Here is a 144,179-nt window from a genome sequence, read left to right on the forward strand (position 1 = left end):
TTTTTTTGTATCTCCTGAAAAAGTACAAAAATGTAAGTTCGGCATTTTTAAATGGTGCCATCGATAAGCCACTTCCAATTCATATTAACAATAACAGAACACTTTCCCACTTGGCAATACTGCTTTTCTCTATATCCTGTGACGTTGAGTTGAACCCAGGTCCAGACTACCCATGTGCATCCTGTGGAAACGAGGTCTTGGACTCAGATCATGCTGTTGAATGTGACAAGTGCAACACTTCGTTCCACATTACATGTCAAAATCTAGGCACAAACTGGTACACCCAACTAGCTGAGAATGACCGGTCCTTTGTATGGACATGTACCCTCTGTGAATGCCTAAACCTTTCAAATTGCTCTAGTATGTCTGTATCGACAAATAATAGCTTCAACTCTCTTGTTGACGACAACATTCCCACACAAAATTCCTTACCCACATATCCACAACAAAATAATAAATCCATACCAAAACAACCCAGATTTGTATCAAAACTTAAAATACTCTGCATAAATTGTCAGTAGGTTGTTAACAAAAAAAAACACGAACTTCAGAATCTTATATATAATGAAAATCCAGACATAGTTGCAGGCACTGAGTCCTGGCTAATAAAGGACCATTATACAAGTGAGTTTTTTCCTCCGTTCTTAGGTTATACTGCTTTTAGAAACGATAGATTGAAAGGCAAAGGCGGGGTGTGTTTCTTCTTGTTAAGAACAACTTGGTAGTCCCTGAGCAACCAAAATTACAAACAGATTGCGAAATTGTGTGGGTTAAACTTAAAATAAAGGGTTGTAAACCCATGTATATATCATCCTACTATAGGCCACATGAGTCTGACCTTCAGAGCCTTCTTGAACTTGAAAAATCACTGGACCTTGTCAGCAAATTAAAGCGTACAAAACATATTCTTGGATATTTTAACTTTCCAAAGCTTACCTGGGATGCAGAACATACACCACACTTAAAACCAGGTTTCAGTCCCTCAACTGTCTATGACAAATTCCTTGACATCATAAATGATCAAAACATGACACAGATGGTCAGTGAAAAAACTTGAAATGATAACATCCTGGATATTTTTCTAACAACCAACCTTACATTTGTAGACAAATAAATATCATACCTGGAATTAGTGACCATGACATCATTTCAACCATTGTTAATGCCCGTCCAAACATACTCAAACAAAAGCCTAGAATTGTACCCCTATATCGAAAAGCAAACTGGGATGATTTCAAACAATTCATGAACACTACCCAGTCTGATATCCTACAAGGTTCAGACAGTCTATCAGTTGAGGAAATCTGGCTTAATTTCACAGATGCTATCGAAGGAGGTATTACTCAATTTATACCTAAAAAAATGGTTGCAAAAGAGCACTGCCTTGGATTACAAAAGAAATTAAGAGACTTGTTCATAAAAGAGATAAACTTTATACAAAATTGAAAAAGCTTCGCACTGATTCAAACATTAATAACATATTCAAATCACTAAAGGCAACCATCAAAAGTAAAATAAAAACGTCTCATTTAACCTACATTGAAAACATCCTTGATATTGCTAATAATGAGCAATCGGTTGACAATCCAGGCAAGTTCTGCACCAAAAAGTCATACTCATTACTAAAAAATTCTAAACAAGACTCTCAGAGTGTGTCATCGCTCAAAGATCCTGTTACGGATAGCTTGAAATCTTGATAACACTGAAAAAGCAAACATTCTGAATAACCAATTTCAATCGGTCTTTTCAAAAACATCGGGCCCTTTATCTCTAAAACAAGCTTGTTTGCAGAAATTTAGAACCCTTGTACCACAAAATTATTGCAGTTACCCCCAGATGAGTGATATAACCATTCACAGAAATGGCAAACTGAAACTTCTTGCCAATTTGAAACCCAACAAAGCTGCCGGACCAGATCGGATAAGCCCTCTTGTCCTTAAAGAGTTGAGAAACGAGATTGCTGATATTATAACAGTCCTCTTACAAAAGTCACTAACCACAAACTCTTTCCCTGTTGCCTGGACGAAGGCTTTTGTATGCCCACTATTTAAAAAGGGTGATTCCAGCAACCCAGCAAACTATCGACCTATCTCACTTACATGTATTTTATGTAAATCATTAGAACACATTATTGCCTCAAATCTCTCTGCACATCTGACCGAACACAATATTGTCTATGACCTACAACATGGTTTTCGAGAAAAGCGCTCATGCAAAACCAAACTTATTGAGCTTGCCGACGATCTTGTAAGAATCACTTCCTCAGGCAATCAATCAGACTTAATTCTTTTGGACTTCAGCAAAGCTTTTGACAAGGTAAATCATCTTAAACTTCTCTTCAAACTACAGGATTATGGTGTTTGTCCACAGGTTCTCAAGTGCTCTGAGGCATTTCTCCTTCATAGAAGTCAGACAGTAGTCTTGGATGGTGATCATTCTGAAGAAGTACCCGTAACATCTGGTGTACCTCAGGACTCTGTACTGGGTCCCTTGTTTTTCCTGATTTATATAAATAACCTCCCTTCTAGTATCAAATCACAAGTTCGACTTTTTGCAGATGATACTGCTGTTTATCTTACCATCAATTCTCCCTCTGACTGTGCTGACCTCAAACAACTGGAATTATGGGAAAATGATTGGGATATGGAGTTTAATCCCTCCAAGTGTCAAGTTTTACACATAACAAGGAATAAGCATATCATCAGAAATCCATATATACTTCATGGCCAGATTTTAGAGCCAGTCTCAAGCGCTAAATATCTTGGTGTTTATATATCAGCAGATCTCACCTGGAACACTCATTTTTCAAGAATTGCCACCAATGGAAAAAAACTCTTAACTTCATTAAAAAAAATATAAAAACAAAAACAGAAAGTGTCAGGACCTTAGCTTACAAAACCCTTGTCCATCCACAGTTAAAATATGCAAGCACAATTTGGCACCCACACGCAAAATCAAACACCAATAAAATCGAAATGGTTCAATGTCGGGCTATTCGTTGGGTTAAACATGACTTCTCTCCTCTCTCCAGTGTTACAAACATGCAGGAAAGTCTTGATTGGTGCTCACTTGAACAACGTAGACTAGATTCCCGACTTGTAATGTTTTACAACATATACCATCATCATGTTGCTATTACGCTGCCATCTTATATTCAAACACCAATAATATTTACCAGACTAATGCACCCACTATGTTTCAGACAAATTCAAGTAAAAACTGACTATCACAAATTTTCATTCTATCTTCACTCGGTTGTACTTTGGAACAGTTTGTCAAATCATATTGTCATTATCCCCACCCCTGACACATTCAAGATGGATGTGGCAACCATTAAGCATTAGATCAGCGAGCAATGTTTTTATCTTTTTACCAGTTCACCAATCACTTTTTATCATGTTACCTAAATTGTGTTTCTTTTATACCCCAGTTCTCACTTTTCTGATGTGATTTGCTTCATCAGTGTTTTATTTTCGTTCACTAACAAACCGGCGCGCACCGTTCATGTCAGTAACACTTGGAAGAGGAGTTGACATTGAACAGAGATAGATAGACATATATTTTTGAAACCTCAAACTATTCGAAAAATGTGAGGGCACATATGTTAAAAATAATGAAAATGTCAAGAATAGTCACATATAATAAAAGAAAAAAGTATAATAGATCTAAAAACTGCTATGTGCCATGCAATGAATAGTTAAAAAACCCAACACGTTTTATCAAAATAATGTGTCAAGGTGACATGCAAATTTTGTCCCCCAAAAGACAGTACCGATTTCTTAAGTATACTTATTCACCTAAATTTATCGTTTTGGTAAATAGGAAATAGAGCCAATAACACCAAAATACCAACATTTTACACAAAGGAAAACAAAAACGTTTTTTTCATCACCTCTCCTGTTTGTTTACAACTCACACCGCCATTTTGATTTGGTTTCCGTATTGAAACCATCAGTGCGTTCAGTAAGGCGAACGTTTACAAAACGCTCGCAAACGTTTTTGTTTTGTATCTCTTTTGCAACGCAGCGCATACACGTTAAGCGGGAAACCAAACAGCAAACGTTCGCCACAAACATCTTTACTGAACGCGTTGCTGGTCAAATAGCCCCCAAGTCAAATAGCCCCCATTTTGGTCAAATAGCCCCCACACTTTTGGTCAAATAGCCCCCACTTGGAAAAAATGATCAAAACGCCCCCATTTTGGTCAAAACGCCCCCATTTTGGTCAAATAGCCCCCCACTCCTTTTTTATGAAAGTATATTTGAAGGTAAATTGTAATATTTTTAAGATATTTGAATGTTAGTTGTAATATTTTTAAGATATTTGAATCATAATGAATCTATATTTTAAGGTTAGTTATAATATTTTTAAGATATTTATATTTGAAGGTAAGTTGTAATACTTTTTAGATATATTGCATTTACATAATTGCTAATCAAACACAAGCATTTGTTGATAATTAAAATGTATTAAAATATAAAAAATAATTTGCACATATTAAAGACTTATGAATTAGAGAAGATAGGGCATCTAAATTACCATATTGTGCAATAATCCTTTGAAGAAATATTAAAGTGGGTTCACACTTAGTTTTATGACTGACTTCAAATAATTTAGTTTGCACAATATAAAAGTTCTCTTTGTTATTTTTAATTACAATTTAGATTTAGTTTAAAGTGAATGATTGTTAGCAAAGCTTTTATTGTAGAAATGAGTTCATGAAAGCGGTGCTGGATGACAATTTATAAGTGTATATTGGATTATTCATGTTTGTTAAGTCGTATTGACAATTTTTTAAGTGTATATTGGATTTTCATTTTTATTAAGTCATATTTATTCATTGTGAGAGTTTGTTTGCAAAATGGACTATCCTTGTGTAGATTGTGAGAAGGAGGTGCGGCCTAGGCAGCATTGAATGGAATGCGAGTAGTGCGGGAGATGGCACCAAAGTTACAATATATATTTTGTTTTATGGCGATCAGTATGTAATTGTCAGTTGTTGTACACCTCTCTTAGCCTGTAGCATACTACAATGTAAATAGTCACATGTTGATACAATTCAAATGTTAAAATTAGAATATTTTTGCTTGAAACCAGAGGAAGCAAAAAGTTTATAATGAATTGATAAAAAAATAAGGACACTCCAACCTGTTAGGCCAAATGGAACATTGTTTTCCAGGATGTAAATTAGAAAAAGATCTATGGATTGGCATTGAGTATTACAAGAGATACATACTGGGTGAGTACCTAAATCGGAACAGTAACTTATTATGGCACACCCATTATAAAAGTGTTTTTTTCCGATCAAGATCAGTTTATTTACGAGTTTAATCAATACAGACGCTTGCCTTAGATACAAGTTCCAAAGAACACAATTCTCCGGTAAGTATTTCAAATACTGCTATCATTTTTCATGTTCAAATGTCAAAACATGGCACGTGCTTGAAAGACTTTATGCTTGCCACAAATCACAGCATACTGGTACAGCCTGTATGTTACTTCAATCATCAAACTTTACTCACAAAAATGAAAAAAAAGCAAAAACAAACAACCTGGAAATAACAATTATTAATTTACTTTAAAAATAACATGGTGCAATAATTTTAAAAGAATACACGAACGAAAGAAAAGAACGAATTAATACTGCTCCATATTTATGTAATCCAAGAACGAAAATGACAGTCCTTGATTGTGCGGATAATAAAGTACTTTTCATGCAGATTGGTAGTATCTTGAACAATGCCATTTATATCAACCAATTGGTCTTGAATCCTAATATGCTGATGGAAATTTTTGAGTTGTGGTGCAAGTCTAACTAAAAATATTTCATAAATAGTGCCGAAAGTGTTCCGATTTAGGTACTCACTAAGTATATTCAATGGTTTCAAACAAGAATTATACATAGGATTTTAGCTAAACTCACTTTTGTTTAAAATGAATATTGTTAATGATAGATTAAATCATGGACCTATAAACCATGGACTGGCAACTGCCCCATATCGGTGAAAGGATAAGAAATAATAATTTATCCACAATCCTTAGTGCGCGCTCGGCAAATATCGGAAAATTCCGCCGAATCTCCAAGCGGTGATTAACGGCGATCTTCGGTTATTTCCGCCAACTCTGCTAATAATGCCTTGTTCGTTATATGTTTAATTATAATTAATAACTGTGATTTTTATCAGATTCAATTGGACTATTATCAACTCAAATGAAAGTACCGCTCATTTGAGTCAATTTTAATTAATGTTTTCCTATATGTATATATTCGGCCGATGTCGGACGTCTCGATAATGACCACACGGTAAGATCTCGGAATGAAATCCCGCTGCTCGCGTGAGTTTGAGATTATCGCATTAATAAAGATGAGAGTTGCCAATCCATGGTTTATAGGTCCGTGATTATATACATTCTGTTTGTCTGAAAAAGGAAACTTTGATTTATAAATGTGAATATAATGTGAATTATTTAAAAATAAAAAAAGTTAAATTATATAATTTCTTGTTGTTACTTAAACTGACGCGTAATCAATATTAAAATAAAGAAAAAAACACAAAAAAAATAATGGCAGTTAAAATGTAGATTTGATATATTTATATATTATTTATAAGTAATATTTTAAAACGTTTGATATTCTTACTTGGTAAAATTGTCAGATTTATTAATATACAAATAATGTTGATTGCACTTCATTTTGTAAAATAAAGGTTTAAAAATGTTTTGGAATAAAATATGTATGCATACATACATATAAAAAAAAAGTGGGGGGCGTTTTTCGGGGGCTATTTGACCAATTTTAAAATGTGAGTGGGGGCTATTTGACCAAAATGGGGGCTATTTGACTTGGGGGCTATTTGACTAGCGCCTGGTTTAGCTGATACCGGTCTCTTTTTGAAGAAAAGAGAATGAGGGTACTAGTCTAAGTTCATAGACAATTCGCCCATCCGTTATGACTAGATCTGTACATAAGGGCAGTGGTTTTTCATGAGTGACATACGCATGCGCACCATGAACGGGCGGAAATTCAAAGTTGAACCAATTTAATATAAAGGATGTGTATTAAAACCTATGTTTAAGACACTAGGTAGGAAACATTTTGCTTATATTTTCATATACAGCGAAAGGCATTGGTTCTTGACATTTTATTCAGATGGTATATCGCAATTTAAAATCAAAACCATAACAAATAAACAACTCGACACGCTTGTTTATTTTCACAGGCGCAAGTCACATAATCAAAAATCGGCCTATATATATGTTTATTAATCAACTATTACGTACTTGACGAGATACAGAGACAATTGCGGTAGCAATACAAGACAATTGAAGACAATAAATGCCAGAATTCGTCCAATATCGACCAAACTCGGCTAATATTAGCTAAAGAACTTCAGCAAACATGTTATATATTACTTTTGGATGTGTTCGCTGAAGAGAATGCCATATCAAAACCCTACCAGAATTCGTGACATTTTTATGTCACGCTGTTATTTCACTTGTATGCATTGTACAGACAAAATAACTGTATTCTCAGGTAAATGAAGTAAAATGTAGTTCACAAACACATTTTCAACACCAAAAAACGTTTTAAAGATAGTTAAATTGGCTACCAGACAAATTGGCCCCTTACCAAATCGGCCCCTAGCTCAAACGGTTACCTTTTCGACCCCCTTACCAAATCGTCCCCATCCCGTAGACGTTTCGGCCCCTGATTACCGAGACGTTTCGGCCCTCATTTTTATTTTATTCTTTTATTTCTAAATATAAGTAAAAGACATGTAATTTCATTTTTTTTATTTTAATAGACAAAGCTATATACATGCATACAAAGGTCAGTGCTCCAGCTAGCCCGTTTTTCAATGGCGCAGCGCCCGTGCCCCTTTTCTTACCGCCCTGCCCCCTTTTTGAGTAGTGCCCCTTTCACACATGCTCTATTAGCCCCAAATATCCCGTTAGTGCCCTTTTTACTATTGAAATCATTATAAAACATTGACAGCCCTTAATCCGCTGTCATAATTGAGACAAATTACGCAATACTTGTGATAATAGTGTTCCTGCTAGGTGTCACCATGCCCCCATTGATTAAAATATGCCGTACTGCCCTTTCATCTTTCCATGTGCCTTGACCAAGTCATATGACAGCTAATTGTGTATTTGTGTAGTGAGCAGACGACCTGTGTATTCATAATCGGTCATCTACTAATCCGATAATTAGGATGAGCCAAATAGGGAAACATCGGCAGGAGGCGTGCCTATTGAATGTCAGCCAATCAGAATATACATTGAGAACTCGTTCAACCAATGATGAAAGTTCGTAAAATGCGATAGAAAATGCGAAGGGATGGTGAAAAATGTTGTGAAGCGCAATTAAATCTTTTAAAATAATTGTTTATTGTATTGTACAGACGAGACTAGCCATTTTCAACATTGTTGATTTGAAGCAGACGGCACTGCCGATATGTAAACATAAGAAAGGTGGCGCTAATGTACAATCAAATACATCACATTTTCAGTTAATGTTTTGAAAGTTTGTTTATAAAATATTCATGATGAAAATTTCTTCGTAATCCACAAAATTATGTTGATACTTTATTTAGTATTTACTTATCATGTCCACGATCTTGTCAAAATTCGCCGAAACCGCCATTTTATCAGAACGATTTTCGGAGTTATTTTATCAATGTTCTATGTTTAATAAGTGATTTTTTAAACCAGGGTAGTGATTTTTATTGTCATTTTATTCTAAAACATCAGCATATTAAACATTATTTTACCAAAGACAATTAAATAACAAACAGGCTGAATGTAACATTCGTACCCAAACCCGATCGTACCAAACTAAGATTCGTCCCCTACATTTTTTTTTGTGTGTATCTATTTATTTGATGTTTAACTGTGTTTGTTTTTGTCTTCATCTTACAAACTTTTAAAAGAAACATGTGACATTGCACTAAAGAAGATGCCAAACAAGTACAATCATACTACCACAGACAAAAAGACAAATTTTAATTTTGATATTAAAACACACCCTTCTAAATTTTGAGAAAAAACAAAAACACCATTTTGTATAAGTCTGAAAATCATGGAAAATGATTTAAATTGAGTATAAAAACAAAACAAATTCTAGGGGGAGACCCCCCCCCCCCCCCTTGTGACAGGGGTGGACCCCCCCCCCCCCCCACAACCTCTACACGACTCATGTAGCTTGCCCTTTTCAAAACTCCACCCTGCCCTTTTCAAATCCTGGCTGGAGCACTGAAGGTATAGATAAAAATAGATTTAAAGAAAATATCTGTACACTTGAAAACATATTTTTATTTTATTTGTTTTATTTGTAAATATAAGTAAAAAACATGTAATTTCATTTTTTTTATTTTAATAGACAAAGCTATATACATGCATACAAAGGTATAGATAAAAATAGATTTAAAGAAAATATCTGTACACTTGAAAACATATTTTTATTTTATTTGTTTTATTTGTAAATATAAGTAAAAAACATGTAATTTCATTTATTTTTATTTTAATAGACAAAGCTATATACATGCATACAAAGGTATAGATAAAAATAGATTTAAAGAAAATATCTGTACACTTGAAAACATGATTAAAACTATTAATCTTATATTGAATACGTATGCAAAACCATACTGGGTTAAAAGGTGTTTTTAGACAGACGGTCTTATGGCGAATTGTCACATTCCACAGAGGTATTAGGCGTTGGAATTGTGACACTTTGTGTTTACAAGCTTATAAATACGTCTACAAGGTTTGTTCCGACTTTCCCAACTGCTAATACTCACACTTACAGAATAATACCAATTATCTCTTCACACCTCAAACAGAATATTATTTCACTCTTTTATTACGGATATATTGTTTTACTCTTTTTAAAATGCATATTTGTTGTAGAATATCTGTAGAACTATCAAGTTGTCACTTGTTTGCAATTCATATCTAAAACAAACATTACTCAGGTATAATATGAAAAGGTAATGATTTCGGCGTTATATATACTGCAAGGTTCATGCTGCGTGGTACATACAACACAAAAAAAAAGAATATGTACATCGCGCATGTCTGTAGGATCTACAGAATTATGTTTAAACACCCGTTTATGATACAATAAACATAACAAAGAAACATAGCAAAAATTGTATACTAGGGAATCACAAGTCAGACACATGTGTAATCGGGAATGATAGCAAAATAAAAACCACGAAAGCCAGTCTAGTGTCAATGACAACAGCTTTGATATACCTTTGGCAGTACTTGCATTTTAGTCTAAATAACATGAGTTATGGGAGTACTCGGCGGTAAACATAGCCATACCTGGAAAGTGTTATACATTTCTTTACGTGTTTTGTGTCTATAAAACATATTTCTTGCACCTACATGTATCGCAGACTCGAGGCTGCCAACGGTCACATACACCGCATATAAACTTTCTTAGATTTTCTAACATTTTATATTAAAAATCAGGGTTAATAGTTACGTATTTAGATTTTAATTATATTTTTTATATCAGTCATATCAATGTTTGCATGCATATTTGTCTATTTGTCAATTTAAAGATGTTATTTACAACGTATTTACAGATCTCATTTACATTTATAAGACAAATTACAATGTTTTCCTTTAAACTCAAGACAAAAAATAAAATAAAATTACGGGGCCGAAATGTCTCTGTTGAAAATCACTAAGGGGCCGAAACGTCTCGAGTCATTTTAATTAAGGGGACGAAATGGCAGGGCCGAAACGTCTTAGGGGGCGATTTGGTAGTAGGCCGATTTGGTATGGGGCCGATTTGTCTTGCTCCCGTTAAATTAGCATTTTAATAAATCCTATTACAAGCATTCCTTTCCTAGGTCATAGTTGTGTTCAAATTTAATCACGGGACACCAAGATTTTCAGAAAATCCCCATGTGACCTACATTTGACCTCACAAATGAAGTGTTATTTTGCTGTATTATTTCTATTTCGAATAATTAGTAAATAACTAAAAACAAATTTGGAATAAATCAATTGTGTTTACTTATCAAAAGGTATTTTCAGCCTTACTGCAATTGGATTCAACTATATGAACAATGTGAATCCGATGCTATAAATAGAATCCATCGACGTCATCATGGTCATATGACTGCATTGCATCATCAAACTCAGTTGATTCTGGTTGACTTTACTATGGGGGTTACGCCTTAACTTTAATGTGTAGTAAACATCAAAAAAATAAATATCAACATTAAAGTTATGGAAGCCAGAACTAGGCTACTATGAGTTTCCTCCGTTTTTATTGGCTACAAAACTCGCCTAATATAGGATTTGAGAAATGGGCCATTTTCATTGGCTGTCAAAACTCGCCTACTATGAAAAATATGCTGGAAACTACTTTTTAAAGATAGCCATTTTGTTTTCTGTTTTCTGACTGTTTGTTGTTGTTGTTTGTCGATTTATGGCGTCGTCGTCGCCTATGGTCTCTATGTACTTTATCGAATATTTTTGCCGATATCATCTTTGTGCTTTATTCTATGTACTTGTACTCTTGTTACTGTTTTTTTTACTCATTTTTTGACTCGGACAAATAACTAGGCCAATATGAAATCACCTAATTAATAACATTATATTATTAAGATATATCTTATTATAGTATATAGCCCATACTGGTTGAGAAGCAGTTTCTGACGGAAAGCAGTTTCCGACAAATCGCTTTTTCGCGTACTTTCTTTCGATCTTCATAAAGAAGGTATTGCAATTCAATTATATGGTTACTAGGCAATCAAAAGTTGGACGTTTTTACTGAGACACGTAAATAGCTTTTATTTATTATTTAATGTTTATTTTTCAATTTGTACACAGACTTGCATGTGGGGGATCGTCACGCGCAGCGCATGCGTGTGAACCTAATTTGCATATCTATGAATAGCTACAAGGTTGTCCTTAATTGACTTATACAAACGATGATCATTGTGTACATATTTGCAAACACTGTTGCCATGCTAGTTTCACACCCACATTCACTAAAATGATTACAAACACAAGTTCTTATTAGAAATGAAACAAAATATCATTGATATTTAGTGTCTGTCTGATTTCCAGAATGATGATTGACTGGCGTAAGTTTTTAGGTCTAAGTTTTTGTAAAAGCTGAAAAATTAAATGATAGTTTTCGTATTATAGTCTTCCATTTAGTATATTGAATAAATGGATAAAAAACAATAGGCACCTAAAATCTGCCGCATATTTGATTTGTCGGAAACTGCTTCTCGTCAACAGCTAATCAGAACAGTGCAAGTACCCTCTTGGCGCCCCACTTAGATACACTATATGTGACGTTACACATGTGAAAAATATATCGACAATAGCAGCTTGAGCTGTAGTCATCTAAAATGTAAACAATTTTAGTAGGAATTTTAACACGTATGAATACATCAATAAACACTTGTAAAAACTGTTGGAAACTGCTTCTCAACCAGTATAGAACATTAAAAAAAGTTTGTGTCAACAGGGATGATAAAATTCCGGAATAATCTGGAATTCCGGATTTAAGGCCTCACGGATCAATTTCGAGATTAATGTAAATCCGTTGAGTTTTTTCTAGGGGGAAGGGTACAGGGAGCGATTCGAGCTCAGTTCAAACAATTTGGGTACGAAAGGTGAGTTTTCCGGAAGTGTTAATCCGGAAATTAACGAACCTATTTACGTCTTGGCAATCGAGCTATATGATTGGTTAAGATAGCATTCGGTGATTACGGAAATTACCGATGGGACTAGAAGACAGTATCCGGATGGCCTCTGTGTATATGACAGACGACGAAGACGACCACCAACTTCTAAAAACATTGAATCGTCGATTTTAAGGGTATATGTCCATTTATTTTTAAGAGAAATTCCCGAAACGTTTCTTTTTAAGTTAATAGAAAGTGATCAAACTGAGAATTAATTTTGCGCATGTAGCATTATTTCGAACATCCCAATTCGGATTGTGTCATAATAATCAATTTTTATATTACAAATATTATTTGGCCGATTGAAGTTTACGCTGTAAACCGTTTCTTTATTATTCCCATAATGTTTGAAGCATTGTTGACCATAATGGGAGGTTCAAATGAATTTTGGTTTGGTTCAAATTAAAAAAAAATGAATAAATATTTTGTAGTAGTAATATACAGTATATTACGTAGAGGCAGTCATTTTATTTTCAATTTGAGACAGTTCAACAAAACTTCCTGAGGACCCAGTTTAAGTGAGATTTCAATTCTATTGTTGTAATTTGTATTTCCAGGTATGTTTACCTGTATGGTAACAAGTCAGAGATAAACAGACAAAGCACTTCCAGTTGTTCCTGTCAATGACTGACAGTTCAATCCAGAGGCCATGATACTTGGATTTATGGCTGAACATGCTCCCTGGCACCACAGCAGTGTGTCTTACTTAATTAAGACACTTGCCAAAGATACAAAAGCTCTCTGCGAATTAAAACTTCAAAGGTGTACAGCATCATACAAGATGACTTAGGCCTAAAAAAAATTACATTTGGTTTGGGTTACCCGACCCGCCGTTTTTATAGTCAGTTTGAAAAAAAAATGAAAAAAAAAAAAAAAAAAATCTCGTTTTTTTTTTAAATTGCTTTTTAATATTAAGTTTAAACCTTAAATGCTTATACAGAAGATAGATTTAACACCATTCTCCAATGATGAAAATTATTTTCTTATATAAAACCTAATAAAAAATAATAATAATAAAAAAAAAAAAGCCTACCTACCCTACCTATTTTTTTTAAGGATGTAACCCTAACCAAACAATTTATTTTTTTAGGCCTTACGGAGTGGCTAGCCATTTCAATGATGAACATGTGGAGGAGTTAATGGATCTCGATTTTGTTTCAACTAAGACAAGTTAACAAACACAAACAATGAGAAAACTGTTGCAGCTATTTTTCTGGCATAGAGAAAGAAACAGTGTTGAGACATTTGGCCTCCTTAAAAATCACAAGGGCTGATTCTGAATCAATTTTCATAGAATTTGAAGGGCTGTTTGAGAGACTTGAACTGCCGTGGGACAATCTAGTTTGTGTGCTACTGGACTCATGTAACACCATGAGGGGAAAAAATCTGGCGTGGGGACTAGAATACGTCAAAGTCCAGCATGTCCACAACGGCTACACTGCCAAAGCATTTAAGTCCCGTTTGGATATTACTTGTAATAATATATATAATAATTAGTAACATTATATTCTCATCAAATGTGCAGAAAATTGAATAAATACTCTTATGATACATAAAAATTGAATAAATAACACTTTTACAATAAACATTTGCAAGCATGATAATTGATATGTTGTTCATTATTATAAATCAAACATCCCACAGTGTAGACTGTTCATACACAGGCATTTGATCATAGACAGTTGAGTTTTATGGAAAGTGGACAACTGAACCAAAATTGTCAGGTACATGTCTAATGCCTGTGACTTATTGTTCTGATTGTGGATGTCTCATGTTGAACATAATTATATCTACCAAACCGAAAGGTGTACTCCTTGAACACTTTTCTAAGGCAAAAAAGGGTATTAGAATCCCTGAAATACAGAAAGCTTTGGGGGGCTTTGCCCCCCTGGTCTCCCACCAGGGCTTTGCCCTGGACCCATCGGGGGCCTTCAGCGGCCCCCTGAACCCCACGCAGAGATTTTCAGGATTGGCAACTTGGCTCTGTTATCATCTCTGGTCAAGTACCTGTGTTTATTTTCATATTTTAAAAATTAATATCTTCAAGTCTTCATCCTGTCCCTGATATTAAGATTAAGTATTGTAATTGTTTGACTTTTTGTTACTTCTAAGCTGTTTTTATGCGCTCTGATACTTGAGATGCCTCAATATAAGACAAACTACAATAGGAGGGAGCAAAATGATTTGACACCAGTACCTTTTTGTAGTAGGCCTCCTACCTCCTTATGCATTGGCCCCTCTTTAACCATAAACATCCTGTGAAATTCCCAATCAATTTTAAATAAACCTGTTAAATGGCATCATTTTAAACTAAGTATAAAAACAAAATCAAAATTTCAATTCCTGTGTTCTTATTTGTGAGCAAAGCAAAGATAGATCCGTCGAAGGTAAATTCCTGTTTGAATGAGGTTATAACCCAATGGAGGGTTGTTTTGCAGAACAAAATGTGTCATAAAAGCATATGATTTTCAGACACTTTAATTGGCTTACCAGCAAAGTCAGTTAATAAATTCTGATTACTATCGATCAGCAATTTGTTTGCCTTTATTACAAATAAGTTGATAATCATGTTTTCTTTTGACATTTATCAAAAAGAAATAAAGTAATTCATCAAATCAGTTTTTGCATGTTAACAAACAACTCTACCATTGGGAGTTGTCTGTTTACATACAGTTTCATTCACAGACAGTGGTTTTACTCTGTCATTATTGCCTGTTGTAAAACTTCCCTCAAAATATAAATTATACAATATATATATTTTTTTAATTGCGGGATTTTTATACCCAGCTGGGAGACAGTCTGGCAAGGATAAAAATTCAGAGGAATTTTACCCGCCATAGATATGCCATATATGTTTTTAGATTCCTTAAATGTTGTTTTAGAGTGATATATCTACTGCTTTATTGATACTTCAATCCATTAAACAGACTGGGGCGCTTATAGGAGAGAGTCTTTTGCAGGAGGTTTTCATCTTCGGATATTTACCATCTGTGAAAGTTCTCTCTTTGTCAAAAGTGTTTCATTAATGAGAAAGAGACTCTTTGGAGGGAATATTTTTGGCAGATAGTTTGTCTCTTTGGAGTGTATCTTCAGCAGATAGTGTATCTTTTAAAAGAAGTGTACTTATAAACATTGTGTTTTCTTTCAGTTGAAGTGTACCTTTTAAAAGTAGTGTATACAATTGGGTATTCTTTCAGATGAATTGGTTATTTTAGGAGATAATGCTCTATTTTTGATAGTTCCTTTTTCCACATGGTTTCTCTTTGAGCAAAGTGTTTGATTAATACCCAAAATCTTGAATTTAAGGGCTTTTTTCAAAATCACCAGGATATTTTGGGTAGAGGAAAACAAAATATCTTTTTCATAATTTTACTTTCATAGCAATCCCAGACAGATGATGGTATGAGAAACCTATTAACCTAACCCTTGAGTTTTAGATTTCAATCTTAGTCCTATACCGGTATGAATGACAATTGGTGTACTGGTCTGACAGACAGCTCCGTTGTTGATCTCAATCTGGGTTACCCCAACTTGAGCTTTTAAGCAAATATCTTCATCTAAGAGTCATCAATTTGAACATTTGAAATTTGTGTACATTTTTTGTATATTTATAACATCTTTGTTACATCAAAGAAATACAATTATTACTGTAATAATAGGATTATATAAGATTGTTACTGTTAAGGATTCTCCATTGTTTTAAGATTTATTTCAGGGTGACCAGCTTATTTAAGCGAGTCGATAAAATATTAAAAAAAGGTTCATGTGAATATCATATGAACATTTTCACACATTTGGAGGAATTAAAAGATTTAGATTTGATTAAAAATTGACCCCGTCTTATAAACGAGTCGAAACAAAAAGTACCAAATTTCATGGGCAAAGTTAGGGGTCGTCTTATAAGCGGATCGCCTTGAAGTCGAGAAAATATGGTAATTGCTTTCTTTACCAGGTCCCAGCAATAAAGAGACAAGATGAGCTGGGCCGCTGATGAATGGAAGGTGGACCTGTCCCACCAGGCACGGCAGAAGGTGGAGCAGCTAGAGGGACAGCTCAATCGCCTCAAGAAGGAAGCAGAGATGAAACAGTTCAAGATGGACAGCATGGAACAGGTACTGACTACTGATTTGTAACAATAGGGCCACTTTTTTCAATTATGCATTGAAAGTAGATTTTTTTTTCCTTTCATTAGGCCACACCAAATTAATGTTTAGTTCCTCGGATTTTTGCCTAAAAAAATTGGAGCGAGCGAGCGAAAAAAAATAAAAATATAATTTTGTCAGTTTTCATAAAAACCGAAGTGAGCGAAGAGCGAAAAATATATTTTTCCTTATATTCAATATAAATAAGAAAGATTGTTCAAAATAATTGCCCTTAAACCCATTTTAATGCCATCTTGAACTGAACCTCTAATGGACATTGGGAAAATGTCGGAATACATACTATTTATTCATCCGTGTTCAGTACAAACATTATATGGATAAATCTAATTTCTTATATAATTAAAACGTACTTTAATATGACATTCATTTATAATAATAAATAACCTTGCTTTTAGTAAAAAGTTTGAAACGACTTATATAAATCTACCTGAATCAGTTTAACATAATATGCAACTGTATTTAGACATAACTTAGGATTGATTTTGGATTTGTAAAAAATGATCACTTACACAATGGCATCATCAAACATCAGATTCCATATAACATAGACTAAATTTTGTTTTTATTATCACAGGAAATGCAATGACATGTGCTTATTAAAACAAAAAGAATCAGGGTATTTTTCAGAGTACTTTTTTGGTTATTTAGATGTTTTTATGCACCAGCCAATTGTATATGCCCCCCCCCCCCCCCCCCCCCCCAAGTACGGAATAGCGGGGACTTTGACTTCCGGTCTCTCAACACCCGGGTAAAATACCCAACCTGCTGGGACACACTGCTGGTAAAATCCCTGCCAAATGACCCCGCAACCCTGAATACCTATGTGAGGCCCATTCCCGACAATTTTCAATATGAAGACAAAACCACATTCACTAGGCACTGCAGGGCCACCTGAAAGGTAAAAACACAGCCCATTGCCTCTGCTGTCCCCGGTTTACCCCTGGAACAAGGGCAAGGGGTGGGCGGGGCAGTGGTTACAATTGACAAGCGCATTACAATCCCGGATTATGTTGCAAATAAAAACAAAATATAAGGTGATAAACTTAGGCTTACTTATGTTGAGGTATATCCAGACCAGTGTTTATATCGCTATTTGTGAAAAGATATTTGTTCAAAACTGTTGCTTTGTCAGAATTTGATCAAAAATGAGCTTGATACAATCATCAATTTGGACCAAACAATGACTCATGTTCCAGTTAAGTTGACCTGTGACATCTTCAGCATCGTCGTAACGAGGTAAAATGTTGGTCCCTTGTATTATGACTTGAATAAAATAGTACTAAGTTGATCATTCCGATTTCCATTCAAAACGAGTCACTAATTACGCAATATAATCGCTACCAGTCTCAGATACACATGCTTTATTGCATAATGGTTGCTTTAAATAATGATCCTTTAGTGTATGAGACGATCAACAATGACTTCAAGCATGCTCAAAACATATTTATTGTCAAAAATAAGATTTTAACTTCCAGCCACATTGTTTATTATAGCGGCCATTTTGATTGAATTTATTGAACCCATGCTAAACCGATCGATATACAGTATAAAAACACTACGCATCGGTAACTTCTCTTTACAAAAACATGAAAACTAGCGTAGAAAAATAATACGTGATTATTTTTAGCCTTTTAATAAATTATTACCTGAAAAAAATCTGCTTGGCGATCAAAATGGAGGTGCGGGCGCACAAAAAAAATAAAAATATTTTTTTTACATTTTCAAAAAATAGGAGCGGTAAATCCGCGGAACGAAATATCAATTTGGTGTGGCCTTATTTTTAAGAGATTTTAGGTCTATTGTCAAAAACATGAACAGCAGTTTAGCTATAATATAAAGAAAGCAATTCCCTATTCCTTTAAGTTACATTCTCATTCTGCCCATAGGTTATACAAAAGGAGAAGCGACGTGCAGAAGATGAACGTTCTGAACAGTCCGCACTTAAGCGTGAGGTCCAGTCATTGTCAGAGGCCTGTCAGGATGTGGAACAGAAAAGACAAAAACTTGCCACTGACTTACACAGCAAGGACAGCCACATTAACGCTCTCAATGGGCAAATAGCCCACCTCAAGAAACAGCTGGAAGCTGATAATGCCAAGGTTCATATTTAATGTTATTTTTGAATACTTGAACGGATCACTAGGCACTGAAAAGAGACTATATCCTTAAAGGTTCGAATCATTTAAACTGTAATTTAGTTTTACTTAATGCTCATTGCTTTTATATAAGTGAATTAAAACATCTTATTGTAATATAATAAAATAAAAAATAATGGCGATAATCGCTCAGGTCTGGTAGTGTTTCAACATTGCCAGAGTAGATTTGCCTTATATGATAAAAAATGACTAAAAGTGCTTTTCTATATACCCTTTAATTATATTTAGTATGCAGATTTAGCCTGTTTAATAGTCAAAGACTAAGGAGGGCTATTTTGTTTTGCTCAGGCCAATGACTGATAGTTCTTGTTTCATTCTTTGAAAATGTCATTTGATTCACTTTTGCAGGTATCCCAAATGCAGGCAAGCATAGAACGTTTTGAAATGGAGCAGATGGGGCAAGGAGACAAGTATGAAAAACTTGTTGCAGACCATGAGAAACTGAAGCAGCTGAACCAGCACCAGACAAAAGACGCATCAGCACTGAGATCTGAATGTAACACACTGAAGCATAAGGTCTCAGAGCTTGAAGGTCAAATCCATACAATGCAGGCAGACAATGAGGATATGAAGATAAATTTGAAAGAAAAAGGGTCCGTGAAAGAGGCTGATTACAAGCACGTGTCTGAGCAACTAAAACTTGAGAAGGAAAATATGAAGATTATGGAGAAAAAGATGAGTGATGAGGTTAAAACACTGAAGGATTTGCTTGAAAAGAAGGAAAGAGAGTATTATAAGTTTGAAGCAGATATGAAGGCTAAGGATGAGAAGACAGCAACTATGATGAAAGCCATAAGTATTGAGGTGCAGAATCTTAAAGATTCAAACAGTAAAAAGGCAGCTCAGGAAACTCAAAGCAAAGCCAAGCTTGAAATGGAGATTGGTGAGTTAAAAAGTCTGGTTGGCGAAAAAGATCAAGAAAATGCCAAACAGGCCAAAGATATAAAATTCTTGAGGGATTCTTTGACTAATGCACAAACATTATCAGAATCAATGAAAACTGATTTAAAGAACAAGGACTCTGTAATTGCACAGTCTAAAGAATCAATTAATAAAATTCAGAAAGATTTGGACAAACAAACAGAAGACGGAAATGATAAAGTAAAGAATCTTGACAAAAGAATCAAAGCATTAACAACTGAACTCGAGAATGTTAAGGATGGTAAGAAGAACTCTGAAGCTGTTCTTGCAAAACGAGAGAGAGAATTGAAAGATTGCGAAGCTGAAAAGAAAAATGTGGAGTTAGAGAGAGACACCCTGGAAAAGAAGCTTACCGGTCTTGAAAAAACAAAAGATCAGCTTGTAACAGCGCTTGGTGCTTTGAAACAAGAAACCGAAAGACTATTGAACTTAAATGGATCTTTTAAGCAAGAAATAGAGCAGTTGAAAAATACATGTGCTGAAAAGGAACGTGAAATTTCAAACTTGAAGAATGAAATGGATCATAGAAATAATAATATTGAAAAGATGCAAATAGATTTGGAAAAGGCAAAGTCAGGCCAACACGCAACTGAGGAAGACAACAGAAATCTGAAAAGTGAGTTGGATCATGTAAAAACCAAGCATGAGAATGAGAGCAAAGATCTGAAAAACGAATTAAACAAACTTGAGAAAAAGCATGAGATGCTCATGGGTGACTTTGAAAAGGTTACAGAAGAAAAAAAGGCACTAGCTGAGCAAGTAATGGATACAAATGCAAAGATCAATGAAATGCAGTGTCAAATTGAAAAGGCCGATCAGGAGAAAAATGAGCTGTCAGAAGCAGTGGAAAAAACATCAAAGGACAAAAATGATCTAGTTAATCAGATCACTCAACTGACCGAAACACTAAGTGAAGTATCCAATGAGAGACTGGGTTTGAATAAAAAGGTAGAAGAAACCTCCTTTGCATTAGAAACTGCACAGTCCTGTTTGAAGGAAAATGAGGAAAAGCTAAAAACCTTTGAAGATGAATGTCTCAGTACCAAAGATGACTTAAACAGCATCAGAAAAGAAAAAGAAAATCTCGAAATCCAAAATAAAAGTAAACAAGAAGAAATTGATGATTTACAGGAGCAACAAAAGAAATTGAATGACCAGCTTGTAGGTGAAAGCAACAGAATGATGCAACTTACAGAGGACATAAAGAAACTGAAAGATGAACTTTCTATTAAACAAACAGTCGAATCAGAACTGCAAGCAGAGCTTAACACGGTGAAAGAATCATTGAATGGTGAACTAAGCGAATGCCAAAAACAAGTTAGTGAATTAAAAGAAGAGCTATCGCACAAAGCAGAAAATGTGCAGAAAATTGAAGGGACATTGTCAAGTTTAATGCAAGAAAAGTCTGATGTTGAAGTCAGCAATAAAACACTAGAAACTAAGGTTGAAGAGCTAACATTTTCCATGGATGATTTAAAATCCAAAGAACAACACCAGAAAGAATTGATCAGTGGATTTGAAGAAGAAATTAGGCAATTTAAAGATATGATCAATAAAACTGAGATGGAAATGTCTGCAAATATTGCCAAGAAAACTCAAGAAGTTGAGGAGCTGAAAAATGTGTGCGAGTCAAAGGACAATGATATTGAGAAGTTGCAAGCTGATGTTTCAGCAAAACAGGTTACTGTTGAACAATTAGAGGTAAAGCTTGATAATGTCTCTAAATATTCATCAGAGTTAGACATGAAAATTGCGGAATCAGAGAAAGAACTTGAGGCAGTCAAGTTTGCTTATGAAGAAATTGTTAAAGAAAGAAGTCAATTGCAAGCAAAAATTGTTGAGCTTGAAGCATTAAATACAGAGCAAAAGGATAAACTTGATGATTTGGCGCATGAAAAGGAATTTGCTTGCGTTGCACTAAAACAAAACATAGAAGAGATGCAGAACATTGCAGAAGGAAAGGATCATGAAATAAAGACACTCAAGGATGAAGTTAATCACAAGGTTAAAGAAACAGAGCGACTAGATCAAGATCTTCAGAGTGTTACCTCAGAAAGGGAAGAAAACCAGCTCAAAATTTCTGCAATACAGGCTGAATGTGAAGAGACCAAATTTGCCTTCTCAGAAATGCAAACAAAGTTTGAAAGTATAACTACAGAACATGAAAAGTTGGCTTCTGAATGCCAACAATTGAAAGACAACATAAGTGATAGTAACATGGAGTACTCTGTGAATCTTGCAACTCTGAAGCAAGAAGTCTCTCAAGCTGTTAATGTAAATGAGGAAAAAAACAAAAGAATTACAGAACTTACTAATGAGTTGAGTCATAAAGATGAAGAACTGTCTTTAAGGTTAAAACAGCTGGAAGAAATCACCACTGAAAAAGAAATTCTTTCAACAGAAGTAATTGAACTTAAAAAAGAAGCAGAATCAGTGAATTTGTCTCTAAAAGAAACACAGATGGCTGAAGAGAAGCTGAGTGCAAGTGAAGTGGAATTAAATCAGATTATCAGGGAATTGAAAGACCAACAGGCCGAACATACATTGGCTGAATCATCATACACTGCAGAACTATCTCAAAAGATTTGTGAACTTGAAAATATGGTGTCTGGTAAGGATTCGGAGATAAATGGTCTTAGAGATGAAGTTTCGCATCTGGCGATAAACCTTGAAAAGGTAAATAAAGTTTGCGAAGAAACAGTCTCACAGAAAAACGATTCTGATGAAATGATGAATGGGTTGAATAAGAAAATTGAGGAAATCAGTTTTACACTTGAAAATACAAAGGCTACCGAAGAAAAGGCATTGGAGCAAGTGTCTGTTTTGTCGAAAGAAATTGAAGCATTGAAAGATGAAATCAGTGACCTATCTGTTGAGACGTCAGTGACTATAGCTAAGCTTAAGCAAGATCTCACTGGGGCTTCTAATTGTTTGGAAGGCAGAGATGAAACCATTAAAGAATTGCAGTTGGAAGTTGATCACCAAAAGGCAGATTTAGAAAAGAGAGAGTGTGCATTGAATAGCATAAAACAAGAAAAGGAAGACCTAGAATTGAAATTAAATGAAGTACAGACTTGTCTTGAAGAGACAAAATTCACTTTATCAGACATAACCTTGTCAAAGTCAGAATTTGAAAAACAGGTGTGTAGTTTGACAGAAGAAATTTCTCAGTTGAAAGATGACTTGAGTGACCAAGCCATGGAAGAATCCGTTAGACAAGCAACATTGAAACAAACAAATGAAGAATTGAAAAACATTATTCAAGGGCGAGAAGAAGAGATTAAAGCATGCCATGAAGAAACACAGCACAAACAAGAAAAGCTTGATTCAGTTCTGCTTCAACTTAATGATTATTCTGCAAAGAATACTAATGCTGAGTTGCATGTTTCAAAGCTTGAGGGAGAGCTACTGAATTTCAAAACATTAATTGATGAATTGCAAGAAACTGACAAAAATCGCCAACTTAAACTAGCAAAATTAAATGAGTCATTAACCACTCTTCAAGACAGTTATCATCAAGTGAAATCTGAAAGGGACAATCTTGAAGGAATGTATGAAACAACTCAGAATGAATTACAGAATATTACAAGTGGTAAAGAGGAAGAAGTTTCCAATCTTAGGACAGAATTGTCACATGTGAGTAAGAAGTATGACGAAAGTGTCAGCCAATTAGAAAAGTTTCAGAATGATTATCAAACAGCAGCACTGAAAATTAATGAGCAGAAGGACAATATTGAGTCAATGGAGTTCAAACTCCATGAATGTGAAAAAGATATTGCAGAAAAATCTGCTTGTGTGATAAGTTTACAAACAGAAATTAAATCACTAAAAGATGAACTTCACACTATGTCTGTAAGTGAGACGGCAAACAAAACAAAATTGACACAGGAAAATGAAGAGCTGAACAATTTAGTTGAAGGTCACAAGGAAGAAATTGAAAAACTGCATCAAGAACTAACACATGTGAATCTTGAACTGGAAGATGAAAGAGAGAAACTGAAAGTCATGGAAAATAACATTGAAAAGTATGAGACAGAATTGATTGAAAACAAACAAAGGTGTGAAGAACTGGAAAACATTAAAATGTGCATGGAAAAAGAAATGTGTGATGTGAGAGAAGAGCTTAGTCATGCCAATGAAAGAATACTGGTTATAACAAGTGCTTTGGAAGTTTGTGAACAGCAGAGAAATGAATTACAGTCTGAAATCACCAGTAAAACATCAGAACTAGAACTTGGAGAAAGGAAAATTGAGGAACTTCAAGACATGTATAATGATCAACAACGGAAGATGGTGGACATTGTAAGTGAATCAAACAGTCTTAAGGATAAAATAAATGTTATTTCTGGTGATGGAGCTACAATGTCTGCCAAATTAAGTCAGGAAATTGAAGGATTAAAAAATACAATGGAAGGAATGAAAGAAATAGAAAATACATTGTTGTTGGAAAATGAAAAATTAAAAGAAAACATTGAACGATATGAAAATGAACTTCGGGAAATGGCAAATTCAAAAACAGAGCTGTTAGGTAAGCTGTCAAGTGAGAAGAATGAAATGGAAGAATTAAAACATTGTTTTGAAGTGGTACAACAATCAGAAAAAGAGTGTGCAAGAAAAACCGAGAAATTGGAAAAAGAACTGGTTGCATTAAAAGATGAACTCAGCGATAATCAAGTTGAAGAGTCGATGCGAACAGCAGAGATGAAACAAGACATTAGTGAAAAGGAAAATATTATAGACAGTCTTGAGAAACAAGTACAGTCATTGAGAGAAGAAATTGGCAATGTTACTTTATCACTTGAAAAAAGGAGTGCTGATCTAGAAGAAGTCGTAAAGGAAAGAGATTCCATTAATGTCAAATTAACTGAAGTAACAAATAGTAAAGATGAGGTTGTCTTTGAATTGAGTGAAGAAAAAAAGAAGAATGAAGAGCATTCTGCATCAAAAGAAAAACTAGAAAAAAACCTTATTATTCTAAAGGAGACTTTAAATGAACAGTCAGTGGATATTTCATCAAGCCAAGCCAAATACTTAACAGAATTGGAAGAAAACAAAAATGTTATTGAACATTATGAAAAGAAAATTGAAGAGCTCCGTACTGAAATTGAGCATGCGAATGATAAAATTAGTGCTCTTGATGTATCTAAAGGTCAATGTTGTAAGCAACTCTGTGATACCCTTGAGGTCCTCAGAATAGAAAAAGAAGAGAAAGATCAGATTAACTTTGCTAAAGCTGAAATAGATTTAAATATGTTAGCAGCCCAGAATAAAATTGATGTACTTGAGAAAGAAACATTGGAGCTGAAAGACAGTTTAACTAAAAGCATGTCCGAAAATGAGCTTCTGCAAAGTGAGATAACTAATCTCAAAGAGGAATCAAATAATGTCATTGAAGGAAAGGATGAAAACTTGATGAAATTGAAATCTACATTGGAGCGAATGGAAGAAGAGAAAGAAACTATCCAGAAAAACCTTGATGAGGTTCTTGCTAAGCAGAAAGATGAGACTGCTTCCAAGATTGATCTTCAGAAATCATTAGAAGAAACAATATTTAAGCTTCAGGAAACAGCTAAGGAATTAGAAAATAGCAAGAATGAAGTCAACATTCTGCAGAAACACATTCAGGAGTTAAAAGACAATGTCAGTGAACAATCACAGAGTAATGACCAAGAGAAAGCAAGCCTCAACTTGCAGCTTGAAGAAGCAAACAATGTCTCTAGTGGGACTTTGAAAAAAATCAGTGAATTGGAATCTGAACTTCAGCACAAAACGGAGGAAAATGAAAAGTTGCATGCATGTTTGACTGAAAAAGATGCAAAATTCAAAGAACTTGAAAGCGACCTAATGCAAGCATCAAGTCACTATGACGCTTGTAAATTGGAGAGAGATCATTCAGCAGAAAATGCTGATAAAGAAGTAAAACAACTTGAAAAGAAGATAAGTGAGCTGTCAGATAAACTAGACATTGAGAGGAAGGAAAAACAGAATGTGGAGGATCAGCTGCTTAAGAAGCAAGGCCAGTTGAAAGTAAGCCAGTGTGACTTTGAAGACATTCAGGAACAAAATTCAGAAATGGATAAGGCAATTGAACGTTTACAGAAGGAAAATGGTTTGCTTGAAGAACGTGTTAGTAGCTTGACAGGCAGGCTTACTTCATTGGATATGGAGAAAATAAGCTTGCAACAATCGCTTACAGAAATGAAGAATATAAATAGTGGTCATGAGAGCAAAATTGCTGAATTTGAAGAAAGCCTGAAAACACTACCATCTAGATTAGCAGACAGTCAGGATGAAAGGGATAATCTGGAAAAACGCCTGCTTGATCGTGAAAATGAACTGTTTTCATTGAGAGATAAATATACTTCTGTGAAAGTAAATTTAGAAGAAAAAGTAAGTTGTCTAGATGTGGATATTGAATCATTAAATGAATCATTATCTACCACTAAGAGTGAGTTACAGACAGTGTTAGATCAGAAACAAAATATTGAGAATGAGTTGGAAGCCCTCCAGATGCAAGCAAAAGAATCGTCTGAGACTGTTGAACGTCTTGAAGAACAGATTGCACAGGTTACAAGTAATTGCAATTCTCTTGACGAAGAAAAAACAAATTTGATTGAGACTGTTGATACTTTGAAAAAAGAAATAAGTGAATTAAAAAATGAGCATCATCACACAACAAGGGTTTTAGGTGATAAAGAAAGTGAACTGCAGTCAACACAAGTTTTTACACAGTCTCTTCAAGAACAGCTTGATCAAGTGGACAATGAATATAAAAATCTTCAAGAGCGAGTGTATGTTTTGACCTCAGAGAAAACAGACCTTGAATCTTCATTACAACAGTCCAAAGTTGAAATTGAAAGACTTCAAATTGAATTGCAAGAGAAGACTGTAAAACAAACTGAAGAAGTAAGTGAAGCTATGGGAAAGTATCAAGAGGTTCAAGAAAAAGTTTTCAGCCAGAGTGACACCTTGAGAAATAAAGATCAAGAAATTGCTCAGTTGGAAGAGGAGCTAAAGGCAAGTTCCAAAGAGCTCCAGCAGGCAAAAAAAGAAATAGAGACACTTATTGAAAAGCTTGATGTCCTTGAAAATGAGAAAATTGATCTTGAAGCATCAGTTTGTAATATGACCATTAAACTGACTGAAGTTCAAGAAAAACTTGATGAAACTGCTTCAGATCAAAAGTTTGAAGAAAAAAATAAGACTGTGTTAGAAAATGACAGAGCAAGGTTAAAGGATGAATTAGAAGCTTTGACATCCGAGTTGAATGATGTGCGCGAGACACTGAAGTCCAGCGAACAAGATTTTACTGAAAATACCATGGCTGTTGATGATCTTACTAGAACAAACACCTCATTAGAGAAAGACATTGAATCTAAGTCAAAATACATCACAGAATTGGAAGACTCTATACAAGAGAAAGAAGAAGCAATAAGAACATTGGAAGAAAATGTTAGTGATAACAAGAAGGAAATCAGCAGTTTAAACGCAGAAATTGAGACTCTACAAAATGAACTATCAAAGTTTGAAGGGGAATGCTCACAAAGAAGTAATGAGACTGATTTACTTGCTGCAGATTTAAGTGAGGCTAAAGAACAGATTAAGACTCTGACAATGGAAAATGAAACCGCCCTGGAAAGGCTAGGAGTGATCAAAATGGAGTGTGAAAAGTACAAGAAAGTGGAAGAAAATTTGCAATCTGAAATAGAAAGTTTGAAGATGACTTTGACTGTTACCCAGGATGAATTGAATATTAGTGAAGACAAGAATAAAGACACACATGCTAAGGTTGAAAAATTGCAGGCAGATGTTGAAACACTTGAAACTAAATTAAAGAAGATGGAATCAGAAAAAGAAGAACTGGAAGGAATGGTTGAATACACTAGCATGGAGAGTTCAGGAAAAGATGATGAGATAAATGAGTTGAAAGAGAAGCTGAATAATGTGGAAGTTAATAAAGGCAATGTGACAAAAGAATTAAAAGAAAAGGAAGATGAGTGTACAAAACTGAGACAACAACTGGCAGAAACTGAAGACTGTTTGACTGCTGTTCAGACTGAGAAGACACTTCTAGAAAAGGAAATTTGCAGTGGGCAAACTGATGCTTTGAAGAAATCAAGTGAATGTGAGGAATTGCAAGACAAAGTTAGGTCATTGGAAAACGATTGTGATAACTTAAAGGACATGCTGGAATCAATGGAATTTGAGCATAAAACATTGGTAGACCAGAATGAAATATTGGAAAAAGAGGTAAAGTCATTAAAAGACATTATTGAAAAGGAATCAAACAATAATTTAAATGCTGAAAATATATATGAACAGAACTTGCGCTCAAATGAGCTGAAAATTAAAAATCTTGAAGGGGAATTGGAAGAAATGAGAGTGAGGAATATTGAAATCGTAGACAGCTTGAATATGGAGCTCAGTGACTTGCAACAGCAGTTGAATAGACTTACTGAGTCAGAAAGGGAACTCAATATAGAAAAGAAGTCTTTGGAAGACCAGATCCGATCAATGAAAGCTACATACAGTGAAGCTGATGCTATCCAGCAAGATTTTAGGGATGCCAGGACAGAGCTTGCCAGTCTGACTTCCGTGAGGCTGGATCTTGAACAGCGTGTAGCCACACAGGAGCGGGAGAAATCTGACCTATTGGGGCAGTTCCTGGCCCTCGAGGACAAGCATTGTGCCCTGCAGAAAGACACAGACACATGCCGGGCTCAGGTGAGTTAAATAGGAATTTTTCACAGTGCATGAACATTTCATTCTTGAATTAAAGTCTTTAACTAAATCATTTTAATATGAATGTGGTTTTTATTCAACCAGTGACCATCATTAAATGCCTGCAAACATAAGATTCAGATGATGATAATAATGACAATGATTTTGTTATACATGTAAATAAAAGTACTTTTTAATAATCACTGTTAAGCTAAAAAAATAAATAAGTTCAATATTTGTATATGAACATAAAAATGTTATAATTAGCAAATGCGTGAATAAAACTAGATAACTAAATCTAAAATTCCTAATACAAAACTTTAAATTCAGTAATTTATCATAAAATATGAAACAATAAATTCCACAGTATAATGGGCAGATTGTTCAGAACTTCGTTATATTTAACAACTTTGTTAATGTCATTGTACATGTAGTTTACCATCAAAATGTTTCTGCTCTGGAAGATCATATTTACTCAATTCTGTTCCATTTTATTTCTAACAAGATTTCAAACAACTGGTTCAGCTGTACTTGTTTATATTTAAATGTGTGAGCACATCAGCAAATATTTCCTGTTTGAAAGTTAACAACAATGCCTTTAATCTTGTGTTAACTTAAACAAATTTCTGATCAATCAGCCCAATATAACTTAATACTTGTATCAGGTGAATGAGCTGGAGGGTGAAGTGCAGGCTCACCTGTCAACTGTAAAACAACTAGAGGTTGAACTAAGAGAGGCACAGCATTCAGCAAGTCAGGCCAGGAAAGATGCTGGCAACCTTAAGACTGAGATGAGCGACCTTAAACAGGTCAGTATAGGGCAGGGATATTATTGGGGTTGAAGGGTATTAAGAGGACCAGGTTCTGGAGGTACAGGATACAGGAAGCTAGGCTAGGAAAGATGCCGACAATCTGGAGACTTGAGATGAACTACCATTAACCGCCCAGTGAGAATTGCTTGAGGGGTTGGATATGCTTAAATAAATGATAACAATACTTTCTTGCAAATGATCCGCATCCAAGTATTCATAATTATCATGGACATATCAGTGAATACTAATATGACATAATTTTATGTTTCTAATGTAATTGTACGGTACATTGATCATCATTATTCATATTATACAGGTGAATGTAGAGCTAGTGGAAAACTTGACTGCAATGACCAGTGAGACTGACAGGCTGAGACAGGAGGTGACCGCTCTACAGGCTGTGAACGACCGACTACAAGCAGATAGAGACAACTTGATCGCGGTCCAGGGGGAGCTTGACCACTTGAAGGAAAAACTGACCACTTTACAGGACAGGGTGTTGTTGGTGGAGACAGAAAAGGTACATGATACAGATTTTAGCGTGTTAAACACATTTAACCCCTATTTATTGACTGTGGTTTAAGATCAATAAATTCTATTCAGTACTAGATATGTTCAATAGATTCAATTTAATGTAAATAAACTTAATTTGACCAGTCAAACAAATTATCTCACAATATAATTATAAATACTTATTATAATGAAGTTGTATGTTTTTCTTGTTGACTAGAGAAGGACATGTTACTTAAATATTGGTTTGTCAATTACACTCGATCATATTTATTCATGGTCTTAGTAGCATTTGCAAAAAGGTATGGCCCACAGTCATTTCAAACAAATCTTTGTTTCTCTTTACAGTCTGAGCAGAATGCAGTGCTGCAAGAATTAAAAATGGAGTTAAATGATATGAAAACAGACAATCAACGTTTAAAACATTTGGAGACTGAGGAAGCGGAATTAGGTCCCTTGAGGACTCAACTTGAGGCACAAGGAGTGGAGCTGGAGCGTAGGCAACAGGAAGTTGAGAGACTGAAGGGGGAGTTGGAGAAGGCGGGGCAAGTCACGCAGGAGCAGGGTGGGGCACAGGCCGACCAGGATATGAAGGCTGTAAGTTGTGGTGGCCTGAATAATTGATATTCATAAACTATTGTATTTAGAAAGAAAGGCACAAAATATGAATCCCTTTGAAAATTCAAATTATCAGCTTTATATTTGCAATCATATGCCTTTTTTGTAAATAATAAGCATTTAATAACTCAAATCCATCATATTTATCGAAACTTTGATTTCAAGATTAAAGACAAACTTATTATACATTGACACTTTGTAAAACACTTAACATATCACAACAAAATGTAGAGAAATTTAAAATAGTCTCCCCTTTTGGTTGGTCCCTGAAGTTTATATGTGGTAAATTAATGTTTGAAATCTAAGACAAACCAATCAATACATGTGTTTGTGATTCTTTAGACCCTAGAGAAGTGGTCGAGCCGGTGCTCTCGTCTGAACAGTCAGCTACAGATGGAGAAGAAGACTAATAGTAAACTCCAGGAACAGTTGGCTAATGTCAGAGCTAGCATTGCAGAAAAGGTATGACATAATCGGGGTTGTTGCTAGCAAGAAATTTTAGCAATTGCCATGTCATTTAACCATTAGTTGGTTATAGTTTCTTCCTGGAAGTTTATTGTTGGAGATATTATAAAGGTATAGGTTATTTTCCTGAAATACCGACAAATATATCCTGATAAACAACACATTTTAAACAAATGCCAGTTTAATTGGGAATGGGTGCAAATTAAATACCATCGCCTTGTCATTTAGGAAAGAAACATAAGTTGTGTATGTTTTTGCATCTCATTTGATATTTCTCCTTTTTAACTACATTTTGTACCCTGATACAACTTAAGGCTCTTTTTTCTAAAAGCGGTCTTGGCTATCAAGTTACAATAAATTGGTGATTTTAAACATATATTTTGGACATGTTTTAAGCAGTTCAAAGAAATTTGAGCAAAAGGAAATGGTAGCATAATGTTTTAAGATGTGAACAATGGCAAGTGTTTTCCTGAAAGTGTTCAGCAACCAGCTTAAAAAAGGCTAAATGTTTATGTATTTCACCATTTACTTTAACCATAGGTATTTGAGGGGTGAAAACAATTGGCTGTATGGTCAGAGGTAGACAGCTATTTGGAAATTTCATGCCCTTACATCTAGTGTTTACAACTTAAAGGTGTTGCTATTTAATGACTTCTCATGCTAAATCTGTTTGTTTGTTTTCCAGATATCAGAGGCCACAGCGAACCTTCAAGGTGAACTGGCGACTGCACGGTCAGAGGCTGACAGCTACCTAGACAGATACCACACCCTAACACGGCAGTATACACAACTTGAAGCCGAGTGTGGGCGCCTAAAGCAGCAATTACTGTTATCAGGTAATTTTTAATTTGATATAGAAGTGTTTGTAATGTATGTCATGCAATGATATTCTATTGTTCTATTTCTTTTTTAACATATATGTATTTTCAACATTTTTATCTGGATCAGGTCAGATACACTTAATTAAGCCAATTGTCTGGAGCCATTACTATGTAACTATTAGAAAAAAAGTAATGAAACCTGAGATATTAAGCATCTATAGCTGTAGTGCGGTGATGCTCATGACAATTTTATCTGGATGAGATAGTAGCACCTGTTTTCTTTAATTGATAAAAAAAAATGAACAGAAATAATGCAACAATTGCGTCAAACTATATTTGCCATTTGTTATTTATTTTTTTTAAACTTATTTGTTTGAAGCCATAAGTATATATAAAAAAAATAATAAAAAAAATGTGACTTATAGAAACTTATTTTAAGTGTGGATAACAAGTGTTCAATAGTCATTTTTTTTTAAATAAAATACTCCTTGCAGATCTCTGCAATCTTGAACTGTTTGGTTCTTCAGTAAGAAGTTCTTTGACTGGGATACCAAATCTATAATTTGCTTGTCATCTTAATTTTTGCACTACATTATTTAACTTCAGATGTTAAACCAGTGATAACACCCAGTGGGCAGGATTCCACTCCAGTCCCAACTTTGCGACGTACCAGAAGCTCATCTCGTCAGCGGTCGCTCATGAATGCCACTCCATCACCCTCCCAGACTGACACAGAGACGCCCGAGTCAAGGGCTGTTAATATGTGTACCTTTGAGGGAGCAGGGATTATGGCTGACAAGGGATCAACAGAAACTGTTGCCAGTGTTGGTACAGCACCTGTGGCTAAGAGATTGCGAAGTTCTGACCAGGGTATGCTACTCAATGTCATTTAAATTTGTTGTCTTTACAAGTTCTTCCCCTTATTATGTTTCAGAATAACCAGGTCAGGAAATCACTGATGTGCTGTAGAAATTGATACACTGAAACTGAATTTCAGTTGATAAATACATTGTAGTTGACAAACATCAATTTTGGCCTTATGCATGAGCAAATAAGACATCCTGCAAGCTTTGCATAGAAATAAAAAATAATATAAGAACTTCATCAAAAACAATTTTAAATTTACCAAAATGTAATAATTACTGGATCTGTTGAAATTCTTATCCAAAATAGTTATGTTAAGATTCAGATTTGAGATTCTAATGTTGATTACTTTCCTTATGGAATATTTATAGACATAACAATTAGTCATTTATGTTTACAGGAGTTGACAGCCTTGTCACTAAATTGGTTGTAGAAGAAGAAAAAACTCCAAAGAGGAAAAGTCCCCATAGTCTGTCAAGGTCCAAAAACAAGGCAGAGAAAAGCCATGTAGTGACCCCTGACCAAAAAGACAGTACCAAAGTTGACAGTCTGGTCACACAAACATCGAGTTCAGCATTGATAACAATGTTTAGCAGGTCTGCTGAAGCAGACAATGAGAGCTTGGAGGTAGTTAAAAGTGCCATTAAAACTGAAAATGAAAACAGTGAGTCACAGTCAGATAGTGCCAATTCTACTAAAAGCAATGTCACAGATAGGAGTATGTCTCCAGTTCTCAGCAAACGTAAAATTCTCCATGCAAACCAGACAGTGAAAACTTCTTTGGGAATGCCAATGAAGCCAAAGGGACTCCGAGGCAAGAGGTTGCAGACATCTACGGTTCCTATTGCTCAGGATTCTACTACTGAGACGCGGCCAGCTGTGAAGAAACTGGACACATCAGCAATCCTGGCTCAGGGTCTAGACACTTTGTTGTCTACTTCTAGGTCAGGTCAGCAACCGAGCAAGAAAATGGATACCAGTGTCAATGTCACAAGGGTAATACTTTCTTTTCTATTGAGGAATTTTTCTAATAAATACAAAGGAGCTCTAAATGATAAACCATCTTTCAACTGACAGACACTTTGTTGTTGTTTTTATTAAAATCAAGTTTTGTTATTGTTGAGGAGAAGAATTTGCAAGAAGATTTTCATTAATGTAACCTTTCTGTTCTTACCTTCTTTCAGAAGAATCCCTTGGGGACAATTACCAACAGCCCTGTGAAGAAGGCTCCTGTATCAGGCGCAGGTCGTGTGGAGCGGGAGATAGGGGCCGCTCCCCTGGCAGGGCCTCAGCGTACGTTGAGTAGGGGTAAATCACCCAAGCCATTGAGGCCCAGGGGTAGGGCCGTGCAGGAGGAACAGAGTTCCATCACAGAGCAGAAAGAGGAGGTGCCCGAGTGTACAACACAGTGATGTTATTTTGACTAAGGTGTTTAGGTGTTACCCTGTCATTTTGCTATCCTGAGCGTAAAACACAGTGAACGTTGAATGAAACTGGGGTGCACAACTCTGGATTTGCTAGTTCAGATACAACTTCGTGACAAGGGGGCTTGTTACTTTGAGTGTCAAACTTTATATACATGCTAGCCTGCAAAGTGTATATTGAACAACATTTGGACCTTTGAAACTTGAGTGTGAAATTCATTATTGGAATGTAAAACACAGTGAATAGGCCTGATGATTAACCTGCCTAAGTGACTGTGTTAAACCCTATTAAAATCATCAATGTAATGTGCAGCACCATAAACTTGCTTGTCTGGGTATGTTGCACTGAACTAATATTTAAAGATGAATGGGCTAGGAAAAGGTGTAAACACTTTCTAGCCAGAGTGTAAGACACTGCATTTTTGTGAGCTGAAAGTAGATCAGGGTTAAGGAACATGGTCATTTCAGGACATTAATTTATGATTGATTAAGAATCTGGGATTTCACTGATGCAGGAAACATGAGTCCCTTAGGCAATTTTCTTGCTGGGAACCCCTTTCCAACTTACTATGCATCACTTAGACAACCAAAATAAACTTGAGTTTAAGCATTATTTTGGGACAGCAAAATTACCAATATACACCATGAGGATATCAGGACCCTCATTAGGAAATTATTTTGGAAAACCCCGTGTAAAATATAAAAAAAATGTAATTCAGCATTTATAAACCATATAGCAACACTAGCAATGTGCACTGCTAATTAAGCCATTCATATGATCTCATTTGTTTAAAACAAGTACTTATAATGCTTCTGTGTTTAACTTCCTATTTATATCATACTAGTATACATGTAAGTAGTAATACCTAGTGTTGCCATAAAGGCCTGCTGCTTCCCAGTGTTGTCATTCATTGTACATTCTTTGGTAACTTATTTCAAACCTATGTTATGGTAAAATGTCTTTAACTTTATATTATGTAAGTGTAGTAATTATTCTATTATTTTTACTCTATTTTTAGTTCACTAATCGTCTATTACACTTGTGTTATGCTTATTGTAATTGTAGTGAAAATTTGTGCTCTGTTGGATATTCAAATGCCTGTAAACATCTTTAAACAAATAAAACCCAGCAATTTTGTAATATAAGAAAATTAAAAATAGATGCTGTAGTTCTAAGAGTTTTTCTGTTTCCTACCCAAGTTATTGTTGTTTTTGTTCATCCAAACACTGACAGATTAGTCAACTTTGTTGTTATTGAGTTATTTATTTTCTCTACACGAACTTCACATATTTGATGTGCACAATTACTATCGAGTATTAATTTTCCTGCACTGGTTAGTTTTGTGTTTGTGCTTAAATTGTTTGACTTGTTTGTTTTGACTGTTAGGTATAATTGTGATGCCACGCTTGGAAGTATGTTATTATGTTATTTTATTCATCGGTGGTATTGTTTGTTAGTGGGGTGGTTATTTATCTATTCTGAAGGTTATCTGATGTACGCTTTGGAATGCCTGGTGACCACATATTACCTTGGTATCATTTCAAATAGTTTAATGTGTGGATAAAAAATGACCAAAAACAATATGAAAAAATCTAGGCTGTATTAGCCTCAATAGATTGAAAATAGGCCTTTCCATATCTGATTTTGGTTGAAATAAGGAACAGAAACTGCAATGTCTTTATCAATAATGGAGATGTATTTTACATATTAGTTGTTGGCAAGAAATACCCTTTCCTTTCTTTTTCTGTAGAGACTGAGGACCCCTTTTATTTGCCCCATAATAGGGAGCATGATGAAATACCCTTTCAAATGTTGTCAAAATTGTATTGGTTCATCAGGCATTCAAATTGAACATTATTGCCAATGCCTGAAATAATCGAAAAGCTCATTGTGTACATCAGATAACTTCATTGCACCAGTGCTTATTCATACACTTGCACCAGTACATGTTGAACATTTTTATGCCCCCTTTTGAAAAAAGTGGGGTATATTGTTTTGCACATGTCGGTCGGTCGGTCGGTCGGTCGGTCTGTCTGTCGGTCGGTCGGTCGGTCGGTCGGTAGGAATACCAAATGGTTTCCGATCAATAACTTGAGAACGCTTTGACCGAGGGACCTCATACTTGGTATGTGTATTGGTCATCACCAGCAGATGAACCCTATTGATTTTGAGGTCAGTGGGTCAAAGGTCAAGGTCAGTGTGACCTTTACATGAAAAACGGTTTCCGATCAATAACTTGAGAACGCTTTGACCCAGGAACCTCATACTTGGTAGGTGTATTGGTCATGACCAGCAGATGAACCCTATTGATTTTGAGGTCAGTGGGTCAAAGGTCAAGGTCAGTGTGACCTTAACATGAAAAACGGTTTCCGATCAATAACTTGAGAACGCTTTGACCCAGGGACCTCATACTAGGTAGGCTTATTGGTCATGACCAGCAGATGAACCCTATTGATTTTGAGGTCAGTGGGTCAAAGGTCAAGGTCAGTGTGACCTTTACATGAAAAACGGTTTCCGATCAATAACTTGAGAACGCTTTGACCCAGGGACCTCATACTTGGTAGGTGTATTGGTCATGACCAGCAGATGAACCCTATTGATTTTGAGGTCAGTGGGTCAAAGGTCAAGGTCAGTGTGACCTTAACATGAAAAACGGTTTCCGATCAATAACTTGAGAACGCTTTGACCCAGGGACCTCATACTAGGTAGGCTTATTGGTCATGACCAGCAGATGAACCCTATTGATTTTGAGGTCAGTGGGTCAAAGGTCAAGGTCAGTGTGACTGTAAGCTGAAAAAAGGTTTTCTGATTGTCCATATTTTTTTAATGCATGCACAGATGATTGGGATTGATGTATAAATGTTTGTATAGAAATGATTTTCTTTTATGTTACTATTTTTTTTTTACATTCTTAATCCTGCATATTCTTTAGTGTAGAGTTTATATCAGTAATAAGTAGTTCATTTAGCTTTGTTTTTTCTATCACATTACCTGTCTGATATTTGTTTCAATAAATACTAGTTTCACAATATATCTGTGTTGTTCTTTCCTGAGAGACAGATCTATGCCAACTTAAAATTTAGACAGAAGTAGATCAAAAAGAACTATGCCTAGGATGTTTTTATGCCCCCTAAAGGGTAGTCTTTAAATCAAATCGTCTGTCCATCCCCCCAGTTTCCGATCAATTTAAAACACTTATTAGGCCAAGAGATCAAGACCTCAAACTTGGTAGGCAGGTTAGTAATGACCAGCAGATGAATCCTATTGATTTCGAGGTCAATAAGTAAACATGATAGAGTAATTTAAAAGTTAGCCATCCAGTGCTAATAGTTTTGTTTTATCATTCTCTTCAATATAAAAGTTAAAAACATTCATACATTGATATTCTAGATATTCATTTAAAACTTGAATCCTGTAAACACAACCTGTAACATAATGAGGTATTAGTTGTTGCCTTGATAGGACATTTTATCAATATCCTTTGATGGACGAAGGAGTGAGGAGTGGACACAAACTGCTTGATATAATATCTTGACCTTGGGTCAGTGTGGTTCCACAGTTAGTTTTGCTTGTGTCTTCATGAAAGAAGTTTTGTATTCTTGAATGAATGAAGAAAATATGAAACTGCAGACAAAACCTAATTTATAGGACGGACAGAGAACAAAGCTTGTTTAAGGTAGTACAATTTTCGGTGGCAGAATATGCATAGTCACGCAGAATGGGGTTTATGGTGAAATCCAGAAATATAAAAAAAAACCATAAAGTAAGGGAGATAAACCCTTTGGAAAATTTGAAATTGGTAGACTTTAATAGTGGTGTGTAACCAACAATTATGTAGAATTACTCCCCTTTTCTACAAATATGACATTTATCACATGGGAAACGTATTGCAATCATTAGTTTATAAATTTCTGTTAGTAATGTCATAATTCTTATGATTTTAAGCACCAAATCATAAAATGGCGAGTTTTTCTCGTGTGCCTATGGTGGACGTGCATTCAGACAACATGTCAGAGGTTTGGCCGTCGATTATAATGGCCATGTCAAACGCAGATTTCGTTGCTGTTGATACTGTAAGTTGTAAGAGTTTCTTACCACTACTAGTCTTTTCTCAACATTTTTGTAAATTGGGCCAGGGCAAATGATGATTAATAATTATGCAATCTTACTACCACACACTGCTATGTATTATTTTGTTTACCCTTTTTGTTAAAACATGTGAATCACAAATGTAAACAGTACAGCATGATTTTTATATATGAATATCTTTAATGAAGGTTAACATAACTGAGCAACTTCAAATATTCACATATGCCCGGAGAAGTCATTTCCCCACATGCTATGTTTTATTTTATTGATCACTGTAAATAAACATGTGTTTTAACAGGTTGTCAGGATTAATTTACTTTTGGGGATTGAAGCGTCAATCAGTAGAAAAGATGAAAAAACAGTTATTAAGTTGTATTTTTAAGAAAACACCACCTTTTCAATACAAATGATAATCCAATGGGAATCCAATGTTTTACTAAATAGATGTTGTTTTTTCAAAATTTTAAATTTTGCCAAGATTAACAATATTCCATATGAATACTGTTTAAATAACTATATTAAATCTCAATTGCTCTAACTTTGATTAAATAATATATTTATTTTATAGCCATGGAAGAGTCTCTTTAGGAGAGTACTATGTAAAAAAAGAGCTTTTCAGCAGCAGCAATAAGTAATAGGGTTTTAGCTAAAGAATTATGAAAGTGTGCTGCTCCCTGCCTTCAATTGGTAGCCCCTTTCTTCCCCCATGGAGACCAACATGGGCACCCTTCTGCCCTCATGGAGATCAGCCTGGGCACCCTTCTTCCCTCATGGAGACCAGCATCGGCACCCTTCTGCCTACCTAGAATTAGACGCCTAATAAGACTATAAAATATTTCTACTTTTTTTTAAACTGATAACAATATTATAACTACATTCAAAACATGAAAATGGAAGTTAAAACCTAATGTTGCTTCAATTAAATGGACATTAATAAAGTATGTGTTTTAGGCATGTTTTAAAAAGGAGCTGCAAAAGAGTCGGGGTAGCTGTTCAAGAAATACAGTGTGAAGGGTGAGGGATAGCTGTACAAGAGGGATATGTGCTCTTTTTGCCTTTGCATCCTGCCCCTATTCTGCAGCACCTGTCCTTTTTAAAACTGTTAATAATAATCATGTGAAGCTGATTGCGTTTGTTTGTCAGTATTACCTAAATAAATTTTGACATTACCTTTACCTTAGACAATCTCATGTATTTCTTTTAGGAGCTGAGCGGCCTTGGGGACAGAAGAAGGCTAAACGCTAAGTAAAACCTTTGATATCTTTGAAATGCATGTATTGCTCATTTAAATTTGGCTCATTATTACATTGGTGACTTTTTAGCTCACCTGTCACATAGTGACAAGGTGAGCTTTTGTGATCACAATTTGTCTGGCGTCCGTCGTCTGTCAGTCCATAAACTGTTACTTTAAACGACATCTCCTCATAAACCGCTTAGCCAATTTCATCCAAACTTCACAGGAATGTTCCTTGGGTGGTCCCCTTTGAAAATTGTTCAAAGAATTGAATTCCATGCAGAACTCTGGTTGCCATGGCAACGGAAAGGAAAAACTTTAAAAATCTTCTTCTCCAAAACCACAAGGCCTAGAGCCTTAATATTTGGTATATAGCATCATCTAGTGGTCCTCTACCAAAATTGTTAAAACTATCCCCCTGGGGTCAAAAATGGCCCCGCTCGGGGGTCACTTCCCTTCCCTAAATTTGCCACGAATTGGATGTGGAAAATGGGTGGCAGTTGGTGGAGTATTGGAACGGGTGGCACTTGGTGTAAAACGATGAAAAACAGAATAAAATGGGACTTTGATCTAATTTTTCACCATTTTCCACCAAGTGCCACCCCAACGTGGCACTTGGTGGAGTATTGGAACATTTTCCACCAAATGCCACGTGGCAAATTTTTTCACCAAATGCCACCCCAACGTGGCAGTTGGTGGAGTATTGGAACGTTTTCCACCAAATGCCACGTGGCAATTTTTTTCACCAAATGCCACCCCAACGTGGCAGTTGGTGGAGTATTGGAACGTTTTCCACCAAATGCCACGTGGCAGTTGGTGGCAAATTTTTCACCAAATGCCACCCCAAGCTGGCAGTTGGTGGAGTATTGGAACAATTTTCCATCAAATGCCACGTTCAGTTTCTTTGATCTTTTTTCACCAAATGCCATGCCAATGTGGCAGTTGGTGGAAATTATGTGGCACTTGGTGGAAATAAAATCATGGGATTTATGAAGTATATATGCATACAACAACCTAAGAACAACAAAAAACATTTCTTTGCAGTCATTTAGTTTCATATGTACACAAAATTACAAAGGATCACAGTTGATGGTGAAGAGCTGTCTGCATTTCTACATTTGGAGAAATCCTGAAAACAGTTTTAGTATTATTTATTTTGGAGGTTTCATTTTAGCTATCATTATTCAAAATATATTTCAAAATTAGATGCATAAATAAAATGACAACATTAAAAACATACTCTTAAATAAGTTTCTTCAGCTTTGGGCCTAGCCAGATTAATACCAAGTATAACAACAAAATGATATACCATAACTAAATATGGAATTCAGCCTCATACATTGAATCATTGCAAATATGTTTTACAAGAGCACTTGTCTGTTGTATTAGCAATGACAATACAGGTAAAAAGTTAATTTAACTACCGGTTTTGGTATTTTGAATATTGAAATGTCAATAACCTGTTTCTTTTCTTTAGTGATGCAGTCATTCGGTTGTTGTTTTCTGCAAGTTTGGCTATACTTCTTCTGCTATAGAAGTCCCCTATTCATATTTCTTTCTGAAAAAAGCGATCATTTTAATAAATCTGTTCAATATAACAGGGTTTGCCTCACAGAAGAATGTTATTTGTTCTACAATTTGTTCTACAAATGTCTTTGCCAAAGACATTTGTAGAACTAATAAAGATATTAAAGTGAATCTTGGTGTACACATGTTTCCAAAGACTTTGGAAACATGTGTACACCAAGATTCACTTTAATATCTTTATTTTTTCAAAATCATGCAGCCAACAACATGAATTACACCAAGGCTTTGTCAATACCAATAACGATTTTTCTTAAAAACACACACACCCTTTAGATCATATACATCTTCTACATCTTTTCTTGACTGGCATTTAATATAGTTTATCTCACCCTTCATAGCACTTAGCACTTTTAAATAAGTATAAGCTAATAAAATATGATAAAACTATGAGGTCAGTCTTCATTTAAGTTATTGTAATATTCAAATATTTACCAAAAAGGTCTTAGAATCTTGTCCAAGTACATTGTCATCCTTATGGGGGGGGGGGGGTTGTCTGGAAAAAATGTGTATAACATTTCTTTATACATCTTCAACTTCATTGTACAAATTGAATGATAATTTTTAAACTTAGTACATTGCTTGACTGAGTATTTGTCAATTATTTTGGAATAAAGTGAAACATACTTGACAGTACATGCATAAAGCTTATCTCTTAGTCAAACTTTAAACAAAGACAAAGAGCCTAATATGTGTAAAAATAAAATAAAATGATAAGTCATGATCTTTTTTGGATGTTAGTATGATAAAAAAACAAAACAGTTACCTTATAATCAATCCATTTTATTAAACAAAACTGCACAATTTTTTTTCTCACTATTCAAAGTTCCACAAAATTAATGCTAGTAACTGTCAGAAGATTCAAATATTTTGAGGAGATTTTCCAGCAGAGAGGTCATTCCCAGTTTAAATCAAACATTAATGCATCCCTGTACCTTTGGGGAAATAGCAACAGAGCACATGTACACAGAAAACTTAGTTTAACTCATCATTATCATGATCATGATAATCACCATCACATTGTTGTTGTTGTCATCATCATCATCATCATCATCATCATCATCATCATCATCATCATCATCATCATCATCATCATCACCACCACCACCACCACCACCACCACCACCACCACCACCACCACCACCACCATCATCATCATCATCATCATCATCATCATCATCATCATCAATAACAACATGTTGTTGTTGTTGTCACCACCACCACAATCATCATGATCACTATCACCACCACCACAATCATCATAATCACCAATACCACCACAATCATATTCACCAACACCACAATGAACTACCAACAACAACACAATTGTCAAAATCAACCACCACCACCACCACCACAATCATCATAATCACCACCACCACAATCATCATAATTACCACCACCACCACCACCACCACCATCATAATCATTATCAATAGAACCACCAACATCATAATCATCATCAATAGAACCACCAACATCATAATCATCATCAATAGAACCACCAACATCGTAATCATCATCAGTATAACCTGAGCAACATTACCAGTTAGTTATAAATAGTAGCATATGTAATGATGCTAAAACAGCAGCATGAACAGCAACTGTCGTAAATTCTATTATTATTCCATCATGATAAGTAATGGTTCCATTTTACAGAACTCTTGAGATTTTCTAAGTCTTTTTTCACCAAATGCCACCCAAAAAATTAACTAAGTTCATTTTTTCACCAACTGCCATATGAAAAATTAACTAAGTCCAACTTTTTCACCAAGTGCCACATGAAAAAAAAAACTGAGTTCAATTTTACACCAACTGCCACCTCCAGTTGGGTGGAAATTTCATGGCAGTTGGTGGAAATCTTGATATTCCACCAAGTGCCACCCATTTTCCACCAAGTGCCACCCATTTGCCATGGATTTGGGTGGCATTTGGTGGAAGTTCGTGGCAAATTTAGGGAAGGGTTGTTTTACATAGACTTATATAGGAAAAACTTTAAAAATCTTCTTCTCAAAAACCACAAGGCCTAGAACCTTAAAAATTGGTATGTGTCATCATGTAGTGGTCCTCTACAAAATTTGTTCAAATTATTCTCCTGGGGTCAAAAGTCTAGCATCTTAGATATTTGGTATACAACATCATCTTGTGGACCTCTATCAAAGTTGTTCAAATTATTGCCACAGGGTCAAAATTGGCCCCGCCCTGAAGGTTATTTGTTTTTATATAGTCATATAATAAAACTTTAAAAATCCTCTTCTCCAAAATATAAGACCCAGAGCTTTCATATTTGGTATATAGTGTTACCTAGTGGACCTACACCAAAGGTATTCAAATTATTGTCCCGGGGTCAAATTGGCCTTGCTCAGGGGTCATTTGTTTTTACATTGTCTTGTCACTTAAACATCTTTTCCTCTGAAAGTAACGGTCAGAATGACTCCATACTTGATATGTAGCATCCTTACATGGTCCTCTCTCAACTTTGTTCAAATGGTTTTGTTTGGCCCCTTTTAGGGGTCACCAGAGCAAAAAATAGAAAAACCTTTAAACAACTTGATCTTATTAACTGCTTGATGGATGTTCAAGTCTGAAGCATCCTAGCATGGGCCTCTGTCAGGTCTTTTCAAATAATTTTGTTTGGCCCCTTTTAAGGGCCACCAGAGCTAAAATTAGTAAAAAAAACTTAACATTTTCTTCGCATGAACCCCTTGATAGATCTTCAGCAAATTTGGTTTGAAGTGTCCTTGCATGGACCTCTCTTAAATTTGTTCACATAATTTTGTTTGGCCCGGTTGCCATGGCAACCTAAAGGAAAATGTCAAGAATTGGTTATAATCATCTTCTTCTCCTAAACCGCTTTGACAATTTTGATGAAACTTCATAAGAATGATCCTTGGATAGTGCTTTTTCAAAATTGTTCAAAAAAATTAATTCCATGCAGAACTCTGGTTGCCATGGCAAGCTGAAGGAAAATATAGGCTGTCGTGTCCGCGCTGTGACTTTCTCTTATATGGACAGAGTTTAAAATGACTTGCCATATGTTTTCGACATACCAAGACAACGTGTCGTGTGCAAGACCCATGTCCTTACCTCTAAGGTGAAAGATACACTAAGTGTTTATTCACAATGGAATGCTGAATATGAGGACATAAAGAGTGTTGGCTGTCATTTAGTATGATTGTTTTTTTTTGTCATTTAGTATGATTGTTTTTTTTTCTATGCTCAGAGGCAATTTAATATAACTTGCAATATGTATTTGACACATAAAGGCAAGATCAACTTTTTATGCCCCCACAAAGTGGCGGCATATAGGGTTGCCCTTGTCCGTACGTACGTCTGTCTGTCTGTCTGTCTGTACGTACGTACGTACGTCCCGAAGATTGTTTCCGATCTAATTCTTGAAAACCGTTTGTCCAATCCTCACCAAACTTTAAACACATGTTTGTGACCATAATATCTTGATCAAGTTCGATAGTCATGGAAATCGCTTTAGTCATTTAGGAGTTACGGCCCTTTTTTGCCAAAAATACTTCAAAAATATATGTTTCCAATCTAATTCTTGAAAAGTATGTGTCCAATCCTCACCAAACTTTACATACATGATTGTGACCATAATATCTTGATCAAGTTCGATAGCCATGGAAATCGCTTTCGTCATTTAGGAGTTACGGCCCTTTATTTGCAAAAAAAGACTTGAAAAATACGTCCCGAAGATTGTTTCCGATCTAATTCTTGAAAACTGTTTGTCCAATCCTCACCAAACTTTTAACACATGTTTGTGACCATAATATCTTGATCAAGTTCGATAGCCATGGAAATCGCTTTAATCATTTAGGAGTTAGGGCCCTCAGATTATCCTGAATAATCATTATGGCTTATTTTCTGTGACAAAAAATCGAAGTGGGGGCATCCGTGTCCTATGGACACATTTCTAGTTACTTATGTACTTGTTCGTAGATCAATGTCACATTGGGGGGCATTTGTCACATACTTTGACAGCTCTTGTTCAATATTCTTTGAGAAACAAGCTATATTAATAACAAAGGTTAAACTCTTTTACTCAGGTGAGCGATTTAGGGCCATCATGCCCACTTGTTTTAAAGTATGATTGATTAAGAAAGAGCCAACATTTAGATTACATGTAGTGAATCTTCATGAAATGATATGTGATACCAGCATAATTTATTCCTTGTGAATACCACTGAAAATGTTAAGTTAAAAAATGTTTAAATGCATTTATTCCTCACAGGGCCATTGAGGAAAGGTACAGCAATATCTGCGAAGTTGCGAAGACACGATCAGTTCTCTCCCTTGGCTTATCCTGCTTCAGGGGCATGACTTCGAGTAACCTCAACAGCCAATCACAGGCCAGCAGCTACATTGTACAGACTTTTAACATCCTTTTTCTCTGTGAAGATGACTTTCTTGTGGAACCAAAGTCCTTGAAATTCCTTGTTCAACATGGCTTTGATTTTAATAAGCAGTTTGCAAAAGGATTGTCCTACTACAGGGGATTGGATAAGGTACATCAATTTATATGATCATAAATTATAACCTATTTTTAGACATCCAACATAAGGGTTAATAAGACTACCATTACACACCAAATGGTCCCAAAATTGGCAAATACACTATTTCCTTATACTAAGCTTATTTTTCTATCTGAGCTGGTACATGGTGATCCATAAAATATGATACCATTTTGATGTATTTTCTTTTAAGCAAATGTCACACTTTTTTAGAAAAACAACAACAACAACAACAAAATATATAGATCTCAAAGTTTAATTTAAAGTTAACATAATATGAATCCATTGATTTATATCAATGGAACTTAGTCATCAAAATTTACAACAAATGTTCTATATGATGACATTTTCTGCCATTACGATGTTAAATGTATGTGGTTGATATTTCATTATTTTACATGATTTAAGGAATAAATGCAACAATGATGTCACTCCACACATTGTCTCAGTTGAAGTTCCCTGTCTAAAAATAGTGTGGCATGGCTACCTCATTGTAAAATAGGCTTCAATAGTGTGGAATGGTTTTTTGAAAACCTTGCCAGTCAAATGATGGTTTCATACACTTACCTAGCAAGAGGTGTTTTATAGCAGATTCTCTGACATTTTCAGCAGTGTTAATCTCTTTCAAAAGTTTCCATCAATCAATTTCATCACCAATGTTAATATGTGTCTACGTTGTTTCGCAGCAGTTTTCTGCTTTCTTGCACTGTCTGACCTTTTGGGAAGTCATTAAGTGTGTATATTTAGCATAATTAGTGTCAATAAATATACTGACACTATTTTTAAACTTCCTGGGAGACTTACTGGATATAAAAATATGCAAAAACTGTGAAAGATGTGTCATAAGAGATGTGATACATCAGTTAGTAAGATTCAATGCCTCATACACATGCATATCAGTTTTATGTAAGTTTTTGACAATTATCTTTTTTTCTTGCAATTGTATCATCTGGCCCCAATTTCTCAAAACTTCTTAAGGTTAACAGGCTTAAGTATCTTAGTTCATAAAGCCAAAATACATATTTAAATTTGATTTTGGTAAATGAAAAATGGTTTATTGGAATTATCATAAGGCTAATTACTATTTGAATTATAAAAAATCTCAAAGAAATAATAAAAAATCTCAAAGAAATAAATATAAACACATTATACAAAAACAAAAATGGTGAGCTGTAGCTTAATCCTGTTATAAGAGATTTAAGAAGTTTTGAGAAACTGGGGTCGGGTGTCTAGTCCTAACATCAATTTAATGATAGAAATCGATAAATGTAAGGACTTCTTTCTTGGAAATGTCAGTGTGCATTAACTCACACTTGCCTCAATATTTAATGAAAATAAGATGAAAATTATGAATGAAAATCAAAATGTTTTGAAAACGACAATGGTATATTTTTAATTTCCAGGAGAAAGACTGCTCTTTCAAGACTCCAAGACACCTGTTTTCAGAGTTACTCTCCATGAAAGTACCTGTGGTTGTTCACAATGGACTGGTTGATCTTATCTTTCTGTACGAAAACCTCTACACCAGTCTGCCAGCCAGTTCTGCGACGTTTCTGGCAGATCTGGTGGACATGTTCCCGGGAGGTCTACTGGACACGAAGTACATTACGGAGTTTGAACATCTCATGCCTGCCTCCTATTTGGAATATGTCTTTAGAAAATGGTATGACAAAAATATATAGTTATCATATATATGAATTCATTTTGAGAATGACGATTATAGAGGCTTTTAAGCAGGCCCTAAAATCTTTTTCTACTTTTTTGTTAGGCTCCTTCTTTTCCCTTGTTTTTCTTAAAAAAGCTCTACTGTCCATACTTTTTTGAACGAATAGTTCGAAAAATAATAGAAAAGATTAAATGAATTAATTGAAATAATCTAAATTTTGATTTTAATTAGGAGCCATTTCTAGTATTTTTGAAGGATTACTTTGATGCAGTAGGTGCTGCAAGAGGGGTTCTATGATGAGAATGAGTGGTGCATGTTGGCAAGTCAGAGACACCCATTTTAGGTTCATCTCTTCATCCTGTGAATAAATCCTTCTTAAAGCATTGGTTTCTAAGCAAAGATAACTACGTGTACATCACAATTGATGAAAAGGTTTAGTTTTCATTTATTTGCATCCAAAAAACCTAGTTTTTGCTCTCGATATCCCTATTTTACCCTACTTTTTCTAAAAAATCCTCCTACGGTATTTTTATCCCTACTTTTTTGTTATTGGTCACTTAAAAGCCTGATGATATCTTGAAAGAAATTGCATACAAATGTTTTAGGTACTTCTTGGGCCCATGTTATAGATAAAGCCTTACGGTCGAGTTCAGACTCAAGACACAAAACTTCAAATCTTCATTTCATTGTTACTTTACATCTAGCAGAGCTTTGATGGAAACCTTTGCAGCATTGCTGAATTTTAAAACTACTTTAAGTTTAACTAAGGTACAAAATTGGATAATACAGTTATATATTCTAAAGGTAAAGGTGTCCACAAACAGTTTCAACAACCATTGTACAATACCTGGCAAACAGTTTCTCAGAGTGTGAATAACTTCATATCTGACCTTTAAATGTTTGTTGTAGTTTGAAGCTCGGTGCTAATAAACCTAGGGATAGTTGTTTTACTGAACGTCCATCTGTTTCATTGAGGATACTCAGAACATATTCTTTTTATATGGGTGTAGTTAGGCGAGAGAATGTTTGTTGTTCAGATTCTCATCCCCTTCCAAGCCTGTTGGATACTGCTGCTGTAATATTCATTAAAATGAAAAAGAGAGATACTGTTGAGGAAACGTAAAAAATGGTCTACAGCTTTCCTGATAGGTGTCACTTACCAGTCTTGTTTCCTGGGCAGAAGTCAGTGCCTGTGTCTATTCTGAGAGGCCAAGAGAGTGATTGTGGTTGTCATCTCACTGCTGGTTATGTCGGAGACCTTCCAAAGCCCAAGATTTCTTAAAGTACCACCTGTTTACAAAAAAACACACTAAAATTCCTAATTTCAAAAGAAAACTGGAAGTGAACACCTCATACTGCCTAAGTTGAGGTCACTTTGTGTTGGCGTTGGGACAGTGTTGACAAAGTCTTGTACATTTGGTTGCAGCCTGGTCTCTTAAAATGCAGTCAAAAGGCAGAGTATTGGAAGGGAGAAGATTATGGTGTGATTTACCTCTCCCAGTGTTTACTGCAGGAGAAGATTATGGTGTAATTTACCTCTCCCATTGTTTACTGCAAGCCACCCTTTAAGTTTGTGTGGTATGTCACCCATATTACTCACCTTTCACACAACTGTGAATTTCCACAAACACAACCATGAAAAAGTTGCGTCAAGAATTATTCCACAAACTATCCTTAAAATTGAGGATGGCAACAAGTACTTGTTTATCATCTGAGTATTTACAGATGAGTTTCAAGTACTTATGCCAACATGACATAATAAGGAGTTCCACCAGTCCCACTTGAGACATAATTTACCCTATCTAATATAAAGACAATAGATGTGAGATATATTACATATAATCTAATTAAGGATCTCAAAATTGCACTTGTCATTGATGTCTCTAAATGATGTTATCATAGCGGTGCATCTTTCACGCAATTATTATTTTTACCAATTAGACAATAACCCTAAATGTCCTATTAGGCGCAGTAGATGCATGTCTTTTTGAGAATCCTACATGCTAAACAAGAACCCTTTTTCCCAAGGGGATTTCTTTCAAAATAATACCATGACACTTTCTCTTAGTATGCAATTAACATAGAGAGCTTTCAAAAGAAACATCTCAAAAGCATTTACTGTTGGTGTCAAACATGAACAAGATTTTAAAATATCATTATTAAAAAATTGCCTTTAGTACTTATGAATTATCAAAGTGTGTTTATTTTTAACACAATTTTTTTTTTATTACTTGAAAATAGAAACTGACCATGTAACATTTTCTTCCTTGCAAAACAGTATTTCATTTTATGTTATTTGCCGCAGCTATGTCTTTTATATGTTATATAAATTAAGTTGGCATCCTCTTACACGGCAATACCCAGTTCTTTTAACAAAGCCATTCTTTCCTCATAGTAGCACCGTTGGCTGAGGCGGTCCTTGTGCATTTTTAGCTCTACTGGCCAAAGGCCAGAAGAGCTTATTGGATGGTAATGTTGCGTCCGTGCGTCTGTAAACAATTGGTTGTGAACACGATACAGTCTTCAGTTTTGATTGTATCTCGATGAAACTTGTACAGTATCTAGATATCCATTAGAGCTAATGGTTCCTTTCGAAAACCAGCCAGATGCTCATGCATGCCTAGATTATGGCCCTTGATAGTATAAAAAAAAAGCTATTGTGTAAACAATTGGTTGTGAACACGATTCAGTCTTCAGTTTTGATTGTATCTCGATGAAACTTGTACAGTATCTAGATATCCATTAGAGCTCGGTTCCTTTCGAAAACCAGCCAGATCCGACCATGCAAGCCTAGATTATGGCCCTTGATAGTATATAAAAATGCTATTGTGTAAACACTAGCTTGTGAACACGATACAGTCTTCAGTTTTGATTGTATCTCGATGAAACTTGTACAGTATCTAGATATCCATTAGAGCTCGGTTCCTTTCGAAAACCAGCCAGATCTGACCATGCATGCCTAGATTATGGCCCTTGATAGTATAAAAAATGCTATTGTGTAAACACTAGCTTGTGAACACGATACAGTCTTCAGTTTTGATTGTATCTCGATGAAACTTGTACAGTATTTAGATATCCATTAGAACTCGGTTCCTTTTGAAAACCAGCCAGATTTGCCCATGCATGCCTGGATTATGGGTCTTGAAAGTATAAAAAATGCTATTTTAAGCTAAGTCTTTTTTAGCAAAGACTGCATGAGCGAAGTCTATTTTTAGCCAAGTGTACATGTAAATTCGCAATTGCTTGTGAAGGTTTGTTCAAATTATGCCCCTGGGATCATGTCAAAACTGGCACTGCCTTGGGTGTCACAATTTTCCTAGAGACTTATTTAAGAAATATTTTCAAAATCTTCTTGTTTCAAACCACAAGGCCCATACCTTTGATATTTGTTGTGGAGCATCATATGATGCAATTGAAAACATTTGCAGTAATGCCCCTTCGGCAAAAGCTGGCCCCACCTCTTTTGACTTACTTATTATTTTTTTAAAAGCTACAGTAATGAAATTTTGACCATGTGAACAGTTTTGCAAACAAGCATGTTGTCCTCGGATATCCTTGACTTTGACCTTTGACCGACTTTTTATTTTTAAGGCTACAGAAATCAAATTTTGACGATGAGTACAGTTTTAAAAGCAAATATTTCTTACCCTCAGAATACTTTTACTTGGCAAATATTAAAATAGTTCATGCAACTAATCTGCTTACAACACTTCCTGTCCTCAGATGTTGAATGTGCAGCGTTTTCAGCCAATCCAAACACTAAAAGTGAACTATATATTTGTTGCCTATTACTCAAACGTACATGCTCTGGATTGAAAATGACTACAAGAGCCATGCCAGTAGAGCATAGGCCCTTTTGGGCCTCTTGTTTTACTAAAGTGTTAATAAATACAAGTATTATAAACAATTGTTTAAATTTCTCTTGAGCTTGGTTGCATTGTATAAACTTTTTTCAAAACCTAGCCAAGTTTTTAATATCCCAAGTAAAGACAATCAAATATTCAAATCTAAATCTCTGTATGGCACATTTTAATAATCAAAGAACAAGCTGAAGCACAATTTTGAATGCACTTACATATCCTTATTTACTAAATATTGTGCATATATATATGACAATCCACACGGCCATATCTTGCAAGTGAAGCCAGACAACTCAATGCTTATTGCACTGAACGTGGATTTGTAACAACCTTATGTTCTGAAATGTGTGTCTTTGTGATTAGTAGGATGATGGTGGGCAAGAAAGCTTTGAGAATTCTCATTCTGATGCTCTTTTTTTTAATTTCAATCACTCCAAAAGTTAAAAACCAGTCCTTTATATAGGTCCTAGACAAACAAAACCGACAATTCTAAGATGTCTGTACAAGAGTAATATATCCATGACATGTACTTCTTGCTTCCAAACATCATCAGATTTCTTCCGAGTACTTAATCAGAAGATTATCTGAGTACTTCAGTATTAATTTAAATTTTATTCACATTGCAATCCCTATTAAAGATAAGTAACTTCTTCATTTCATTTAGAAAAACCCAGTCCTAGTGTGAAGCTGAGGATGATGTGAATCAGACACCCACAAAACACAAATATGTGACAATAAAAAGTAAAGATGTATCGATCACAAAATCTCCTTAAAATGTGTGAATGAACTTGCCTTACCTGCAATATGACCGATGGTGCTTTTTATGAATGCCTTTTATTAAGAATTTAGATGATAACACAACCATTCAATATTAATCACTCACTGTTTTTTGTACCAGTATGTTAATTTGGAATAAGTACTGTTAAACCTAATCAGCTGAGGACCAATCAGATATTGTAGAAACATCCTTCAAAAAGAATAACATATTTTTTGACATTTATATATTTAAAAAATATATTTCAATTTGTTTAGAAAGACATGATTCCAACATTGAATCTACCATCATAACAAAAGGATTTAGTCAGTCAATACCTGTATGTACTTGTTGAAAGATATCATGTTATCCAGTCTTCATTCATACATACCATACCCAGCAAGTTATATTATCATGATCTACATTCCTACAAAAACCGTCCATGAAAAAACAACTAAATATTTTGCATATTAAATTATAGAATAATAATGATATTTCATTTCAGCCAGAAAGACCAATGTGGTGATGAAGTGGGAAGTTGTGTTATCCACCATCCACATTTCCCGCCATCATATAAACATGTGACGTATCGAGATTGCTCCCTCAAACCGGCCTACAATATCGCAGACAATCCAGCAGCTTATAGGAATGGACTTTGCCCATCTTTTGCTGTAAGAAAAAGAGAACTTTTAATAATTACGATTGGTTTTTGGTTTCATCGCAGTTGTTTTTGTGGTATATGTGTGATTTTCTCACATTTTTTGCTGGTTTGACGTCACTACCCAGCAAAGCCATCAAGTTCCCATATGTTAAACGCCATGTTAAATGGGAATGCTAATGAAACAATTTGATTTCTATATTCATGAAGACATTTTGATATTTAATATGCGGTACTACCTTTATAAGAACTGTTTCATGATTTTATATTCAGTGGCAGGCTTAGCATTGTTCCCCGTCATTTCCCCAACAACACTCTAGTGTCACCAGCAATGTAATTAGTTCAAACATATTCAATTTTGCTAACTTCTGTAAAAGGAATATGCTCATTAATCATAAGAACAGTTTAACAAAACCCAGTGAAAATAGAAATATCGAATTGTTCAAATTCTTTCCAGGAGAGATTGAAGTTCTTTGAATGATGAGTTTTTCTCAGTTTATGGCTGGGTATTGATGATACTTAACATATCAGATTTTTGCCGTAGTTTTACAAATTGCTTTGCTCTTTTCAAAAAATCTTCTTACAAATTTCCAGGGCCATGGTTGGTGTGCAAAGGAGAAGTTCTGTCCAAAATCGCACGACATTGACCTAGTTATCGACATGGACAAATATACAGAGGGAAAGAAGTCACGTAAACGGAAACGGAGACAAGAAAATAAGGGAAAACGTGCAGCCATAGACCAGTCCCAGGATGAATTAGCTGCAGACGACAATGCATTTAGGGAAAAGCATGCAGCTTTGAAGCAGTCTAAAGACACATCACTTTCAGATGACAGTGAAAATGAATCAAGCGAAACAAACAGGATTGAAGCAGAAGATACAGAAAACAATGCAAAGAAAGTATCAGAAGAGGAAATTATGAAAATGTTAAAGGAGAAATCTCTGAACCAGTCTAATGATGTGAATGGGGGACACAGGGCTGGCTATGATGCTTTCATGACTGGTTTTATATTCGCTGTTTACAAGAGACGGTATTGCAATGGTGAAAGTAGAGATCATGTTCAAGACTGGAAAAACAAGTTGTACCTGTGTGGCAAGAATTATCCACTGGTTGTTACCAAGAGTAGTTTCAGTAAACAGTCAAAACACCACTTGGAGAAGATGAGTAGAATACACCGTACTGTTGTATAGTGTATGCTGGTATTAAACATTGTTGAAAATGTGTCTAGGATTTAAAGAGTGTCTGTTTTTGGACGATCAGTGTCTAGGTATTGTCATAGCCTTGATGTTGTTAGCGACAGTGTTTCCTAAAATGCAAACACACCCGTTCAAGATATTGAAAACTTGGTTCACATGTTGCCAATATGCACATGAATTGGAAGGGAAATAATTAAAGTTTTAATAAATGTTTTGTTAAGCCCCATGTTCAACCGAGACTTCGCCCCCCCCCCAAAAACAAAAACAACATCAACAACAGGTAAAGCATTGGCGTTCTCTATGCAGTGCTCTTGTTCATTTGAAAGCTCAAAACATACTCATATTTAACATAATGTGTAAGGTATGTATGCTGATATGAATTATGTTTTAGTCCGTGCCATCAGTGGAAACTAGTAATAATAGTGTTTATAAAGAGGTCACGAGGAAGCGCTCCTGGTAGGGCACAAACTTTGCACCCATTGGGTGAGAGGTGGATACCTTATCAATGGACCATCTACCCTTGGTGTGTAATCACTAAAGCCTTGAGTCGGAGTTTGACACTCACACTTGAAAAAGCAAAATTGACATTTTGTTGTAAAAATGCTATTACAGAAAGAAAGATGTTAAAAAACAAGGTATTTGTTACAAATAATCTGTTATACAATCAGCCACACATTATTTGTCAATATTAGTTTTAATTTATATGTTTTGAAACATTTAAGAATTCATTGTTTTAAGCCCGAGTCCTAAACTCCTACTGAAGACGTTTAGTCAATATGGGCCCTGTTGTTAATCTCTTGTACAACACTATACTGTTCTACATGAGGTATTACACTGCACTTTATTGTAATTTGTTGACTAGTGATGTGCATCTTGCAGACTTATTTAATATCTTATTACTATTTTAGTCCACCAAAAGACATTTGAACAAGAGGAATTAATCAAATGTCATGTGCAGGCTGTTGTGTTTTGCAAATGCTGAACAATTTTAAATTTGATGACCATGCACATTCAATTAACCTCAATTCTGTAATTTACAATAATAAAATTCTGCCGTATTTAGAAATCCTGATTAATATTCATATCAACTAATTTTGTGGTTAATGTATGGTTTTTAAATGTCAATAAAGATTTTTTGTCACTGAAATACTGGATGGATATGTTGTATCAAGCATTTGAACAGTAAAAAAGAAAAGACAATGTGTCTTGTGCAATAATTTGAGCATTATGGGATGCTGCATTTATACACTTAGCTAGAGTATCTATGTCTGGGTTGTAACTTTGTCATGCACAGAGAGATTTAAAAATTAATTGACACATGTGCTTGGTACATAAAGGTGATTTGACGAGTGCAAGAGTATATTGTTGAAAATTTTCAGCATCATGGAAAATTAATTCGGTCAGGATTTGTTGTAATCCATACACAATGCTTTTGAGTCATGCTGCCATAGATAAGAAGTTAAAATCCTTTGTAGATTGTTTCCTAGACAATATAACATATTTGTCTCTGTGCTGAAAAAAACAACAACTCACTTACCAACAAATTTCCTGAACCCGTTGAATAAAATAGTGTTTTATATGTTAATTTCTGGCATATCCTATATGTTTGGTTATGACCTACATGAATATAAATGTTACATAAGTATACAGCCAATATGGGGATTACAAAGATATACTTGTATATCAACAAATTTTTGTTATGTCTGTAAATATTGTATACCGTTTTTTGTGTCGCTGGAAGTGGAGACATATAGCCTGATATAGGTTTTACTTTTGGCATCTATTGCAGGGTCAGCAAAACTTTGTGCAGACATTTGTTATCTTATAATGATGAAACTTGGAGACAGTAGTAGCTTAATGTCTCTGTCACGTTTGATCATGGGCCTGGTAGCCTCAGTAACCCCCGCAGATTTTCTTATTGTTAAAGGGTATCATAATCAGACATTCTCATTTTTACTTCAATGTTTTGCTCTCTATTACACCCCCTTTAAAGAAGATGGGGCATATTGGTTTTAAAATGGTGTTAGTTCTGTTGGATGGTTGGAAGATGTTCAAAAAATATATCTTAAACAGTTTTATCTAGGACCATTAACCTCCACCAGAAGGTTGCCCTAGACCAGTTGATGAACCCTATTGGTTTTGAGGTTTGCAGGTCAAATAAATACTTTTTTTGGAAAATGGTCTTCAGAACTATGACACAGTTTAGCCAAGGACCATTAATCTAAAACATTATGTTGCCCTTGACCAGTAATTGACCTGTATTGATTTTGCAGGTCAACATGTCAAAGGTCAAGGTCACAGGTTACTTTTTTTGGTAAAATTTTCTTTGCACAATAACTCTTAAAAGGTTTTACACTGAACTAAGATCAGTAGATGACCCATTCTAAAATTGAGGTCAGTTGGTTAAAGGTCCAAGTCATGTTGACCTTAATTCAATCTCTGGTGTTTGCTTAAGATATAGAAAACATGTTCCTATGATCCTAAACCTTGGAATATTGCTCATGAACAGTAGACGACCTCTATTAAATTTTAGGTCAGTAGGTCAGGTATGAAGATCAAGGTATCCCTCCGTATAAATACACTGGCATCAAAACAAGATGGATATGGATGGTAATTTCTGACAGGAAAGATGTCCAATTTAGCAGAATTCTAGTTGCTTTAAGAGTGGAAAGTCAAGGTCACAGCCATCATAAAAATTTTTTTACAGACACTTTAATACAATCCAGCACATGTTTCTTACAAAGAGGGGTTCAGGAGGCGTATTATTTTAAACAATATCTGTTGTTTGATCTTAACTTTTTTGTATATGTTGCATTTGTGATTTAGTGCAATCACTGCCTTTCATGCATAATTTGAAATGTTGTTCAAATGTTCTTTCTAATTTCTGAGAAAATAAAGCAATTCTAGATGACTCAAAATATTGTTGAGTTTTTCCCCATAGTCAACAGAGAACAGGCATGCATAATGTCATCAGCTTTTAGTGCGCCTGTTTCATGGTGTATTAAAGTCTGTTTTGATATCTTCAATAACCTTATTTCAATAGGAAGTCCAAAATTATTTATCTCTTTTAGCTGGACTTTGGAAGAATGAGAGCTATTTCAGACACACTCATCTTGGCATTGTCATTGCATCACCAATTTTGCAATCCACTTATAACCATGCACTCAGTGATACTGCATCAAATCTCCATCAATACTATCAGGGGTATCAGATAACCATGTTATATAGCTTGTCAGGCACATATCTCAGCAACCTTCCATGTCTTTGATTTAAAGGATTGAATAGCTCCACTTGAATATTGTTCAAAAAAGATTTGCCAGCACAGTGAAATTCTAAATGTAAGTATTTAAATATAATTCAAACCATATCCCCCTTAATAAACTAAGAACCCTTGGTTCAAGGTTTGCACGTTTGCTACTCATATTTCATTTGATATTTTATTTCATTATACATAGATGTCAATCTGTATGTTTGAAAACCATGTACATTATAAGCTTAAGCTATTAAAATGGATGTTCCCATGCATAAGGTAAAGAAGTGCTGTTTAATAAAGTACCAATAGAGTGTTATGCCAGAAACATGTATAAAAGGTTAAGGTGATGTGAAAGAAACACTTGATTTAAAAGACTTATTGTTCTATTTAATATGATAAGGTTTAGGAAACTTTATTCTCAGGAGTCTACACGTCTCCTGTAGGCGTCACTGACTCAACCAAACGGATTCGCGCAAGCATAAAAAGTATTCTATGATATTAAGATTGTAATTAAAAATGCACTTTTATAGATGTCTTTGTACTTTTGTAAAACGCATTAATTTTTTTTATACCTATAAATTTCATTATTTCGTGTGTGTTTTGGGAAAATTGTACTTGCATGAGCTGACATAGTGATTTTTACAAGATGGTTGGTGGAAAGCCATTGACAGAGGCAGAGCTAGCAAGTTGAACCAAAAAACTTGATCCAGTTATGAAAAAGATTATTTACCAAATATTCTATCATGAAATCTTGAATATTAAAAAGACGTTGAAACCTTTCTTAATGGGTACATCATTTACACACTCCAGGTAGGATTCCCTTTTGAAGTGACTATTTGTAACAATGAATTTGTGCATTGCAAATTGTACATTTTTGGTATCATACTGGTGTGGGTTCAAACCAACAACCACTGGAATACTGTCATCCTGCTCTACCAACTGAGCTAACTGATCGCCATCATGCTTTACTATCTGAGCTAACTAATTGCAATCATGCTCTACCAACTGAGCTAACTGATCGCCATCATGCTCTACCAACTGATCTTACTGATCCCCATCATGCTCTACCATCTGAGCAAACTGATTGCCATCATGCTTTACAAACTGGCCATCACCCTTTACCAACTGAGCTAACTGATCGTCATCATGCTCTACCAACTGAGCTAACTGATCGCCATCCTGCTCTACCAACCAAGCTAACTGAATGCCATCATGCTCTACCAACTGAGCAAACTGATCACCATCATGCTGTACCAACTGAGCTAACTGAATGCCATCATGCTCTACCAACTGATCTCACAGAACAGCATCATGCTCTACCAACTGAGCTTACCGGACTGCATCATTCTATACCAACTGAGCTAACTGATCGCCATCCTGCTCTACCAACTGAGCTAACTGATTGCCATCATGCTCTACCAAATGAGCAAACTGATCCCTATCATGCTCTACCAACTGAGCTAACTGAATACTATCATGCTCTACCAACTGATCTAAGAGAACAGCATCATGCTCTACCAACTGAGCTTACAGGACGGCATCATGCTCTACCAACTGAGCTAACAGGATGGCATCATTTTCTACCAGCTGAGCTTACAGGGCGGCATCATGCTCTACCAACTGAGCTAACAGAACAGCATCATGCACTACCAGTTGAGCTTACAGGACTGCATCATGCTCTACCAACTGAGCTAACAGAATGGCATCATGCTCTACCAGCTGAGCTTACAGGACGGCATCATGCTCTACCAACTGACCTAACAGAACAGCATCATGCTCTACCAACTGAGCTTAAAGGACTGCATCATGCTCTACCATCTGAGCTTACAGGACTATCATGCTCTACCAACTGAGCTAACAGGATGGCATCATGCTCTACCAGCTGAGCTTACAGGACGGTATCATGCTCTACCAACTGAGCTTACAGGACGGCATCATGCTCTACCTACTGAGCTAACAGGACAGCATCATGCTCTACCAACTGAGCCAACAGGACTGCATCATGCTCTACCAACTGAGCTAACAGGACAGCATCATGCTCTACCAACTGAGCTAACAGGATGGCATCATGCTCTACCAGCTGAGCTTACAGGACGGCATCATGCTCTACCAGCTGAGCTTACAGAACAGCATCATGCACTACCAGCTGAGCTTACAGGACTGCATCATGCTCTACCAACTGAGCTTACAGGACTGCATCATGCTCTACCAACTGAGCTTACAGGACTGCATCATGCTCTACCAACTGAGCTTACAGGACAGCATCATGCTCTACAAACTGAGCTTACAGGACTGCATCATGCTCTACCAACTGAGCTTACAGGACGGCATCATGCTCTACCAACTGAGCTAACAGAACAGCATCATGCTCTACCAACTGAGCATACAGGACTGCATCATGCTCTACCAACTGAGCTAACAGGACTGCATCATGATCTACCTACTGAGCTAACAGGACAGCATCATGCTCTACCAACTGAGCTAACAGGACAGCATCATGTTCTACCAACTGAGCTAACAGGACAGCATCATGCTCTACCAACTGAGCTTACAGGACTGCATCATGCTCTACCAACTGAGCTAACAGGACAGCATCATGCTCTACCAACTGAGCTAACAGGACAGCAACATGCACCTGCATGAACCAGACGGTTGGCTTTCTCACTACGGGCATCAGGGGGAAAAGAGACACATGTATTAAAGAGCTATATAATGTTAAGAAGTAGCCAGAAGTCATTCATCAGTCTTAAAAAAGATTATCCACTGAAATGTTTGTTTGGGCAATGGCCAATGCACAGCAATTTTCAGGCGGCCTTTGCTACAGTGTAAATGAGTTCACATTTGATTCACCTGAAAATGTGTGCTTATTTTTTTTATGGGAAATAAATGCCAAATGGGGTAAACAACATTTGTTATGCTTTAGGGGAAAATCAAGCATGGTTGCATTAAGTTCATTCAACTTCTTGGCCAATGATAAAAGTGTTTGCCTTGAAGCATTGAGTTTTGCAAGATCTTTTTATCATAAAGCTCCCTATTTTAGTACTGGTAGTTCTCATTTTGACATTTAATAAGGTACACTTTAAGTTTAATCCATTATTTTTATAGATCATATAGATCACATTAGCATATTTAATATGACATTAATTTTAAAACTGATAATAAAAGGTCGTCGTTTTTCTTTATATCTTTATCTTTGAAATGTCACAAGGGTTAGAATGATATTAGATTTAGCAAACCAATTCGATTGATCACAATACCATTTCGTAAGTGAACCGAAAATGTTTATAGCGAGGCATAAAAAGGCGTTGGCTACGTAGTGATCTATGGGTTTTTGACTTTGTTGCATTTTTATACGCCTGAAGGGTCGTATTATGTTATGGCCTCCATCGTCTGTCCGTCTGTCTGTCCGTCTGTCCGTCCGTTAGCAATTCCGTGTCCGGGCCATAACTTGGTAACTAATAAAGCGATTTTCAAATAACTATACAAATCACTAGCGGATTTAGAGGGGGGCGCTTCCGGCTCGCGCCCCCTCTAAAATCGTCAAAGTTTACTTTTTATGTCATTTTAGGAGATAAAAAATAATAAAATACGCCTATAATGCATCATTTCCAACTACAAATTGTTAATTTTTCTTGATTGCTTAACCCCCAATCCTTATGCAAACAGTTTATGCCATACACTTTCGGTTCAGAGGGAGCATGTCAAAAGGTTGCGCCCCCTTAGTTACGCCCCCTCTAACGTTGATTCCTGGACCCGCCCCTGCAAATCATCACTACATTAAAAGGATGTGTCACGCGCAATTTCCAGGTCCATACCTCAAAGACTAGAATCACCATGGGGGTGCGTTAGCAATTCCGTGTCCGGGCCACAACTTTGTCACTAATAAAGTCATTTTCAAATAACTTTATACAAAGCATCATTACATTAAAAGGGTGTGTCGCGCGCAATTTCCAGGTCCATACCTCAAAGACTAGAATCACCATGGGGGGGCGTTACAACTTTATCACTAATAAAGTCATTTTCAAATAACTTTATACAAAGCATCATTACATTAAAAGGATGTGTCGCGCGCAATTTCCAGGTCCATACCTCAAAGACTAGAATCACCATGGGGGGGCATTAGCAATTCTGTTTCCGGGCCATAACTTGGTAACTAATAAAGCGATTTTCAAATAACTTTATACAAATCATCACTACATCAAAAGGATGTGTCGCGCGCAATTTCCAGGTCCATACCTCAAAGACTAGAATCACCATGGGGGTGTGTTAGCAAATCTGTGTCCGGGCCACAACTTGGTCACTAATAAAGTCATTTTCAAATAACTTTATACAAAGCATCATTACATTAAAAGGATGTGTCGCGCGCAATTTCCAGGTCCATACCTCAAACACTAGAATCACCATGGGGGGGGGCGTTAGCAATTCTGTGTCCGGGCCACATCTTTGTTACTAATAAAGTGATTTTCAAATAACTTTATACAAATCATCACTACATTAAAAGGATGTGTCACATGCAATTTCCAGGTCCATACCTCAAAGTCTAGAATCACCATGGGGGGGGGACATTAGCAATTCCATGTCCAGGCCATAACTCAAAGACTAGAATCACCAATGGGGGGCATTAGCAATTCTGTGTCCGGGCCACATCTTTGTTACTCGTCCGTTAGCAATTCCGTGTCTGGGCCATAACTTGGTAACTAATAAAGTCATTTTCAAATAACTTTATACAAATCATAACTACATTAAAAGGATGTGTCACGCGCAATTTCCAGGTCCATACCTCAAAGACTAGAATCACCATGGGGGGGGGGGGCGTTAGCAATTCTGTGTCCGGGCCACATCTTTGTTACTAATAAAGTGATTTTCAAATAACTTTATACAAATCATCACTACATTAAAAGGATGTGTCACATGCAATTTCCAGGTCCATACCTCAAAGTCTAGAATCACCATGGGGGGGGGGACATTAGCAATTCCATGTCCAGGCCATAACTCAAAGACTAGAATCACCATGGGGGGGCGTTAGCAATTCTGTGTCCGGGCCACATCTTTGTAACTCGTCCGTTAGCAATTCCGTGTCTGGGCCATAACTTGGTAACTAATAAAGCGATTTTCAAATAACCTTATACAAATCATCACTACATTAAAAGGATGTGTCGCGCGCAATTTCCAGGTCCATACCTCAAAGACTAGAATCACCATGGGGGGGCATTAGCAATTCTGTGTCCGGGCCACATCTTTGTTACTCGTCCGTTAGCAATTCCGTGTCCGGGCCATAACTTGGTAACTAATAAAGCGATTTTCAAATAACTTTATACAAATCATCACTACATTTAAAGGACCTCAAGCCGAATCTTCTTCGGGCGTATAATGCTCCGTTTCGCGGTGCTCTTGTTTAATTACTGTCAAGGAAGACTGACAGTCAGTTAATTCTTCGAATTTATTTCATAATTTTTAAGTATAACTATTGTCTATTGGTACAAGTGCTATAACTTGTATCTTCATCTTCTCATTTCAAAACAGAGGAAACGAGTGCATGGTGTGTGTGTGTGGAGGGGGGCTTAAGTTATGACTCTGACTGCCGGAGCACTAGCACTGACACTAAGTACTATCTGAGCAAACCATTCAACTGGTTATTACCCATGTCACATCCCTCACTCATGACAACAGTGAAGTAAACCTGCAATGAAAAGTCTGTTTGTTGCAGGCCCTCCCAAAAAACGTGACCGCTGGAACACCCACACAAAGCTCTATCTACCAAACTAACCTGATGGCTGGTTCTGTTCCCATGCACACTACACTATACACTGCTAGTTGTTTTGCATGCTTAAGCAACTTAATAGGAATCTAAGAGTTTGTTTATGAACCAAGATCCTGTTTAAAGGTGCAAGGATCAAGGCCAAACAAACACCAAACAAGGAAAACCACCTCCCATGTTTTAAAAGATTTGGAGATAAGTTTTTTGAACTTGTATTGACTTATAAAGTCTATTAGACTTTACAAGTTAATACAAGTTCAAAAAACTTATTGACAACACAGGTTTGTTTGAACTGTTATAGGGTCATGGCCACATTGGGGAAGCACTAGGTGTTTCCTCCATCCACCAGTTATTCATGTCTAAGGACCTTTTCTCCGCAGGAATTTAAGTCATGAAAGGTCTGGTAATTCCAAGGACAATGATTTGCAATGTGGAGAGGAAAACATTTCCTGGAAGAGGAATCCTTCGGGAGCACAAACTTCATCTGAAGAATGAAACCAGCAGTCTCTGTTTAATTGAAATTGTCATGGACATCAATGATTAGTATAGCTCTGTCAATTCCCCCTTTAAGTACTAAGCACTGATTTATGCCGTATTCTGTTTCCAGGAAACATAAATACATATTTGGTGATCCTGATGGACGATAAGCTAAACAGCTAATCTGTGGACAAAATACGGAGGGAATGTTAACAGCCGCCACACAGGACTTACCACAAAATTAAAGTGGCACAACCATAGTTTTACACGTCATTGACGCACAAAATAAATGTATTTATTTAAGGAATAATTAGGTCAACTCTTTTGACTTTTATGATCAAAGCATAAAAAGGAATTTGATTTGTGAACAAATAAATCAGTTACATGTATATTTGTTTGCGCTTTTAAACTTGGGAATTCGTGGCCACATAGCTGTTAATTGAAAACCCCATCTAAGTTTTAAGGCTATTATTTTTATAATGAACACAAAACTTATGTGTTTTTTTATATTTTGATCAGTAAAGTCAAATGAGTTAAATATAATAATGCACTATAATTAATATGTTTCATGTGTACATCATCCTGTAAAACTGTATCATGCCCCTTTAAAGCTGCACTCTCACAGATTGACTGTATTGGCAACTTTTTATTTTTTGGTCTTGGCTTTAGCTATTTTTTTTGTGTAAATGTCTGGAAACCAGTGATATAAGACTGATAACAAAAGATCAGATTGCAGATTTTCATATTTACGTTAAAAAAAAAGGTTTGATGGCGTTGCTTACCCTCAATCAAGCAAATGCGATCTGATCAGCAGTCTTATATCACTGGTTTCAAGACATTTAAGCAAACATTGACTCATTGAGAAAAAAAAAAAAAAAGTTGTCAAAATGGGTAATCTGTAAGTGTGCCCCTTAAATATATTCTGGAAGAAAGAGATCATTCAGAAACTTTATGCGGAAGTGATTTGAATTTAGATGAAGGCTAGTGTAAAATACCAGGACTGCTAAACTGAACCATTCTTAAATGCATGAATTCACTCAGGTGGTATCTGATAATTGCTGAAGAAAACTGTAATCAGGTCATCATTGTAATTTAAATGTTTGAAAATGACATGTTTAGCATTTTAATGGTATGGTGGACTATTGCTTTGAAGTATTTTTACTTCCTTGAATCTTAAATTCAATACATATTTATCATACAGTTTTCATAATAGTTTGTGCGTTCACTGAATATTGTTAGTGTACTGTGAAGTCCTAGTCAGTAAATATCATAACAGCAACTGTATGCAGTTTCACCAAATAAACCACAACAGTTTTATATGTGCACTACTAGAAAGTATATGACAACACTAGTTATATGCACTACCCACCATATATATCAAACTGCAAGGTAGCACTACAAGACAGTATATCACAACACAAACCATGCACTAAGACAGAATATCACAACACTAACTATGCACTACAAGATGGAATATCACAACACTAACTATGCACAACAAGACAGTACATCACAACAATAACTATATGCTACAAGACAGAATACCACAACACTAACCATTGCAATAAAGAACAGACAGGATATCACAACACTAACTATGCACTAAAAGACAGTATATCACAATAGTAATAATGCACTACAAGACAGTATATCACAATAGTAATAATGCACTACAAGACAGAATATCACAATAGTAATAATGCACTACAAGACAGAATATCACAATAGTAATAATGCACTACAAGACAGATTATCACAACAGAAACTATGTACTACAAGACAGTATATCACAATAGTAATAATGCACTAGAAGACAGTATATCACAATAGTAATAATGCACTACAAGACAGAATATCACAATAGTAACAATGCACTACAAGACAGAATATCACAATAGTAATAATGCACTACAAGACAGTATATCACAATAGTTATATTGCACTACAAAACAGAATATCACAACAGTAACTATGCACTACAAGACAGTATATTACAACACTAACTATGCACTACAAGACAGTATATTACAACACAAACTACGCACTACAAGACAGTATATCACAACACTAACTATGCACAACAATACAGTATATTACAACATAAACTATGCACTACAAGACAGTATATCACAACACTAACTATGCACAACAATACAGTATATTACAACATAAACTATGCACTACAAGACAGTATATTACAACACTAACTATGCACAACAATACAGTATATTACAACATAAACTACGCACTACAAGACAGTATATCACAACACTAACTATGCACAACAATACAGTATATCACAACACTAACTATGTGCTACAAGACAGTATATTACAACATAAACTATGCACTACAAGACAGTATATTACAACACTAACTATGCACAACAATACAGTATATTACAACACTAACTATGTGCTACAAGACAGTATATTACAACATAAACTATGCACTACAAGACAGTATATTACAACATAAACTATGCACTACAAGACAGTATATTACAACACTAACTATGCACTACAAGGCAGTATATCACAACATAAACTATGCACTACAAGACAGTATATTACAATAGTGACTATGCACTACAAGACAGGACACAATAGTAACTATGCACTACAAGACAGAATATCACAACACTAACTATGCACTACAAGACAGTATATTACAATAGTGACTATGCACTACAAGACAGAATATCACAACACTAACAATGCACTACAAGACAGTATATTACATTAGTAACTATGCACTACAAGATAGTATATCACAATAGTAACTATGCACTACAAGATAGTATATCACAATAGTAACTATGCACTACAAGATAGTATATCACAATAGTAACTATGCACTACAAGACAGAATATCACAACACTAACTATGCACTACAAGACAGTATATTACAATAGTGACTATGCACTACAAGACAGTATATCACAATAGTAACTATGCACTACAAGACAGAATATCACAACACTAACAATGCACTACAAGACAGTATATTACAATAGTAACTATGCACTACAAGACAGTATATTACAATAGTAACTATGCACTACAAGAGAGGATATCACAATAGTAACTATGCACTACAAGACAGAATATCACAACACTAACTATGCACTACAAGACAGTATATTACAATAGTAACTATGCACTACAAGACAGTATATTACAATAGTAACTATGGACTACAAGACAGTATATCACAACACTAACTATGCACTACAAGACAGTATATTACAATAGTAACTATGCACTACAAGACAGTATATTACAACACAAACTACCCACTACAAGACAGTATATCACAACACTAACTATGCACAACAAGACAGTATATCACAACACTAACTATGCACAACAAGACAGTATATCACAACACTAACTATGCACAACAAGACAGTATATCACAACACTAACTATGCACAACAAGACAGTATATCACAACACTAACTATGCACAACAAGACAGTATATCACAACACTAACTATGCACAACAAGACAGTATATCACAACACTAACTATGCACAACAAGACAGTATATCACAACACTAACTATGCACAACAAGACAGTATATCACAACACTAACTATGCACAACAAGACAGTATATCACAACACTAACTATGCACTACAAGACAGTATATCACAACATAAACTTTCACTACAAGGCAGTATATCACAACATAAACTTTGCACTACAAGACAGTATATCACAATAGTAATTATGCACTACAAAACAGAGTATCACAACACTATCTATGCACTACAAGACAGTATATTACAATAGTGACTATGCACTACAAGACAGAATATCACAACACTAACAATGCACTACAAGACAGTATATTACAATAGTAACTATGCACTACAAGATAGTATATCACAATAGTAACTATGCACTACAAGATAGTATATCACAATAGTAACTATGCACTACAAGATAGTATATCACAATAGTAACTATGCACTACAAGATAGTATATCACAATAGTAACTATGCACTACAAGACAGGATATCACAATAGTAACTATGCACTACAAGACAGGATATCACAATAGTAACTATGCACTACAAGACAGGACACAATAGTAACTATATGCACTCCCCGTCTCAACTTTAGCTGAATGCCTTACCAGCTAACATTTATTTTATGAATGTGTTTATGATCGGAATTGATTAGGTTAAATATGGTAGTGCATTTATATTTGATATGTTACTATTGGTTTTATAAAATTTTACATTTTTCTCGTGGACAAACTAGTATTAATGATATGCTCAATTGGTTGTAATTCATTTGACTAGGAAGCAGGTTGTAATTCCCATCTTATAAAATAATAGCTTATTTATTATTATAATTATTATCGCAAAATAGGATGCAGTTGTTTGTTGATTATCAAACAAGAATATTTTTCAGTTTGTTTACTGTTACCAATGTACGAGTGCAGATTTTGTTCTTGTCGTGGGCGGTGAGGGGCATAGATTCTGGACATTACCAAATGCAGGAGCAATAATCCACTGTGTATCAGGACATTTAGCCATTCATTAGTTTGGCTATCCAGAGGAATCAGTGCCTGTGTGCATGTGTTTTAAATTGAAATAACATATGAAATAAAATACCCTGCTTAAAAAATGGAACTCCTACACTATGTTTATTTGTTTATTTAACTTGAGGTTAAGATCATAAATATTTTATGTTTGGCATAAAATGAAATGAAATAGAAAACATAACTGTACTTTTATATATCACATTTCTGACTATGAACTGTACTTTAAACTTACATAACTGTATGATATTTACACTCCTATGGCGCTTCCTTACATGGATGCATATCCTTTCCATTGCTTTCATATTCCATGAATGCAACATCTATGGAATAACTTTGATAGAACAAAAACAGTGCTTGTGATTGGTCAAATGACATTTTATTGCAGTTGTTGCTAATGAAACAAGTGACATCATTGACACTGCCACTGTTCAAACAACCAAATTTATACTATAGTACTATCTTTTGTCTTGGAAGCATTATTTTCAGCGTTTTAGTTTGATTATACCAGAGTTTTGTTTACAAATTTTCAGTGAAAATTCATCATCAGAAACCGTGGTACTACTTCTGTTATGCTTCTAACATTATGTGGGAAAATTGACCAACAAAATTTTGTTTGAAAATACATTTAAATACAATTAAAAGCTTTTCAATAACCCTGTATTGCCAGTTGTCTCCACAGGTGAGTGGTCTAAGTGTCTGTTTTAAAATTTGAAGTGATCTGGCGACTAAGTACAATTAGAGCTTTCAACAGAATACCTTTTCTATCAGAATATATTAGTATGAGTGTCTGTGCATATTTCCGCATCATAAAGTTCCTTGCGGAACCAATAAAACGGCCCCATTAGTTATTAATGATTGTGATATTTTCTTAGCCAAATTGTCTATGCATAGCACAGTAGAGTATCGGGGGTATCCGGTGATGGTGTAAATATAGATATTGACTATTTTATAATTTTATCGCTCATCTGTGTACAGAAACATTTGTTCAGTGCAAGGATAATTGTGAAGTCCTCAGCATTCACTGACAAAATGTTCATATACTCCTGAACCAAAATACTTTAACATTCAATCCTTAAATTACATTATATGTTTCAGCACACAAAACTTAAGAGTTTAAAGTCAGGGCACCAGGCTGGGGCTTACTTATGTATTAAAAGTACAAGGTTCAAAGCTCCAACACTATGTGGTTTGTTAGTCATAATTTTGCTATTAATTGTGACTTCTTGGCATTTGGACCTCCAATGAGAGGCGAGACATTTAGTAAAATGAATCTAATGCTCAATGTCACATTTTGTTTTCAAGCCCTATTTCTGTCCATGTCAGACTACTAATAAATGTTCCCCTCAACTACTGTTTCACTGCTTAGAAATAACTATAGATAACTATTTGGTACCTCTCTGCACTGTTTGCCATTTTCACAACACTTGTACAACAAACCTGTTATAACTGCATGAACCATAGCAGGTTGATAGGTCGATGGGTTCCATATTTAGTACTATTGACATTTAATCTTGATAATGATGTTCACATACAAACCGCTGTTGGTGGACAATTATTTCATGTTTCCGTGACAAAGTACAGTGTCTCAACAGCACTAGTTAGTTCTAGAAAAACCTGTCCACTCATTATTCACCGATATTTCAATATTGGCACGAATGATGGACATGCTGACATTGGGAGACATTTTAAGTTGATTTTTTTATGAATGGTCAAGCCAGACACAAAATGATCATAACACATGATACTAGTTAGAAGACACAGACGTTGTGTTTGCCTGCCTACTAACTGTAGATAAAGTATGTAAGTTTACAGGTTAGTCAACTAAGAAGATAAGTTTTGAAGGTACATGTATGAAGTATTTTGTAATATTTTGTAATATCCCTCTTATTGTGTCTATGTGTCATGAACTACTGCTAGTCACTTTTGTTGTAAGACAGTCCATGTTACCTTCCGTACCTGTGTGATGCTGTCAACAGATATGAACATGTGATCTGGCTCATGATCGGCTAGAAGGGTTCACATGGTACAAAGTAACAGATACCAAGTTGACAGAACTGGACAATCTATTGACCTGTACAAAATTAACAAAAGAACATGCAGCCTTTCTCAACCACAAGCTAATTTTGTTGTATGGTACTCTTCTTAGAATTAATTGGTTTTAAGCTTGTCCTAGATCACATGTAAGTACATAGTTTCCAATTGCCATAGTATAATGTATCAAATAACCAAACATCTCTCGTATTTTGTCTGACGATATATACTGCTATCAACTGTTGCAGAAATTGATAGCTTACGTTCAACTTATATATTACAGTATTACAGTACTGGTATGTTTCAGCACATGATGGTTGTCTAGCTAATATTTTGTCTAATAAGCTGTATCAGATATACCCAACTTATTTCTGAACATACTTAAATTGTCTCATAAGAGAATCTAGACTGTTTGAACATTTCCCAAGGAGATGATTCATGCTAGACATGTTACATATCTTGCTAGCCATGGTATAACATTGTATATATCTTGTACAAACATTGATAAAACAAGGAAGAGATTTTGCTCTTTTATAAGAATTTAATTATTATATAAAAAACACAATAAACACAGGCAAATACACAATTAAATAAAATTCAACAATACAACCTCCAAAATGTTTTGAAGGAGCATAGAAGATACGACTCTGGATCGTGAAATGTTAGCCGATACATGCCAGGTTTTCTTCTGATTATTATTTGCCCATTTTAACCATTGACATTTTTTTTTTACACAACATTTAAATTTTAAAGTAAAGTGATGTTAAAGCCAAAGAAAACATTTTTTGTTGCAAAACAGGTGTTTTTTGAATTATGGCATTTTTCAACCATGGTATATTAAACAATCCAATATAAGAGGTGGGGGTGGGGATATCTATGGGCTGAGGATGTAAAATCGTGGCATGTATGCTAAAAATGAACTGCCATTTATGTCTATAAGTTAAACAAAAGCAATAAATAAGATTTAGAAAATATAATACACAAAGTACAAAGAAAGGATCAGTCTAGCTCCATTATAATTGTTTCAACAGCGTCAACATATACATGATAGTAAAATAAGTATACAGTGATATAGAACTGGCCTTAATTGTTCCTTGATTTTACAAAAATGTGATGGATGTCATTGACTTTACAAAACTTAATGGATATTATTGATTTTACAAAAATGTAATGGATGTTAATTGATCTTACAAAAATGTAATTATGTTATTGATTTTACAAAAATGTAATGTATGTAATTGATTTTACAAATAAATATAACATGTTCCTCCTAAAAATGATGAAACAGAAACAGTTGACAGTATTCTTCTTAACAACTTACTAAATCCGTTTATAAAAGTAAAAATTGAAAAATGTACCTAAGTCCTCAATTATATCGTAGAAAATGTGAAACTATACAAAGGTATGCTACTAACATATCTGTAACTAGTTCAAACAAGCACACACTAGATAGAAATACATATATTAAACTCCGTTAAATGTGGAGGTGATATAAACATCCATAATATTTTAATACATGTATTTAAACCTCCATTTTACATGCTTATGTACAAAGCCTGTTTATCTAAATACTGTAAATGTTTGTATTGTTTTCCATTTTAATTTGTGTTAAAAATTAAAAAAGGTATTTTCTTTATTTTCTTTTCTTTTTTTCTTGCATATATTTCGATAAACTATTTAACAAACTTGTTTGCTGAAATTTCTCATTAAGCTTAAAGACTTAAGTGACACTGATTTACTATGTCTTTATTCAACAAATAAAATGCTATCTCACTTGTGACAAGTATCAGCTGGTTAAAAAAAATGTTCTAAGGTTAAGTTTAGGATTAAAATTGCACCAGAATACACTCGGCCTTCATAAATATTCTAAAAGTGTCACAAAAATTATTAATATACTCTCTCTTGTCAGAAAAATGTCAGTTTGTCCCAGTTATTCAAATTACCGAAATTAGGTCTAAATTAAAATGATAAGGTGAATAGGTATAAAATATAAAACAATTTAGGTTAATCTTCATGAAAAATAACAAAAATGCGACAAAAATGTGTTTTATCTAAAATATCAATCAGCGTTTGTCAGTATCATACAAAAATATCAAATAAATATCACAAAACTGTAAGAACCAGCAGGTACAGGTATGAAAATCAATGGAAGATAGGCGCATTATTAAATCGAACTAAGCTACAATACAAACAGTGGGGGTGCAGGGATAAATGCAAAAAAAGTTCCTAGTCCTCCTATGTTACATGCTACTTGAAACTTTTTTACATTCACCATTCAAAGTGCAGGGATATATTTTATGGCAAATATGAACAAATCTCATAGCGTCTAGTCCTATCAATGTTGCCTTTAACTTGCGGGACAGCTACAAACTTACAAACTATTTCTTGTATAAAACATTGTAACGCTTCTTGATTTGCTGACCTCTGACAAAATGTCAAACAATTGTTCAACCACGGATGACATTTATTATCCCTCATTGCAATGTTTTATCTTGTTTTTACATAACTCATTTAACTTACAGTATGTACCATATTTCGTCAATTTCAACATACATTATACATGCTGATGTTACAAACAGAACAAAACATGTCTTAACACAAATACATTGTTACAATTATTGACACAACGTCTTGCTTACAAATGGTACATAATCTGACAACTGTCCATAACAACAACGCCATTAAAATAACCAGTTCTCCAACAAGAACAACCATCAAAGTCCCACCAAAATGTCTGCAATGGCACCAAAACAAAACATGGCTGCCATTTTACGACAAAAATGGCTGACAAGCCAAACAAATGTGTCTAAAGGGTTAGACACGCAAAATGTGAACCCGAATGAATCTCCAGTAGTAGGCTTCAGACGAGAACACTTTCTTGCTCCATAGGGGCGGAGGAAGATGGCTGGAAAGATGAACTTGATTCTGGATGTGACTCAGATTTTCCCGCCACTTCAAGGTCTCTCTTTACAGCAGACTCGTAGTTTGTGTTTTCCCTTGCCTTCATCCTCTGGTACACATGGGAAAGCTTGTTTGGCCACTGGTAGGGTGCACGTAGGCCTCGTTTCTCTTGGCGACGCAACTTTCTTTCCTCCATCATACGTTTTAACGTCTTGACCTTCCCCCGCAAATTTGCATCCCCGCTATTGTCATTATAACTTCTAGTTGTATCTGTAAGTTGAAAAAAACATATTTTGACATTAGATATTAGGCAATATTGAATAACTGTTGAGTATACTAGACATAGTTAGCAGTTGTCTTTTATAAACTGACTTGTTAGCACATGCTATAAACCAAATACACTGCCAGGTAGGATTAGCTTAATTTGACCAAACTTTGTCTTAAATTCACGTACACCAATGATCCGTATACATGTACATCTTATTTATAATACAGAATGTATATATTGATATCTTGTAAAAAAAGTTTGTTTATTTCTTTTGAGGAAAGATATTTATATTCAGTTGTATATTATACCGGTATTATGTAGTTAAACTATTCTAACAGTGAAAAGAAAAATTACAACACTTTATTTAGATATACGATAGCTTAAATTCTTGTGATTTCTACAATCACTTACTTGCAGAAATGATATAACCACATTTAGCAATAAAAGTGTTTGAAAGGGAAGAGCAGTCATATAATAACTTAGGCATTACTCTTTTGTATTGAAGTGATAATACACAAGAATGTCAATCTTCTATACATGATAATGATTATTTAACGTAAATGTTATTCCATGTATGAAGGGCATGATGGAAAGTCATTTGTTATTAAGTTATAACTTGGATTGTAAATGTCAATCATGATTTTGCCAAGCTAAAAATGGCATGAAAAATATACAAGTCACTTTCAAAAGGTTAAGAAATAATGCAAATACTTTGAAGTTGTTCACACATCTTTTGCTTTTTTTCAAAGGCATTTGATGATGATCATATAACTGCATTAATTTGTGAATTAGAATTATAATAGATTGACTTTAAAGATCACTTTGTCAGATCATTTACCTGGTGAAAATTAAAATGAGTACTTCACAATTTTAAACATAATGTAGTATCTAAAATAATTTTTTTGTTAAAGCATACTTTGAAGTAACAAATGCTTGACATTATAACTGAAAATAGAGAAAATATCAAATCAATTTAAATTCAAATTCAGCAAAATCTAAAGGTCAAAGAAGGTTTGAAGATTTAAAATATTCATCAATTGTTACCGAAATGTCATTGGGGAAAAAAGAAATTTACATTATCAGAAATGTGTACAATTACTCAGTCAAATAATCCTCATTACAATTCAAAGTGATTCTTTCTTTAAATGCCAGTGCTGTTTGATAAAATAAAACTGCCAATGCAAATCATTGGAAAATATCATGTTCTGTATTAAATAATCTTATCCCTTAAATTGAAGTTGTAGGTAGCCATGCTCTGATGCTGTTTGTAGACACAAGTGCCATTTTAATCATCACTGGTAGCCAGACGCGGGTTCTTCTAATACTTGACATTTTGAGATGTCTTAACATTTAATTCATGTGACATTCAAACTTGCTTTGTCATTCAAGACACTATTTACTTTCGCCCCATTTTGTAATAATACTGAAGGACAAAAAAATCTGCATTCAGTATGACTTACATACAGTGGCCTAGAGGTGAATTGTGAGAATTTTTTTTATCTGGTAGCCACGACTTATTGACTCGTTCCCAGGACTTTGTGGCCATGACTTACTATCTCGTTAGGACAAATCAGAAGGTCATGGCCACAACTTAAAGTCTCAGAATTCTTCAAAATGAGAAAATATCACAAATTATGCAAAAACAAAAACTGAGTGCTTAGCTTGATCCTATTATAATGGACTGAAAGTATGTGGTATTGGAGCCATGTATAATGAGTAATGACTTAATTAAGTCAATAATTGCATTATATAAGACTATAAACATTTGACTACCAACCTAAAACAGGTTGTTGACAGGGTGGAGAGAAGTTTTTGTCAGAACTAAAACACGAGCCTCCAGACTCTCGAAACTGGGGCGATGCTACCAGCAGGTCGTTTAAAATCTGAAGTATGGTGTTGATGTCACGCTTCGGTCGCCCAGCCGGATCCTGAATAGTTGGGTCAAGAGTTCCTGAAATCAAAATTATTCTTTGCTAGAAAAATAAAATAAACATTTAACTATTTATGTGTTAAAATGTCTGAAAATAACAGTGACAAGTTATCTATGGTTGAATACCCTTATAATGTCGCATTATATTTCTGTTCAACATTCATATGTCACACTCCATTCTATACACGAGAATTTATTATCCAATATGGAATGATATACTTTGATACAAAAATATTCTGAAGAATTTTTCACATATCTAAAATATTGTTCAACCTTTCCTGTTATCACAAATAAGAAAATAAAACCTTACTTAAGTGCAATATTTACTGCATGATCAATTTGTCTGAGATATTTTATTGTCTTGCTTTAGGCCCAATCTAAGATCAAAAGCAGAAAAAATACCCCCCCCCCCCCCCCCCCCCCCCCCTGCCTGGCTTGTTTTTCCAAGGAACACACAAGATGGAGAATTGGAGAATTTATTACTTCAATTGAATGTACTTAACAAGTTTTTTACATACACCAAATACCATAAAAAGCGATGATTTAATGTGGGATTACCAAAACAGACTACTGCATAATTGTAAATAAAAAAAAAACACTGACATTTTATTGCGACTCTCAATTTAAAATAACATACCAATGCATTTTTTAATAAAAACAAGTACTGTTTTGTAAACACTGGGAACGTGACCAAATCTTGATGTGTTTGACTTTCATGACAGTGTGTTTGAACAAGAGAATTTATCACAATATTCTCCAAGAAGACAAATGTCACTGGAAGGAAGACAATTTCAATACCCACTCACAACTCAGATTAATTGAAATTTGCTGATTCACCGAGTGTTCAAATAATACGTAGGAAGTGAAAAAGTGGGCTTTCCGATTTCTTCTGAAGCTTATGTATTATCTGAAATATTCTTTTATGTAAAAGAAAAACATGGCCCTATTGTAAACTGACCTCATGGGGACCTGTATTAAAGACATTCGTTTTATTGGACTTGATTTTAAAATTCTGTTTATGTAAAGTGTTGAATTTATTGAATAACTATTATAACTACATTGAATATCTTAATTCAAGTGTGGGTGTGTGGTTTTGGATATAACGCAAAAACACAGCAAGCTATTATACAGGAAAAACTTCCTGGTATCCATAACTTCAGTTTTTTAGCCTATTGCTTAACACAAATATTGTGAGAAAACATCTTACATTTTAACTTTGATAAATGAATTGTTCATTTATTTTAAGGACAACATCTCAGGACATAATTTAATCCCAACATTGTCAAATCAATGGTTTCATCTTAAATACATGTTTCCTGACTATCGCCCAAGAACACGCTAAATATACTTCAAATTAGATTCTATTTCTAGGACAATTTTGAGAACAATAAAATTAATTTACTGTTGGAAGGAGCGAATTAAAATTACAGGAACCCTCTTATTGAATCAAATTCTCCTGGAATTGCATCCATCTCTGTTTTGAAACTTTTTAAATTTTGCAGACAACAGGAACAAACACTTAACAAAATAGAGACCATCCATATAAAAGGTCTTTTGATCTCATGTAGATGGAAAATTCTGACCTTAAAGCGTGTTAATTTAATGGACAAATTTATTCATGGACCTTCCAAAACTTCCTCTGACAGAATATTGCTGTAGACAAAGTTTGAGTGTTGGGGAGCCAATCAAACAAGGGTGGTAATTCACAATTATTACAGCTGGAGTTATGGGCCCTGCTATATATAATTTAGTACATATTGTTTCTGTCAACATGCGAACCAAGTTCCATTGGAAAATCTTGAATGTTTCTTACTTATTGCCAAGGTACATGCTTTTCACAATGACACCGCTATGACCATTACTGAAATTTTTTTACCAAGGAAAGCAGACGCGCTAAAAAACTGACTGTCTTACATTCAGATTGTGACCATCATATACATAGGCCCAGAAACATAAGCTGTCTTAATGCCAAACAGGAAACAGGATTACATATTGGACAAGGCAGTTGTTGATATTGGCCGCAACGATAAATGATACTCGCAATAATCCAGCTTTGGCACATCTTCCATTAGAAAACGCAGTTTGTCCCAGTTTTTTTTTAATTTTTATTTCAAGGACTTCTGATACAAGACCTTTTGTTACAAGAATGGTAAATAAAATTGCTCTAGATTTACGACTGCAACTTAGTTTAAAGGCTTTTAACAAATGCCTTTAAATGACAGTCGTGAAACTGGTACACCCATATTCACAATATATAATGATTCTGTGGATTTAAAATGTGGAAATACTAGTGTCAGACTCTGATTTGAATAATGGCAGGCTTGACCTCACTGGAAATACTACTGTCAGCCTCTCATTTGAATGATCCCACTGGAAATACTTCAAGGTGGTCTCTCATTTCAGACACCACTAGAAGATTTGTACTGGTAAAATGCACATTTTTGAATAATAATACTATGAGTCATCATCATCATCATCATCATCATCATCATCATCATCATCATCGTCATCATCATTATCATCATCATCAACAAACTTACCTGAAAATTTACCCGAATAGACCCCTTGCCCAAGATGGTTGACACTGTCGATCACAGCCCCTGAATTACAACTGTTCAACCCGCTATTTGGAGATGGATTGCACTTCTGTATGAAATAAAACAAACAAAACAACATGAACACCCCATCTTTGTGTTTAAATGAAGGATAGTTGGTTCTGAAGTCAAGACATTTTCTTTTTTTTTCTAACACCAAAGTTCGATGACTTTTGACATTCTTTTTTCTTAGCATTTTTCTGTGAAAATAAGGTTTAAAATGTGTACCACTCTTTTAATTTAAGTTAGCTAAAAACAGTTCTCCATCTACACTGAAGTTATTATCATTTTGAATTGAATGACAAACATGCATAAGCAATATTGGTTCAGTTAGTCATCTTAAAAACTGCTGATATCACGTAGGAAGTGAAAACAGCTGTTACAAGCCGTTTTCCCCCACACGTACCATATTTTGCCCTCACAAACAGACTGTCGCCTACCATTTTAAGACACCAGTGCATTAAAAAATAATTAAAAAAAATATGTAATGACATAAAATTATTGGTGTTGTGTAACCTTGTAGTTGTAGTACATTAGGGTAGTTGTTTATTTCAATGATGTCATAATTATACAAATGATAAACAAGTAAAATTAGATAATTTTTTCAAACTTTGTAGTAAGTTTGGGCATTGCTCACACATCTGGTCTAGATTAATGTATGTGAAGTAAATGCAATGAATATGACTTTTGCGCATCCTTCAAAATACATGTTTGCATGTCACCAAGGACTTATACGGTATTGTACAATTAATCGTCATGGAAATTGTTGATGTAGGAAGTAAATACAGCTGTTACAAGCAGTTATGTCATATCTTTTGACCTGCCACCACAAACAGAAGTGAAAACCCTTTGAACATCATGATTCTAAATCTGCACTCATTGTCTTGTAAGCCAGAGATACATGTATGCAAATGATGGTGAGAAACCTACTGCATTTGTTGCAGCAGAAAAAAGAAAGGACTGTCATCTATGCAAACTCATTTTATTTTGAGATTCTTGTGGTTTTTATTGTTTATATTGTTTTACTGGATTGCTATATATGGTAGGACAAGAATAAACACAATCTTGTATAATAATTATATTGCGGTATTTGTGAATGATTGTAAATATGACTTCCTTACTTAATAAGGTAATGATATTTATAAAACTTTGATATGTAAGTGCATTCCACTTTAATTAAATTCATAAATGAAACCACAATGCACATTAAAATATTTGTGCTGTATTGTGATGACTAAATTTAATTGGGTGTTACTTTAGTGCTTTACTACATAAAAAAAAAGTGCTTTCTAAAAAACGGTATTACACATACATTTCATATTCAATTGCGGTAATTTTAAGTGTGAAATAAAAATTACTCTGGCATTCAAGTTAAGCTTAAACGAAACAATTCAAATAAATCAATTCAATTTTTTGTATGGTGTTTGACATTTAAAATAAATAATTGTTGAACAGATTTTGCAACCATCATCAATTAATTTGTGTTTTCAGATAAGACAATATTTGCAGGTCCTACCATGCAATATTATATCAGGACTCAAACCCATAAAGGCCCCAGGACACTAGCCCTACCAATTGTGTCACCAACACACACACACACATTCATTACCTCTGACGATGTATTGTTGTTATGGCTGCCATTGCTGTTCCCGTGGGCGCAATGCGTGTGATTGGTGCGACGTCGTGAGCTGCACGAGGAATTGGACAGTTGCAGTTGCACGAACATCATGTGTTCCCCCAGCTTCATGGCGAGGAGTAGTGGAGCGCGACCGGTCAGGAAATCATTCACCTACAATAATTTATCAAATTGATAAAAAATAAAATGGTTTCAAAATAGAACTGAAACCTTTTTTTACAACACTCAATTATTCTGTTATAAATAAAGGTCAATCCAAGGCTAAATTCATAAATATAAAATCAATTTAGAACAGCATTTTCTTTCTGTGTTCGCTATTAAGTGTCATAACTAATCTCAAACTGAACAGGCCATAAATACTAGACTCAAATTAGTCTGGCCTGTAAATAGCTGATAAAAGGATCAGCACAGTATGCTACTAGTGAAACAAGTATCGTTTTACACCTTAAGAGGAGCTTCAAATTGCCAACTGTCTTATTCAGAGACATGATTGTGGTTATAGCACTCACCAAAATAGGCCCTCGTTTCATATATGGCACATTTATCGGTAGCTTGCTGTAGTAATTATACATTTGGCTGTTTGGACTATATTCAGAAGTCTAAAAAGGTTTCTATTGCTGAACAGATATATTCAGAAATTCTAAATATGCTCTTTATAAAAATAGTGCTATTCTTTTCGGTGGTACCCTACAAATGAGCTGTCATTTCCACAAATCCAGGCTATAATGAAAAAAGGAGCAAGTTGACGATTTTATGTCCGTTTTTATCATGTTGTGGATGAATATAGGATTTACATGTCAATTCAGAAGTATTTACTTTTATCAGCATAAGACGTGTTTTGAAATATCTGTCATTATTTGATAAACCACTCCAAAACCATTCAAGTGCTTTCCTACAGAAATAATATTGTGATCTCCATTATTTCGCAACTTTTCGATCCTTAATATTTGTATCACAAATAACAAACCAGACATTGACCTTATTAAATCAGCTCTTATTTTACTAACAGCCCACCTAATTCTATGATATTCAATAATAAAATCGGTCAAGCCCAAATTAGTGCGCAATATTCTGTACCCTAGTAACTGACACAGGTAGTATTAGGGAAAAAGTTTTATCAACGAAAATATGTAATTTTATACTTAAGCTTGAAATTGATGCTTAAAATGTCCTCTGAGGTTTAACTATTTTGAATACCGTAAATGACTGGGTATTGGACGCACTTTTTTCCCTCAGATTTCGATGTAAAAAAATGCCTGCGTCTAATAACCAGTAACAAGCTTTTGAACTTTTTTTCCGAGGTCAATTTCAGGCCGAGAGTTTGTTTAGATTTATGTAGAAAGGGATGTTACTCGCGTCATATCGATCAAGTATATACGGGTTAAAACGGCAGTAGAAGATCGGGATACGGTACATCGTAAGACGTTTATAATTTAAAACAAAATATTGTACGATTAAAAATATTCAATATTATTTTGAATAAAACAATAATTAAACATGCATATAAAAAAGCAAAGTTGGGCACTGTCAAATTATTTTTTGTCAGTTGTACGATAAGGTGTGAAAAATTCGCACTGCCTTTAGACCTGTTTAACATACCAATTCTACAAACTGTTGGGATAATGGTCTTGTTTTTTCGCACTTTTCCACGTTCTTTATTCTTTTCTGTAGATGTTGACATTTTGAGAACAATTCCGTACAATATAAGGTTTTTGCATAACTTCACTTTTCATTCTTAACAGGTTATTGTTTACGATATTCTGTTAGAAAGAAATCTTACAAATAGTCATAAAAGGTACTTTTCAGTGCCATCCAGAAACAAATTGTCACACTAAGTACTTTTCAGTGCCTATCCTAACATGAAACGAATAAAAATGAAACATATTTTGCATTATCATTGTATGGTTTTAAAGATAACCGCCGCCATTTTCACGAAATAAATATTTTTTGTCACTGTCAACAAACATGGTGGCCAAGATTGGCAGACGATTTTGACATATTTTCTATGCGACCTTTTACCCAAAACATAGAATAAGTTTTTTCTCAGATTTTTCACGGATTTTTTTGCATGCGTCTAATACCCCCTATCGTCTTATATCAAGTGATTTACGGTAAATACAGTTTAGTACAAAAGTATCATATTTGACTTCATTTTAAACCAAAACTAAACTTTTTCCCGCAATATTCTATTTTTGAGCCATAATGATCATTATCTTTTGCAACAGGTTTTTTTTATGAAGATTAACAGTTGCTATAAACGCATTTAGTGTTATTACTCACGACAGTCTTCACCAAAGGGATACTGATTTCATTACTTAAGTTTCTGAGAGAAACAACAGTCAAATTAACATTTTACATTTACATTTTAGTAGTTTCCATAATCCAGCCTGCTGACCAGTAATATATATATACATTCTCATCAACATTAAGAAAGTTATTATTTATTTCTGCTTTACTTCCTATTAAGTTGGTAGCCTGGCTGCGCCTGCTAAAGCTGACTTAATATTTTAGTCAAGCAAAAATAAAACAAACTATTACTTATATTAGTGAGTTGTTACCTGGGACTCCGATAGATTCTCCAATGCTTGCATCACTCGGGAGTTTGTCGTCATGTTCTGAAAATACATACAATAATTGATATTTAACACAAGTGTAATATTCCAGATGATGGAGAAATTACTTGCTATTTAGTACCAAAGAAACCATCCTGGATGCTCTAAAATTCCACAGATACCTTCAGATGCGGTACCCATTTCTGAGAAGTTCAGGCCTTTTACATTGCAAGAATCATGCTTTCTTAGTAAAAACAAAACAAAACTCAAAGTAATGCATAGAATAACTATATACATTATAATATATATATATAAATCAGGCAATGCAATAGTTTCCATTTTAACGTGATTTGGTTCAACAAATCAGTAAATACTCATTTAAAACCACATGACATACTTTTTATTATTTTATATGTGCGATTTCACAATATTTGAATATTTTTGATCCTATGATCAACTAACATGTTGGGATGAAAGCACACATGAAATAATCAACATGAAAGAGAAAAATTGTCTCAATCGAGTATTATAACAGATCTAGAATCAGAGCTGGCTTGACATTTATTGATATGAAGTTCATCTTATTATAACATTCAAGTTTTCAAACTCACAAAAAAAGCGAATAAGAATGTCTTTACAATAAACATCTGATCTCATTTGGAAAAAATAACTATTCATATGGGATGTATGTAAATGGGATGTATGTAAATGAGTTGTATAATTTGAATATTTGTGGTTTTCCAGTGATTTAAGATTTTTCCTATAGCCATATAAGGGCATCAAGTTTGTATTTATTGAATTTGTATTTTTATCCATTATATGACGGGAGAAACATTGAAATCCTAGTGGTTTTAATAAGAATCAGACTTTATATGTTAAAAAACAACAAAGACACATAATTATTTGTATAAAAGTGAATACGCCTTTTTTTAGGGCAACTTTGTACAAAATAAAATCCTCAGTATAAAAAAAAGGTTAGGGCGTGATATAATTATCTGAATTTGTTCTAAATTTAACTTAAAATTTCAACTCCTGTGTAATTCAGTGTAACATATCTAATAACGTCTGATAGTATATCAAATTTTAATGTCGCTGTGGTATCAAACAAACTACACACATTCATAATCATTAAACGCTTAACTTTAGATATCAAATTGTAAAAAGAACATTATTTATTACTGTGAAACAATAACCAATGCTACATATAAGTGTCTGTCATGCAAGAGTCTTTAAAAATGATAATTCTATCAATTGTGTGTTTAACGCCAGAAGCTACTAAAACCTTTTGTACTTTAATGTCATTTGGTACATTCTGGCTCTATCCCAACAGTTTAATAATGCTGAGTCACTGATCAATAATAAAAGAAAGTTTTTTAAAAACATTCAAATCTGACAGACAAAAAAACAACAAAGATTTAGGCTTACCATCATGACCGCTTCTGAAACTCTTTGCTGAATATCTTTTACAGTTTCCATTCTAAATATTATCTATAAACTCTTTCAATTACAAGTTTTCTTTCTTTCAGTTACAATAGTTTCAAATCACTGTAGGAGTAGCAAATGATTTAACCGAGGATGTTTTCTGATGTATTGATCACAAGGAGCAGAAGCGATTACTGAGAAACCAACCTGATGCCACAGAAATGTCAATATGATGTAGCAATGACGTCAGAGCTGATCTCTCCCAGTGCTTAATCTCCCGGCAAGGTTTCACTATAGATTTCTGGCCTACAGAATGACGATCAGAATTCCTTTATGGTTTTGATCACAATATATAACTATTCTTTTGATCTTAGGATTTATTGTTGTCAGTATGTAATTCCGTTTTGTTTTTTTGTCCCTTGATGTTGTTGCACTGTTTGAACTTTAAAGTATTTGTTTTCTTTTCTTTCCGATAAATGCTCCAATTGTCATAAAATTGGTTTAACTTCAAATTTATTTTTGTTTTATCACTTTATTTATTAAGAATAAAATTCATCAATTATTACGTATGAAATAATTAATATGCAGCTGACCCTCACGATCCTTCACTTAAAAATCTCCAGCAATTCCAATTCAGTATTTTGCAAATATTTCTTTAAAGCATTTAAACTCGAAATTTGGAAAATATTCGTAATGTAAACGTACAAAGCAACAACTAAGTATAGTTTGAAATTATAAACCCTTATAGATGTATATCCACCTCCAGTATTTGTACGTTGTGACTGTTATCGCACTATATCAAACTGAGTTGAGTATTTCTCCTCTAGCCGCCCACACAGCGAATAAATTGCAAATCTTGCTATAATTGCCTATGAGTATGTATTATTTCCGTTAAGACGTCTGACAAAGTAATCTTGAGTGAAATAATAAGAATAAACACTAACCGATATGAAATAAAACCATATGTAAGCCAAGTATTTCAAGGAAATTATTATCTTTTCAAGACAGACGGGCTGTTATTGCCTTCCTACTCATTTCCTTTGAGACCATTGTGCAGTGTGTTGAACAGCATGTTAATGTTATTCATAATGCTTTAGATCCGCTCTATGACTCTTAATTGATGTTTCGGCTAAAGGTTCTTTTCAAAATACTTAAACAAAATCATCACCATTATCTACTACTTGCAAAACTAAATGTTGACCTTTTTAAAGTATTCTGAAAAAGGCCTTAATGTAAATAAAGAGTTAAATAATGGATTTGTACAGTAATATTAAATGAGAATTAATGTTACAAATTACGATGCTTCAGTCATTATTGAAAAAAACTCATACTGTTTTGAATAGGTATTGGCGAAACAAAAGCACTGCAAGTGGACATAAATGCTAATCTGTTTTTCTCAAATGGTCAATGGATATTATAAAGCTTATGTATACTGGTTAACAAATACTTTAGCCTGATGTTTGCAAGTTGCAGCTTGGTACTTCATAATAGTTATATGCATCTGTCGACAATTAACAATGTAACCATTTAATAGTTCTCCATTTAACTAGTAAAATAAAATGCTGTCAGTTTTACAAGTGGCTTACGAACGCTTTCAGATACATTAAATACATCATTTTCCATCACATTTATTGTAGGCAATTAATGAATTAAATCTGATCCATATCTCCAAGTACTTTTCTTTTAACCAATTACTTAACTGAGTTTGTGGGTGGCAATGTAATCCATGTACATTGGTAATCTAAGTACAAATAAGGTCATAAATCAATTACTATCAATTGCAAGGATGTTCAGTGATATTTAATGTAAGTGAATCAATCCTTCCGCATGCTTTCTTTCAGCTACACTCCTATATAATAGTACTTACGGTATATATATCAATATCATATCCAACATAACTGACGCAATGCCACTGGTCCAGGACTGGTCACATGGTGACCCCATGTTATTGGGTCATTAAATTTATATCGTACCAAAATGAAGTCTATTTTCTGATTCCGATGAATAAATGAAACATTTAAACATGTAAATTGTCTGCGTGATGGGGTTAGTGACCCGATATGGGATATACAGGGCGCAGGAAACCGCTCTCACCCGATATGGTTTCCTTTGCCCTGTATATCCCCTATTGGGTCACCTACTAAACCTGTAACTAATAATACCATTTCCAAATCAAAGTCACTTCAATTTTAAAAATCATATGTTGAAGCCTTACTTTGAACTTAGAGACGGCAGATTTCCTACATGCAGTGACTGCCATGGTTTCTACATGCAGTGACTGCCATGGTTTCTACATGCAGTGTCACTGCCATGGTTTCTACATGCAGTGACTGCCATGGCTTTATAACGAAAGGTTGAATTTAAGTGGAAAATTGACTTTTTTCTAAGCTGAATTTCAAGAACACTATATATGCAACACAGTGTGTACAAAAAAAATATGAAAAAATGCAAGAAAATGGAATGAATAATACATTCAAATCAATTATTATATAGCCGTGATGAAAACGAAGTAAAATGGAGTTCAGAAAATGTTGTCAAACAATTTGAAAATTTTCACTGAAGTTGATTTTTTCACTAATATGATAAATGAATACAGCCCTAGAGGTTCAGTCAAGGCACTGCATTTATATTAGTTTATACATATAAAAACCATGATTTGAAAGGTGAAAATGTTCACACTCTCTTTCACATGATTCCTTAAAAAAATTCTCAATAATTTTGTTTCGTTATAATTTGGTGTGGGAGAGGAATATTGGCTGAGAGAATATTGTATTTGCCAAACATTCAGTTCTTCTCAGTTAGGAGATGTCTCATTAAATAAAATAGGACCTTTCTTACATAAATGGTAACAATTATTGACAACTCCTCTGTGTATTTCATATCCAGCATCATTACGAATCCATTCCTGAAGTTGTCGCCCACACAAATTGCACAAGAAATTAGAATTTCTGCTGACTATCAGCAATTATGAATATCCATCAGCAACTTCTATATAATAAGGAGTAGGCCTAAAAAAAAAATGTTTTGGGTTACTCGACCATACGTACGAAATAGGCACCGACCCTACCATTTTTATAGTCATCCAGTTGTTAAAAAAAAATTAAATGTATGAATTTATATGTTGTTTAAAACCTTTAAAGCTTTATACAGAAGGTTATGTAATTTAACACCATTATCCAATGATGACAATTACATTCTTTTTTTAAAAATAGCCTACCTACCACACCTGTTTTTGAAACGGATGTCACCCTAACCAAACCATTTTTATTTTTGGCCATATATAGGAACACTAGTAATTTAATACTGTAAGCTATCAACTTTCAGGAGGTCAATTTAGTGCTCAGGCTCAATGCCTTCACAAATGGGACTGCACGATTAGAAGTGCCAAAAACTGCCAAATTCCTTTTTCGTATAAAAACAACCGCCATTTTGCATTTCCATACAGTCATTAATTGGTTTGATCACGTCATCTAGAAGCTCTTACGCACACTGCAGCTCATATGGAGGCATTTGATACAATTTTTTGCGCTGAACACTTAAAAAGTAAGCATTTATTTTTAATATTCTTAACCATATGTTATGTCAGCGCGCTGCTTAGTGCCCAGCCTGTCGAGTTAATTGTTCAAAAGGCCATGAATAAACACTAATTATTACATAGTACTGCAAATAAAACCTAGAGAATATTTCTCCTAATTTACATATTGCAATTTTACATAATTGAAAATATTGAACTGAACAAGCCAAAGTGAGTATGCCTTTGTAATGTGCATAATTCTTTTAAAATGCCCTTAGTATTTGTATAAGCCCAGAAAGCATTTCACTGAGTGTAGTCTTTATAGTTTTTAATAAGTCAGTGGATTGTCAACCTTACTAAAAAAAAGACTAAATTGCGTAACTTTTTATTTGACCTTGTGCATGTTTCAAGGGCTTGAATGGACAAGTGAAGAATCCCTTCATTATCAGTAGCCAGTGTCCCTGTTGTCAACAAGGTACTCTACAGATGAACATAAAACAATAGAAACATTGAAATGTCGAATAAGTGGATAGACACAATTTCTTTCACCTGACCTTAATTTTGACCTCCAACTAAAAACTGTACAATTAATCTTACATAATTAATAATTCTCAACATATTATTGTAGGCACAATTTGTGGTTAGAAAAAATCGTAATATCTAGGTAAGTATTAAATCAGGCGCAATTTGTCAGTCTCTTTTTATTTAGATGACCCGATCACGAGTAAAAGAAAAAAAATGTAAATGAATAAGAGAACATCTTTGAGGATAATTCAATCAATAACCTTATAACCTTAGACAAAAAAACTAAGACAAACAAAAAGATACATGAGGACAATTATTTTGCTGCATGGTTAATTACTACATTGACTCTTGAAAGTATAAAACAGATCATACCCTTGTGCATTCAGTATATATATATATTTATACATATATTTATATTATAAGTTCTTACAGTAACTGATATTGAAAAATGGCAACAACAACCAGGAAAAGTAGCAACACCAACGTTGTAAACTACCAACACGCTTGGCATTGACAAGAAATCTGACTTCAGTAGCTTAGCAATGTTGTGTGTAAGAGGCCTCTTAAATATAGATTAGCCTTGTCCTTGCTGTGAACTTATATATAACCTGCCCGCTTGACCTCTGCCGTGATTATTTTTTTATCACCCACACATCTTAATACAATCATGATGTTTTCATCTTTCCATGAGCTTTTAGTATAATTGCTTTTATAAACTCATCAACACCTGAAGTATTTCTTTTCAATTGCCATACATGTTGAGATGTAATGTTTCGTAATTTCACAGAGAATTCTGAATCTTGTTAAATTTCTTAATGATATGCAATACATGCTTTTAATTCTTAACAATAACAATCTTATTTAAATAATGAAATATGAAATTCACTGGGCAGAAACTTGAATACATATTGTCATAAAGATTTACTTTTATGCCAAACAATTTTACGTCTTGAGTCAAATTCATCAGACGGTAAAACGACCTTTAATTCATAAATCATACGATATGATACATCTCGCCCCCATTGGATAAAAATATGATTGAACCAATAACAAGTATTATGATTGTGTGTCGAAGTGGGTTGGTAAATGTACGAATATGACCTGATTAATAATATGAGAGTGTCATGCATAACGATATGACACATATAATGAATAGGGAACCAAAATATCGTAGGCCGCTGTAATTGACTTACCATAAAGGAGAGGTGTCAATGAAAGAACACTTTTATATGTGACATCCTTTTTTTCAAATCTTGACATGATTTGTGAGAGTATTCAAACTAACATGGCCTTTATTGATACTCTAGATACCCTGGTTTTAGATTGTATTGTCTTCAGTTAAGAAGACGGCAGTGGGCCTGGGAAAACAAGCTCTTCCCCAATGCTCACCTAACACATGTAGGTGTGGATTATTATATGAACTGCATCATGACTTGTCAGAAATCTTTACATCTCAAAACATCATGAAGCACTTTGAAAAGGAACATTAATATACTCAACCCAATATTGTGCATGTATTGTGCCTTACGTCTTCGAAAAAGGTTTTTTTGAAGTAATGGCTTACGTACATGTTTTCACAACACCTGAGCGAGCAAACCTCGTATCCATTGACAATGACACACAAACACCATGACAAGATCTCACATTTTTCAAATAAATCATAACTACAGATATTCAATGTAATGTAAGGCGACTATAAATCAATTGCTATATTTTCATCCCCACCGCCCCCTCTTTTTCCTGCCACCCATAATTTTTATTGTCTCAAATAAAAATGTTGAACTAGCGTCTGTATTTGCATTTTGGTCCAGTACTAACCAGGAATCTACTTTTCATACCAACAGTGTCGATTTATAACATTCACATGTAAAAACGGAGAATTGTTATGATCGTTTTCCAGGTTTGTCAAGAAACACATGTATAGCCAGTCCCTTATGCAATAAGCAAGTGCATGAATACATATTCAACGGTGAAACAAGTCATCTAAGAAAAATAAATAATAAAATCACCCCCCCCCCATTTAAAAAAAAAAATGGATGAAATTTAGCAATAAATTTATATTGGCCTCAGATAGATATGAGCTGGTTTCAATATTTAATTATTTCTTACATGTGATCCGGTTTCCATGCTTGGGACTATTGTAAGAACTCCGCCATTCCTAACATCGTTGTCTGCCAGGGTGCCAGCCAATAACAACCTGAAATAATACAATTAAAAAAAATCAAAATAACGATTTATTATAAATCTTTGAACATGTTCATTAGGCAATATTATAAAATGGTGATGCAGTCTCGATCAGACCCAAGGGGTCTCAGGACACCTCTTTATTAAATTAATACACACTATATATACTCTTGCAGTCTTCGTCATAACTCAGGGTTGGCCGAAACCAGGGACAAGTAAATACTGTTTCAAACAAGTCAAAATTCCCAGGTGGGTGCCCAAACGGGCAAGTGCATTTTTCCGAAATTTAAATCCCTCTGTTTTCATAATTTCTTCAGCAACAATTCACAAATCCTGAATGAACGTTCTAAATTATTGGCTTTCGTCTATTTACGCATGAACCGGTGACGTCACTGTGAGCATTCCGCGTGTTCAGCATTGGTAGTATTCAATTAATAAGTGTCTGCCCGACACTTAGACGCTTATTAATTAAATACTTCTCTCGTCTGTGTTTTTGTTTTGTTTACAAAATGATGAATTTAAAGTATTTTGATGACTTAGAGCTGACTGGAGACCTGTTGTTTTCAATAAGCTGTTATCATTTAGGGAAAAAATGAACACTACACTTTAATTCTTGTTGGATTTTATTTTAATATTTTAAGGGATGGTAAAAATGTTTAAGGGCAAGTGCATGGTTTTCATCAATAACTTGCCGGAAGTGCTGAATTTTTTTTAAGGCAAAGACTGCTCTTTAATGTCATTTTAAGGAGAACAATTGACAAAGAATGTTGTGTCAGAGCTGCATGTACACTGAGACCCTCAAAACTTAAATTTATTTAGTTAAATATTCTTTGCTACCCTGGGCCCAGTGTTTCATTAAAGATCATAATTATATAAGGCTTAAGAACTTTATGCATTATGAACTCCAAGATTTTGTGTTGTGAAGACCCTGATACCATATATACTTATTCTATACCCTTGAATATTGCATTAATCTAAAAGGGGAAATTATTTTTATTCTTATCAGCTAAAATATCCTTGAATCTTGAAAAAAAACCTCACACAATAAAAACAAAATACAGGAAGTAAATATCATTTCATTGCAATTTTAATTTTTTATTTGTTAATGTGATCTTTCATATTTAATTATTGATCTTTGATTGCCTCTAACTGATTGTGTTAACTGATGTTTTTGGACATGTCTTGATTTAACTTGTTGAAGATAAAATTAAAATACCTTTTCTTAGTATTTTGATGAAAAAAATGCTTTAAAAAGCTACAGGTCAGAATTAAATGGGTCCACCATGCATACAATACAAATCTTAATCATTTAGATAGCTTTTCTGAACTAGGATATAATGACAGATTTAAACCACTTCAAATATAAACGGCTCATTAACTTTGCATAAAAAATCTGTACATCACAATATTTTGTGTATTAATAAACTTTGAAAATAACAACAGAAGTATATTCATTGGTTTCATCATTCATTTTAACATATAAGGTATTATAATGAACAGTGAAACCATCGAGCTTCCGAGCCGTCAACTTTTGATTAATGGGCTTAAGAACTGACTTAACCCACACTTAATATGGGTTTTTCCCCAATAATCGTAAAATGCTTCTCATTTGCATATTCATTTTCAAAATATTCAATTCCTGTTATAAAACATCCAGGACAAGATGTCACTCAGTTCGTTGTAAATCATAATTAATAAAATGAAGTTTTAAAGATTATTTCAGTTCTTTTGCTGAAGTACATACAAATATAAAATAACAATACAGGATTGAATACTGAGAACAGCCCAACCTAAAATACTTGAACTTATATGTTTTATTTCATATCATAAAATATGAATGACTAATAAAAATGTGAAGAAAATATCTTCAATAAACCAATTGTTGAATGAGTTATACCTTTTCGAACATTGCAATATTTTCGAGACTCAAATACACACACGATTATGAAACACGTCATAGAAGATGCCAATGCACTTCTGTATTCCCCAGTCAATTAAGGAACACTTCATGGGTGTATAATATGATAGTGTGTAATAACGATTGGTGCTAATATCTGAAACCATATTCAAGTTTATAATATGATAGTGAAGATCATCATTATAATGTGCACCAAGTTTAGTTTTAATATCTTAAACCATATTCAAGTTTATAATGGACTCCACACACTTAAACCAGCCCAACTGCTTTCATACCCCTGATAATGACATCTGAGTCATGCAATTCATTCCTTCAATAAATCTCAGTTTTGTCTGGAAAAAAAACTTCCTGATTTCAACTGTTGTGTGGGTGGTACAAATCAGCTGAATAGCCACAGATCAATACAACTCCGGTCAAGTGGGCTCTAATAGCTACGTTTAACCATAATGGCCGGGAACAATTAATAGGAAATTGATTACCACAAAGAGAAAATGTTCAAGTTAAATGTTCCTTTCATAAGGCCACATTAAAAGCTAATATCCAACTGCTTCAAAAAACACATGCAACCCATTTTTTTTAGCGTCTGCATTTTTTAAAAAAAAATTGTTGTCTGAATTTTTTTTTATCTTTATATAAAAAAAAAAAAAAATTCTAACTAATTAAGTAAGACACCGAAGGTTCATTTGCAGAATCATACTACATACATGTATGTCTTTAATTGGATTGAAAGGTCAATTGCATTTGTTATTAAGTCTTACTGGACTGAATCACCTTTTATAATGAGCCACAAAGTGAATTAATTACATAAAGGGTGAGGTATAGAAATGTAAAAATGACAGTCTTTATTTGCATCCTTATGTTAATGAGACAATTTTGAAACATCAATCAGGGGGCGTTTCAAAAAATAGTTTTAATTGTACTTCAATAGTCTCAAATCTGTATAACCATCACAAATGGCAAAACATTTATTTTTCATAACTTCCTCAACCATGTGTTCAAGTTAATTTCAAAACTAAAATCAACTTGATCTATGTTGAAACAGCCCCCAGATATTTCACAAAATTAAGTTTAAAAAAGTGTCATTGGGTTACAAACAGGTGATAAGACACACCTACAGTCATGATACATATCTATAAGTTAACCATAAATAATAGCTTGTTACAAAATTTTATAGTTAATGTTTATGTAAATATAATATTTCATCACCTACCGATGTAGATTACAATTTATACTTTGATAGATTAAAATTACAAAAAATATAATGGTCTTATAATTAGAAAACTGATATGTTCTTATCTAACCACAGTCGGACATTAATTTGTAACTAATTTTGTTCTATCTACCGATTTTTGTCCAGCTTTCCTTTTTCTGGAAATAAATAGTTCTAGGAAAAGGTCGAAGGGTGTTCAATAATGTTAAATATCATTATTTACATGGAAAAAGAACACACATGTTCAGAAGCTTCCAATAATGACAATAAGCTTAAAGGTCATGGGACTTCTGTTTATGTGGTTGGAAAATGTCAACAGTGAGTAAAAGATTGTATGTTTTCAATATATTGAAAACCAGCTGCCAGTTTTTCTGCCTGTATTACTGTTGACCTTTGCTTGCGTAAACAGTTAAATTGCACCTCCTAATTATCTGATATTTATTTTACTTCAAATAATAACTGGAAAGCCAGGATCAGCAAGTGCAATACATATATTAATACAGAGGCTTCACACGGCAGAATAAATTTCATGTTTTAAAATTAGTTCAATAGGATATAACAACAACATAGTTCAGAAAAGTATTTACACTGACCACTAAAATTGCAGAAAAAAATGACGGGGAAAAAAGATTGTTCTTTTAGTTACACCTCATTTGGCAATGATACAGAGACAACCAGAACCTTGCACATAGTTGCCTTATTGCTGGGCCACCACTACTTGAAACAGCCCAGTGTCAGTCAATTTAAAACATCCTTGAAAGCTATGATATCTGCTTCAGAATCTAATTTTGCATAAACTGTTCCAACTTAATGACATACAGACATGGCAAAACTATTTCACAAACAATTAAACTATATCTGTCTCAGTTAGTAATAAATTATGCACTGAAATGAGAAAACAAACAAAGAAAAGCGCTTTCAAAATTAAAAAAATGTTGCAAAATGCATTTATTTACAATGACTTCAAAGCTGGCACAGTCAGGCTTCTATATGAAATTTTATACCAACTGAAACATGAACAATTATTTGAGGCCTATTGCTGCAAATATTGGCAGCTTTTACAAGTAAACAATGAACTGTCTGGCAGTAGGTGTTTCAGAGGTATGTTCCTTAACAAAAGGCATTCTAGTATTTCAAATGGCATGTGTGTCTTCACCCCTATTCTTTAAGATTAGATCAGTCATTTTTTTTTCTGTTTACCTAAGCAGGTAGAAATCAATGATCTTCAAGAATAAGAAGAAAGAAAGAAATTTGAATAAAACATTTTTATTGCTAGCAAAATGCCTACATGTAAACGTTATGTAACATGTATGTAATCAATAATATAGCTTTAGAGGGTGATTCATTGTTGTTACAGGGACTTAAATGACATCCGTCAAACAATTGTGAAGAAAGTCCTCAACCAAAAACCTATTTATATGTTTAATTTATGAAGCTATTATTATCCAAGCTGAATTGTTCTTATGATTAATTTTAACATCAACTTTAAGACCAGCTTAACTCAAGTTCTATTTTCAGAGTCAGAAACCTATTTTGACTTAACACTGTCTTCATTTAAAAGATGTTAACTAAGTTATTTCTTCATTAACTTTCAGAAGCTGAACTCCCACATAACAAAAAAACCTGCTATGTAATTCTGCAAAGTACTTTTCCGAGTTTAACTGGAAATCCAGGTACTGTCAAGTGGAGATTCAGCAGAAAACCAAATAGAGGACAGGCTATTAATTTGTGAATCTTAGGTTTTATGGATGCAACTGCACAGATATGTTGGCAATAATTCTTGGTCTATGTAATGTCCCACTCACATTTCATGTGAAGGTTAGAGTTTATTAAGTAATTTCCTCATGAATAAGTAACCCTAAGGGAGGTGAGCAAACACTAATGATTGGTAGGGAGTTGTGACTAAAAAACTGACTAATGTTCATCTTATAGTTTTAGGGATGCAATTTCAGTTACAATGCTCAGTCTATCAATGAAATTTAGTCAAAATTCATTTGATAATGCTGACTGCAACATTTAAGATGGGCTGATGTGAGAATGCCATCATTTGCCTTAAAGTATATGTAGCTGACGGTTAACTTGAAGACTGGTTGATTCAAATTTAAGTTTTCAAGTCCATTATTTGCCTTTTAGTCAATGTAATGATCCAGTTATATTTCAGTGGGTTGATGGAGAGTGTTATGTGGCTATTATACTGATTTGCCTTTCAGTCTATGCAATGATCCAGTCATATTTCAGTAGGTTGATGGAGAATTTTGTGGTTTAGTGCAACTTTGAACTGTTTGATTCACCACAATGATATCATTATTGGAAGTGACATTTAGAGCTTCATGGACAGCTTCAATACCTGATTTTTGTTAGAAAAACAAATCTATTTCCTCATGAAACTTAAGATCTTAGCCCAAGTCATGTTGCACAGTGAGGAAGTTTTAAGTAAAAACCAAATTATGCCCCAGTCATGTTGCACATTTAGGAATTTTTAAGTAAAGACAAAATGATGCCCCAGTCATTCTGCACAGTGAGGAACTTTTAATTAAAGACCAAATTATGTTCCAGTCATTCTGCTCAGTGAGGAACTTTTAATTTAAGACCAAATTATGTCCCAGTCAAGTTGCACAATGGGGAACTTTTAATCAAAGACCAAATTATGCCCCAATCATGTTGCACAGTGAGGAACTTTTAATCAAAGACTAAATTATGCCCTAGTCATGTTGTACAATGGGGAACTTTTAATCAAAGACCAAATTATGCCCCAATCAGGTTGCACAGTGGGGAACTTTTAATCAAAGACCAAATTATGCCCCAATCAGGTTGCACAGTGGGGAACTTTTAATCAAGGACCAAATTATGCCCCAGTCACGTTGCACAGTGGGGAACTTTTAATTAAAGACCAAATTATGCCCCAATCAGGTTGCACAGTGAGGAACTTTTAATCAAAGACCAAATTATGCCCCAATCAGGTTGCACAGTGAGGAACTTTTAATTAAAGACCAAATTATGTCCCAGTCAAGTTGCACAATGGGGAACTTTTAATCAAAGACCAAATTATGCCCCAATCAGGTTGCACAGTGAGGAACTTTTAATTTAAGACCAAATTATGTCCCAGTCAAGTTGCACAATGGGGAACTTTTAATCAAAGACCAAATTATGCCCCAATCAGGTTGCACAGTGAGGAACTTTTAATCAAAGACTAAATTATGCCCTAGTCATGTTGTACAATGGGGAACTTTTAAGTAAAGACCAAATTATGCCCCAATCAGGTTGCACAGTGAGGAACTTTTAATTAAAGACCAAATTATGTCCCAGTCAAGTTGCACAATGGGGAACTTTTAATCAAAGACTAAATTATGCCCTAGTCATGTTGTACAATGGGGAACTTTTAATCAAGGACCAAATTATGCCCCAGTCACGTTGCACAGTGGCGAACTTTTAATCAAGGACCAAATTATGCCCAAGTCATGTTGCACAGTGAGGAACTTTAAATCAAAGACCAAATTATGCGCTTGTCATATTGCACAATGGGGAACTTTTAATCAAAGACCAAATTATGTCCCAGTCATGTTGCACAATGGTTATGTTGTGAACTTGTTTGTTTTTGAATGCATGGCAATTAAAATTTCAACTCTATACATATAATGTGAAATTGTGAAGTAATTGACTTGCCTAAGTCGTAAATAACTGAATGCAGAATAGTATTAAAGATCAATATACAGATATAGATATAAATAAACCATTTCAGGTATGTGAGTGGCGTAAATGATTTGCTTGTAGGTATAATAAAGTAAGAAAAGAACAATAACTAGAAGGTCGTAAAACAGCTCACTCCTCCCACACACCAAGCTATTACATAGTACATCGATAAAACGATAGTTTTAAAACCTTACAATGCAGCCATTACAAAATACTTGGGTAAAATAGAAACCAAGGGCAATGTTTGTTTATACAAGTCTGTTTATTTTCAATGTTTTCGCAGCTACATGGTCTCCAGGCAGACATTCTTGGCCATTTGTGTAATTTTCGTAATGAATATTTAACTTTTCCTGAATCTGGAGCATGAGGATTTCTTCCTGTTTATGTTTTGTTTCTATTTGAAACCACAAATATCTGATATCAGCTGACTCTGTGGTTAAAAGCGCCATTGTTAACACACTGGGTTAATGCACCAGTAATTTTTGTGGTTTGACTGCTTTTAAAAAGAGTAATGTTTACTAAATTATTCTGCATTGTTAAACAAGCTTGTAGTCGTCGAATCCCACACAAAATCAACGATATTTACTACAGGGTTACTGATTTTTTGGTGCAATTTACTGATTTTTTCCCCCCAATTTGATAAATGCAGATTACTTTGATGAATAAAAATGCAATGAATTTCTTAAAAAGCTCTTTTACAGCATAAATGTATGCATAAAAAAGTGAAAACATGTATATTTGTCATTGTATAGGCTGTTTGGCCAGATTTTGTTTTTCCCAATGATGACTTTTTTCCCACTTAGCAAGGTGTTGGAAATAATTTTTAAAAAATCACTAGGATGCAAGGTATGTGTCTTTATAAATATTAATAATGTGCATCACCTTAACATATGAAGGACACTGTCTAATGTGACTCTTGGTATTTCATTTCTTATGAGGAATTTGATAAATTAAGATCTGATTAAAAGGGAACAAAAAAAAATATCAATGACATTTTACTAACTACAACAGTAGCATGACTCGAAATAGTTGGCATTTCTTGTCTTATAACTTTTAAACTTTACTTGAAAATAAGACAATACCCAACCCAATATTTTCCTACTAATTCTTGGAAAAAGATCATTCTAAATGCCACAGCAGGTAATTAGAGAGGTCGGATATCTTTAAGTGTATCCTGATATTCTAAATATCATTCTGTAATTCTCTGGAAAGTAATATAATGGTCTACAACCTCACCCATTGCCAAATAATCATGGTATTTTCAAGTAAAACAAAATAAAAGGATCTGATGAATTACTTGTAAAAAATCAACATGATAGAAAGGTATGAAAAAATAATAATCTTAAAATACATTTATATTCTTTAAAACATGTTTAACGTGAATGTGTTGTGCATACTAACTTTTGGAAACAGGGGCAGGGCTTTTTTCAATATTGTTTTTGTTTCACTGAAAACTTTAGATTTATTGGTATAAAAGGAGTCAAAAAAAGTCTGCAGACTTTTTTAATTAGAATTTGTAATGTACATTAAGTAATAACAAGAGATGTTTGTCAAACATTATGCCCCCTGAGCGCCAAGTTGCCAGAAATATTTGGACAATTGAATGAAATATGCATGGACTGAAATGACAGCTGATTTGTCATTGGATGCATATGAGGCAGGTCATCTACTGGTCATACCTAATCTTCATGTCAAGTTTGATGACCATAGGTCCGGGAATTGTTGAGTTATCACTCGGACAAGCTTTGGTCTTCCAACAGACCGACCGACATGTGCAAAGCAATTATATAACCCCTCTGCTTCGAAGGGGGGCATAATTAAACTAGATGTTCACTGAAAACTGATACTTCAACTCATGCATTTAGTGACATATAAATTTCTACTGTCTACTATATAAGAAAATAAAATATGGACAATCAGAAAACCTTTTTTCAGCTTACAGTCACACTGACCTTGACCTTTGACCCACTGACCTCAAAATCAATAGGGTTCATCTGCTGGTCATGACCAATAAGCCTACCTAGTATGAGGTCCCTGGGTCAAAGCGTTCTCAAGTTATTGATCGGAAACCGTTTTTCATGTTAAGGTCACACTGACCTTGACCTTTGACCTCAAAATCAATAGGGTTCATCTGCTGGTCATGACCAATACACCTACCAAGTATGAGGTTCCTGGGTCAAAGCGTTCTCAAGTTATTGATCGGAAACCGTTTTTCATGTAAAGGTCACACTGACCTTGACCTTTGACCCACTGACCTCAAAATCAATAGGGTTCATCTGCTGGTCATGACCAATAAGCCTACCTAGTATGAGGTCCCTGGGTCAAAGCGTTCTCAAGTTATTGATCGGAAACCGTTTTTCATGTTAAGGTCACACTGACCTTGACCTTTGACCCACTGACCTCAAAATCAATAGGGTTCATCTGCTGGTCATGACCAATACACCTACCAAGTATGAGGTTCCTGGGTCAAAGCGTTCTCAAGTTATTGATCGGAAACCGTTTTTCATGTAAAGGTCACACTGACCTTGACCTTTGACCCACTGACCTCAAAATCAATAGGGTTCATCTGCTGGTGATGACCAATACACATACCAAGTATGAGGTCCCTCGGTCAAAGCGTTCTCAAGTTATTGATCGGAAACCATTTGGTATTCCGACCGACCGACCGACAGACAGACAGACCGACCGACCGACCGACCGACCGACCGACATGTGCAAAACAATATACCCCACTTTTTTCAAAAGGGGGCATAAAAAATATGATTTTTTAAAAATCTAGTGAGATCAATGACCACTCAGTCTGATACTAAAGAGCTATCCTGACATCAATATCCTTTTAAATTGACATTTATTTCACATTTTTTATCAGCAATAGAGCACTTTCTCTATTTTGAAATAATCGGGCAAAAAAAACACTGATAGCATATAGGGGCCAAGCATTGTGTCCATTGACTTTGTTTACTCTTTTCACATTCAAGTGGGTGTAAAATATTTTGGTAAGTCACTGACCCCGCGCATGTATCTAATCCTACCTCATTCTAGCCTACTTTATACATTAGAGATCAGTTTTGTAGCGAACAAAGCTTTAGGCACTTAAATAGTTGTTGCTCATACTATTACGTTAATTCAAAGTCATAAAACTGGTGATATTAAAAAATGTATGAATATGAATATAACGAAAGTAAATCTGTAATCAACATAATTTCATAACCATTTTATAAGTACACTCACTAATTAATTATCATTAATTTGATAAACAGTAAGTCCCCCACACGCCCCTAACCTACGTACATGACCAATCACCCTAGACGGTCCCCCACACGCCTTAACCTACGTACATGATCAATCACCCTAGACGGTCCCCCACACGCCCCTAACCTACGTACATGACCAATCACCCTAGACGGTCCCCCACACGCCCCTAACCTACGTACATGACCAATCACCCTAGACGGTCCCCCACACGCCCCTAACCTACGTACATGACCAATCACCCTAGACGGTCCCCCACACGCCCCTAACCTACGTACATGATCAATCACCCTAGACGGTCCCCCACACGCCCCTAACCTACGTACATGATCAATCACCCTAGACGGTCCCCCACACGCCTTAACCTACGTACATGACCAATCACCCTAGACGGTCCCCCACACGCCTTAACCTACGTACATGATCAATCACCCTAGACGGTCCCCCACACGCCCCTAACCTACGTACATGACCAATCACCCTAGACGGTCCCCCACACGCCCCTAACCTACGTACATGATCAATCACCCTAGACGGTCCCCCACACGCCCCTAACCTACGTACATGACCAATCACCCTAGACGGTCCCCCACACGCCTTAACCTACGTACATGATCAATCACCCTAGACGGTCCCAGGACATTGACAAAATTATACTTTGATGACAACAAGTTGTTACCAGGATAAATTGTAGTACATATTTCCCTTTCTATGATAAGTCTGTGTTTGTGGCTTGATGAAAAATGATCAAAAGAAATGGCAGTCTATATTTAACTTTTTTTCTTTAAATAGCTCTTTAAACAGTCACACAATCATGAACTTTGTCATATTATCAGTTTCTTTGTACCAAAAAGACACGAAATTGCAGCCATTGACGTAAGAGAGGTACAAACTTAGCTATCTAAGGTTTAATACTCACCTTGTAAACACCTGAACAGGTATATCAATGAGGGGTGGTGACGTCAGACCAATGTTTGTATACCTACTGTAGCATTATCAGTATTGGTTCATCAATGTTATGAAATGCATTGTGGGTTTGTATTATACTCTCACAACAGAAAACTCATAAATTGAGAAATACGGCTTTACGAAATAATGTTTGATTACCAATACTTATACTTTGTTTACCAATAAGAAAGTGAATAGGTGCACAAATGTGGACCATGTGTTCTTGTGGGTGGAATGGTTTTCCTCCTATTAACCAAAGTGTATTAAAACTTACACCCTGAAAACACACATAATCAATAATAAATAACTTTGAAAATACCATAAACACAAGAATGTTTTCAATCATCCCAAATATTAGTACCAAGTCACTTGTAATAATTATAAGTACAGAAAAGGTGCGATTTTAATCCAGAAAGAATTGGAAGGGTGTGACAGGTCAATCGGTATAAGATCATATTTAATTACTGAACTTCCTTCCAATATAGTAAGTTATGGAATGAGTGTTGGGTAAAAATAAATGAGAAAGAGACATCATTTTAGGTTACAAAAAGCTGAATTAAATATACAAAGAGACACTTGAAAATTCCTATAGTGTTCAATAACATTAACAATCATAAAATTATTGAGTAAATACTGCTGTTTTCTTGATATAGATCGATGACAAAAATGATAGTATGTCGAACATTAAACATGTTATTCTAGATGGTTTCTCCATATGTGTGCGGAGACCTATATTAATCACAAGTGTGGTGATCACAATGAGGAAAGTTTCGTTAATTTAGTAACACAATAATAACAAGACCTATAACATATCAACAAACATTGTTGTGGAAACAGACACAAACAACAACACTAGGGTATGACATCACAGCAGTGGTATCAGCATCGGAAAAATAGCATCGGAAAATACGGCTTGCACCCACATATCCAATACAAGCCGAGTCCAAGTAGGAAAAGGGGGTGAATCTAATCAATAGAGGAATGTTCTCAAAATCGGAATCACTAATGAACAAACAAAGGAAGATAATGATGATGACTCAGCTGTCCATACAGGAAAGTAAACAATAATAAGGAGGATTTCAAAATTCTGTTTGAACCCGATCTTTTTTGCTACAATCTTTTAAAAGTGTATTCAATAAAAAATATGAAAAAGTTGAAAGACTGCTTCCATGATTTTAGGCATAACATGGGCTTGAACTTCTTTACCAGAATGTGTAGTCCCAAAAGCCCCTCCTACACATGTGCTAGAAATATAATTCCTGGGAGCATGGCTGCTCCCCCTCCCTACCCCCCATCCCAACCCCCGGCCTTACTACAATTTTTATAGTAATACTCCTTCCACTTGAGGCTTCTAGACCTATCCTTTTAGTATGAAAACCATAAATATAGTGAACATGTGTATGAGCAACACTATGCTGCTGTTAACACTCTCCAACCACCCCCGTTTCCACTCCCTATGCCCTTCCCCACCCCCTACTAGGTCCTCGCCTCCCCATTTTCCCTTCTACACACCCCTTTCCTGTTTCCCACCCTGTACCCCTTCTCCACCCTGTACCCCTTCTCCACCCCTAACAAGATCCTCCCCTCCCCCTTTTCCTTCTTAACCCCATTACCCCTTCTATACCCCACTTTACCCTTCTACACCCTGTACCCCTTCTCCACCCTGTACCCCTTCTCCACTGCCTACCCCTCCTCCATCCCCCTATATAGTATTACTTATGTAATGCATACAACTACATTGTATTCTGCACAAAACACTTTTGGAAATATCTGTCCTTAGTGATTACACCTCATGAAAACCATCCTAAATTTGGGAAGGAGCAGGGCATGTTGAGATAGTAGCACACACTTGGGAAATCAGAAACACAATCAGGGCATAGCAGCCATGGTCTCGGAAAATGATGCAAAGTCAGTGATATCTTCAATCTTTAATGTCTATTTCTGATGTGATAAAAGCCATAATACTTGCTATAATCTGAACATTGTAAAGTTCGTTTGATTTCAAGTTTATTTAGATGAAATTGTTTCTGGGACAGGCCATTAGTCCAGTAGTATACTTTGTAACAGTCTTTGCCACAGGCTCCATTAACAATGGTATGCCGCATTCCCTGGAGTCTAAGACATAATTATTTCTTGGGCAAACCAATATAGCTACATCAAGGATCTCAATCATATATTGGTTCTAAGACATAACTTGTCATTGTTAGATAAGATTCCTATATCAAATTATTGAACTTGTTAATGTATAAATGTTTTAAATATCATTTTATTAAAGATGCACTATTACTACCAAATAAGGTTTACCACAATTAATACAATTGTTTAAATATACCAAAAACGATGAATAAATGTTGAAAACATTGATTCTTAAATGAAGGATTCCGAGTTTAATTTGAAAGAAATGTGCAGAAAACAAGGTTACAACAATTATTACCTAATGAGACTATAGTAGATCACTGTCAATCTTGTAGCATTCACCAATCATATCATTTTTGGGGGTTTTCAGTTATTAAATACCTTGTTACAATCTAATTCTTGTTATCAGTAATTAATATTTTCCATAAATCCATTATTAAGTTAAGTAGTTAAAGATGTATCACTCAAAATTTATGTTTGTTATACATGTGTTTGTATTGATTTTGAATAAGAGTGCCACTTTAAGTATAAAATACATTTCCACTCTTCATAGTTTTTGGTTGTTAATTTGCACTGATATAATTTTTATACATGTGCACATCAAACCACTCAATTACCACCGACTTATTTACTACTCATAAATATTAATGGGATTCATCTGATTCTGTTAGCTTAATAACTAAATTATTGGCACATGGTTTAAGATAGCTGAAAACATTGAGATAGTTCTCTGCAGATACAATTTGCATGCAAATGGTAGAAATCTGGAACAGTATGAATAAAAATTAGATATAATTTTGCTAATGATATGAAAAAGAAACAGTGGATCTAGTCATTTTCAGAACCTAGCTTAGTTCATTTAGTGCATTTCTCTTCTTAATTGCACACTGATGAATCATTTATTTATAAATGTAATGTCTTATTTGTGAATTATAATATTTACTATATTCATAATCAAAGCAATAAGCCCACAGTAAAAATACATCATTTAATATTTCCTGAAGAACTTCTACAAACCACAGTCTGTAATGGTCAAGACACTCCAAGATGCAGCACCCAATTACATGCATCAAACATAATATTTGGGTTTATGGGTCAAGCATTTTTATATTTAATAAGGTAATGAAACATATTTAATATGATACATTTGTCTTAATGTGTGACTTTAATATATGGAAGACTGGGGGGATTTGATGTCTTACAAACTACTCATTAACATAATATGCCATTATGCCTCATTACTTTGCATACAAAATCTAAAGTTAATCAGTACAATCTAATTTGTAAATATTACAGCCTGGGAGAATATAGTTTATATTCAGGGGCGTAGCTTCCTTTAGGCTGTGTAGGCCGCGGCCTACACATTTTTCAGAAAATCGAATTAATAAAATTGCTAAATCTGCAATAAAGGCATAGGGGGTTAGGGGCTTAAATTTGAAATCCCGACAAATGCGCCTTAATATAAATTTACTTCAAGGTAAAAAGATTGATATTGTTGTTCTCATTAATGTTTTTACAACAAAACGCACCAACCACAACATAGCTAAAATAAAAATCGGGGGGTGGGGGGGTGGGGGGAGACACCCCAAGAAAGTGGCCTACACATTTATTTTCGTCAAGCTACGCCCCTGATATTGGACACTATTTGAGTATGTGTCACCTATTTCTTCCACTAAGTCGTGATCATGTAATTAGATAACCCTTCAGTTTCATATTCCGCGTTACCAAGCCTTTGTTTGGCGTCACGTCGTCCAAATTGAACTTCACATGTACATGTCATTTGGTCACCATCAATACACCGTCCATTAATTAACGCAATTTTCAATTAACTAAACGAAGCAATAAACAATTTTGGATAACTATATGAAATGCTTTAAGATTTTATGAAATGACTTACCTATCTTTATACAAGAGACTCGTGCGCCCTGCAAGTAGCCTGAACTTTCGAGCCAAAGCGTATTTTAATCCTATCACAGAATCCAAGCCGGACACAGTTATTCGGAAATGCGCGCCTGTGGTTGTTGCAATTGTCAACTCCAATGGCAACAGTAACTTGTGTGATTTAAAACACATCCTCTGATTGTCAACGTCCATCTTCTCTGTTCGACTATTCAGTTTTGCAAAAACAACGTAACAAAAACCGCGTTCAATACACAACAGTTCTACTACTAAAGCGTGAGTACGCTACGATGAACTGAAGAATCTACTATATCATACAGCAACTGGCCAATCAAATTATAGCGAATAATGAACTCAACCAAAAGGAGGTTACTCATGTTATTTCATAAAAGTGCAGTCTTTTGATAGACAAAACAAGAAATTTGTTCAAGTCAGATCAAAATTCACTAAGACAAACTAACTATCAAATATATATTTTACGTCTTATTAACTGATTTAGACTAAGGATTTATTATTGGCCAAGTTGTTTCCCCTATTGAAATGTAGGTCAATGTATTGTCAATCAAAGGTTTGCATTGACGTCAATGGAGAATCACGTGATATTGTTTTTCTCAATGAAATTGTAGTAAAGAATCGATTCCGCTAGATTTCAGCAATCGAGAGCCCTGTAATGCGTTCAAAACAACCCATATTGATAAGAACGCATATAATACACCAATACTGCGATGCTTGCGAGATAGAAAGCGTTCTTATTTCATTTCTTCAGTATCAAAGGCAACTGCGCTGTTTTCATAATGAATTGCATAAAAGCAGTTTTGTTAACTATTCAAGAGTTATCTCGCTTGGTATCGAAACAAACAATCATAAATTAATATCTTCTGTATGGGCTTTAAAGGAGTACAAAATATTAGCTTTTATTAATGTTTTTTTTTTTAATTAATAGCTACGTGGTCTCAAAAGCACCAGAATTAAAAACAATATATTTTGCATCAACATATACAATGTTCATGAATCGGCACCAACATTTCACCCAGGACAAAAAATTTAGTCTTAGGTATTTATGATGCCAGCTTGATTTTTAAAAAGGTGATGTTTGGTACACTACATGAGCCCCGATGACGTCATTACACACGCTGACGTTTGATACGTGGCAATATCTGTTGTCTCAACCTTATATATACCAAAATGCATGCAGAAAAATAAAGCGCAAACTATTCGGCAAATAACTGCCTTTCTACAAACCTGCTTCCCACGTAAGCCAAGTAGGGCGTTTTTCACGGAAGTATCTGTGGCCAATGTGACGTCCTTTCAACCACATGAGGCGACCCACTCGTCTGGATTTTTTTCTTTCTGTGTGAAACTTTTTTTCATATGTTTTGGTTATAGCCCAAACCATGATCATACATGTACAAATTTTGATAAAAAGGTATGATCATTACTGAAAAATTGAAATTACTAATCAATAACTGAATTCCCTTGAATCGTTTCTTTTTATCGCTTTGGTCTTTTTCTCCTTTCTTTCATTGTATATAGTTTTTTATTTATTTTTTTTCGGGGAGGGGGGATAAAAAAATGGTTAAACTATTGAGACCAGTGTGAAATTGATATCTTAAAAACCGGCGCTCCAAATGAACACTTCTGGGGTTGGGTGGTGCGAGTGCGTGTGTGTGTGTGGGGAGGGGCTTATGCTGTAACCCCTACACCGTTATTTATAGTACCAAAGCTCTTTATATGACAACATAATCATATTGTGGATAAAATAATTGAAACAGTTTTCGTGTTTAGTATGCGACATAACGAAGTGCTGCATACCTAAAAGTTGAAGCTTTATTTCATCTGACGAATGTTTTGAGGCTTTCCCTGTTTGGTGCTATTGTATCTAAGCAACATTAATAAGAGTGTATAAATTTTCAGTTGTTTTTATTGATTTAATATTTGTATGTGATCACGCAATGATATATTGTAAAAATCAACGTGAAGAAACTGTAGGTTTAGCATTTTAAAGTTAACATACTAATGATGCCATTTCATTCATGTTGTTCTACTACTTGTTGCTGTATAGTGATTTTAAGTTTATGTATTATGAGCTGCTCATGTTTCTTGTTTGTCATTTTGCTTCATTGATACAATTACCACATTCTTAGAGAGAATTTTTAATACTTGTGGACTTGTTCTGTGTTGTTACTAGTTATTGCAAAAGTAACTTTTTGTATTCTGAATGAAGCAAATATACTGACAAGTTGTGACCAGCCTGTTATAAGTCACAGCACCACTAGGAGTGCTTGTATATTATGTAAGTAAGTTTATATTGGCGTACATGTATATAGGTTTCATACTCAAAAACCTGTTTAAACCTAAGCCGCATCGTTTTTTTATGATTATTTTCACTTACAATCGCAGTATGCTTATTGTTGCATTGTCGTAGAATGGCTGTGGACTGAATACAACAGGGGATAGTTTCACGAACTGTGTAAGACGACATCCTACACTTCGATAGGACAGTAACAATAACAATCCAATCAAATAGCTAAAAAGTCTTTAGTTTTCAACTTTTCAGACTCATGCCTCCGCCAATGTGATCGCCTTTCAGATTCACAAAAAAAACATTTAGAAGAGCTCTAGACAACCAAATATCGATTAAGCAGATAATAAACACCAACTCCATTTAGAAGCGAAAACACCCGCCAAATTTCTAGTGAACATATCACGTGGTTTGTGACGTCACATTTGGTTATCGCAAGAAGCAAAATACATCTCGTATCAGATAGAATTTTTTTCATATCAACTGTTTCAAAACAGGCGCAGGCTAAGGGGGGAAATGCACACCATACTCAATAAAACTACAGAAACAAGCTCAGTAGCTGAAAATTTAAACATAAAGAAGGTAAGAGGTAGGCCATTCTTACTCCAAGTTCGATTCAAAATACTTTAAAGAAGACATCTACGCAAACTAAAATGATTATGGTGGCAGGGTAGCCGGGTTATACTCAGCCACGCACAATCGAACCAACTTACCATGAAAGAAGGACTTGCCATTTTGGTCAATTAATAATCTAAAAAGCGAAAAGCTAATTCTAAAGCGAACACTATGATACGACCCTATTACATTTACGTCATAGCTTTCGCTTGTGCTCAGATCTTCTTTAAATACTCACTTGAACAGTGTTTAGCATCATTGATGGCGGATGTTTGCGCTACTAACATAGTCGCCTTTTAGCATCGAGGAATGTGCATACGCACTATAAACATGCCTTTTTTTCTTCTAAAACGTACAGTGCAGCACAGCACAGGGTTTTCACATTATTTCTCAAATAGTTTACAACCCCGCACATATTATCTAAATAGCAACTAAGTCTAGACCATTTTTTTACGAATGCGTAGGATATGCTGCTGTGAATGATTGAGCACTGACAAGATAGATAAAACGTTTTGTATTAACTGTTAAAAAGGGACTATACACCAGATGGCCCCAATATCACCATATGCAGAACTTCCTCAAACAAGCCTAGACTTTCAATACGAGCTAGTATGAGGCTGATAATGCATTACTTTACATGATTAAAAAAAGTATTTTATTGCTGTCTCAGCTGAGTTTACCTGTTCAAAAATAGCACATTCTGACTTCCAAGTAAGTTTATAGTGTGTCTATTTAATATGTAAAGGTCCCGTGATTAGTACAGATACATATACCGACGATATTTTTTAATTTACTGGAATTTACGTGGTAGATAAGTTTTTGACACATTTCTTTGTTGTTTTGTCGAATGAGATGGCAGTATTAAAATGTTCGTATATTCAATTTAGTAAGTCAGTATCCACTTGACATGTTATAAGTACTGTAACAATGATTAAAACAAATAATGCAATTGAAGCTATTTTTATTAGGAACAAGCTAAGTTTCCAAACATTGACAATCATCTTGTTTGATGGTTCGTGCTGTGATATGTTTTAACATAACCCCCTTTTTGATATATGTGATTATAATACATATGTTTATTTATACATTATTGATATAGTATGTTTGTATGATCACATGTGTTGTTAACTTGTTACATTGATATTGCCGTAGTAAAGGAATTTATTTATAATGCTACGCTTACATAATGTTGAAAACCACAAAACTGCACAAACTTTGTAGAGCATACCTTTGTCAACAACTCCTTATAATAAATGTTATATTTATAAACACGAGACACGCTCATATCTATGCAAATAGGTTTTTTTGTTTTTTATTGGTTGAATTTGGGGCATATTTTAGGCTACATACTCGAGAAACAAGTCTAAATCCACGACATAGTTCTTACATAATTTACTCAATTTACTTATTTACTCAGAATTTACTTAAGATATCTGTTGGTACATGTTTTTTTTAAGAATCGACATTGTAGATGTATTATACTTTATATTTACGGTATTTTACAAGATGATATCTGACCTACGCGCACGTATTAATATAGATTTGTTTATTTTTTTAAATAATGTGTTTCTATGCCTTTATAGTTGCTGTATGAAACTGCTTAGATGACCGTAAGTATTAACTTCGTAAAACATTAATGTTCATTCTATTAACCGTGTTATGCATGGGTCCCGTTCGTGAACGTTTTTTCACTAACCGTTCCAAGACAGTTTCCCCCGTTTTTTATAACGCTTTATTGTTTATATTGTCTGTGTCAGTTGTCTTGTGACGCTGTGGGTCTACCTGAGTATATGTTGCACTTTAAGCCTTCATTGCCTTGTGCCTTTAAATGACGCCATAGTTCAAATTCCATTGTATCATTGAAAACATAACGTATAGTGTTGCATTGGATATGGATTTGGTTTTCTTTTGCCTCTATTTGTTGAATTGATCGTTCTACAATTAATGCTTGGTCTTTGGGTTGGTCTTTGGTAATGGTTGGTCTTTGATAATGGTTGTATTTCATAAAGGTTGTATTTGATAATGGTTGGCATTTGATAATGGTTGGTAATTGATTATAATTTGTTTAATTATAATATAATATAAGTGTTATCAGATGCATTTCCGGGAAAAATAAATGTTGCAAAAACATAAGCGATTCCATTTTAGGTGACTCGCTCATGTTTGGTAAGATGCCTTCTTTTTTATTTTGAAATGAAGTGTGGCAAACACTCAGGAGTGTAAAAACTAAGATACCAAAAGCTGGAACCCTTCAGCTGAATACCACAATTTCATCAGCGTTAATAACGGTTTTGTTGTTGCGTGATTGGATGATTGACATTATCACGTGATGATATCAATATATTGTTAAAAAGTAAAAATATCCATCACTTTTGTATATGGTTTTCTATTTTTATTCTTTACTTTAATTACCGCCGTGGGTTTGCACCCTAATAAAACCAAAACACTTTTTTATACTAAAACTTTATTTGTTCTTCAATTTCGATATCATAGAGTAACATTATTATAAAAAAAATAATTCATATAGTCTAGGAGAAAACTCATTTTTGATCCAAAGACATGAGCGAGTGCCTTTTACAAAGAAAACGTTCTTACACTTGCGCGATAGTGGAAACACACTGGTCATTACTTAATAGATATCGTGAAATGAAATCGTTAAAAAATGAATGTGGTTGACCTGTGATTGTTTATTACATCATTTGGACATAATTGTTGCATGTACAATTATCTATTGTGATTAGATATTATGAACGATTCATATATATAGACATATAAGAAGTCAGGATTTTTATTTTTCAATATTCAAGTTCCATTAAGACAATGTGTATTTTAAGCTCTTATTTTCCATTGAATTTGTTGCATCAATGCGTACTTCATGTGATCCAGTTTAAAGACATCACGAACAAATGGATATTGACCCACACTATTGGTTTTAATGCTTCTATAAAAATGACTTCTGTATTCATATGACGTAAAACGCCCATGCCGATTTGAATATTTTTTAATATTTTAAAACGTACTTTTGTCTATATTTACATCACGTTTTGAATTGCAAATTGAAAATATCAAATATTCAACAATTCATCAAGAAACTGTTTCATCATATTTTGTCCCTATGAATTGAAGCATTAAAATGTGCCTATGAAGCACATTCAACGCCCGCTTGCAACACGTCACGCCGTGTTCAGTGTACGGAAATTGCTCAATCCGTCAAATTGGACGTGTTTACAACGTTTAAGCTTGTTGTGACGTCACGCGCATAGCCTAAATGAAAGGAGACACAAACGTATTGTTGTAGGTCATAAAACGTACTTATTTGGCTTGGACGTATACATTACAGTGAATGTAGGTTCTGTAACGTCAACAAACAGTACGAAAAGGGGAGATATTTTTAAGCCAATCAAGTAACGCTTGGTATACGAACACGTCATTAATAATGTCAACATTAATGTTTGTTAGTTTAATTCTGAGCAATAATAAATGATTAACTTGTATTTGGTTACTTTGTAAGATTCAAAATTTTAAATATGTCAAATAATAATAACAAACAACTCGAAAGAAGGTGTTGGAATTGTATTGGATGCACGTTGGTAAAACGTTAAAAAGCTCAAAGCGGTATTGGATGAAATACTTGAACCTATCAGATGTCAGTTTTTAACAATACGGTTATGCACAGGTTATATCATTAACATCAAAGCCATCAATAAAACTGACATTTAGTTCAAGTTTCTCTTACTCACCTACGCGTTAATAGCTCTCAAATCCTATCTTTTTCTACAGACGATAGTTACCCTAAAACATATAAAATATTTACTGATACTGTATTAAAACTGTGTTTATTGTCTGGTGTGTTTCATGGTGAGTGTCTGTTACACTTCTGATACGTGTTCAATTAACACGGGACTAGACACCATATGGTACAACTGCAAGAAAAAAAAGCAAATCGTCAAAAACTAACATTACATTAATATCGTTGTGTACAACGCACTGAATCATAATTGCTGATGTAACACATGTATCTTTCGAAGCTTTTGAGTATTTTTCCAATTCGATATCTTACTGTGTCTTTGTACAGCGTGAATCGCATTTAATTTAAAAATAGCGTCGGTATATGAACATGTACTAATCACATGATTTTTCACATGCTAACTATACACACTTTAAACTGGAAAACCATTTAATATACGCTATTTTAAACGGGTCAACTGAGACAACAACAAAATATTATTTTTATCATGTAAAGTGATGAATTATCAGCCTCATACTAGCCCCTATTGTCAATTCAAGGCTTCTATGAGGGAATACTGTATTTGACGATTTTGAAACCATCTGGTGTCTAGTCCCTTTAAACTCTATAAAACGACTTGTCTCGGACCTGTAAGTGTGGTTTCCATTTGCATACCTCGAGGTGTGGTCCCTTGATAGTTCTTCTCCCTTAAAGGGCCTTCCACAGTGCAAAACTAAATGGGGTAGGCCAAAAATTAAAATATTACAAAAGTTCATGTTAACATTGTTTTGAGGAACATTTACTTTCAGAAGTAAAACATACATCCTTTACAACATGTTTTGGGGGTAATAAGGAGTTATTAGCAAAATTTAGAAAGGAATATTTTACCGGATTTTGGATGAAAAAGCATTTGCATTTTGTCGGAAATGTCTGTCAATCATTTAAAAATGTTTTTGTGTCAAAATGCCCAAGACTTACAATCAGAAATGTTTTGTGGGATCTATATGATATTCAAATAATAAAGATAATCAATAACATTATGAAAAAAAAAACTTTATTTAATGTATTTCCTGGTTACAAAAAATCAAATATCCTGCCTAAAATAGCTGCAATCACCACAAAGCCCCAATCTATTGTTTATCGGAATGTCTTGAATGTTTTGACAAAAAACGTTTTCATTTTGCATCAACATATTTCCGAAAAATGCAAATGCTTTTTGATTGAAACTCTGATAAAATCTTCTTTCGTACAATTTGCCCAACTTCTTGTTACACCAACAAATGTTGCAACGGATGCTTGAATACTGCTTGCTAAATATTAGGGATGGCAACGATTAGTAAAATTGGTACTCGAGTCCTCGGACAATCTTTCGATCGAGTACTCGGGTACTCGAAAAAAAAGAATTAGTTTTTGGGAATAACAAGATCGTGTATACATGTATCGTTCATGGCTTATATTGTGCGTTAGTCGTATTATTGGTAATTTTCATCTTTAAATTAGACTTTCATTATGTTTTTTAACAGAAAATTGAATAGAAGGAAAACAAATGCTGTTTTATGCTTTTAATTTTGTCTTTTTCATTTCACCTTAATGATTTTATATAAGAATGCACTGCAAATTAGCTACAATAAAGCTGGAAAGTTAAACCCGGATTTTATTCGAGCGTCTTGATAGTCGAGATTTATAATGAGCATCAATCATAATTACAATGAACGAAAATTAATGGCATACATAAAAATAATGAATGAATTACTTCGTATTGTATTATTATTGTTGTTTACCTCATTAATATTGTGTATGTTACTAGACATGTACGAATTGTTTAATATTTTCTTAAACTGTATCAATTTAAAAGAGACAATTGCATTTTATACAATACATTGCAAAGCCTTCGATATGATGCGGAAAATAACGCAAATTCAAACAATTGGTGTTCTGATGTACGTACTATATTACAATATGCAGGATTCAATGAAGTATGGTTATATAAGGAGTCGATTAATATTGATTATTTTATTCCTAATTTTAGAAGAAGGTAAATCGACTCGTTTATTGGACATTGGAAAAATGATATAAACTCATTAAGTTCACTAGTGTTATACAGAGAACTAAAATGCACTATACATATGTCATCGTATATATAGATAAATTGTATAGCTATAGACTTAGGAATATTATTGCTAGATTAAGATTGTCCTCTCATATGTTAAATGTTGAAAGAGGAAGATATGTTAATATTGAAAGAAATCAACGTAAATGTGTTTTTTGTGTTCATAATGATATCGAAGATGAATATCTCTTTGTTTTGATTTGTCCGAAATATAATGACATTAGGAAAAAATACATAACCAAATTTTACTATGCAAGACCAAGCATGTTTAAATTCATTCAATTATTAAACTCGGAAAATGCTGCATGTCTACGAAAACTAGCTTTGTATTGCAAACATGCTTTTAAGCTACGATATACTGCTTTGAATAATAATGCTTAACTTTTAACATGTTGAAATCATTGCTAGTTCATATATGTATATATGTATAATGCACTCTCGCATTTATCAACTATTGCCATGCCATGTGTTATGTTATTGTAACAACGATGAACTGTATATGTTCAAGTTAACAATAAATTTTCTGTTCTGTTCTGTTCTGTTAATATTCATAATTCTTGATTTAAGATTTCAACCAATCAATCAATTGTGATAAACATTGCAAAAATAGTTAAAATACGCCCATTAAGAAATCAATGCTCGTAACGGTCGGTAGTAAATATTGAACCTAAAAACTAAATGAACATTTTTGAAACATTTTATGTTTTGGTCCGTCAAACTTGTGCACCGTGGAAGCCCCTTTACCGAATTTAGGTCACGATCGTATTCAATGGGCAGTATATCGGAAATAATATTATGGTGCCCATTTAATTGTCTAACGCTTTGTTTTTATCTTACTACGGATTACTATTTCAGCAAATAACATAATCAAATTATAATTAAATCGTGGACAGAAATGAATACCAGGTATACATAATATGTTCAATCAAAATGTACTTTTGCATGGTATACATTTTACAAACAATAACAGGTTCACGAAATCGCTTTGTTATAATATTTATATGAAAAACTACAGAAACAAGTCCAATAGTCGAAAGTTTAAACTTAAACCCCGTTCAATAACACAGGGTCAACGCCAATGACATAAAACCGAAATAACAACATTATAAGCCGTCAATGTATGCCCCATCTTCCTGTACCATAAAGCATTTCTGTAATCACAAGAGTGGTCTACACCTGGTATATGTTTAACGCCCTGGCAAATTTTGCCTCAACTTACATTTCTAGTTATATTACTCCGCCCCGAAAATACATTTGTTGAAAATATTAAATAGTCTTAAAGACTTAACTCTAAAAGACAGATACGACGTTCAAGCACAAAATCGGGTTATGAATGATCTCGGACTGATTCTCTTTCTTGTATATATAAATATCTTTATTCGTTATATACAGTCACAAGGTCTTCTTCATGGTCTTTTTTGCAGGTGATACTGCGTTGTACATTATTGTAGATTATATTCTTGCAGATAGTCAACTGAACGACGACATTGGTAAGATTCATACATGGGAAAAATGGTTGGTATCCGTCGAAAGAACACAACTTGGCTTTATTTCTATAGAATTTTTCTATTCAACAAACCAGTCAATCCACCTGTCTTAATGCATAACATACAAATCAAAAAGGTTACACCCTACAAAGATTTGGGAGTCTCACTGTTCCTTGGTCCATCTAGCAAAGGGCCCGCTAACGTATACATATGATGTGGTCTTTCAAATATGTCCCTGACAATACTTTATACAACGTTTATATGACCTTTGTTTGAGTATGATGATGTTGCATTTGACAATCCTTCGCAAGCAGGGATGGATGACCATGAGAGAATCAATGTAAAGCTGCATTTTTGTGGTGAAATACGTCTTGTGTATATTAACAGCCTTTATAATATGGAAACTGACCTCGAGTCTCTCAAGGATATAAGACGTAAACAGGAACTCATCTTGTGTTCTATAACATGTTCCACTCATTGACACTACCATACCTGTCGTCTTAGCCACAATAATGCGCGTTTAGGGAACTTTTTAAACATTTAGATATTCATTTTGTTCCCTAAACGCCACAAGCCGACTGATTCATACCAATGTAAAATATATTTTTCAACTGTCACTCCACAATTTAAGACCGCATTGTTAAATAAAAACACGTAAAATATTCTTAGATGAAACACTTATTCAGATCGACTTTTGTCAACAAAGCATCGCCATTTTGGAACCATCTAGAAGATGCCCGTTTTTTCCGCTCAATATACTTAGCGCTGGGATCTGTCATTCTTGGCTAGGAGAACAACAAGTGGGATATGGCATAGAGTCGCCAAATCAAAAATCGTAAAAGACTCTGAAGCGGGTGTTTATATGGACTACTGTCGTCTATGATTCCCTTACATATTGGCAAAGCCACATCTTATCATCTTCGGAATTCGAGAAGTCGCAGCAACATTTCATGAAAGTCGCGGCTTCTATCAAACGCGCCTCTTCCTTCTACAAAAACCTAATGAAATGGCCTCCCATACGTTCAGGAACAAGCAAAAATCACGCGGAAACAAAACTGTTCCACAGTTTAATTACGACGGATATCGAAAGTCGAGTGTCAATCATGCAAGGCTACGTTTGCATTGCGAACGAATATTTATTTTCTAATACTGTTGTAGAACGTCATTGTGCCGGGATATTGAAGATACCTTCCAATGTCCATTTTACAATGACAAACGACAGGCCATCTGTATCTAGTGGCTTTCCAACTCCTCCTGCTTTTGTTCAAACGACGCCACGGACCAGATGAAGTCTGCTTACTTAAAACATGTCCTTACACACACTCGACAATCAAACCGATTCTGAGCTTGTCTAACTAAATAGGGACAGACCCACGAGTATACATGATGGTATTGACTTCTCACACTACTCTCCTTTCTCCTCTACTTTGACATTTCCAACTTTTCTCTCGTCCTGTAAAATAAAAAAAATATAATATTTTTGTTTTTATTTTGCATTCAATGAAAGACTAGATATTGCATTCTTATTTTCAATATTCGCAATGTATTCAAAAGCAGGAATTTTGGTACTGCAGAAGCTTAAAGCTTTCTTTTCAGTTCTGTCAATATACCCATACGTACAACTATGCGTTTTTGTGATGTTTTTTTTGTGTAACAATGAATTTCTTCATTGTATTTGCTTGACGGTGTTTAATGTTCGTATATCTAACTTGAACAGTTAAGTCAAATCAATACTGTTTAAACAAACTCTTCAAAGATCGAAATCGACGATGCAATTTCTATTTGGGAATGAGCGAATTTATAATTACAATTCAAAATATAATTCATCACACTTAAAAATTAGTGAACTCTTCTGCAGCTCATTGTTTAAGGAAGGTTATAGACGCTTGTATAAATGAATAGCCGATACTAGTAGCGCCGTATACCATTTAGTCCTGCACATATGCTGGTAAATCTGACACCATACCGGTCTGTGTCTGTAAACAAGGGTTTCTATATATCAAAATAACGGACTAAGTCTGTAGTTTACAAAAATGCATGTTGCAGTTGCGAACACAGTGGTGCAACATTGCTTTCCAAGATGGCGTCCAAGATGGCCGCCGAAAATTATCAGAAGCTTTTACTATTGCCTACATATTCATTATGACTAAAAAATGCAGTTAATAAAGTCAGAATACCATAAAAACATTATTTAATACATAAAAATGATAATATGAACACATTATTGTGCTAAAATTATAGAACTCTACCCAGTATATCTAAGATTTTTACAGAAAAAGACCAGACTAAATTTCAAATGAAGATAATATGTCTGAAACAGCACAATAAAACCTTAAGCTCAAGCAAATTTAACTGATATAGATTATATAAACAATATTTAGAGAAGTATACAAAATGAAAAGGTAATTGATGCATGCAATAACGCATGCTATGACATACCATGACAGTAAAAAATGTTTTAAAGTTTAAGAGTTGCTGCCCTTTGTTAAACATTTGTCATGGTTTATATGTCAACAACAGAAGGTCATTGTTCAATATCACTGCATTTTTATGCATTTTCACCAAAGAAATGAAGAAAATGGAACATCCTTTTGGCTAAGGTAAGTTTTATGAAAATCACTCTTTGATTTTTTTATAATTAAACAGCTTTACCGGGTATTTTTTTATAATTAAACAGCTTTACCAGGTATATATTTTTTTCCACAAAAAAAAGAAATCTATTATACAACAATATTCCAATAGACTGATTATCCTCGACTAACCATGATTCGCGGATGTAAGGAATAAATAAAAAATGATAAAGTTGAGCAAAACAATGAAATAATTTAACTACTTTTGTCAGACATGCCATTTATTTATCAATATTTCCACAAGTATTTAAGAACAAACGGTCAACAGTTCACATAAATAATGTCAACAGCGTACAGACAGTGAAACTAGGCCGCCATCTTGATTCTAGTACCTTGATTCGCGAGCTCTGACGTAATCTAGGTCAGCACGTTTTAATTAGGCCAACACTATTTTGATCAATTGTTTTTTTGAGAAAAACAGTCAAACATATCTTTAAAAATGTTAATTTCAAAATTTCAACTTGTAATAAAAGATTTACAGTATTTTATAAACATAAAACATTAAATCATGTCAAATTACTCGTAGTGGGGGAAATATAATTTAACCCAAAGACAAAACTGTCTCTTTAAGTGTATTTTCAGGAACGCCGTATACCATTTAAATTTGGTTAAATGACGTTGTGCTAATCCAATAAAAGCAAACGATTGAAATAAACAATGAGTTATATAATATGAACGTAACGTTTTCTCTCTACAAATATTAACGTTTTTAATGAAATGACACAGTATAGATATTGGCAAGTGTGTACAAGAATACTTTTTAAGTTTTATCAATTGCATAGCTTTTATTAATTGAATGTTCTTCTTCATTACTGTATCAAATTGTACGAACGCTCGAGATTTATGTAGATACAGACTTGACTATTATGTAAGTTTTGAGTAATAGGACGAATATAAGGAAGAAAGTTCATTTGCAACATATTTTCGAAGAACCGTCCTAAAAAAGGGCGAAATACGTCGACCAAAGAATGCAGTTTTCAGAAGGTCAAAACAAAAAAATCGGAGGTTATAAGTGATAAAAATATAAACATCTCTGTTTACTATCACTTGGAATATTTTCGCTTTCATTTAATATGTTGTCAAAGCGAGTTTGCATCCCATCAATTGCACGTGGCCTACTTTTAATATGTGATATGTGACGTCTGCTGGACCAAGTCGTCTGGGTCTGCGTGGACATTCATTACAAAAAATGTCCAGGACACAAGTCTGCATTAGACATACGAAACATATGTTTTGACAAGGATGTGACATGAACTAAGATAAAGTAAACAAAGAACTCATGTCTCCGCAAATGGAATCGTCTGACGGATTTTCTTTTAATCTCAAATAAAACGACCGCTAATATTCAATTTAGTCATTAATAGGTTTTATAAATTGGTCGTTCAGTGGTTTGCGAAATTGCTTGCCAGCATAGAAACATCTCGCACTAGATACAAAGGTAGTTATTAGTAGTATTTATTTTGTGTCTTCTTAACAATAAAGATACAACAAAAATATATTGTTTGAAATACCAAACACAAACAATGGGCCGATTATTTAAAACTTTTTCAAGTTAACAACGTGATTAACGGCATCGTTGTGAGGTTTTAAGCGTGAACAATTTTATGATGTGCACACATAATAGAAGCTGCACTCTCGCAGACTCACTGTTTTTACAACTTGTTTTGTCTTGGAGTGAGACAATTTTTGCGTGCATGTCTGGAAAACAATGATATAAGACTGACGACAAAAGATCACATCGTAGTTTTTTATATGTACGTTCGACAATTAATGTTTTATGTCTAAACGCGTTACTGACGCTTAAAGATAAATAAGTTTTTCTGCAGTTTTCCACACAAGATCTGATCGTGTATGAATGATTTTAAGGCATTGGTTGCCAAAAACAGCTGATTCCGGGGCAAAAAATAACAGAACAGTCAAAACTGTCCATCTGTGAGAGTGCAGTGTTAAGCTGCAACAGGTGTCTATAATATTTTTAGAAATACCACAAGTCACAAATTTATTAAATAAACTTTCAAACAATCTTTTTTGAAAGCTAACAACGTTTCCTTGACTTTATTTTTTGCGAACAATGCTATAAGACATCAATCAGTTTACATTTTCAATTTTGGGAGATCAAAACTGCTGTGAAAACGTTAAAAACAGGTTTGTTTTTCTTTAACGACAGCACATATTTTGCTCGAAGAAAGTGTAACCGTAAAGAGCAATACAAATACTAATCGAGCATAACTGCATCTGCATCACTAGCATTATACAAATGTTGCCTCCCACTGTTTCCTTCAAGAGGGACAATTAATATTCTATTTATTACAACTAAAAAACTTACTTTATTTCTCTTCAAATATGGGGCTAGTATTTTGCTAAAGTTACATAGCATGACATATTTGACAAATTGTTGCAAACCTTGCCTTTGCTTCTGTCGTCTGAAATCAAATTATAGACAAAGCGCCTAAGTGGCACAGACGCAACAGTTGAATGTAAAACCCGTATCGTATCGTACCAACGTCAGCGAGTTACAATGCTCTAGCGCCTAACAGTGCGGAGTAAAAGTGAACATTGTTTCCCGCTGAAGTTTGTTATATATATATTGTATATAAAAGAAGTGAGGTACATGTATACTAATAACAACTTATTAAAACTTTATAGTTTACACATTTGTTTTTAGAAACCAACGATATATGACTAAAACGAACTTGATTGTCTTTGTTAATCCATTTGCCCCCAAACATATTCTTTGTTTCCTCTAACATCACTTCTTTTTTGAAAACCGGAATTCTGTATCAAACCCCAAGACCTATATCAAGCTCTATCACTTTCGTACAAAATTTCAAATATAAAATATAATATGGTCGGAAGGAAAAAAAATGGGTCGGTAGGGTTAGCAACATTTTTGTTGCGTCTTATAATCTGTACTTGTGCTCATAAAAATAATAGGGCATACAACATGAAAATATGTATAGATAAGTATATAAAAGGATTTACTTACTTAGTAATACATAATACTTAGTTTTGTAGTGTATTCAGTCATATCTGTGTTGACTGTAAGACTGGTTATACATCTTTAGAATGTATGATTATTGTAACAATGCTGTTCAATGTTTGTGTATAAATCTGAGATGTTTTAGTGCTTTTTTTAATACCCTACACACAGTCCTCACTGTCTCGAATTTTTCAGAAAGGCCCGACTTTTATGCCCATAAAATCGTCTCATATTAGATTAACTAAAACGTCTGGCATCGTCTTAAGACCATTAACAAGTCACCATAAGCCACCTAAAGTGCGCTTCTTACTCGCGAAGTGGAGTAATAGCACAAGAAACGCGGACACCCTAGGGAGATTCGGTTTAATGACTGTCATATTATGCAACATACGTCGAAATGATTTCTCAAGGAGATTTACATCCCTGCAAGCGTTCTATCAGCCCTCACAATTTCCGAGGAGAATACTCACAGTGTATTGAACCAGATTCCCACAGCCGTCTTGTTTTCCACCAGTGCAAAGTCCCCGAGTCTCACGATTTACATTGAATGACGTCAACAGCGGTGACATTAATTCCAATCAAGACAGGGTGCATTCCTGCGAGGTAATCAAATTAGAGATAGTCAATGGAAGCCCGCACTAACAAGGTGAAGCCTCTGACCGAACTCATGTGAGTAAATAAGCACTTAAGCACGACTTTATTGAAATGTACTGTTAAGAAGCAGATAAACAGAGTTCCAGTTAAGTTAATCATTATGGAATTGCCATTTGCGTCAGATGGTCCCTATCTCTTCCAGTAATAATACAAGTCGTGCATGTGTTTTCTTGCCTGTCTCTGTGATTGTCCGCATGGCATTGGCCTTCGATCTGTGTTGCTATCATTTAAACGAATAAAGGTTGTAATTGGGAATTAGCCGTTGGGAGTAATGCAAATGTTTTATACCTGGTGACCTCACATTTGGACGGGCATTGCTTGCAGATAACTTATGCTGTTAGAATTATTGCAGTATATGTTTTTTTTTTTTTTTAATTTAATAAGAACAGGTATTAAACATTTTATAAAGCTGTATTCTAAAGCGCAAATATAATCGCATATATAATATGATTTTCGGTATAATTTCGATACATTATCGAACTTTCTACACATACAGTCGCATTGAAGCCATTTAAAATGAAACGAACATGATATGGACTCACATAGTGTACTAAATGCATGTTATTATACGTCGAATATCACATTGAATTTGTTTGTCTGCTGGCCGGAACCCTGTGCCTTCAGATCGTTTAATGGTGTACATGTACAATGTATAATCATTCGTATATATATTTTTAAACATAGCAAAACAACAAGTGCTCCTAACAACAAAACAGTATTTCTCTACAATGCTTACTAGTTTGCATGTCTTTTTTTCTTTTTGTTGGTGCCTAAATTCATTTGTTACTATTTCTTACTAATTATCTTTCGAATTGTGAGCACTGAAATGAATAATTGAAGGCAAGCATCTGATACTGATTTTAAAATGTATGAAAATAATGATGAAATTTAAGGGATGGGACAACGTTATCTTAACGTTTTGTTAAAAACTTCGATCGATTTTTTTCGCGTTTTTTTTTAAACTAAAAACAACATTATCCTATGTCCTGGTCGTTGTGATAGACGCAGTACAATGTGATACCTTGTTTGATTAATGCACGTTGAGTAAGTTACTATTACATATATGCCACGAGGATGGTTAAGCTTATTCACTTAACGCCATAACTGTATTGTACATGTCAACTTGACCAATATTAAGTGCATGATTAAGAACGTCAGATTCGAATTATATATTTTTCTTTCCTCCAAAAACATTATAAACAAAACTTAACTTTACATTATATAATTCTGGACAGTTGCCTTATTCCGGACACTTTTTAAGGTTCCTTTTAGAAATACTAAACAAGTAGATACTTGTAAGCGATTTCAAATAAAAAAATGCTCATGTTTTTAAGTGACAATATCATATTGTGAGTAAAGGCTTTTTCTGAATCCGAATGTTTACGGTAAAAGCATTTTACGATTATAATGATAATTTAGGATTTTCTGTACAAACCGCTAAATATTACTATATGTTTAACTGACCTCCAGGATGTTGTTATATTAATCCATTGTTAACTGTCTTTAAGTAATTGTTCCATTATAGTTGTAAATTCTGACAAAGTTCTCGTATCGTTTCATAGTGTCCGCCATCTTTATCTCGTGCTATTTTGCTGTTGCGTCACCACTTCATGTGTTGACGTATTGTTTGTTTACTTCAGACGATACATGTATAGATGATGTTATTGTAGCTGTCAACTTACTATTTGATGAGTTTATATATTTTCATCTTGTGAAAATATGCATTTAAACAGGCAATTGATGTATTAATGTATTGTTAATTGATTGCAAGCCAAAAATCCAAATGTTTAACTAAATTTAGTAAATTCTGCCAGATAGTTCTGCAGTGACTTGCGGAATTCCGCTACTTAATTCCTTCATTTTTCGCAGCCTCATGTTCTTTCATTCCAAAATCTTGCAGTTTCACGCTTTTTTCTGCCAAGTTACGCTAATTTTAGCGGAACTCGTTTTCATGTTATAACATTATGTTTTTCTTACATCAGGAGTTCTGGCAAGAAATTTTCTTGAGTCAAGGTGCATATTTATTATTTAGGTTTACTAAATAAACAGAACTCCTATGCTGTATGCATAGTAATGTGATGGGATTACATTGTATTTTTGGCTTGGCTTTGATATTTAAGTTTAATTCTAAGAATGAAATAACTGATGAAATGGTATTGATATTTGCATAATATGAATTGCTGGGAGTAATGTTTAGTGAGTTATATGCAAATAAATTGTATATGAACTGTTATTCCAGACTTTGTACTAATATCTATGTGATTAGAGTCAAAAGTAATACCTCGTGCTACCACATAATCGCTTGACCGTCACAATATTGCCCCTTTGCTTCAAATTAATTTAAATAAGATTTATTTGGAATAATTTAAAAACTACAACAACAGTGTGAGTATGATTCTTTTGCTTATTTTGATTCATCAACATAGTTCCATCTTTCACTTGACATACAGCGCTATAAAACTGTTTGATATTGTTGCAACGGTAGTCCATAATGATATAACAACGTTATGAATCTGAAGCAACGAATATAAAGCGTCGGTACAACGTTTACTATACATGTAATGCAGGGTTGTCTCAACGCTGTAAAAATGTTGTAGGAAGGTTTTGTATTGGTTGCCAACGTATCGTTGTTTAAACGTTAAAAAACCTTCACATTCATTACGTTAGCGATGACGTTGCTACAATGTTGTCACAACGTTATGATATGCCTTCTGTCTTATGATATGCTATTCTATAAATTTTGAATAAAACATTCAATTAAGGTATTTAGTCATATGGAATTGAAAATGAGATTTTAAGTAATGGGCTGTGAACTCCTATATCTGTATTTACATGGCGGCCATTCATTGGTGCCACAACATTTTGTTATGCGTTAAAGTTGCTCCAATTCGTCTTTCGTTGTAATGCAAATGAATGAAAAAAGGAAAACGGTGCTAAGTATGTAACTTTTGTTATTGTCTTTTTCTGAGGCTAATACGAGTAAAAAAGCTTGGCATTATGTCCCACTTAAGATTGAATATGTGTTGTTTTAAATGTAAACGTTCTAAACAAACTCTAAATCTGTCGTATAGAAATTGCTAGCTAGAGCTTAATATTTATAGCTTATAATTTTTCTCGTTTAAACCTCTGAAAATGAAAAATAAGAGATCACACTCCTGTTTACGTCCATTTACCACTCATTGGCACTACAACTTGGCACCAATGATTGCCCGCCATGATAAAGTGTATTTATAACTAAAGTGTCAGCATACAAGAGGAAACTCATTTACTTTTCAACCTACATTCTTTGCCAATGGACTCGCAAAAAGGCACGCATTAAGTTCTAGGCTTAATCATAAAGAATTTCAACTTTCGCGGGTTTTTATAGGTCTGCCTACTGCATAACATCCGATACACACTCCCTGCCTCAGAGTTTGCGTTTACAGTGTTTCAGCCAATAAGTTGTATTCTCAGTCAGTAAGATGACCTGAATTATATCTTAATCATTAAAAAGGGTTCGTTTGCTCCGCTCACTCCGCCCAATCTTAATTATTAAAATCTTACTCCATGTTATCTAACTGTTATTTAAAATACTTCTGAGGAAATAAGACTAGTAAATGCAGTAACCTATTTGACATGGTGTTGAAAATACATGTATTCTTCTCTTTGTTTTCAATTTTGTATCCAATTAAGAGCGAGTCCAGGCTAGTCGTGCATTTACATTTATATGACAATACTAGTCTGCATGCAATAACTAAAGCAATAGTGCTAGTTACACGTGTCATCGTGTACTATTCTTAAAAGTTTGAATTTGGGTACTGATATCTTTACCAATATTTACCAAATTACAATTCTACCCAGTAGCTCTGTCGAACTAACAAGTGGACACTCATTATCTTCGCTCAGCAAATGATAAATCATCGTGTCTCTTTGATTTGCATTGACGTCATTTACAAGATCACAATTTACGGCACGATTTATTGAATTACTTTCTCCTGTTGGGAGTAATTATTTATCGAAACATATACCAGAAAGTTCACTGCTGTTTTATATCGGAAAATAAGTACAGTTTAGACGCCTTTACACCACATGTGTCACTTGCCTTTAATTGTTTCTAGGAAATATGTGACATTTAACAAGGCCGTGGGGGTAACTATTCTTCTTTGTTAGAGGCCATAAATGTCCTTACAATGTGGTGGAAATTGGTTCCTGAAAGATAAATTGCATACGTCTGAGGAATTGACATTTGTTAGAGTCATTCATTATATGTTACATAACTGCAAACATTTCTCAGAATTATAAATCGGGCATTTTAAAAAACAACAACATATGTTTGGCACTTTGTCCGCGCAATTCATTACGGTGACGGAGAAGAGCCCTTCAGCAAACACTTTAGCCTTGTTCAGTGGCACAATGCTGGAACGAGACCTGTAGCCAACACTACAGCCCGGACCTTGTTTAGTGTCACAATGTTGGGACGAGACATGTAGCCAACACTTCAGCCATGGCCTTGTTTAGTGTCACAATGTTGTGACAAGACATGTAGCCAACACTTCAGCCATGGCCTTGTTTAGTGTCACAATGTTGGAACGAGACATGTAGCCAACACTTCAGCCATGGCCTTGTTTAGTGTCACAATGTTGGGACGAAACCTGTTGCAATCACTTCAGCCAGGGCCTTGTTTAGTGTCACAATGTTGGGACGAAACCTGTTGCAAACACTTCAGCCAGGACCTTGTTTAGTGTCACAATGTTGGGACGAGACATGTAGCCAACACTTCAGCCAGGACCTTGTTTAGTGTCACAATGCTGGGACGAGACATGTAGCAAACACTTAAGCCAGGACCTTGTTTAGTGTCACAATGTTGGGACAAGACATGTAGCCAACACTTCAGCCAGGACCTTGTTTAGTGTCACAATGTTGGGACGAAACCTGTTGCAAACACTTCAGCCAGGACCTTGTTTAGTGTCACAATCTGGGACGAGACATGTAGCCAACACTTCAGCCAGGACCTTGTTTAGTGTCACAATGTTGGGACGAGACATGTAGCAAACACTTCAGACAGGACCTTGTTTAGTGTCACAATGTTGGGACGAGACATGTAGCCAACACCTCAGCCATGACCTTGTTTAGTGGCACAATGTTGGGACGAAACCTGTTGCAAACACTTAAGCCAGGACCTTGTTTAGTGTCACAATGTTGGGACAAGACATGTAGTCAACACTTCAGCCATGACCTTGTTTAGTGGCACAATGTTGGGACGAAACCTCACAATGTTGGGACGAGACATGTAGCCAACACTTCAGCCATGGCCTTGTTTAGTGTCACAATGTTGGGACGAAACCTGTTGCAATCACTTCAGCCAGGGCCTTGTTTAGTGTCACAATGTTGGGACGAAACCTGTTGCAAACACTTCAGCCAGGACCTTGTTTAGTGTCACAATGTTGGGACGAGACATGTAGCCAACACTTCAGCCAGGACCTTGTTTAGTGTCACAATGCTGGGACGAGACATGTAGCAAACACTTAAGCCAGGACCTTGTTTAGTGTCACAATGTTGGGACAAGACATGTAGCCAACACTTCAGCCAGGACCTTGTTTAGTGTCACAATGTTGGGACGAAACCTGTTGCAAACACTTCAGCCAGGACCTTGTTTAGTGTCACAATCTGGGACGAGACATGTAGCCAACACTTCAGCCAGGACCTTGTTTTGTGTCACAATGTTGGGACGAGACATGTAGCAAACACTTCAGACAGGACCTTGTTTAGTGTCACAATGTTGGGACGAGACATGTAGCCAACACCTCAGCCATGACCTTGTTTAGTGGCACAATGTTGGGACGAAACCTGTTGCAAACACTTAAGCCAGGACCTTGTTTAGTGTCACAATGTTGGGACAAGACATGTAGTCAACACTTCAGCCATGACCTTGTTTAGTGGCACAATGTTGGGACGAAACCTGTTGCAAACACTTCAGCCAGGACCTTGTTTAGTGTCACAATGTTGGGACGAGACATGTAGTCAACACTTCAGCCAGGACCTTGTTTAGTGTCACAATGTTGGGACGAAACATGTAGCCAACACTTAAGCCAGGACCTTGTTTAGTGTCACAATGTTGGGACGAGACATGTAGCAAACACTTCAGCCAGGACCTTGTTTAGTGTCAAAATGTTGTGACGAGACATGTAGCAAACACTTAAGCCAGGACCTTGTTTAGTGTCACAATGTTGGGACGAAACCTGTTGCTATCACTTCAGCCAGGACCTTGTTTAGTGTCACAATGTTGGGACGAAACCTGTTGCTATCACTTCAGCCAGGACCTTGTTTAGTGTCACAATGTTGGGACGAGACATGTAGCAACCACTTCAGCCAGGACCTTGTTTAGTGTCACAATGTTGGGACGAAACCTGTTGCAATCACTTCCGCCAGGACCTTGTTTAGTGTCACAATGTTGTGACAAGACATGTAGCCAACACTTCTGCCAGGACCTTGTTTTGTGTCACAATGTTGGGACGAGACATGTAGCCAACACTTCAGCCATGGCCTTGTTTAGTGTCACAATGTTGGGACGAAACCTGTTGCAATCACTTCAGCCAGGACCTTGTTTAGTGTCACAATGTTGTGACGAGACATGTAGCAATCACTTCAGCCAGGACCTTGTTTAGTGTCACAATGTTGGGACGAAACCTGTTGCAATCACTTCAGTCAGGACCTTGTTTAGTGTCACAATGTTGTGACGAGACATGTAGCAAACACTTCAGCCATGGCCTTGTTTAGTGTCACAATGCTGGGACAAGACATGTAGCCAACACTTCAGCCATGGCCTTGTTTAGTGTCACAATGTTGGGACGAGCCCTGAAGTCAACATTTCAGCCAGGACCTTGTTTTGTGTCACAATGTTGGGACGAGACATGTAGCCAACACTTCTGCCAGGACCTTGTTTGGTGTCACAATGCTGGGACGAGACATGTAGCCAACACTTCAGCCAGGACCTTGTTTAGTGTCACAATGCTGGGACGAGACATGTAGCAAACACTTCAGCCAGGACCTTGTTTAGTGTCACAATGCTGGGACGAGACATGTAGCCAACACTTAAGCCAGGACCTTGTTTAGTGTCACAATGTTGGGACGAGACATGTAGCCAACACTTAAGCCAGGACCTTGTTTAGTGTCACAATGTTGGGACGAAACCTGTTGGAAACACTTCAGCCAGGACCTTGTTTAGTGTCACAATGTTGGGACGAGACATGTAGCAAACACTTCAGCCAGGACCTTGTTTAGTGTCACAATGCTGGGACGAGACATGTAGCCAACACTTCAGCCATGGCCTTGTTTATTGTCACAATGTTGGGACGAGCCCTGAAGTCAACACTTCAGCCAAGACCTTGTTTTGTGTCACAATGTTGGGACGAAACATGTAGCCAACACTTCTGCCAGGACCTTGTTTAGTGTCACAATGTTGGGACGAGACATGTAGCCAACACTTCTGCCAGGACCTTGTTTTGTGTCACAATGTTGGGACGAGACATGTAGCCAACACTTCTGCCAGGACCTTGTTTAGTGTCACAATGTTGGGACGAGACATGTAGCCAACACTTAAGCCATTACCTTGTTTAGTGTCACAATGTTGGGACGAGACATGTAGCCAACGCTTCAGCCAGGACGTTGTTTAGTGTCACAATGTTGGGACGAAACCTGTTGCAAACACTTCAGCCAGGACCTTGTTTAGTGGCACAATGTTGGGACGAGACATGTAGCAAACACTTCAGCCAGGACCTTGTTTAGTGTCACAATGCTGGGACGAGACATGTAGCCAACACTTCAGCCATGGCCTTGTTTAGTGTCACAATGTTGGGACGAGCCCTGAAGTCAACACTTCAGCCAGGACCTTGTTTTGTGTCACAATGTTGGGACGAGACATGTAGCCAACACTTTAGCCATGGCCTTGTCTAGTGTCACAATGTTGTGACGAGACATGTAGCCAACACTTCAGCCAGGACCTTGTTTAGTGTCACAATGTTGGGACGAGACATGTAGCCAACACTTTAGCCAGGACCTTGTTTAGTGTCACAATGTTGGGACGAGACATGTAACCAACACTTCAGCCAGGACCTTGTTTAGTGTCACAATGTTGGGACGAGACATTTAGCCAACACTTCTGCCAGGACCTTGTTTAGTGTCACAATGTTGGGACGAGACATGTAGCCAACACTTCAGCCAGGACCTTGTTTAGTGTCACAATGTTGGGACGAGACATGTAACCAACACTTCAGCCAGGACCTTGTTTAGTGTCACAATGTTGGGACGAGACATGTAGCAAACACTTCAGCCAGGACCTTGTTTAGTGTCACATTGTTGAGACGAGACATGTAGCCAACACTTTAGCCAGGACCTTGTTTAGTGTCACAATGTTGAGACGAGACATGTAGCCAACACTTCAGCCAGGACCTTGTTTAGTGTCACAATGTTGGGACGAGACATGTAGCAAACACTTCAGTCAGGACCTTGTTTAGTGTCACAATGTTGGGACGAGATATGTAGCAAACACTTCAGCCAGGACCTTGTTTAGTGTCACAATGTTGGGACGAGACATGTAGCAAACACTTCAGCCAGGACCTTGTTTAGTGTCACAATGTTGGGACGAGACATGTAGCAAACACTTCAGCCAGGACCTTGTTTAGTGTCAAATTGTTGGGACGAGACATGTAGCCAACACTTCAGCCAGGACCTTGTTTAGTGTCACAATGTTGGGACGAGGCATGTAGCCAACACTTAAGCCAGGACCTTGTTTAGTGTCACAATGTTGGGACGAGACATGTAGCAAACACTTCAGCCAGGACCTTGTTTAGTGTCACAATGTTGGGACGAGACATGTAGCCAACACTTTAGCCAGGACCTTGTTTAGTGTCACAATGTTGGGACGAGACATGTAGCAAACACTTTAGCCAGGACCTTGTATTGTGTCACAATGTTGGGACGAGACATGTAGCCAACACTTCAGCCAGGACATTGTTTTGTGTCACAATGCTGGGACAAGCCCTGTAGCAAAGACTTCAGCCAGGACCTTGTTTAGTGGCACAATGTTGGGACGAAACCTGTTGCAATCACTTCAGCCAGGACCTTGTTTAGTGTCACAATGTTGTGACAAGACATGTAGCCAACACTTCAGCCAGGATCTTGTTTAGTGTTACAATGTTGGGACGAAACCTGTTACAATCACTTCAGCCAGGACCTTGTTTAGTGTCACAATGTTGTGACGAGACATGTAGCAAACACTTCAGCCAGGACCTTGTTTAGTGTCACAATGTTGTGACGAGACATGTAGCCAACACTTCAGCCATGGCCTTGTTTAGTGTCACAATGTTGGGACGAAACCTGTTGCTATCACTTCAGCCAGGACCTTGTTTAGTGTCACAATGTTGTGACGAAACCTGTAGCCAACACTTCAGCCATGGCCTTGTTTAGTGTCACAATGTTGTGACGAGACATGTAGCCAACACTTCAGCCATGACCTTGTTTAGTGTCACAATGTTGGTTCGAAACCTGTAGCCAACACTTCAGCTATGGCCTTGTTTAGTGTCACAATGTTGTGACGAGACATGTAGCCAACACTTCAGCCAGGACCTTGTTTAGTGTCACAATGTTGGGACGAAACCTGTAGCCAACACTTCAGCCAGGACCTTGTTTAGTGTCACAATGTTGGGACGAAACCTGTTGCAAACACTTCAGCCAGGACCTTGTTTAGTGTCGCAATGTTGGGACGAGACATGTAGCAAACACTTCAGCCAGGACCTTGTTTAGTGTCACAATGTTGGGACGAGACATGTAGCCAACACTTCTGCCAGGACCTTGTTTAGTGTCACAATGTTGGGACGAAACATGTAGCCAACACTACAGCCAGGACCTTGTTTAGTGTCACAATGTTGTGACGAGACATGTAGCCAACACTTAAGCCAGGACCTTGTTTAGTGTCACAATGTTGGGACGAGACATGTAGCCAACACTTCAGCCAGTACCTTGTTTAGTGTCACAATGCTGGAACGAGACCTGTAGTCAACACTTCAGCCAGGACATTGTTTTGTGTCACAATGTTGGGACGAGACATGTAGTCAACACTTCAGCCAGGACCTTGTTTAGTGTCACAATGTTGGGACGAGACATGTAGCCAACACTTCAGCCAGGACCTTGTTTAGTGTCACAATGCTGGAACGAGACCTGAAGTCAACACTTCAGCCAGGACATTGTTTTGTGTCACAATGTTGGGACGAGACATGTAGTCAACACTTCAGGCAGGACCTTGTTTAGTGTCACAATGCTGGGACGAGACATGTAGCCAACACTTCAGCCAGGACCTTGTTTAGTGTCACAATGCTGGAACGAGACCTGTAGTCAACACTTTAGCCAGGACCTTGTTTAGTGTCACAATGTTGGGACGAGACATGTAGTCAACACTTCAGCCAGGACCTTGTTTAGTGTCACAATGTTGGGACGAAACCTGTTGCTATCACTTCAGCCAGGACCTTGTTTAGTGTCACAATGTTGGGACGAAACCTGTTGCAATCACTTCAGCCATGGCCTTGTTTAGTGTCACAATGTTGTGACGTGACATGTAGCCAAAACTTCAGCCACGACCTTGTTTAGTGTCACAATGTTGTGACAAGACATGTAGCCAACACTTCTGCCAGGACCTTGTTTAGTGTCACAATGTTGTGACGAGACATGTAGCCAACACTTCAGCCAGGACCTTGTTTAGTGTCACAATGTTGGGACGAAACCTGAAGCCAACACTTCAGCCAGGACCTTGTTTAGTGTCACAATGTTGGGACGAAACCTGTAGCCAACACTTCAGCCAGGACCTTGTTTAGTGTCACACTGTTGGGACGAAACATGTAGCCAACACTACAGCCAGGACCTTGTTTAGTGTCACAATGTTGTGACGAGACATGTAGCCAACACTTCAGCCAGGACCTTGTTTAGTGTCACAATGTAGGGACGAAACCTGTAGCCAACACTTCAGCCAGGACATTGTTTTGTGTCACAATGCTGGGACAAGCCCTGTAGCAAAGACTTCAGCCAGGACCTTGTTTAGTGGCACAATGTTGGGACGAGCCCTGAAGTCAACACTTCAGCCAGGATCTTGTTTAGTGTCACAATGTTGTGACAAGACATGTAGCCAACACTTCAGCCAGGACCTTGTTTAGTGTCACAATGTTGGGACGAAACCTGTAGCCAACACTTCAGCCAGGACATTGTTTTGTGTCACAATGCTGGGACAAGCCCTGTAGCAAAGACTTCAGCCAGAACCTTGTTTAGTGGCACAATGTTGGGACGAGCCCTGAAGTCAACACTTCAGACAGGACCTTGTTTAGTGTCACAATGTTGTCACAAGACATGTAGCCAACACTTCTGCCAGGACCTTGTTTAGTGTCACAATGCTGGGACAAGACATGTAGCAAACAATTCAGCCAGGACCTTGTTTAGTGTCACAATGTTGGGACGAGCCCTGAAGTCAACACTTCAGCCAGGACCTTGTTTAGTGGCACAATGTTGGGACGAAACCTATTGCAATCACTTCAGCCAGGACCTTGTTTAGTGTCACAATGTTGGGACGAAACCTGTTGCTATCAATTCAGCCAGGAATTTGTTTAGTGGCACACTGTTTCGACGAGCCCTGTAGCCAACACTTCAGCCGGACCTTGATATGTGGAACAATGTCCAAGGCCTATTACGGCTTCCAATTCTACGAAAATCACGCAGGTAAATGCAATGTAACACAACAGTCAATGGATTAAATGACAATATGGTATTGTGTTGCTTTCCTTTTCGTGCGGGCCATTTTAATACACATTTGTCTGACATACATTTGCAACCACATAGCTTTCCGACATTTCTTAGTATTAACATACTTATTCAGTTCAATGAAATACGAAAATAAATGCTGAACTGACAGAAGATTATTAACTCAAAAAGAAAAGAAGTGGTGTTACACATATTGGCCAGCAGTCCGTAAACGAAGAATCATCCGTACGACACTTAAAGATGCACTATTACTCCCAAATAAGATTTACCACAGCTAATAATAGTGTTTTAATATTCCAAAAAGGATGAATAAATGTCGAAAACAATGGTTCTTATGAAGGATACCGTGTTTAATTTGAAAGAAATTAGTATAAAACACGGTATTTCTACCTTATGAGACTATAGTAAACCACAGTAAATCTTTTAGCATTCACCAATCATTTTAAAAACTTGCGCTTTCTGCTATTAAATACAAGGTTACAATCTTATTATCAGTATTTTTTTCCATAAATGCAGCAATGAAGTTCTGAAGACGTTTGAAGAGAACTTTGTTTTCTTTCAAAGAGGAATGCTCGTTGCCGTACAAATGATTGTTGGTTGTTGAATTGTGTATATCTCGAACTCCGTAAATGGCTGTGAGTCGGTTGCCCACATATTCGTACTGGTGATTCTGTGAGATTGGGGCGATGAAGTTCAAATAGCAGAGTGCTGTACCCAAGTCGAAGGCGTGCACGTGATGTGACAGACTTAGCACCGTTCAGCTTTGACGTTGTCGTTTAAAAGCCTGGAGTGTGGATCAGTTCGTCCGAAAAAGTTTGTTCAAATCCCGAATGGTAAGGGGTAAGAAGGAGGAACCGCAATATTATGAACTGTTGGAACACCGTTAGCAGAACGCAGCGAGCGACTTGGTTGTTATGAGCTGGAATGAGATCAGAGAGGTACGATGTAGTAAGTCTATGTTGAGGATTGGAAGTAATTCTTGAGGTCATTTGAGCAGTTATCCAATGTCAATTCAATGTATTCAGGGCATTTCTTAGTTTTGTTTATGATTTCCAAAGCATCTTTGGATAGTGAGTTCTCTATTGATTGATATACCTGTTACAAATGCAAGAAGGTTTAACGTGAGTTATAGCAAAAATGTCATTTAATGTAGGTGTATTAACAAGCAAAACCGTGCTTTACCAGTAGAAAACGTGTATTATTCAGTGATTTCACGTGGCGTTAATAACCTGATTTTTGTTATACATATTATATTGAAACTTTTGTTTCTGATGACTATTTTACATCTTGAACTTGTCCCGTTGAGTACACATAGATTTATATTTGTGACATACAATTGACAGATCATGGATCTCCAAAAGTTCATTTAAAGCTGCACTCTCACAGATATACCATTTTTACAACTTTAAATTTATTTTGATCTTAGAAAGAGCAACATTTTGCGTAATGTCTGCAAACCAATGATATAAGATTGCTGACAAAAAATCAGATCGTAGAATTTTATATTTCTGGTCGAAAATTAATGTTTTATGGCCTCAACCGTTTGAACTTAAATATAAAATTCTGCGATCTAAGTTTTGTCAGCAGTCTTATATAACTGGTTTCCATGGAATTTCGCAAAAATTGGCCCGCTCCAAGACAAAAAATAAAATAGTTGTCAAAACGTTCAATCTCTGAGAGTGCAACTTTAAAATGCAAAAAATCAAAATCATCATTCCGAATTTTAACCTACATGAGTTGGTATACATGTATAATTGAAAATATTTCTGTAAAGCATACTCACTTGCTTTTCGAACACTCGAAATATGACATCGATGTTGCTTTAAATGTTTAGATTTAACAAAAACATGTTGACGTCACTACCAAATGACGTCACACAACTGCTTGTTTTGGGTTAGGTTAATTTAAACTAATCAGGTGTTCTTTTCCTCTCATTTCAACATGATTTTGCAGAATATAGGGACGTTGTTTAGTATGGTTACAATACAATTATAGCGAAAATATATCCTCTTTGGTCGTTACCCTCTGTTTATGCCCATAAATACTTTAAAGCCCTAGTGCTATGAACACGGGCTCTAAATCATTTTACGGGCCCCTGCAGACTGTAATAACCTCCAAAATGTGCATGAACCCTACACTGTAAACACTTCTTTCTTTGCTTCTTTTGACGAACGCATATTCTTACAATTTAATACACCCAACATCTTACAAATTCGTCTGATAGTACACAGACGTTTGGATGTGATGTCGATGAAACAAATGACGTCAGTGATAAATTGAAAAGAGAACTTGTTTAAATTGTAGAAAAAGTAAAAATAAAATTGATTTAATGTTTTATTTTTTTCATAATTTAATAACACAGTGTTCAGAACAATTATTCATACAAACGTTGCATAATCGATACAATTGCAGTACGTATGCAAACATGTATGTACAGTGACGTAACGAGAGTAGATCGTATGTATATATACATATTTAGCATACACAACTGCTTTGTCGAGAAATATCGGTTATTAGATATAATCAAAATGCAGTTTTTAAGCCCAAATGCGCAATATTGTAATTATTAATATTATCATTAGTAATTATTATATCAAATTAAAGAACTTTATTGTGTGTTTTGTGCAGGAATATTTAAATAATTCATTTAGCTGATACCGCCACCGATGCCGTCAACAGTTATACAAAATAAATAGAATACAATAGCATTTTTTTTGTCACAGAAATACATAATTTGACAAAAGCATGTTTAAGGATACACGTGTTTATAAAAGTTTATATGTAGTTTCCGTAAGGTCACATCTAATTATATCTTTGTTCGCCGGCAATTTTACAACAAAAATGGAGAGAGCGAGCGAAAAAAAAAAAAAAAAAAAAAACAACAACAACATTTTCTCATTTTTATAAACACCAAAGCAAGCGTAGAATATTTGTTTTCACAAAATAATTGGGGTTTAAACCATTTGAACAACATTTTGAACTTAAAGGGGTTGTACTCCGTATGATAAAATAGCGGGAAAAAAAAAGAAAATTGTTGAAAACTGACATTAACTTGGCATCGATGTGTACAATGCAATTGAAACTTACTAACTGAAGTTCCGTATAGTTTACAATTAATTTAAGTTTAGCAGTTATTTCGCATTTTTCCATTAAAAAGATTACTGGGTATGTCTACCAGCGTGATTGGCTAGTCGGTGTTATCACGTGATATTACCGAGATAGGTGTATAGCTTAAATATGTCACACAATTAGAGTGGCTCAGTGGATACGACGCTGGATTGCAATTTTGGTGACAGGGGCTTGAACCCGGTCTCCGACACATTTTTTTTTTACACTTTGTTACTTTTTTACAATTATGATATCAAAGCGTAACACATTCTATTAGATAATTGTCCTGGGATTCGTTACAGAAAAAATTTTGTTGCCAATCTCGTGTACAGTCCCTTTAATGCCAAATGGACAATGGAAGTATATTCCAATATATACTATTTACTCAATTGTTTTGAGTAATCGCAGACATGGCTGCAAACCAAAGTTTAAAAGCAAATGTTAACAGATTAATCATCATTGTTATTTATAATAACCCTGCTTTTTTGGACAAGTTTTGAAACAACTTATCAAACTGAATCAATTTGACATCATTTTTAACTGTATAAAGGCATTTATTACGATTGATTTAAGATTGACACAAAATACGCTGTCCTATTTTCCTTTTTTCCCGTTCTTTGTACGGACGTATACAAACAAAAGTTTATATATATTATTATATAATATTAAAGGGCGACTGTTAATCGACAATAAACTTTAAATGAATTGGTTAAAGAAGGCACTTAAACAGTTGCAAACAATAACACTGCAATATATTCATAATGCTCCAGCATAGTCCGTCCCGACTGCAATGTCCTTTAGGAGATAGGACGACTAAAAGTCAATAGATGGTGTCTTGTCGTGTGACAAAGTCAATATTAAAGTAATCCTAAAACAAATTTGCTTGATATCAAGTCACAGAAGATGCATTATTCGGATACTGTATAATTCTATAGCCATGCATGTCCATCATGTGGTTGCAAACATGTTGCAGTTTTGATACAAATGCGGGTCTGATGACCCGTTTCCACGAGTCAATGTGGTCCAGTGAGCTATCAGAGCGATCTCCAATCTGCCACACCTGCCGACAGACTTCACATTCGCTCCGGTTGCCACCAACAGTCACCGCAACCGCGAACTCCGCCACCGCCACCGGAAGTGTCCGCCCAAGGAATGAGAACATACGCCTTACGGTCGTGAGTGGCCGGCTGGCTATGTCCTCATATTTCACGTCGAGTACAGAATTCTTTGGAAAATCAAGCTTGATTTTACTATCTTGCGTTACCTGTTGACAGTATTGATCGGCACAGCTTAACAAATCTAAGGCCCCACATGCAATTCTCTTTGACACTGCAACAGATCTCGGATCTCGAACAAGGTGAATCACCTTCAGATTATCAACGACCTTGGACAGCTTTAGTGCCATGGACATGGGGGTCCGGATGGTTTTTACAACACGAACACTCGAGTTAAGGCACCGCTGTCTGAGATCCTCTACACACTGAAGGAACACGTCTTTTGGAGCCTTTTCCACGGGCCTGCGCCGCCGACATTCATTGAGATGTTTTGTTTGCTTGCCGAGAGCAAGGAAGGTGAAATCGTCGAAAGATTTCAAGTATATCCGGGAGAAATCGCACGTAAGCCAGCCCCTAAGCGTCTCCACGTGCACGTCCGCCACCTTGTACTTTCCGGGCAATCTGCTATAGAACACGTGTTCATGTGCAAATAAGGACGTATACAAAAGTTTGAACACGTTAATTTTTGTCCAGATGTTAAAAAATTGTATTACCACATTTTTTAAACTTAAAACATGTCGTTATCGAAGTTGACTTTGCTAGAAAATGCATTGCTGTGGCCTCGTAAAAAAGAGCGAAGGTCAGAAGGCCATAGTAAGGATAGTAGGACAATGTAGAAATTTATTTGCAAAACTGTACGCACGGTTCATATTAATTTATTAAGCACTGTAGCTGCAACATTAAATAAACGTGTCAAAATGTAAATGTAATTCCAGGAATAACAATCGCAAACTAAAACTAAATACACTGTACATATTTCAGTGCCACAATTTCAAACAATTCGCAATATGATTCATAATAAATTAAACTATCCAATATTGTAACTACTAAACACTTCAATACATTTACACCAAGCAAAAGTATGCAACAATCATAACATTACAGAACAATAAGTCTGCATACACACGTACCTGTTTGTTTCGTACAGAGTACGGAGAGGCTCGAATACGTAAAACGCGCCCGGAAGTTGCTGGAGTATCTCCCCGGTGAGGGACGATCCGGTCCGCATGTAAGTAAGCAGCAGCACTGCCTTCGTCTGTTCCCGGGCGGCCAGTCGGCTTGAGGTGTTATTGAACGGTCCATACACATCGTCATTACCGGATGTGTCAAGCATGCCCCAGAATTTCTGCCGCCCCGAGTCCGCACACAACAGGAATACTGAATCATAAATAAATCTATAGAGTTAATCATGGAAACCAGATACCCTTTTAGTGATCACCAAGAAGGCATTGATAATAAATCAGTATGGTTTAAACATTTGCAGAACCTGAGGACAATGTAACGAAACACAACTTACAGGTAATATTAAACTACTAGAGCAATGCCAGTTTAAGAGGGAATGTCCTGAAACTGTTATCTAAAAGCAGAAGTTACAAAAGTTCTCAGAGACTAAGACAGCATTGTGCACTTACCGACTACAGTGGTGATGATGGCCAGGAACGCAAGGTAACGCCTCACACACCGATGCTTGCAAAAGTCTGATGACATGTAGCTACATAGATAAGATTTATTTGGAGTCGTCAAGATAGTAACAAATACGACATAAGTTCGTGTGAGCTTTATAACCGATTATGTTTTAACATACAGTATAAGGTTTACCAATCGTATAAAAGTGGCATTGGCAAATTTACTTATGATTACAATAATATGAACACATACAATAAAATCACGTTATGAATTGATGATAATAAGAACAGTTTTAAAAACAGTGTGGCAGCACAGCTAAGCGAAAATTCATTGAAAATGGCGAACAATAACAGTGATATGGCAAATGGCACGGAGCAAAAAATGCGCCCTGTTAGTGTTCATGCGGGAGTTTGGATTCTTAGGCCACAAACGCCCTGATCGGTCTAAATGAAATATATAAAGCAATCCCTTTGAGGCTGTATCATCTCACATCAAAGAATTGCAGCAAATCGAAGCCATTTGCCGAATTTGTGTTTATAAAGTAAGACTTTGCAGATAGCGTAATTTCAGGCACGCGTTTACCACCAAGGCCAAGCAAACTCGGTTACTCAAATTGATCACAAGTGCAACAAATGTCTACAAACCGTATACAAATAATTTGATTGTCCAAACGACTGGGGGTCTCTGCGAACGGAAACCAGTCGGGACACGCGAAAACAGACCGTCTGTTATCAGATACGTTGTATGATTCTGAGTCTGACGTCCATGACCAAGACCTTTCGGAAGAGGAACCGTTAATAAAACAACTCCCCAGCGGGTTATAATCAATGAACAAACGACACAATCCGTAGCATCAGACAAAAGCAAGAAGGCAATCAGTCAGCCACGCGAATTTTCCAGATCAAGCGATCAAAGCCACAGACTATTACACAATTTGTACGTATGGGCAATGCAGATACCGCAAAGGGAAGCAGCCATGTGCACCGACACGTTCTCCGCCAACTCAAGTTTAAGTGATTCACGAACCAGATACGACTTCAAAGAAGAAGAAAATTAAGAAATCATTGCATCATATATATCACATGCAATGACTGATATCCCGGGCTCGAATATTTTGAAAACTGATGGGCCATGGCATTGAACAACACGCGAGATAATCACGCAAAACTAGTTTAAACATATATGGCTATCTAAATATTGTCATTTTGTATGACAATTATCATTATAAACTATTTCAAACAATATTCTAAATACTGAAATACATGTGCATATGAAGTAGAATGCATGTGTACGAAAATCATTATATATGTTGTATTGGTCATTGCATTAGATGTTCAAAATCTGTATCGATTTTTCTATCGGACGTGTATTTTAAACATATAAATTCTCGATTGCTTTGTATACAATTGTTTTCTCCCACCTCAGAGAAGTAGATCCAATAATTTAACCATGCTAGAAATTCTTATCTTGCCCACGGGCGAAGATAAAATGCCCGTATGGAACTCCTTTTTAATGGTCGCCACATTGTAATTACCTCACTTGTTGAAGACTGTCCATTGAAGCATCATGGAAACTATGTGTTGTGGCAATATTTAGAACGCTAATTAATTATTTCTCGCTTGAAATGTCACTATAAATCAGTTTTCACGCGCCTTTCAAGAAATAATGTTTCACTCTCCTTAAAACTATTTAAAGACCGATTTGACTATAAACATAATCTGAATCTACGCGCATATCCATGACAACCACGAATTATTGCATATCCATACGCAATTATTTTCACTTAGCACAAAAGAGTTCCAGCAAAAAAAAAACATTTTTACTTAATTCTGTTTAACTGAGGTGGGAGGAAAAGCATCTACCATAGCCGCTCTTGTAAGGTTCAACCCGACCCCCGCACAGGGTGTTTTGCGAAAACTCAGTAAACCTCGATTCAACAAAATACCCTACGCTCGGGGCGGAATCAACCTATATTACACTCTCGGCCATGGAAGATACTTATTATCCTTAATTAATATGTTGTTGTCCAATAACTTTACCGATTGTATTAAAAACCGAAAATATCATAAACTTAAGTACTGTCTAGTAGGAGAAACTACGTCCGAATTTGGATATACTATGCCATAATAGGAGATACTTTGTCCCAACCTTGACATAATAAGACATAGTAGGAATAACATAGTCCTAACTTGGATATACTTTATATGAGATACTTAGTCCCAACCTGAACATAATAATATCTATTAGGAGAAGCATAGTACTAACTTGGATATACTAAGACCTGTTAGGAGAAACATAGTACTAACTTGGATATACTAAGACCTATTAGGGGAACATAGTAATAACTTGGATATACTAAGACATATAAGGATAAACATAGTACTAACTTAGAAATACTAAGAACTATAAGGAGAAGCATAGTACTAACTTGACTATACTAAGACCTATTGGGAGAAGCATAGTACTAACTGGAATATACTAAGACCTATTGGGAGAAGCATAGTACTAACTTGGATAAACTAAGACCTGTTAGGAGAAACATAGTACTAACTTGGATATACTAAGACCTATTGGGAGAAGCATAGTACTAACTTGGAAAAACTAAGACCTGTTAGGAGAAGCATAGTACTAACTTGGATAAACTAAGACCTATTGGGAGAAGCATAGTACTAACTTGGATAAACTAAGACCTATTGGGAGAAGCATAGTACTAACTTGAATATACTAAGACCTATTGGGAGAAGCATAGTACTAACTTGGATAAACTAAGACCTATTGGGAGAAGCATAGTACTAACTTGAATATACTAAGACCTATTGGGAGAAGCATAGTACTAACTTGAATATACTAAGACCTATTGGGAGAAACATACTACTAACTTGAATATACTAAGACCTATTGGGAGAAGCATAGTACTAACTAGGATATACTAAGACCTATTGGGAGAAACATAGTACTAACTTGACTATACTAAGACCTATTGGGAGAAACATAGTACTAACTTGAAAATACTAAGACCTATTGGGAGAAGCATAGTACTAACTTGAATATACTAAGACCTGTTAGGAGAAACATAGTATAAACTAGGATATACTAAGACCAAATAGGCAACAATAGCTCTAACTTTGATATAATAAGACCTGTTAGGGGAAACATAGTACTGACTTGGATATACTTAGACCTAATAGGGGAACATAGTATTAACTTGGATATACTAAGACCTATTAGGGGAAACATATTAATAACTTGGATATACTAAGATCTTCTTGGTATAAACATAGTAATAACTTGGATATATTAGGTAATTAAAACTTTTTTTACAATAAAATAATTGACATGAAATAAATCATTCGAACATATATTATATTCTAGGAGGCTTCCATAGTGAAGATACACTCCTGAGTCGGACTCCTCGCTAGAAAACTAGAGCTGATGTATTTTAAGGGCCATGAAAAAGGACAACTGCTTGACCTCAAACCCATGACCTATGGAGTGAAAATTGGACTCATTAACACTCTTACCATATCAAATACAAAACTTAATACGAGCAAAATTTCTTAGAAAGAAATATGACAACTTTATTTACAAAGGAATAAAAAATAATAATATTTTTTTTACTACAAGTAAGTTGTTTTACTACCACATATATATCTTCATAAATACAAATTGTTAAAGAAAAAAATTAAGTGGTTCACCTTGGTTACGTCGTTCCAGAAGATCCGAATCTGAATGGCTACAGTTTTAACCTTTAAGCAAGGTTTCGAGTCGCACATCTGCTAGATATCCTTTTGTTAGAAATATATCATGTTCACACGCACAATACAACATCAATAAATTTCCGCACCTTTTTTTCAAGCCTAGACCGAAAGTATACTAAATTGTCCATCTACTTAAATGTTGTTTAACGGAAACAAAGGCAAACTTATTTAAGTTGTCCTGTTATAATACAAATTCAAGAGAATCGATAGAAACAAAGTAATGAATCAATACTCGTAGCGTTTGGATTGTTGACATTTGAACTAGAATTAACCATCGATATCTGCAATGCAGACCCGTGTTGTGTCTGTATAATGACAAATAATCGTGTTAATAATTGATAAGCAGCACCGTGCGGTTCTCTTGGGGTACAGTTTTATTTAAGCGGCCACAAATGAGAACGTTTGGATAGTCACATAAAGTTTTGTACTTAGAATTAAAGCGGTCGCATAAACATGCAACAGGATAAAACATCATAATATTTCTTCATTCGTTAGGACGTCTGAAATTACCCTGACTTCCTGGAAAATTCCCAGAAATCAACTGAATGAAATTAAGATTTTTATTGGTCATTATGACTTTAAACAAGAAATGTCATTTCGGGTCGTGCTAAAGTGCTGACCAATTAGCTGACGATATAGAAATATACGGATACTGCTGACCAATTGCTGACTAATTGCTGACATTGAAGATACAGGAGGAAATCCTTCCTAGTAAAATGAAAGTAGTATGAAGTAGTTTGTTTAATATTAATTTTAAAATGATATGTTATTTAAGTTCTTTCTTTGTGTTTCATGAGAGCGTTTAGTTGCAAGCCACAAGCAAACTGCCTTCAATGTCGATCATCATAGTCAAAACGAATGTTCTCAAGAACGCAGCTCCTGCTGGTCATATGTAATGAAAACAACAACAACAACAACATGTGTTTGGTCCAACTTTGTAGTTCTCTAATACTGTGCATGGTTAAGATGTTTCTTTCGAAAAGCTTCACCGACTCAACAATTAAACCAAGAACAATCTATATAATACCTGGAACATGCATCGCATTCAAACACAATTCAAACACCAGTCATCCCGCTGGTTTACCAAGGCGAATTTTCTTTTTTTAAAGAAACTTCTTGATTTGGAGTGTAGACATAGTTAAAAATAGCTGATTGAGATGATAATGCTAACTGCAGATTATCAGAGGTGCGCAAGAAAAATAGTGGTTAATAAAGAGCAGAACCAAATAAATCTAAGTTTGAAATTATGAAGTTCTTAATGATTTAATAACTTACTGTTTTCTTTGTTTTGGGGCCAATGAAAATCGAGTATTTTTCAACGTTTACAACTTTTCTGCTCATTAATTTTAAGTAGATCAATTCTGACAAAGGCTCGCAAAGAACATTCCAGTCAGACTTTTTTCCACCATGGCTTAATTGTTAGTAACAGGTATTTTGTGTTGCATTTTATTATGGGCAAATGACATCGATATTTTTTTCTATTCATCAATTTACGTAGGTCGGTTCAAGCGAATTCACCAAAAAACAACAAATAAGTTAGAGTCCAATTTTGACGTTCTACATAATTTAGAATGATGAGCTACCTTGATCTGCGGTCAAAATTGAACAGGTTGTTATACGACAGTTCCATATACAACAGGTCCATATTCAACAGGTCGATTACAACAGGTACATATACAACAGGTCCAATACAAAATATCCATATATAACAGGTCCATTACAAAAGGTACACATACAACAGGTCCAATACAACAGGTACATATACAACAGGTCCATTACAACAGGTACATATATAACAGGTCCATTACAACAGGTCAATATACAACAGGTACATTACAACAGGTCCATTACAACAGGTACATATATAACAGGTCCATTACAACAGGTACATATACAACAGGTCCAATACAACAGGTTCATATA

The 144,179-nt window shown here is 35.3% G+C and overlaps 4 protein-coding genes and 1 long non-coding RNA gene across 5 annotated transcripts; 3 read left to right on the forward strand and 2 right to left on the reverse strand.

The window, feature by feature from the left end:
• The first annotated feature begins 6,996 nt into the window (after positions 1 to 6,996).
• LOC128214039 (centromere protein F-like) lies at positions 6,997 to 36,662 on the forward strand. Its single transcript, XM_052920268.1, has 12 exons — positions 6,997 to 7,084; positions 16,678 to 16,837; positions 18,775 to 18,987; positions 19,393 to 28,689; positions 29,352 to 29,495; positions 29,815 to 30,018; positions 30,357 to 30,605; positions 30,969 to 31,088; positions 31,777 to 31,927; positions 32,519 to 32,782; positions 33,177 to 33,772; positions 33,961 to 36,662. The coding sequence occupies exons 2-12, from the start codon at positions 16,700 to 16,702 to the stop codon at positions 34,186 to 34,188; spliced, it is 11,604 nt and encodes a 3,867-aa protein (XP_052776228.1). The 5' UTR covers positions 6,997 to 7,084; positions 16,678 to 16,699; the 3' UTR covers positions 34,189 to 36,662.
• A 1,422-nt stretch (positions 36,663 to 38,084) lies between these two features.
• LOC128212910 (target of EGR1 protein 1-like) lies at positions 38,085 to 56,680 on the forward strand. The gene is made up of 6 exons (XM_052918301.1): positions 38,085 to 38,274; positions 39,495 to 39,535; positions 45,355 to 45,628; positions 47,038 to 47,297; positions 52,420 to 52,585; positions 53,167 to 56,680. Exons 1-6 carry the CDS (start codon positions 38,161 to 38,163, stop codon positions 53,761 to 53,763), a joined length of 1,452 nt encoding a protein of 483 aa, XP_052774261.1. The 5' UTR covers positions 38,085 to 38,160; the 3' UTR covers positions 53,764 to 56,680.
• LOC128212911 (uncharacterized) lies at positions 40,566 to 41,598 on the reverse strand. Its single transcript, XR_008257640.1, has 3 exons — positions 41,544 to 41,598; positions 40,985 to 41,082; positions 40,566 to 40,653 (listed from the first exon to the last, which is right to left on the reverse strand). It is a non-coding gene; the product is annotated as an uncharacterized LOC128212911 (long non-coding RNA).
• Positions 56,681 to 58,795: 2,115 nt separating the features above from the next.
• LOC128215140 (histidine-rich protein PFHRP-II-like) lies at positions 58,796 to 59,665 on the forward strand. Its single transcript, XM_052921858.1, has one exon. It carries the CDS (start codon positions 58,796 to 58,798, stop codon positions 59,663 to 59,665), a length of 870 nt encoding a protein of 289 aa, XP_052777818.1.
• A 10,699-nt stretch (positions 59,666 to 70,364) lies between these two features.
• On the reverse strand, positions 70,365 to 104,716 carry LOC128214575 (midnolin-like). Its single transcript, XM_052921127.1, has 7 exons — positions 104,425 to 104,716; positions 89,299 to 89,386; positions 81,735 to 81,791; positions 79,150 to 79,329; positions 77,487 to 77,592; positions 74,794 to 74,967; positions 70,365 to 73,018 (listed from the first exon to the last, which is right to left on the reverse strand). Exons 1-7 carry the CDS (start codon positions 104,619 to 104,621, stop codon positions 72,708 to 72,710), a joined length of 1,113 nt encoding a protein of 370 aa, XP_052777087.1. The 5' UTR covers positions 104,622 to 104,716; the 3' UTR covers positions 70,365 to 72,707.
• Positions 104,717 to 144,179: the final 39,463 nt, after the last annotated feature.

The sequence above is a fragment of the Mya arenaria genome, chromosome 13, assembly GCF_026914265.1.
Source record: "Mya arenaria isolate MELC-2E11 chromosome 13, ASM2691426v1".
NCBI lineage: Eukaryota > Metazoa > Mollusca > Bivalvia > Myida > Myidae > Mya > Mya arenaria.

Bases quoted from the DNA above. Each gene is read 5' to 3' on its own strand.
- LOC128214039 (XM_052920268.1), top strand. From the start codon at position 16,700: ATGAGCTGGGCCGCTGATGAATGGAAGGTGGACCTGTCCCACCAGGCA. The intron at 30,606-30,968 runs GTAAGTTGTGGT...GTGATTCTTTAG, and splicing joins CCGACCAGGATATGAAGGCT to ACCCTAGAGAAGTGGTCGAG. The intron at 32,783-33,176 runs GTATGCTACTCA...TTATGTTTACAG, and splicing joins ATTGCGAAGTTCTGACCAGG to GAGTTGACAGCCTTGTCACT.
- LOC128212910 (XM_052918301.1), top strand. From the start codon at position 38,161: ATGGCGAGTTTTTCTCGTGTGCCTATGGTGGACGTGCATTCAGACAAC. The intron at 39,536-45,354 runs GTAAAACCTTTG...TATTCCTCACAG, and splicing joins AGAAGAAGGCTAAACGCTAA to GGCCATTGAGGAAAGGTACA. The intron at 47,298-52,419 runs GTATGACAAAAA...ATTTCATTTCAG, and splicing joins GAATATGTCTTTAGAAAATG to CCAGAAAGACCAATGTGGTG.
- LOC128215140 (XM_052921858.1), top strand. From the start codon at position 58,796: ATGCTCTACCAACTGAGCTTAAAGGACTGCATCATGCTCTACCATCTG.
- LOC128214575 (XM_052921127.1), bottom strand. From the start codon at position 104,621: ATGGACGTTGACAATCAGAGGATGTGTTTTAAATCACACAAGTTACTG. The intron at 81,792-89,298 runs GTAAGAAATAAT...ATGTATTTTCAG, and splicing joins GCATGGAAACCGGATCACAT to AACATGACGACAAACTCCCG. The intron at 77,593-79,149 runs GTAATGAATGTG...TATTTCATACAG, and splicing joins ACAACAATACATCGTCAGAG to AAGTGCAATCCATCTCCAAA.